The sequence below is a fragment of the Abramis brama genome (genome assembly GCF_963993115.1).
Source record: "Abramis brama genome assembly, chromosome: 7".
Classification (NCBI taxonomy): domain Eukaryota; kingdom Metazoa; phylum Chordata; class Actinopteri; order Cypriniformes; family Leuciscidae; genus Abramis; species Abramis brama.
In genome coordinates, this window is record NC_139969.1 from 26114253 (window position 1) to 26242486 (window position 128234).

The 128234-nt window shown below is 37.9% G+C and overlaps 1 protein-coding gene across 2 annotated transcripts; it reads left to right on the top strand.

Moving 5' to 3' along the window:
* The first annotated feature begins 52938 nt into the window (after window positions 1-52938).
* Window positions 52939-121159, top strand: pbx1a (pre-B-cell leukemia homeobox 1a). Of its 2 annotated transcripts, XM_084120803.1 has the most exons (9): window positions 52939-53616; window positions 54774-54847; window positions 111081-111325; window positions 111540-111730; window positions 111942-112077; window positions 112218-112377; window positions 114095-114204; window positions 115918-116007; window positions 118532-121159. In XM_084120803.1, the coding sequence occupies exons 1-9, from the start codon at window positions 53429-53431 to the stop codon at window positions 118622-118624; spliced, it is 1287 nt and encodes a 428-aa protein (XP_083976929.1). In that variant the 5' UTR covers window positions 52939-53428; the 3' UTR covers window positions 118625-121159. The 2 variants fall into 2 exon arrangements, with proteins under 2 accessions (XP_083976929.1, XP_083976930.1); XM_084120804.1 differs by lacking the exon at window positions 114095-114204.
* The last annotated feature ends 7075 nt before the right edge of the window (window positions 121160-128234 follow it).

Consider the following 128234-nt stretch of genomic DNA (forward strand, 5'->3'; position numbering starts at 1 on the left):
AACCAGCCGACGGCGTTGATCGTCCTCCATGTGTTTTTCTTCAAGCCACGTTTTATCGCACGTCTCCGTGAGATCTCGTCTCACTGTGAAAATGTTACTACAATCGACAGGTGTGTGGTCCCGCGGTCCGGACGAATCTTCTTCACAGGAGGTGAAGCTAACATTGGATTTGGACGTGCCTTGATGCCTTCCTTACTTGGAATGCGTCCTCCGAAAGGCAGCATTTTTAAGCTTTATTATGACGCTGCCTTTATTAGTGAGTCATTGAATCATCAGTTTAAATGATTTGTTAAAATACACTGATTCATCTTTATGAGCGAGTCATTCAATCAAGAATCATGAATGAGTCACAGGAATCAACTGATTCCTTAATGGTTATTCATACACAAACGAAACTGTTTTGTTTGCAGATGTAACAGTTCTATAGACAAAGTATGGCAATATTGTGTGTTAATCTTAAATGTTAATTACTTCTTGTTTACTGAACTGTTGAATAACTCACAATTGTGCTGTTGGTGTGATCTCTTATAAGTAATTTTCAAACAAAAATGTTATTTTCTTTCGTGATCACTTATGTCACTTAATAATAATATAATAATACACTACTGTATAAAAATGTGTGTTCAGTAAGATGTTTTTGTGAAAATTAATTAATAAGATATCAATACTTAATAAAAAAAAAAAAATGTTGAGTGCCAAATTAGCATATTAGAATGATTTCTGAAGGATCATGTAACACCAAAGACTGGATATACAAATAGAAAATTTTAATAATACTTATTTTACAATATTACTGTTTTACTGTATTTGATCAAAGAAATGCAACCTTGGTGAGCATAAGAGTCGCCTTTCCAAAACATAAAACAATCTTACTGAACCCATATTTTTTCAATGTTAATATGTGTGTGTGTGTGTGTGTATATATATATATATATATAATATAATGTATGTGTGTGTGTGTGTGTGTGTTTGTTTGTTTTTATAGGTTTTACAGTGCAAAATCAGTCTTTTCAAGTACCTCCTAAAAGCTATCTGTTCCCTGGTTGGGAATCACTGCGCCATTGTACATCAACCCGTAGATTTCACTTCCTGTATTAGCTGTATTATCTGAGCCAAGGCCTCATTTCATATGGAAATTTCAGGAGATGCATTGAAAGAGCGGCTGAAACATTAGCTATCTCATTATGTCTCCGGGAATATTATCTTGATGGGCTGCAGAAAAATGGTCCTGTATTGAAGCAACATTAGTGTGGCAGAGTGTGTGATGGTGACACAGCAGCAGTGAAACTGGAGTTTTATTTAATCCAGCGCCGTCTCCCTTGGCCTGATAACTTCACAGCCCATCCCAGGGCTTGTCTGTCAGCGTTGACACAGTAATATCTCCCAAGCCCTCTGTTTCCTAGTCACTTTCATTTATTTTAAAATACCATTTCACACACTGCTGCCTTTAACTAGGTATTATACAGTGTGTGGGGAGAGAGGCCTAGATTGAATTGTGACAGAGACAGCGGCTCTTGCGGTGAAAAATATCAAAATATTGTAAATGGCAGCAGACTCTATAAAATGGCAATGCTGGAGATGATGATTTTTCTCCTGTTTTTTTTGTCTTTCATTTCTATTGTGTGCATCTAGGCCTATATATCTGTCTATATACGTGTGTGTGTGTGTCGGGTTGCATGTGTGTTTACTGCTCAAGACAATTTAGATTCACTCTGGCTATCAAAACAATATTCCCCAAGCTCCTCAAATTCAGAGACTCTTGTATTCTTCCCCAACCTTTGGTAACTCAAAGAATACGTTTTAGACATTTTAGCTGGTTCAGCTTTTATAGGATGGCGTTGTTTGGGTGGAGGTCGGGTTAGACTTTCGCATTGTCCGTCATTTTTTGACGTAAAAATCCTATTATTACCCATAATTTTATTTTCATATTCGATGATAATAAGATAATGATAATTTATTAAATATAATTATAAAACTATAATTAACTATAATTAATTAAAGACATTTAATAGCTTTTTTAACATTTTCATTTTTAATCATGAACTTACAGGACGAGCATATAGGCTAGATTATGCATTTATTTATTTATGAAGAGAACAGATGAACAGAGACTTTTTATGTTCAACACCACACAAAGCAGATGAATATGAAACAATATTGATTCTTAAATCCCAAGAATCAATCCTTTAGTCTACGCTGTTTTCAATTGATGAATGAACCGAACATTGTTGCTTGCCTCCCATCTAATAAATCACAATACGCTTTGTGCTTTGTTATTTTTGATATAAAACAAAGTCTCAGATTTCAAATTCTGTCCATTTTATCATGAAATTCAAACAAAAAATACAGTTTTGGCGCTCATAATGTGGGAGATCGCACGACCACTTTACTACCTGTTACAGCACAAAATAAACATAAATGAACATCAGACGGTATGTTGAAAGATACAGCACAACTTACCGAAATCCATATCATGTAATTGGTCAATCAGTGCTTTTAAACAATAAAACGTAACGTTACGTTTCAGAAAAGCAGAAATTCAGTGACCATAAATTCGATAGTCAGCAAGAGAAATAACTCTAGAGAGGAACATTTTGCTAAATATAATGCACCCTATTACATATTCATTATATAGGCCTATTTTTCTTTATTTTTATTTTTTACAGTTCTTAAATAATGTTTCTGTCCAGTTTTTATGACAGCCACCATTTAAATGTGTATATTAAATAAAAAACAATTGGAGTAGAAACATAATTAGGCTTATGTAATCATGAAGTATTACAACTTTATTATTATAACGACTTAAACTGGGTGCTCGTCTGTGCGTAATCAAACGTGTGAAGGGAGACTGATGCAGACAGTGGCAATTGTCATTAGATTTAGCATCTTTGGGTGCATCAGCTCCCTATCTCCCGAGCTTGTGAATTAGTATATCGTTTACATGAATCCAGACACTGGTAAGGACCCTGCCTTACTGATTAGGTCAGTGATTACTCAATTTCCGGGGACATGACGATGTACGACGTTAACGTACAACGTTGTAGAATGTTACTGCTGCTGGTAACAGGCAGGATATATCTTTAAACACATTGCTACATATTCTTACAACATTCCAGCGCAATATTAACTTTTATATAATATTAATATTAATAAATGTTAATTAAATGTGTTCCCTACCTGTCTAGCGATGTGTGTTTATGCTGACATATAAAAAACGGTTTGTCTTTTTCAAATATTCTATCGTGTGTCATTATATTTATTGAGTTGGCTCGTGCATTTTATGTTTCGTGCTTCAGACATGTGATGTAATTCACCACCAACTGGACAGGAGTGGGAATTACAGTTACAAGTTACAAGTTACAATAGATCACTCTCATCCTACATCCAAAATCGCTTACTGTCTGAGTAGGTTCTACGTTTGAATTTGAACTTACTTATCGACCGTTAAAAAAGTATGTTCTAATAGTATGAATGTGGGTAGCATGAGTGAAATTCGGACGTAGGCTACTACATTCGCCATGTTGTTATTATCACATGACCTATCAGCGTCAGTTGCGCCGCTTCACTGCCATTCATAAATCCTCTCCCCTGGCCTTACGGGATAGTAAAGTGTCCTGTGAAAGCGCACTTCAGAATATCACCGGAAGTAGTAGGTCATCTGAGGACTTTTCGCCTACTGTTTCTCAAATATGCATTCGGACATACTACTCTGTTGGCATACTGTTTTTTGCATACGTGGTTAGGGAAGTATTTGATTTTGAGTTCAGCGTCAATATAATCTGTCAAAATGACAGACTGCCTTTAGATTTTTCCATCACTGCTAAATAATTCAATCAGTGATGGAAAATATTCGGTTAATGCAACCTCTGTATTTGGGTGAGGATGCACAATTTTATTTTTAATGTAATTAAATAAAAAAAGTTAATTATTTTTTATTCATTTAAAACAAACTATAATATAATATAGGGCGCTTTAAACAACTGAAGATTTTTTTTTTTTGGTTGTTGCAGTCTGAATATCTGTATGTCATTAGTCTGTCGTTTCTTTATTACAGGGAACCCACCGGCAAACAAAAAAATGATATGCTAACTTATTCGTCATTTCCTTGTGTCTCTGCATAATTTAGGCTGCATCCCTGCAGGATTAATCTGATTGGACAGTTATGTAAAGAGACTGAGGCCTGAGCTGTCAGTCTCAAGCCAACGGGCACAACAGCAATTGCTTTTGACATCTGGGCATATGGCATGTGCATTTTCCAACCTTCTCCTTATACCACTAGAAATATATAATCTACATGAGATTCTTATAGTATCATGGGGTCCATAAAAGGGCTTCATCAGTGGTCTTCATCGAATTCAATACGTACTATAACAATTATGAGAAAATTATTGGAAATAAATAAAAATAAATAATCCCCTATGAACAAACAGTTTCTCTACTATTGTTTGTACACTAAAAAATATATTTTTCGAGGCTGTAAATGATTATTGGAGTATGTTTTACAAGAAATACTATTTCAAAATTTCATGTTTTATTCAATGTGTTAGCTATTTCTTTGCAATTATTTGTGAAATTTACTAGCAATTTCTGAAAAATATTTCTACACCAAATTTTTATCCATTGAACAAATATAATTTCTCAAAGTCCCACGTTGAACTGTTTGCAAAGCTGTGACAGCTTGACAACCAGGAGTTAAAGGGATAGTTAACCCAAAAATTGAAATCCTGTCATATTTTACTCACCCTCATGTGGTTCCAAACATGTATTAGGTTCTTATTTAATCTTATTACCAATTGTGTAATGAAAGCATTCAACATGTAAAATGACAATCAGCCATTTTACATGTTGAATACTAATTTAGTCTTTCTACTTCACGTTTAAATCAGTGTGTTACTTGCGATTTCTTTTAAGAAATCAATTGATTTCTTTTCAGTCAATCTTGATCCTTAAAAAGATCAACTTTGCCAGTGCTGTCTCAGTCTGTGCTCGGCCACTCTGAGCTTATTTTAAGGGTTTGGGGTTGATGGTGCTTCCTCTGTGTCTGGGTGGGTCCACCTCAGGCTGCACTGCTGCTACTGCTGACATATCTGTGGCGTTTATTAAGAGAATGACAAGTCTATCAGGCCCCATAAGCCAGCTCTCACGGGCGGTAGATCTTTTGTTACTTTCAGGGAAGGGATCATCAATCTTGTCGGCGCTCTGCTCTCTTGAGTTGTTGATGGCAAACACAGATTCTTCCCGCTCCCTCTCCTCTCCTCCTCGCTTCAGCCGTTCTCTCGCACTGAATTCGACAGATATGACTTTCTCGGCTGCGGTGGAGCTCAATGACGTGACGGCCCACCGGCCACCGAAAGGTGGAAGCCTGGGAAAATGCAGTACGTTGACAGCAGGTACTTGGTTTGTGATGAAGAGCTGGAGAGAGATCAAAAAAACACTTTCACTGAGGGTGTCTCTGTACTCTCCGACTGATTCAGTTCAATTCAAAGCATTATAAAACTTTACACAAAGCAACATAGTGGAACGCTGTTGAACTAAAAAGCGCCATTCAGACGAGGACCACTGAGACTTTTCCAGGATTTGAAAGATTTACTGGAAGCCTGTTTCCACCTCAAGAGTAAAAAAAAGTTTAAAATAAGAGTAAAACTTTACACAATAATGTTCACTTTGTGAACATTAGTTAATGCATTAATTATCACAAAAACAAAACAATGAACAGCCATTTATTAATAAGATATTTAACCCTTTTTACCAGCCATTTAACACAAAAGTATATTTTAGGGTACATTTACATGACTACTAGAAATATATAATCTACATGAGATTCTTATAGTATTATGGGGTCCATAAAAGGGCTTCATCAGTGGTCTTCATCAAATTCAATACATACTATGAAAGTTATGAAAAAATGATTGGAAATAAATACAAATAAATAATCCCCTATGAACAAACAGTTTCTCTACTATTGTTTGTACACTAAATTTTTTAACATTTTAGCATTTTAGCAGCATTTTTGTTTTCTTTTTAATGTGGAACACAAAAGTATATTTTAGGGTACATTTACATGACAACGATGTACTTAAAAAACAGAAACATTTTTCTTTTGCGCATTTGAAAAGTTTGGCATATAGACAACAATGTTTTCAAAACGATCTCCTTTCACACGACAAAAAATGCTGTATTATGCATGTCAGGCCAGTAGTTGATAAATGCGTCTCCGGTGGTTGTAGTAGTGGTGCTGGAGAAGCGTTAATAAACTGCTAAAGTATCTTGAGCAGTAAAAACAGTTGAGTAGTCCGCCATTGTTGTTTTGGTTGTCAAGTATACATATATAGGTCGCGCATATATGGTTTTAAAAATAATAACCTAATAATAACCACTAGGGAACATTTTGTTATTTTTATAAAGTTATGTTTAGGTTATTCAAAAATAACCTCCCTGCAATGTTCTGGGAACGTTATTTTATGGTTACAAATAATAAAACCTAAAATGAACGTTGCTAGAATGTTATTATTGGGTTCACATAAAAATAACCAAAGGGGAACCAAATACTAATGTTAGGGGAGCATTCTGTTTTTGCTGGGATTGACTGAACATGTAATATGGATACACAACTTCACCGTTTTCAAAAATTTGCATTTTTGTAGTTTACATCAGAGATGGGCACTTGAGTTAGTGACTCTGACTCGAGTTACATTTAAATAGACTTCAGACTTGACTCGGACTCAACCTGAAATGACTTCAGACTTGACTCGACTCGACATAAAGGACTCGTCAATATTTAAAAAACAACTCAAGTCTTTTATCCCTAACTACTTATCATAAAGAAAGAATTTGTGTTTTATTTGAATGGTTTTATAATATCTGAGTTACATATATTTCCCCACGTGTCTTGGTAGATCGGACCCTGGTCATAGAATTTGATTACGTATATATGTTCGTGCATTACGCATAAACTCTGAAATGTCATAACAGTGCATGAAACATGACCGGAGCCACCGTTCATATGGGTTTATTAACATGTCAAATCGGCTAGATGCAAAGAATGTGGGAAAACAATTAAAGACACCGGAACGACAACATAACATTTTATGAGACGTCGCACTAAACTAACCTTTGCATCCACAAAGGTTAGTTACATTAAAATACATAGTTAGCTATGAGGCTATACAGTTGTATAGCTGCATGGCTCCTTTGACAGCCTGTTAAAACATGAACAAAAAAAATCTAGAATTTAAACCTAGCACTACGTTTTATCAGTCTTTTCGTAGTATATGCAGCTTTTCTCTCTCTTAATGTGTCTCCATTAGAAAGAGAGGATAGTGACGATAACTGTATCGTTTGCAAAAACATGCACTTTGAAACCCGTTTTCAAAAGCTTGCGTTTTCAGGTTCCCAAAACGCTGTTGTCGTATTAATGAATGGCCAAACGTTTTCAGTTTTTAGTTGAAAACAGTGTTGTGTAAATATCCCCTTAGCTGAATGTTTTTTCAATACAGTTGAATTAATCGTTGTGTGCCTCAAGACACATTGTGCTAGGTTTGTGCTGTAGGATAGAGGTCTTCAACCCTGCTCCTGGAGACCCACTGCCATGCAAAGTTTATATCCAACTTGCTACAGCTTGTGATTTTCAAGTGATCCTGAAGAGCTTGTTCAGATGTGTTTGTTTAGGAACTGCAGGACAGTGGGTCCACAGGAGCAGGGTAGAAAAACTCTGCGCTAGGTCAATAACATCAAACATCTTTGGCTGTCATGGCTGATCGTGATTTTATGTGTTGAATTATTTAATGCAATTGCTAATGAGATTAAAAAAAGAACCTAATACCTGTTTGGAACCACATGAGGGTGAGCAAAATATGACAGGATTTTAATTTTTGGGTGAACTATCCCTTTAACTCCTGGTTGACAAGCTGTCACAGTGTTGCATACAGTTCAACATAGGACTTAGTCGCTAAGAGAAACTTTTCCTCCAGTCTGACCTCAGTTATTAGCTCTCTCTGAGACTCGTACAGTATGTTAAACCCAGCTTGCTTTGCAGAGAAATGGGGAGCTTCATTAAGTGAGAGGTAGTAGATTTATGAACTCCAGTCTCTCTGCAGACTCCTCTGGAATGGCTGAGGTCTAGGCGAGCACAGATATGATGAATATACTCCACTCTGGGATTGGCCAGGGTCAGTGAATCCAGAAATGTGAGTCTGTAAGATAACTCTGCTGTGTTCATTATTGCTGGTGCGAGGATGCTTGGGATAGCGCCCAATCAGTGAATACTGTATTAATATGGAATATAATCTGCATTACCTCCACAGACAACATCTAGACTTATCACCCAAGGGTCATTATGATGACTGCACACTCCCCTTCCAATCATAATTACCTGAGTCTCATTTAATTTGGCTTGTGTTATATGAAATTCCATAATGAATAGCTATTCAAGACATTCAACTGCTACAAGTTGGTGAAATACAAAAGTCTTTTCAAAGGAACAAGTTTGAATCCTCCTGGACTCTGCTGGTGATTAGCAAGACAATGGCAGGGTTTGGCCGCGCTATAGAGTCGAGGCGTATTGGTCGGGCTTAATGAAAGAGGAAATTAGATTTTTCTTCTTTGATCACGTCCAAGCTCTTTAATTTACCAGTCAACAAAAGGAGTGGGAGCGAGAGGACGGGCCTGACTTTGTGCTCTCAGATTGCCAAAAATATCAAATCAATCTCCTCATTAACATTACTAATTCTTGCGTAGGCAGTTTCCTGCAACTGCAAATTGGCCTGGCAGTATTGTTAGTTCAGGTGTTCGATTTAATTGATTTTTTTTTTTCCTTTCAGTAATGAAAAGCCTGAATGAAATGGGAAGCAAATGACTGAAGGAAGAGTGTATTTGAACTGAATATAATAGGATAATTCCATTTTATTGAAACCTATAAGGCTTTTAATGAGTTACATAGGGGAGCGCTTGAATATCTTTCCAGCTAATTGTTGAAAAGATGCATTTTGTCTAAATGGTAGTTGCACTGTGCTTCAGGAGCCATTTTCACAACTTCCTTGACTTTCATAACTTCTCATAATCAGTCCTGTTGGGGGTGGGTGATGCTCACCTGATTCTATCATCTCATAATTTCCCCATCTAACTACGCTTGTTTGTTTTGTTAAGGCATGTAGGGGGAGAGAAAAGCGCTTTCTTTCTTTGCTTCTAACTTTTTTTTATTACACACAGCTGTGGTGGTGTGTTAAAAGATGGCTGTGATAATGGTGGAGGAAATCAGGCTGTCAGGGGGTGATACAGGCTCCACATACTGACCCCTTCACCCAGCTCCTATCAGTCAGCCTGGCCTTGGTTCGACTCCTCGCCTCCTGATCCCTTTACTCAGCTCCAAAGTACCTAGAAAATAACAAACCACAGCCAGACCTAAATACTTAGTCTGTACTCTGAGAGGCCAACATCTCTAAAGGCCTTTCTTATGAGTGCTGCTATCTGACCATGTCATACAAAGCATGTGATATTTAAAGGTGATCAATACTTTTCTGTTTCTTTTTCTAAAAAAATATATTTAATTGTATTAGTTCAAATATCATTATTAATTCACACATTTCTTAAGTTATTGGCACCACATTTTTACAGCTTTGCCGTGTCATGAAAAATATAAATTTATGTGATATTTCAACCCAATCTTACGGCAATTCGTACGAATTTTACGAGGTGGCAAATTCATACGAATTCATACGACCTCACTCGTTCGAATTCCTACGTTTTTTGCTAAATCGTACATATTTTACGAGTTGCCCAATTCGTATGAATTTGTACAAATGACCTACCCCTGACCCCGCCCCTAAACCTACCCATCACTGGGGTTTAGACAAATCGTACAAATTCGTTCGAGTAAGGTCGTACGAATTAGCCACCTTTTACGAATCGGTCGTGAGATATAGCGTTGGATATTTCAAGATATTTGTTGACTTGCAGTGTTTTTTCTGCATTTTGATTTGTGCCACATGACTTTTGAATAAGCTGTGATGTAGTTTTTAATTTTTGTTTTTCCAACAAATAATAATAAAAGATTGTGTCAAACTACTTTTTACATAGACTGTTTTTCCCTTCAAAATAGATTTTAATTGTGTCATTGAACCAAAAGACTATCTCTACAGTGTTTACAACTATCAGAGAATCATGGAGGACACACATTTCTTTATCAAGTTGAACTTTTGTGTATAATCAATTGTCAAGTGTCAACTTGATATTTTTGGGTTTTCTTTTAGCTATTAAAAGGGAATCTCAGAGCCCAAGCAGAACATTTTGATAGTATAATGATTCATAAAAGCCCTTTTCCCCCATCATCAATGCAATCACTTCTCTGACTCTCTTTCCCTTTCAAAATGCACAAGATGACAGATCAAGACTTCCCCCTTTATTGACTGTAACTGACATCTTCATCCGATTGCCGGCGTCTTTCCTTCCTCCATTGTTGGTGCTCTCATCTGTGGTGTTTCCACACGGTTGCGTGGCGGTGCGTTGGGATTTCACAGCGTTCTGACTCAAGCTGACACCGTGACAGGCGAGCAGGTGGGAGAAAAGCGCACTAGTCATTCTCAGACAGAAAGCGCAATAAAAGGGAGCTTATCGAAAAGCCCCATCATGGCAGAAACATTCCTTCAAATGAAATGAGTTGAATGCAATTTTGCAGCAAGGGGGGAGAGGAGAAGAAAATAAAAATGCTAAGTGTTCAACATTCACTCCATTAAATCCTGTAGTGTTTGTGCTTTCTCAGCTAGCTTGCATAACTTAATTAAATCCCATCTTGTTTTCGAGCACATTTGAATATGATTTATTTCAATAAGGGAGAGGCAAGAGGCACACCAGACTTTATAAATAATAATTTCTGATATCAAAACATTACCATGCCTAAGATTTGTGATCTTCAGCTCAATGCTGGAAAAAAAAAAAAATGTGATGAATAATAAATAGCCTACTTTTGACTTGTAGGCCTAATCACTAAAACGTGAAATACGTTTATTTTTTTGTGTTTACATTTTCATCTTTTCGTTGATGCAGTGTTTTGAATTCCAGACTTCTCTCTTTTTAATTGTTAATTGTTAGTTTGTCCATATGATTACACGTTTTAACTGGTTAGTTTCGACTGTAATCACTGCTGTGGATGCCATAATAATTACACCATTCTGCAGCCAAAACCATCTTTCCTCATTGACAGCCATTCAAAAATAGTTGTCTATTTTTCTTGCATTCAACATTTAGGATAACATGGGGGGGCCTTGAGGATAACATGCCCCCTTGAGAACACTGTGGATTTACTTTTAAACGGGGGTGGGGATACTTACCCCAAGGGTCTAATTTTATCTTTTTTCTTCAAAATAAATACTTTTACACCATGTCACAGTTATGCTCTGTTAAGTTTCATTTTCATGGACTTTTAGTTTGTTTCTCTTCAGTAACCTGTTTCCTTTGCTCTAGTTTCCCGCCACTAATCTGTTGTCATGGACATTCATTAACGAGCACACCTGTCGGTTATTAGGTTATTATCGCTGGGTATAATCTTACTCCATGTTACCCCTATTCAAATATATCATTATAGTACAGTTGATGCTTAAGCGGTACATGATTTATTTATTTTTGTCCTGCATACTGTCATGTCTCTATAGAAGAACGTTTCCATCTTTTGAGTTAAAGAAAAAATAATTATGGTTTTATTTCTTGTAATTGCGACTTTATATCTCACTGACTTGCCAAAATGTACTTTACCCTTTAGCGATTGTGAGTTTTACAGCCATATTTCACAATATCGCTATGTGTTACAATGAAAGTACATCTCGAATTTGCTATTTTCATTTTTCACAATTGTGACTTTATATCTCAGAGTTGCAATGTGATTTCTTGTATATTCACTTGCGACTTTATCAGACTTTTTACCTGTGACTATATTTCACAATGTGACTTTTTCTTAGTTTTATATTTTTCTCACAATTGCCTGTTTTATTTTGTTCTCTGAGGTGGAAATGGATTTGTTAGTGGAAGTAGCTCATGCAGTGGAGGGAATTTGGCCAGGACACAAGGGGTTACACCCCTACCCTTTACGAGAAGTGCCATTGGATTTTTTATTGACCACAGAGAGTCAGGACCTCGGTTTAACGTCTCACCCGAAGGATGGTGCTTTTTACAGTATAGTGTCCCCGTCACTATAATGGGGCATTAGAACCCCACGGGTTAGCCACCCCCTGCGTGCTGGCCTCACTAACACCTCTGCCAGCAGCATCCTAGTTTTCCCATTAGTGGCAATGCTAACGGTAAGCTTTCTCTTTTAGACCTCCTCGGCTGAACATATGAACATTTATAATAGGACAAACTACTCTGTAAATTCCATCAGCACTGGGTGGATAAGTATCAAAGATGCATAAAACCAATACTTGCTCCAGTAATGTGCACAGAACACACAACTATAGGCAATAGGTACATAGACAATGTACGGTATTAAATAAACAGCAGCCGATGTCAACCAAGTGCTTATCATCGCATTTGATATCGAAAATGCTATTAAAACTCTGACTTGTGCATTTGATACTGTCTGTTTTTCTCGGGATCTTGACATGCTGTAGTCAGCCGCTCATCCTTCAACCTGTTTCCTCAGGGAGCAAGACAGAGAGAACACAGTTAGAGAGTAAGTCAGAGAGGGAGAAACTCGGCTCAGAGACTCAGAGAATGAGAGAAGGAGAGCTGGAAGATGCCTCTGTGAAGTCGAAGTGTGACTCACGCTCGCTAGTGCAGCTTCAGATGAAAGACTGTCATTCCGAGGAGAAACTCAGCGGGGAAAAACTCCACAATACTTTTAAATGAATAATACCAATAGAATAGTCCTGCATTTACATTTTCTCTCAATGTTTTCTGTTTCCACGGAATAGGAATAGCAGACGTATGATTTCTGCAGTGTTTTGTTCACGCGTCAAAGAGGAATCGAATGCGTACCGGGTGCCACTGATGTTCTCTCTTTCCGCCAGGCTCACCGAACTCCCTGCACCCGTCTCACAGACAGTAAAGGGCAAACAATAAAATCATCTGCAGTCTGTTTGTGTGGCGGTGCAGGAGAACAACAAGGGTCTTTCAAGGTCAGTCAGCTCAAGAGACAAACAGGCTTCTGGAATTGCCTACCTGAGGATGCAGCAGTGGCTGCCTTTGATAAAAACTGGCCTCTGCCTTCAGCATTATTCACAACTAATCCTTTAAACAGATGTATGCGTTGCTTGTATTGGAGGAGATCCAGTCATAGATATGCTAAAACGTCTCCAGGGATAGAGGAGTGAAAAATAGATCCACCTGATGAATTTCTAATGCTTAGTAGGTTTACCAATAGGATATCATTCATTTTAAGAAGGGAATCAAATGCTCTTCCATACAGCAAAACAATAGATTTCAAAATAGATATTTTGTTGGCCATTTTTTATAAAATTTTAATCCAAATATGTTTATATTGGCCAGTATATAATGTATTTCTAGATTGGAAATGTGTTTTCTTGACTCTCTTATTACAAAATTACATTTTGGAATATATTTTACATTTTGGAATATATTTTAGCATTTGAACATTTAAATCATTTTGAAAACCTGTGCTTTTTACAGCATATAATTAGCATATTATGTTTGTAATACATTTTGGCCATAAAGTATATGCATATTTGTTATGTATAGTGAGCTGCCTATTAACTTTAAGGCAAACGATCTTTTAGACAAATGCAATTTTAACCAAATTAGGTTAACAGAAGAATCTCAGGAATTCCAAGAATGATTGAGTGACGTAATGCATTCAATTTGGTACAGTATGGATGATGGGAGAGAAATGTTGGTTATAAGAGAATGAATAAAAAAAAGTTCAGTGCAATTAAAAATGGAATTTATTAAGTAACACTATAGCCGCTTTCCGACCAAGTAGTTACAGGAACTTAATTATAGGAACTGTCCCCTTCTAAACAGTTCTATGAACTACTCTCCCCCAAACTCCGTTTTGCTGTTTGCATCATAGACAGTATATAAACTGGACACAGCGACCCCATTGGATTCAACGGAGAAAAGTGAAGTCAATTAGAAGCACTCATTTCCTGGGGGTCGAGCGTACTGCGCAGACTCAAGCTGAGCTTGACGACGTAGATGTGACGTGAGCAACCCGTCTGTCTTCTAGCAGCTGTGCCAAGAGAAATCTGAATCATTCCCTTCCGAATCTTGCAGAGACGGAGAGTGTGAGTAGGAGCTGTCCATGAGCTAGGAGCAGGAGCAACTTTTGCTAAGTTTTCTGATTAATTATTTTGTCATTTTGCCTCCACGTCCCCCCGATTGCCCGCGAGCATCTCCTCCTGTCCATACGGTAATCTCTCTACTGTGCGACAGAGAGTCGCGTGGTTATGACGCAATCGTTAGCCTATTTTTACAAAAACTGCTTCTACTGGGCCATAACGTAAGATACAAGGTAATGGAGCCTTTTATACATTTTCGTGTTTCTTTAGAAATAAATAATGGACAAATGGAGTCTTTAAACGCCTCAGATGTAAAGTTATTTGCTGTCAAAGTGACGCCAAAATGGAATGCTAACAGCAGGTGGGGGTCCGCTAATCAATGGCGGCGCCCAGGGAAGCTTCAATATTTTATGAAACCCTACCCCCCTGGTTTGCGTTCGCACTGGCCAAGTGGCCATAGGAACTGGTAGGAGGGGTAAGGGAGTGACGCAAGCACGGCGACTTTTATTTTGACGGAGCGACGGACCTTTATTTTGACGGCGCTGAGAACGCCAGAGCAAACAATACTCGCATTCTCTGTGTTCATCATAGACTGTAAAAAAATATGGACGACGCCCCTTCGCTCTCTTCCATTGGTGATAACTGAAGCCGCCAGTGTCCCGATATGGCGCTGACATCTTGGAACTTGAGTCTGCGCAGTAGTGATCTTGGGACCAGACCTGCGCAGTAGTGAGCAGGAAGTAAAGCCGCGAAATCAACGCTCCGCCCTCACTCTCGCAGAATGCACTCTCCCTGAGTGCACTTTTTTAAAAATTGATTGTAGTACAAGAGGCTTGTTAAAATAAAGTAAATACAATCTCCTCAGTCCTCCGAAGATCCCGAAAAAAATGTCTGTTGGTGCTTCAGTGACTACTTCGCTCGGAGAACCTGTCAATCACAGCTGTCAATCATGACGTTACACCACCGTTTTTTATAGCATTACGTAACTAACTAAAAACCAACTTATTTTTGAAACAGACACTTGAACTAACATCAGCATGATAAAAACGACAGCAAATGAAAGAAACCACCTTTGGAAAAAAAGATATTTTAAGTGTAATTTAATTGTTTAGTTGGTCTCACGTCCCGTTGAATAACACGGGGAGGCGGGGCTTATGACCTATACTAGGACCAGTCACCGGGGGGCGATCGAGACGTTTTGGCTTCACTTTTCAGGGCTTGTGCGGCACGCTTGGTGTTCATTAGTTAGCGATCTGTCTAACAGTACTGTTTAACATGTTATTAGATAGAATTGTTATAGAAAGTACACAGTATATGAAAAAAAAGTTATTAGCCTATGCCGTGTGGTTGATGTCCAGTGTTGCTAGCTGAGCAGAAATACATAATCATGTTTGACTTGGTCCCCTCAAAGTTGCGTTGGATTTTCTCTTCAGCATAAAGGTTTAGAGGCCCATCTATCACTGTTTTCCATGTTTGTATCTAGTTTCTGGAGTAAATATATAGGCTATAATCTGTGTGTTTACATATAGCTGTTTTAAAAATGGCGGGTGCTGGTGTTTTGCGTGTGTTCGGTCATCAGTGTACACTAACGTCACGGGTAGTTCCTATAGTGCTGGTTTAGACCCTAAAGTGTAATTAAATCATCCCTTTTATGACACTTATTTTTATGACACTCACTTACACAAGGGATATTTCACTTCAAAATAAATATTCTCTCTGAACCTTTCTTCTGCAGAACACAAAAGAAGATATTTGGAAGAGTGTTGGGAACCAAACCGTTTTAGTTAGTAACTTCTATTGTATGTACAAAAACAAAAAACTTCTCAAAACATTTATTTTATTTCTCACACTCTCACAAAAAAGGATACAGAAGCTGCCACTGGGGAGTTAATCTTTCAAAAGGTGCAATTTTGTACTTTGTTTAACCCTAAAGTGTGCATTTTTTGGAAGGGGGTACCACCCCAGTGATGAATTTTGTCACTGTTTTTCTGAGAGTGCAGAAGAAAGTCAAACAGGTTTAGAATGACATGAGGGTGAGAAAAGAATGACAAATGTTTTGTTTTTGGGTGAACTATCCCTTTAAGATGCTGCCTCAGAAGGCAGCTGCCTATGTAGGCAGTAAGGCAGCTCACTAGGTTTTGGAATCCTAACCTCACCCCAAACTGTGAGGTGGAAATTAATTGTATTTGAAAGGGTTATGCTGTATGTGAATAGTTTAATGAACCAAATGTTTTTCTGAGGTATCTTTGTTGGGTTATTGAAATAGTTCCTGTCTGTCTGCTGTTTTCTAAATGACTTTGATGCCAAGCATGCTGTGGTTTGTTTTTCTGCCTGTTCTCATAATGGAGGAGATGTTTTATACAATTGGAGCAACCACACTGTGGCTTTAGTGGGCTGTTGCTGCCCAACAGATTTTGATGAGTATGTTCAAGCTCCCCAGGAGAAATATTGGACTGGCTCTAAAGTGAGCTACAAAATAAGGGAACCGGAGACAGAACCATTTCAAAAATGTTTTGATCCACTTCTCCCTCTTGGGGTTGTCTGCTGGTAATAAGGGAAACAGAAAATCAATCTGACACAAAATACAGAGCCCTCAACAAGATGTATTTTCTTACTTTTCCTACCTCTTTCACAATTACACAGAGCTAGCCTCACTCACAAAGGTATTTGTTGGGAATATGACTGTTTTCCTGGTCATATCTGTAAGCCTGAAATAATAATTCAACAGAACGGAGAGAGGAAGACAGTTGGCTGCGGCACGAGCCGTTGACACGACTGAAATCTCTTCAAAAACAACAGCTTTCAATGCCCCTTCTCCCCTGATAATTATGAAAGCCAAGGAAAGAGAAAGAGATGGAGAGAGAGAGAATAGCAGCAGTGGTCACTGAGAAAAGAGTGAAAATGAGCATGAGGAAAGGCAGCAGCTGGTTTAAATAGATTGCGTGTAGGATGAATTAAAAAGTTGAACCTTTTCGAGCTGTATTCAGATGTCTGGCGCGCGGTGATTAATCATGCCCGTCAGGATTCGCAATCCCCTTTTCAATGAAAAACAAATGTGGAGACAGTACATTTCCGCACCTACCCTGTCCAAGGGCCCTGTGTCCTGTTTACATGAACACAATACCAAAGCCACAGTGGGCAGGAGGGGACAGAAGGGATGCGTTACAGATACAGCCGTTTCCACCCCAAGCTTTGTCTATTCAAACTTGTTTTTCATTTAACCAGTCAAAGAAATTATAATTATTAGATGAGTTTCAGTTTAGCTTCTGCATCTGGGCATTCCTTTATTGAGCTGCGATAGCTTTGTCAGTGGAAGGAGTGTTTTATGTGAATAGGACGCTGCAGACAAAACAAGGAGTTACAAAACTGAATTAAGAGACTTTATTCATATGTGTTTTTATTCATAGTTTCTAATTTCTGTGAATCTTATAAGGTATAAGTCACCCAAACACGAAAAAGGTCATCATTTACTCACTTCTTTGTCGTTTGAAAAGATTTGACTTAAATGTTCATAAGAGAAGTAGTGATGTCCATTTAAACGGTCCTCCTTGACCCGCTCTGAGTGGGATTCGAATCGGGGTCTCTGGAGTGGGAGGTGGGCGCTAACAAGGACGCTAAAGACCGCAGCTGTTAACGCGCCTCTTGAGGCCAGGGGAGTGAGGTTTACTTGCGCTGCTCTTACTGGCCTCCGTCCGTTACACTCACCCCCCTAAACCTCACTCCCACCCGGGTCACGGCACCAAATGTAATCCTACTCGACATGCTTTGAACGGGGTTCGAACCAGGGTCTCCTGTGTGGGAGGCAGGCGTGCTAACAAGGCACTAGATACCACATGCGTCTTGAGGCCAGGGGAGTGAGGTTTATATGCACAGCTCTTACTGGCCTATGTCTGTTACATCCAATTCCTTCATTCTTTCATGAAGATGTTAGTGAAGTTCACAACTTAATTTCGGGAGGAGTGAACCCATCTAATCTTTCAATTAACTGCCGGAGCATATAAGCAGCCGCACACCTTGCTCTGGCATCAGCTGTTTTGGCATCCCTCCACCTCCCCAACTCCACCAACATAATTTAGGCATCTTGCTACCATACTCATCATCTAAGCATTAGTAGTCCCACTGGGGGGTATATCTAAGCTCGAGTTGAAGTTGCTTCCTTGAAGCCCCTCCATTGCGGACAGCAAGCCAAATACGCTCAACCTTATTAGCTTAAAGATTATATGGGCAAAGGAACTTGTGAAAGACCTTCTGTGAATAACAACTGCCACACTCTAATACATTTTTATCTGTTTTTCACTCAGTATTGTGTCTCATGACTTTCACGCTGCATTTGAAATTGAAACTGATTTTGGAAAGACTTCTTAGGGAGTGTAACGGTTTAATGATCTACAACAAAATACAGCAAGCTTTTGTGATAACTTAGCTTATATTTAATTAGGCTACTACAATATGATTTTCTCACTAGAAATTTCATCAAAATTGGGGAAAGTAGGTGAAAAACATACATTTAGACACAAATTGACCACCAACTGCAACTTTCAGATGGCATCTTTATTTTTTTAACAAAGCAATTCACTGAATAGAAAGCAAAGGATTGTGGGGTATCATATGCAGGATACATGTATGCTGCCTTCAAAAATGTATCAGATGATGGTCTAAACAAGGATGTGACTTGATCATTGGATTTGGACTTACATTTGTACCTTCCAACCTTTGTATTTTTCTTTGTATTTTTGTACGGACTACTTTTATGATACATGAATCTTGAATGCTCAATTTATTGTAATGTATCGTTGTGACGTCATGAAGGTGATTAAACAATGAAAGAATTGTTTTTTTGGTGAACTATTCCTTTAAAAAGTTAACATGAAAAGTTAAGTGAAGACCCCCACCATAGATCAATAGACATATCCATCAATCTCTAGTTCCAGGCATAATCAAGCAACTTTAAATTTAACCATTTTCTACAATGTAAAGTGCAAATCAGATTCATCCATTATGCCACTGCCACCGTCTCCCTGAGGCCATTGTTTTTTTTTTTTTCTTAATGAACAGCGTGTCACATTTCTCGTCGCTGTGGCAAAGAGCTGATCTAGTTTGAGAAGCATTTGAGAAAGTCAAGAGCCAGCAACATTGGGAGAGAGGAGAGAAAAGTGTGTCATCAGCATAAAAATAGAAGCCTGCTAACGAATTCCTAATCATATCCCCCGTTTCCTCAAGGGGACGTGCTAAGGAGGTTAGCACACAGACTCTTAAATGAGAATTTCAGGCACATTAGCCTCAGATATTATTTCTTGCCATTTTAGGGGATATAAGTATTATTGATCACTGAACTCACCTCCATATTCTGAAATCATAATGGTCTATTGTGTAGAAGACCTACTCGAGCATCAGGAATTGGCAGTTTTCAAATCTAAGGACAGAAAAGATTATTAGAAATAGAGGAAATGATGTAGAGAAGTGTTGCGTTTCTACTGCTTTGATGATAGCAGATTTTCTTGGACATCGTCCAGCAAACTGTGAGCCAGACTTTCAACGTGTAGCACAAATCTCTATATTCTGAGGCATTCATTTCAAAGAGGAGCTATATGAGCTTCAATATGTTGTTTAGAGATATGGCATAGTGTAGTTTTGAAGCAAACACAAATCTGTTTATTACAGTTAAACCAAGTAGGCAAAAGGTGTGTGTGTGTGTGTGTGTGTGTGTGTGTGTATTTATATCATATGATGTTTGTGTGTATATATAATGTCTGCAAATACATTGCCTGTTATATAATATATAATTAAAAACATAAATAAATAACCATTATAAAATGTATGTACTATGTCTATATGCATACAGTATATATATATATATATATATATATATATAGTACTACCACAAATAATGAGAACCAAGAACAAATAACAGGAAAAAAATATTTGTTAGACTCATTAGCAAATAAAGTGATATATCTTAATTAACATATCTAAAATTCCAAAGCAAGTCTGTAAAGCCAATATGACTAAAATGTGAATTTTCTGAATGAAATGCCTCAAATTGCTGTTCAAACATAAAGCTAACTCTATTACTTGGCGAAGAAACCGTTTATTCTGATTATTAATAATAAATTGTAACAAAATAATTAGTTCTCCTTAAAAAAAAAAAGTTTTATAGAAAAATGTATAAATGTAAAACGTATAAATGGTTAAAGAAATTACATTATAAGTAATTTCTCTGTAAAATAGTGCACTATTTGTTTGACTTAATAATATATATCGATATAATGTTGTAAAATATTCAGGCACAAAAATGTCATTCCATAATACCTATTGTCAACATTATTAATATTTTTTCTATATATATATATATATTTGCAACTAGATATAAATGCCATTTTAGGAATTTTTTTAACTGTTTATTTATTCATCATTGATGTCTTTTATTATTTTGCGACATCATATTCAGTTTTTGCACTGGTGTTTCCTATGCTGTTTGTCAGAGATGCAAAAAATCAAATCTATTCGCATTTTGTTGAGTTGTGTTTTCTATTTGTCACGTCGCTGTCATTTATTCTTGTCTTTCTCAGCTCAGGGCTTTGGGGATATCCTTTATGCTGGGCTTGCATACTCCTCTATTCATGGATTAGGACCGCTCATACAATTTCATGAACCTGGCCTGTAATAGTAACCTTATTTCAGGCCAACAATGCTGAGCACACATTGAAGAACAGCAGCACGTACTAAAATAAAACCAGAAAGACACCCTGAGTGTACCGGTGCAGATATCAGTCAGAGTTATGAGCGAATAACACCACTGAGACAGTTAAAGAATTACAGGCAAGCAAACACATCAACCACTTTTTATCTCCACACATGTTCAGCGTTTATCGAATTCAGCCTGTGTTCTTCAATATGTTGAATTGAGGTTGAAATTAAAGATAAGCAAATGACTTTGATAATGCTGTTGTGAACGTACAGGTTTGTGTGCATTTAATAAATGCATAGAGCAGCATTGCAGCGATGCGTCAATGCAATTTAAGCGCCGAGAAATTCTATATCCCAGTGTTGAATGTTGAATCTGATGTGCTGCGATAGGCATCCATCTATTTACGCGCTCAACATCACATTAGGTGAGGATGTGAAATGAGAGGCATTTTTTTTAAACCACATGCCCACGGCACAACAGTTCCTCTTCAGAAAATAATTTTCTCCAAAATCTCTTGTTGCTGTGGTTGTTTCACCAGGAAAAGCAATACACAGGCCCATGAATCCTTCAGAAATCAAACTGTTGAAGGACATATGTACTAAATCAACAGGATCTTGTGATACTTAAATTGTCATTCAGTTACTTCTAGCAGCATGTAATCACGTATCGCTTAGAACGCCTTACACTTCAGAAGTGTTTCCGTTGACATTGAAAACCAGTAAATAATACTGCGATCCATTGGGCAGCTGCCGTGTGTGTCCATCCATCCATCCATCCATCCATCCATCCATCCATCCATCCATCCATCCATCGTTTTCAACTAAAAGAAGCATCCAGCCAACTTTCTGCAGGAGAAATGTGTTGTGTTGTTTATACTCATCACAAAATACTGAAATATTTTAGCTGCATACTACCCATTTTTGCTCTTTGATATTAAAACATTTTGGGCTTATTTGATACACTTCTTCCCACCTCACCAGTCCCGGTTGAGCATCTCTGCGCTCTCTTAATGAAGTTTTAAGTTAATTCTGTACGCAGCACAGGGTCTAGTAGCATGCAACAATAAAACTACTTTCACAACCTAATACTGATACATTTAAAGCCATGTTTATGAGCTTGCAAAGGCTGCATATTTGGAGAAAATCTTCATTATAGGTGGCAGGTTCTTTTGCTATCTTTGAAATCCCTGGAGCAAAATGAACAGGGACAGCTACACTGCTTAATGCAACGTAGCCTAGCAACAGAAATTGCCACGACTTCAGGAACACACTCTCATATTTATGTTTACATGAGAGAATGATTCGTATGTCAAGCTGATGGGTCCTAATGTCTCCAACTCCCGTAGGAGTGCTCCTTCACTCGCTCTCTCCTCTCTCCATTTCTGCTTTTCTCCTATCCTCCTTTTTTCTTTCTTATTTTTTTCTTCTTTGCTTCTCAACATGCGCTGACTGGTTGTGACCTGAAAGACGCGCAAGATTCAAAGTTATCAATATTTACTTACTATTCAATATTTGGTTCCACCTTTTATCAGGTGTCTTTAACTAGGCTGAATTCAGGTTGATTGGGACACTTTTTGCCATTGAGATGACTGGAAAAAAGTGTCCCAATCACCTACTAACATTTAAACATTGATATAATGCACTTATTGTGTACATACTAGTGCTGTCAATCGATTAAATTTTTTCTACAAATGAATCACAATTTTTCCTGTAATTAACTTTACATTTTTTTGGTTTTTAATATATTTTTATGTTGTAATACTTTCAAAATAATGTAGACACTACTTAAAGACAGTATATTTTAAATATTTGTTTAATGGCATCTTTTTATTAAGCACTATGAATGAAGGCCAGTATCACTTGATACAGTACTGATGTCTCTATTACATGGATTGTAAAATGTAATAAGTTGACTTTACTTAGAAAAAGTGAGGAAACGGATTGCCTTAAAATTTCTAAGTAAAGTAGTGTATTCATTTTTAGTTGGCAAAACTTAATTAATTTAGTAAAGAAAACTTGTTGGTCAAGTAATGTTAACTCAAAAGTTAAATATACATTGGGCTTTTGGTTAATGTGTTAAAGGGATAATTGTTTGGTTTGCATGTTGGGAATGATTTCTTGTTAAATTCATCTTTAATGCATTAAATAACTTGAATGAACACAAACAGTTTGTGTGAAGGCATGGACTAGTTCTGGAGCTTCCATGTTTTAAGCGACACTGCCACAAAAAAAACAAAAACAAAAAAACAACAACACAATACTCACATTTGCATTGTATATCTCATTCCATAAAACAAATCCTGAAAATTAAGAAAATAATATTAATGTCTCATTCCACAAAAAAACCTCTGCAACTTAAGAAAATAATATAAACCTACAAAATTCTTACTATAAAGATTTATATATATTTTTTAATTACGTTTTTAATTAATAATTACGTATCACTGTGTAGTGTTCAAACATTTTAATCTAAAGAAATCAAAAAAATTGAAATAATATAAAATATAACATCCCTGTTCAACACATTCTAAACATCCAAATATAAATCATTAGAGTAATCTGTAAAAATTTTCCTCAGTCTAAATTGCACACACAATAAAAACATCTAAAACATAAAAAAAACGTTTCTTTACTGAATACGTGCAGCCAAATATCAAACTTGCAAATGCTAGACTGCTAATTTCGATTAGCACAATCCAACAACTTCAATAAAATAACATCACATTCAATATCACCATGTAACGGTTATTTAATCTGATTACTACACAATCGATTAATGTATATTAGGCAATTCAGAAATAAAAAAAACCCCTGACAAACAAGCACCAACTCACTTTTCCATGTGCTTCTCCCCTCAGAATCCATTGTGAATTGACTCCACCTACATGTACTGCGCATGACCATTCGAAAATTTCACAATACTCATTATTTTAAGTAGAGGATAATTGATTATATTAAGTTTAATAAAGTAATTTATTCAAAATAAGTTATAATCAATAAATTGTATTAGTAAGATATGGTTACCGTGATTAGTGAGTTTGGTTCAGCTGTGTTGGATTAATTATCTTGTTTGAGTCTGCTACTTAAGTTGTCACTTTTCCGGTCACGTTTACGTGTGTTATTACTGCCAGTTTGGATTATTTTCATGTGGATTGTTATTAAACTATGTGTTGGAACTTTATTCATCATCTTCGTGCCTTCTTCTGCAACACACCGTAATATGCCCTTTAATATATCAGGGCTCAACGCTGTTTTTTTTTCTTCTCTACTGGCTCAGAAGAATTTTTTTTTACCTGCCCTGCTAAAATGCACATTGCACATTCATAGTTTTTGGCCCATGTAACCTTGTAAACAGTGCTTCAAGATTTTCAGGTAGGTCTAACAATTAAGTAAATATACAGAAATCAAATAATCAAACACTGCACAGTCTTCACTGCAGAAATTAAATATAGATTCATCCTTATTAAAGCTACAAAAGCTGAAACAGCAGCAGCAGATTTATTAGGCTGCTGTCACTTTAAGATGCAGATCTGGCACAAAACCTATTTTCTCACAACTCTTTACGTTCATTTTACACATTTTAACTAATTTAAGACTGTACTTACGAGAGTACTTGAAGTGGGAATTTTGGCATAATTTTGTGTGTTTGAGTGCGAAAGAGAAGTGAAGCGGCATTCTGTGCGTGTCAGATGTTTGAACACAGAGAGCCGCTTCACAGACAACGCGCCAGTAAAGATTTGAGTTCTTTAATTGCGGTTTAATAGCACCTGCATGAATGATAGCGTGATCATATACTCTAACGCAGACAAAGGATGACAGAAAAAATGGATGCTGCCTTAATTACATTAAATATTTCTTTTAATTTTCACAGCCCTAGTACATACATGTTTTTACATTGTACTTATATTTAAAAATACCTGCATGTAATTACAGCTGTAAGTAATTTCTGTAATTATATATGTGTAAGTGTTTGCAATATAACATGGACACAACAAATACATTGTAAGTACATTGTAGTTAAAGACACCTATATAAAGTGTGAAACAGTATTTTTGCAGACAGCTCACTTTTAATTGGAACCTCATGACTATCATCTAAATTTTACAATTCTTGATATTATAATATCCTGAATTTCTAGAATCATGGTTGGAGGTTTGGAGGGTCTGACCCCATCTTTAAAACTTGAACCTCCTAAAGAAAAGGTCTTAGAAGTACGTACTCTATTTTCCAAATGTTACAGTAACACAAAGATATTCATATGTATTTTTTACTTGTTGCCAAACACCGTCAGGCAGTATTTCGATAGAAAATTACCAGTATTCATTACTTCATTATAGACATATTACATATTAAAGATAAAAACAATAGACTTTTAGATGCTTTTCTAACCTTAATAGTGCCGCCAAAATGACAATTTGTGTAGCATGAGACAAACCCCAACATATTTCCCCTGAAAAATACGTATAAAAATCCCTTTCTCCCTATGGGATAGACTTTATTGACTGTATGCTGCCTGGTAGTGGCACACTGAATTTCATTTCTCTTTCTACTGTTGTTTACAACTTCAAATGGCCTGCAGTATAATAGCATTAGGAACTGTGCTTGAATAATAATGCTTTCAAATTGCACATCACTGATGATCCAGCTCACAAGATGGGAGACAAGCGAAGATGGTTTCAAACTTCATTGGAGGGTTCAGTCATCAACATTTAGTGTGGGTGAAAAAAAAGTTATTATGATGAGCCCATCAAATTTGATAAGTGCTTTGTGGTCTTATATCGATCTTTGGCTGTGTATCATTTCATTTCTCCTGTTCACTTTTGTCACACACTCATTCTTGCTGTGTAAAAAATATCCTTGATTCCTTTCACCACATGTGAGACAATGGTGGGCCCTCCAGCCTTGTTGCCATAGTTACCAAGCAGTTTAGGCAGACAAGAATTGTGGGTGCTGACAACAGTGAATCAACTGATACTCCAGTGACCTCCCCATTCTATCAGCGATCACTGTTAATGGAACGTCTTAATGCGGCAGCTCTGAGAATAGTGCACGGTGATAAAAACCAGCAAAACATCCATATGTGCTGAAGAACAGCATATCTGACCATGTATAAATGAGCATTTAAAGACAACATGAGACCCTTTTCGTGTAACCCATGTTGCTTCTGTAATGTGATGACTCCGAGTGAATCAGGATATTCATTGTGATCTCATTAGTAATCGCAGGTAAAATGTGGTTCTAGGACACATATTTGTATATGTATGAAGAACCAGATGAACAAATGTTTACAAATCTTTTTAGATTTATTAAATAATAAATTCATAGAATTGATATATTGATTTTACTGTAGGCCTATTTGTTCAATGATATTATTAAAGTATGTTCAGAGTATCGTTTGAGTATCACTATTCTGATTCCGATTCTGATTCTGCTTATTGATTCCAATTCTTATCGATTTCTAATTTTGATTCCAATAAGGTAAAAAAAACCCCAAAAAAACTTAGATATCATTCACATTTATACTAAGTCTTATTGCAAAACATTTCACTGTAGCTGAAAACCATGAACAAAAATCGACACTTTCACAAAGAACTTTTTCCTATGGTTTAAAAATACCAAAAGCAAAAACCACTAGCCTAACTGATATAAGCATTATTAAAGACAAGTAAACACTCAGTAATTAAAAAAGAACAAATAAACCAGTTAGCAATTGCACAAATAAATACAACTGAACAAAGATACGATTGAAATAATGGTGTTTTAAGATTTTCATGTATACAGGTATAGTAATTAATGGAATGTAACTTTATGAATAAAATATAGGCTACGTTACAGATATATTTACAAAAGTTATTCAATCAAGAACAGCGAGTGAATTTTCTCTTTTGTTATTTGATTAACGTTATTATAGAGACGGCAGCCGGAAAAGCTGCTGTCACTTTTAAGAGCCGCACGGATCCAATATACCGTTAGACGTTTTCTTTGTCAACTGTTGACATTCACTTAAAACATAACCGACGGTGTTTAAGAGAATATTTTGACAAAAAATTTTAAGTGCAAGTTGTTTAAAAAGTTTAAGTGCAAAAGAAGAGAATTCAGTTCAGTATTGCGCACTATTCAGAATGAGCGGCGGCTTTCTGTGCGCACGCTTTGGATGTGTGACCTTAGTCAGGTTAGATGCCATATTGAATTTAAGGGGAGACACTAGATGTTTTAAACACAGGACAATCCATTGATCACACTGTATTCTATCCCTCACAGCCTCATTTTCATTGCTTTAAAAAGTTAAATATGGTGCTACCCTGACTACGGTCTTTTACATGAGAAGCTCATTGTAACCCTTTCATCCATAAATTATGTCAACATCAGTCAGGATTTTTTTCTGCTGTGTGTTTTTATTGCTCTTAGGGCATACAAAACGAGATCTAAATTTTTTTTTTAACACATTTTTTAAAGAGTTTTTCAGATGTCCACTTGAGTGGACAGTATGCGTTTTTGGTTTTAACTGAAGATATACTGTATTAAACATAGTAATACTGTGTATTTCACAAACCAATGACTAAAATGATATAAAATCATGTGAAAACTGTACAATATATACAAAAATATAATAAAGCTTCAGTTATTGCAAACGCAATTGAGTTTGTTCCTGTTCGACTGGAAGATGGAGAAGAACTTCAAACAAGTTGAACGTTGCATGTCTTTTGATATCAGAACATGAAGATGTGATTCCATCAAAGATCTGGTGGAGGTACAATCAAAGTCCCTTTCAAGTCTTTGGTACAACTCTGTGAAAACCCAACTCATACTATGTAGAAAATGATCATGCTCCCTCCAATCTACCAGAGTATGTCGATGTACCCTTATTAGCTGATAATTATGTTTAAAATAGACAAATTTCTACCATAGCTCTCCTCTCTGAGAAAACCTCAGAATGAAATCTACATTGATCTATTGATCTATTTTCGGTCTGTGGAAAAAAATAGCGATCAGAAGTTTTCTAATCTCATCTGAAAACAGCAGTGTTGGGAGTAACGCGTAACATGCATTACGTAATCAGATTACTTTTTTGACATAACTGCAAATTACATTCTAGATTAAGTATTTTCAAGCATAAAGTATAGGTAGTGATGCATGATTAATCGGAATCTCCTAATCTAAAATCAGTACTTGGAAAAGTTAACAATGATGTGACTCCTTAGATGTTACTTGATGTTACAACTTTTTCTTTTTACCTGCAAGAGTCTCCTAGAGGGAATGGATGGATATTCCGGCACAACTTGGCATTTCTGACTGGCCATTGGCCATCTTGGTTTGGAGAAAAAAAATTCTCTGGTGGCAGTGTATAGGATGATGCACTAGTGTCCACTGTAGTGGTTGATGTGCAACTATCCATCAAAACCCATGCATATGCAAGAAATGGCTTTCTGAATAGCTGGCCACTGTAGTGAAAGCGTTAACTGTAATTCGGCTCCCTTCGTAGTTTTCATTTAAAGGCCAATTCACATTGCACCGACAGACGCTTTGTCAGGTTTTGTCGGATCAGTGTGTTACCCCTGTCGCCGGCGTCTGTTGGACGTTGGTTGGCACTTGTTTCGCCAACTCAACATGTTGAGTTGCCGTTTGTCGGGTTGTGGATATCTGAGAAGTGACGTATGTCAGTGCAATGTGAATTGGCCTTAACAAATATGCCTTGTATCATTTTTTTTATTAAAAAAATCATACTGACCCCAAACTTTTGAATGGTAGTGTATGTAAATACTATTTTTTAAATGGTCGTATTTTATGTTTTAGTATGTATCCAATCATACACAAACTGTGATCGTTATGTACAAATACCTACAAATATTAATGACATTAGGCTGGGACTACATTATTCCCATCAAGAAAAAAAACGGGCATGCATGTTACATTAATAAAGTAAAATATATAAAATATACTTCATGTTAACTTTTAAGACACTTCCTTTAATCATTTGTTTTTGTTTCTATTTTCTACATGATTAGTAGCCCTTCAGAGGGTCATATCTAGGTTGATGGATGAGGGTTTGGAAAATTTAAATTGATACTATTGTTAGCATGATAGGATGTGATGAAGCTGGTTGTAGGCGGATAATTAGGCTACTGTCAAAAGCTGCTGCCAATCAAAACTGCTAGTATAAGAACAGAGTAATGGTGAAATACACCGTTGGCACGTTTAACTGCTAGTACATTTGCCCTCTGAGAACTTGTATCTGAAAGTTGAAATGCTATTAAAAAAACAAGTACACAGCCAAGCATCTATTTTTGCTCAAGCTCAATCCATTGTCTCCTTTGTTAGCACCTACTGTATATGCTTGTGTCAGATGGGATGGAGTACGAGCTTGCCCATGAACAGTTTTGACTGTGCACTAATGGTTTTATATGAGAGCTAATCACTGCTGTGCTGTTAGCCACATGCTCGTCTCTGGCTCAGCTTTGTGTTTCAGGGGTTAGCAAAATACTGGCGGAACACGTGATGGCTCTTTACGAGGTGGAGGCCAGGAAGAGGGGGTCCGCAGACACCGCTAAAGAGACGATAATGACAGCTATTCACCGCAATCCAATTATGCAAAAGGGAGTCTAAACAATTCCATCATCCCCCAAATTAGATTGTCCTAACGAGATAAAGGCACCAATTAATCCTGAATTAATTTCTATAGCTCATTTTCCCAGAAAACACTCTAATATGCTAATGCAAATGAGAGACAGAAAAGAGAAAGCCCTTCAGCGGGGGTTGCCCAGAGTTCAGGTCGTTTAGTTTCGCAGAGTGTTCCCGATAAGTGCCAAGGTGCTACATGAAATTTTTAACAAACGAAGATGAGATGGCAAAACTCAGAAGTGCAAAGCCGTCTTTGAAAAGTCTCTGTGTAGGAGCTTGTTGTTTGGTGGTTGAAACCCCAAAGGTCTACTGAAGCTAAACTATAGTAGGAATTATGGACATCTCTGTGAACAATAGGGCATCACTCCACAACTATTGGTTTGCTCAAAAGGATGATTCACCTGGCTGGCGTTGCTTTTGACATTGGTAAGTTATGGTTGTGGGGATCCAAAATGAACAATGGCCAAGTAAAATTAGACTTTAGTTATAGTAAATAAAGCTTGCCAGTTGGCTGGTATGAAAAGATATGACAAACAAAAACACAATGCTTCTAACTGTTTTTGTCAGATGTACTGACTAAAACAGGCTCATTTCCTACTGTATATAATGCAGCAAATGACCTGCTGTAATGCTGTGTGTTCTGTTTTTGTTTGCCTGTTTTTATTAGTTCCCCTGCTTACTCATTCACGGTCTAGTTTGTTCCCATTCTGATTTTGTTCAGTTTTCCTTAGTTCTTCGTACGTTATTGTTGAAGTTAAGTGTTTGTATTGACGTGTCCCAGACAGGAACATAGTTTGGGCTATGAATTCCACGCGTACCAGATGTGGGCTGGATCTGGGCCGACACTATGTTGCTGTCAGGGGTACTTTTGTGGATTATATTCAAGTCTTTTTTCCCTTCTACTCCTTCGTCGTGCGATTCCTACTGGCAACAACCAAGCGTGAAACCTGCACTGTTTGTCACAAAAATGTAAGGAAAAAAACAAATAAATTCCATTGTAATAGGGACAGATATATTTGTATGTAAGTCACTGTGGATCAAAATCTCCAAGATGCGTAAACGTAAATGAAAAAAATTAATTTCATGGCCAGTAAAAAATATTTGTTATAAATAAATATATAATAAACAAATATATTTGTTTTCAATAAATGTATTTGTATCTAAATCACTGTGGATAAAATTCCGCTAAATGCATAGATGTTAATATAAAATGCAATGTATAAAATAAATAAATTTGAATAAATAAATGTGAAGTACATTTTCATGGCTGGTAAGAAATATTTGTAACAAATAAATTAATGTATAATAAATGAATATATTTGCATTCAAATATATAAAATGTATTTGTAAGTAAGTCACTATCCATTTATGTATTTAGACATTTATCCAAAGTAATAATGCAAAATGTGTTTATGGCTGCAAAGACATGTTTATGCTAGTACATTTGTCCCATACCATCCCCCCCCCCCATTTTGGACTCTGGACTCTGGTTGATTTTAATCTCATGTTACTAAACACTTTTTTTTTGTGAGCGTAGTTATTTCCTCTATCGCCTCAGAAAAAGGGCAAAAGAGCCCTTTGAGAGCGAACAAATCAGCCACCTTTCAATCATTGATCACAGAAAGACTCACCTCCTTCCTGTTGTCTAAATCAATCTACAGCAATGGACTCCCAGGGCTCCAAAATGTTCAATGGAAATGCTGCTATACTCTACAGTGGCCTCAATTCTGGATTCATGCCTTCAAAGGGGAGCCATAATTAAAATTGCATAATTACCATTGTCTGTCGTTCCAGCATTACCTTGTCTGTCCCAAATCGGCATCAGCCTGTGTGATCTGGACCAAGCCCTGCTGTAGGCCCGCAAGCCCAGGGTCACGGCAGAAATTCTTTTGCTTTGTTTTAAAAAATAAAGGCATTATAGATTCAGTTCATCATCATCATCATTATCATCTTCACAGTCCTAATTGTTTTGCCTGCCAGCTGTCGGGTGGTGGGATAATTGAGTAATCTGACATTTCTGCAACAGCTTCCTGAAACAATCTCCCCATCAACACAGAATGTTTGTTTACCTAAATGAGGTGCTTATTTCATAAAGAGAAAATAAAAAAAAGGCTTCATTTGGTGAATTGGTAATATATACTGTAGCTTGTCCTTGTCAGTCATGAATGAGCTTGCTGGAAATGGCACCAAATATATGGGAGAAGTGTGTTCTGATATTCTCTTTCACATTGATAAACAATATTTGGAATGATTAATGAATGCAAAAGGGACTGTAATCTTAATAATCAGTAAAGAGGTTGAATTGTCACTGACTTTGATTTATTATCTCATAGAGCAAAACTTACAAGTCATGAATGCTATTGTGTTACCGCGTGCTTAATTTAATGGCAGGTTTTTATGATGTCTTTTTAAACTCTTAAAGGCGCATTAGAAAAAGAATGCGGATTTATGGTACATGAAGTAATTTGGCTTTATTTGATTTGCTAACGACAGCTGCTGGGCTAGAGTGGATAATTAACAGAGAAAGAAACAAATCGACAGGTGCCAGCCGGCCTATTGATTGCAAAGGACTTCTAAATTTAGCTGTTCAATAGTAAGCGCTTTATATTTTGTTGAATAGCTTTTGAGTGTATTATGAATGTGAAAAACCAAAGAGATATAATGGGAAACATATTTTGAATATTTTCAGTTGCACTGATTACACAGAGTAATAAGTAAAAGCTAGATTTTCCCAATCCATGCCTTTGAAGATTGCACATAATGATTAATTATCCAATTTGTTCATATCATCACCATTTCACGTTGCTTCAGTCTGTGTCAGGTGTACATCTGGACTTGTATACCCTTAAGAAGACCAGTCTTCATTTACTCGTGGTCATTTTTACTTCATTTAGGCTACCCTCATGTTGATCCAAACCTTTCTTTGGTGGAACATAAAAGGACAATACTCTGGTATATCTTTTTAAATTAATGAAAGTGAATAAGGACTGGCGCTGTCACGCTTTAAAAATGAGAAAACAACTGCAAAAACAACATAAAAGTGGCCTGCACTGTTCTGGTCTGTACGACTCATGCGCGTGAATTTTGAATTCATAAAGCTCAAACATTCACAAAGCAACTGTGTGAGGAACAGACCGAAGGAAGTCAGTTTATTCACAGAAATTATTCCCTTTATATTGCCTCAACTGTATCCAGTGTTATTTTAGTATTATTTATATGCTATTATATTATATTAATATTTTGAATTAGTTTTCGTTTTTAAAAATGTCAGTTTTAATTTTAATTTTAGTTTAAGCTTTAGTAATTTTGCTGTGTGCTTTTGCTTGTGTGTAACCAAACAGTTGACGGTCATTGACTTCCATAGTATTTGTTTTTTCCATAATATGGAAATCGATGGGGACCAGCAACTGTTTGGTTACCAACATTATTTAAAGTATCTTCTTTTATGTTCAACAGAAGTAAGAAATTCATATGGGTTTTCATTCATAACAACTTGAGGGTGATTAAATGATGACAGAATTTTCATTTTTGGGTGAACTATCCCTTTAAGGACAGGATTCTGAACAAATCAGACTGGTTTTGTGAAATGGATCAAATGATTAATTGAACATTTCCAAGAATATATTGGATCTCAAGAATAATGAATTCATTGTCACATGAACCACTTTAAATGATACCTTTTATAGTGCTTTTTAACCCTTAAACGCATACCTCAGGTCTTTAGTGACCCAAGACGTCATTTCCTACCCTCCTCCTCATTCATTTTTTAAAGTTAGACATCAACCTTTTTAGTATTCCTCAATCAGTTCATTATAAACAATATAACAAGAAAAAATAATCCAATTATAAAAGAATGCCTGTTTTCCCATTCATTTTTTGTAAAAAATTGTTTAGGGTCGCTAATGACCCGAAGTGTGTAATAGTTTTCTGTGCAACAACAATTGAATCTTTGATGACTGAATATGTGCAATTCACCTTTATTCCACAAAGTGGCAATGTCTGATACACAATGATGAAGTGACATTTCACTCATAGTTACTGCAGGCACAGAAAACAAAAGATTAGAAAGTATCATCAGCAATAACTTGAAATGGCTCAGTTTACTGCAGAGCAAGTACTGAACGCAATCAGATATTAGTGTCACTGTCACTTGATGGTGGATCTGGTGAAGAAGCTGTCATCGATCAAAATATTGATTTTGAAGATGTTGAAATTGATAGTTTTGTTTGAGATGGCGAATATAAGCCAGATGCTGAATGTACTGGTAAATGAGCTCTGACGAAGACAGTGATGATGGTATAAAGCATCTGCTCAAACTGAACCAAGCTCCAAAAGGTAACAAAATATGCTTTATTTTATTGTTCTGTAATTTATTTATTTTATTGTTACTCTAATGTCAGGAGAGTTTTATATTATCGCGACAGGTAGAGATCCAACTGTATTAGATATAGATCCGGGTCGCTAAAGACCCAATTATGTAATAATGATTGGCGAAAAATTCATGCATTTAAGGGTTAAAAATTATTTTGAAGCTTTTTACTTTTAATATATAGTCAAGATTCTTCAATAATTTACATTTCGGTTTCTGTGTGTGAAACAGAATTATGTAAATTATGTAATTTTGGGGTAAACTATGCCTTTAAAAGTTTAATTCATTCTCTCTACTATGATCAGGGGTGTAACTGGTATGATCAACAGATAATGACCATAGACACACATGCTATTCTACAGTAATAATGTGTTTTATACGCATGACTCGTCCTGCACCCGCACCGATCCTCTTCTCCAAAGCTTTTGTTTGAGTGCTTGCTGACAGACATAAAACACCCCCCCCCCCCCCATCCTCACTGAGATTCCCTCTCTCCCTTTCTCTCTCTCTCCCTTTCTTCCTCACCTAGAGTTGTTTTTCATTACGGTGTGAGCCGTTGCAGTAAATACGGCGCTCCTCAGACTGCGGACCTGGGCTGAACCGCTGACCCTTGCATCTCAAACGCCAGTCCCAAGGTCCCTCGCCTCCAAGGCCTCCCTCTGTGCGGCTGTGGCCGGAGTGCGGCCTCTGTAATTCACCCGCTTGCTAGATCGCCTGCCAGCGAGTATTGATTTTTGTTTCCCCAATCTCCAGGAGAGAGGGCAAGAAAAGATTAAAAACACTTTGTCAGTTTGGTGGGGAATAAGAATTCCACGCAGGGGATACCTTGGAGTGTGAAGGGTCAGGGCTGAGGTACATCTTTATGGCCTTAACTCCTTCCTGACTAGAGACGTTTTGCTCAGGCTCCTGCAGCTTCTTTCTCCCTCATTCTCTGTCCTCCCCATTTTTTTCTATTTGTGTTTTCCCCTTTCTTTTGTATTATCTTATTGTGTGGAGGAAATATTTAGCCAACAGGGAACTGGCCTCATCATTATTAGGTTATTAAATGTAGCTGCGTATGAAAGATGAAAACTTCCTGCAGAGAAGGTGGCCTGCTTAGTGTTTGTGGTGTTGTATCCACCGTAAATCAAGTAAATAATCTTGCTGGATAAACGCTGACCCCAGGTGTTAATTAAGGGCTGACTGAGACATCATTCTGAGTAGGGTAAATGTGACCACCCACTTTTTCAGCGGCCTTGGTCTGGGAACTATTTTTTCCATATGCATTTAGAAAAAAAGATTTCAGTAAAGTTTAAAGCTGTGAATCAAACCAAGCTGCTCTGAGATGAATCGCATAATAACAACTTTAATTTGAAGCATATAAGTATATGGAAATCAGTTACTTTTGAGTTACAGGTAGGGTAGGCAATTTTTTGGAGAGGCTAGCAATAGGCTCCCTTCAGCATCTCCAAAACCACGCCTCCTTCAAAACGCATGAACACGTACAGCATCTACCTCATGCACATAACATTACAATAACAATGAACAAAAAACAACTTAAAGAGCACTGAACTGTATCACCTGACTGCTGCAGGATCATTTCGGTGTTGATAGTGTTTCCATTTAAACGCATAAATTATAACAGTATAACATCATGGGTTTCCATCTCTTACAAATGACAGTAAGCTCATTGTTTTGGTTCAGGAGGAACTGTAAAAGGTAGCTGCTGTTTTGCTCGGTGACTGACGTCTAGTCTTAACTCTGCAGGGTGCGCGGAGGTATAGAAATACATACAGTGGGGAGAACAAGTATTTGATACACTGCCGATTTTGCAGGTTTTCCCACTTACAAAGCATGTAGAAGTCTGTAATTTTTATCATAGGTACTCTTCAACTGTGAGTGACGGAATCTAAAACAAAAATCCATAAAATCACATTGTATGATTCTTAAGTAATTAATTTGCATTTTATTGCATGACATAAGTATTTGATACATCAGAAAAGCAGAACTAAATATTTGGTACAGAAACCTTTATTTGCAATTACAGAGATCATACGTTTCCTGTAGTTCTTGACCAGGTTTGCACACACTGCAGCAGGGATTTTGGCCCACTCCTCCATACAGACCTTCTCCAGATCCTTCAGGTTTCGGGGCTGTCGCTGGGCAATACGGACTTTCAGCTCCCTCCAAAGATTTTCTATTGGGTTCAGGTCTGGAGACTGGCTAGGCCACTCCAGGGCCTTGAGATGCTTCTTACCCTGGCTTTGTGTTTTGGGTCATTGTCATGCTGGAAGACCCAGCCACGACCCATCTTCAATGCTCTTACTGAGGGTAGGAGGTTGTTGGCCAAGATCTTGCGATACATGGCCCCATCCATCCTCCCCTCAATACGGTGCCCAAATACAATTTTAGTTTCCATAACAGCATAATCCTACAATTAATTCTAGAATTCTACAATTAAACAGTATTTTTTTTTAATAATGAAGTTGAAATCACACTTGTAGCTTCTACAGGAGCATGCATCATCACCTTAACAACCTTGGAGTTCATCATGGTAGATCTGTAATGAAAGTGAATAAAGAATAAAGAAGAAATTCTTTATAGAGAAAATGAAAGGGATTTTTACTTCCGCAATCTGACTTTTGCAATTTAATATGGAAGCTTGTTTCCTCCACTGAATAAAAAATAAAAAAGGTAATTATGACTTTTTTTCTTGCAAATCTGACTTTTTCTCGCAAATCTGACTTTTTCTCAGAATTGAAAGATATAAACTTGCAATTGCGAGAAAAAAAATCAGTAACGCAAGATATAAATCTTGTGGCAATTCTGAGAAATAGTCAGTCTTTTTTTCCTCAGAACTGAACTAGATTTTATAACTTGCAAGTTTATATCTCAGAATTCTGAGAAAAGAAGTCAGAATTGCAAGATATAAACTTGCAATTGTGAGAAAAAATCTGAATTGTGAGATAAAAAGTCAGAATTGTGAGAAAAAAAGTCGCATTCATCTTTTATATTTTTTAATTCCAAGGCAGTAATAAGTTCTCTTTCATCATCTCGTGTTCGAGATACACCTATGGTAAGGGCATCTGTACCTGACCTCTGCAGAAGCATCCAATTGCACCAAGTGTGCAGTGTAAATCCAACTGAATTGTGTAAGTGCAGAGATCGCGAGAAGCGAATGTCAACTGGAGAATAGCAGCGCTTGCAGGCGTTATATGCCCTCAGTTAAAGGGACACCAGGCAAGTCTGAGTGTTTTTTCTCTACTTAGCTCCCCCTAGTGTCTGGTAGTAAATGCTTTCAAACACTCTGTCGTAAAAACGACATATATATATATATATATATCGGAGGCTAATATTTGTCTAAAGTTATATTAGTAAGGTCTATAAATTAATCTGGTAGAATGACGGTTTACCTTTGCTTGTCTAAGAAAACATCAGTTTTCAAACGTTTTTTCTAGCTCGATCATGATATGTGCAACATGTTTATTGCCTATTATCAGACGCGTTGACTTAGTGACATAAAATAAAAGTGTAAGTTACACAAATAAAACCGACAGAGGAACGGCCAAACATCTACAGAAATCAAACGTGTTTGCTAATGACAATGCTAACATCAAAGTTATAGTATCTAGCGTACTAGTAAGCCCGTAACAGACAGCGATCATAATAAAAACCTTTACAGACAATAGCAAACATCCTGAGGTCGCAATTACTTGAAATTTAAATATTAAACACAGTTTATTCCAAAGATACTTACAAGTGCAACAGCAGGATCAGCATCCGTTTTGCAGGCTTCTGTTTCTCTCAGTTCTCCCCATTCTGAAAAAGCCGGTCCGATATTTACTCGAGTCTGACTTGCTCGGTCAGTATCCCGTTTCCTCTTTCACTGGTTCTCCGACAAAGATTTCCTAGCTTTCTGCATCTTTTTTACAGCCTCAGCCATAACTCAATCTATCGTTGCCCTTTGCTCATAGCTAGCTGGTCCTTGAATGGGGGCGTGTACGTGTGCAGTGCCGTCAAGCAATTCATTACATCGCGAGACCTGATATCACGCGATACTTCCTGACGCCGACCCGCCGGCCCAAAGTTGCAAGTGAGTTTTTTCCGCTCTCGGGCACCAGGGGGGTGCGAAACCACCACCATTCAACTCGAAATAAGTAATATAACCATTCCACTGACTCCAAAGCTGTTCAGTTAAGGTTAAAAAGTTACCTAGAGCACCTTTAAGGGGGTGGGGCCTTACCTGGCATTGTCTGCACGCTTCTGTCTGCCTAGCCAGACTTGGTGCAATTGGATGCTTCTGCAGAGGTCAGGTACGGATGCCCTTCCCATAGGTGGATCTCTCCACTCGATGTTTCAGAGAACCGGGATTACGATAGTAACCTATTGCTTCCATACTCTAAAGAGAGAGAAAAGAGAGAAATGGCATATTAGTCTTTATTCCTCACGTTTTCATAACCACACACACAATTTTAACATGGATTGCTCACTGAAAGTTAATGGAGAGCACAGACGAAAGCTCAAAATCAGAGGCAAATCTGCTCGTTTACGTGAGTGACGCTTGTGTTTGAATTATTGAAAATGCAACATGATTTGCAGGTTTAAGAAGCACAGATGCAGGTTTAATATATAGACCTGTGAAATGTAACTGACATCGTCAACCACAGACTGTTGTGTAGTGTGAACAAAACAGCAATCTGACGACTTTGGAAGTCATGCAGAGTATGGGTAGCATTAGTGGCTAAACAAAAATAGTTAATGGTCAAAATGTGTTATTTTAACCAGCTTGCCATAAGAACTCCATGCCACGGTTCCGTGATCTTCCCAACAATCTTCATCCTGATTGCGCTGCACATTTAGTGCCTTTTTCAAATGATGCATCTTGTTTTCATCTGACATTTCTTCAATATTTGATGGCCCATTCACCTCTAAGTTCCCCTCCCCCGTCATGCTCTTACTGTGTTGTCCAGCACCTAGAGGTTCTTCAGCTCTAACCTGAAGGTAAGACACTTTGTGGTCTACCTTGCATCACATAGTCCATTATAACAAGTATCCTGTCCTCAAAAGCCTCTCCCCCCAATCTAACCCAAATATGGTTGTGGATGATGGCCACAGCTGCCAGACCCCATCTGGATCAAAACTATACTCACCTTCACGTCTTTCCAAACCTGTATGACTTTCTTCTGTGGGACAAAAAAAGAAAGCCAATGGGGTCCAATAGTGTATTGGACGCCACTGACTTACACAGATGCAAAACATTCTTTACGTTCCACAGAAGAAAGAAAGCTTTGGAATGACATGAGTAACTGTTAAAAGAAATGCAATTTTTTAAAAGACATATCCCTTTAGTAGCACACTGTATACTTTTACATATTTAAAAGAACAGTATATACATTAAATGCAGTATTTCAGGGATAATGTACTGGTGTCAGCCAGTCATAATCCCAAAATAAACTGACAGGGTGATCAGTTAATAAATAAGTGGACATTAAGAGATTTTAATCGGAGTTTGTATAATGTGAGACGAGAGAGACTGAGTGATTTGAGAGACATTAAACCGGACGGTAAAAATGATTGTTTTACAAGAAAATACTATTTTTCAGTTTTCAAAATGTCATTGCAGTACTTCAAATTGGCACATTTAATTCAGTGTACTTGCCTTTGTAATTGTTTGTGAAGTTTACTTGCAATTTCTGTGAGTGTATATAGCATACTGAATGTTGTGATTGACCAGCCAGAATCAAGTATAGACAACTGTGTAATAAAAAATGTGCACTATTGTATCTATAGTAGAAGTTGTTAAAACTGCTCTTGAATTTTATGGATTGCAATTGCAGATATCTAATCTTTCTCTGCATTGCCTGAACCCTCTGAGGCTCCAGTCTGCATGACATTGAATGGTGTCATGACATTTACACTTGGCCGAGGGCTTTTTTATATGGCCGTATTCGCTATTTGATTCTGCAGTATATTGTCTTCATATTCAGCTGTACCTTTGAAAATCCTCTGAGGGTGAACACACACAATAAGTGCCCTGCTTAAAGGCATATAATTTTATTCTCTCATGCATATTCATTTGCTAAGCCTTTGAGCATAAAGATTTGTCACATTTAGATGCAGATTTCCTTTCCATCACTAGCTATATACTCTTTGCCCTGTAGGCATGGATGTGTTCTTTCTTTCTTTCTCCCTCTATTTCTTTTTTTTCTTTCTTTCATTCTTTCTTTCTTTTCTCATTTCTTTCAGCATTTTCTCTTTTATCCTCAGCTCTTTTCAGCACCAGCCAGTTCTATTACGGGAGCCATTGTTCCTCTGAATCTTTATTCCTCTTTTTTTGAGGCTGGCCAGGTGAGGTGTCCATGTGTGTGTCGCCGGGGACCGTGTGTGTGCATCCATGCCTGGACACGTGGCTTTGTCTTGTCCTGGCAGCCCTCTGCACACACCAGATGTTCACATACATTATCCTGCTCCTTGTGGGCCACAGATTCCAGGGGAGGCTTTCCCTATTGTTCCAGCACCATTTACACCTATTTAACAATACGACTGCTTGGTTATCCTCATTTTTAAGGGATTTTGTTTGCCAGTCTAAAAGGTCATTAGTTACGGCAATTAAAGCAGCTGCTCTCTGCAATAAATCAATTCGGATTGTGGAAAATTGTTGCGACAGACATATAAACTCCTATTTGTTTTTTATGTGATATTATGATGCTATATTGAGAAACAGTTTTGGACACTTATCGAAATTGAGAGACACTCCTCTCCCTACATTTTCCCACAATATTTCACAATATGCACCCCAATTAATGAATAGGTGATGAATGCATGTCCAGGTAACATTTCACCTCAAAATCAAAAGAAAATTTCTATTCTTTAAGTAATTTCAACTTTCTCAGTGGTCATTCATTTCTCAAATCTATATACAATGCAAATAATATTTCAGTGACTCTTGACTCTTGATATTTCAGAGCTTCCTCTTTTATTTTTTTATTTTATTTTTTTCTAGAGAAACACAAACACAGACAGACTGGAATCTGATGGCCAGGTGGAATTACGGTTAGCTTGTCTTCTCTGTCCACCTTGGTCACTCACCGCACACGCTCACTGGGAATGGAAACATACGGCAGAGCTCCTTATTATGAGAGGGGAAATATTTTATTCAGATTTATTAATTCAAAACTGAAGCTTGCCTGTCGACAGAGGGACAGTTCTTCTCAATCTGTCATCGTTGAAGTCAGACGCGCCTGACACCGCGATTCATTTGTCTTGTCGTCACTGACAGTCGGATTTTCCCACAGCACTCCCGCGAGGAGTTGCTCAGGGATTTTATAAGACGGCATAAAGAAAGGGAGGGGGAATAAAAGACAACACACTGTGACAAGGAACAGCCATTTCATTAAGGCAAATACGCCTGGAAAATGCTATGAACAGCACTGAAAATTCATTCTGCATTAGTTAGGTTTTTTCCCCTTTCTAACACTTTTTAAAGAGGAAAGAAGAAAAATAAGTATTGAGTGTGATGGTCTAAAAAGTCATGTTAACACTTAGGGATGGAAATCGTAAAGAATTGAGCAATTCTGGTTCTGATTCCTCTGAAAAATTCTGGTTCCTTAACAGTTCCATTACAGATTTTTGTTTTTAGTATTTTTAAAGACTAAATATTTGTAAAAAAGAAAAAAGAAAGAAATTAAATTACATAATTTCAGTAATAAATAAATGTAAATCAAATAATTGCAAAAGGTATGCTTTTAGAGTGAATACAATGCAGTGCAATAATTGGTATTAACTATATATTAATATAAAAAATGTGGCAAACATATTTAATTCATTTATTTATTTTTTATAAAATACGACGAAACTCATAATGTCAATCTTAATTTAAACTAGAGGTGCGTCTTAATCAATTCCCTAGCTTCTTAGGTCGTGGACAAGTATATCATGTACACGAATTCGGGCACTGGTAAGGACAGTAAGGATACTGGTTCACTTCACATTGGAACACTGATGACTCTTTCTGGCGACATGACAACATCCTCATTGTACAACATCACTACTGGTATTCATGAACAACAGCAGAAGGGTGTTTTTTTTTAATGTTATTTAATGCAGATCATGAGAAATAAATGTGATTGTTACATATATGTGCAACATTTCAGCCGTAAGTAAATTTTAAATGTTAGCTTGATTATGTTCATTACCTGTCTATGTATGCCCCCCAAATTTTAAATATTGTTTGTATTTTAAATAACGTGTATCACATGTCACATGTTGGCTCATGGGATTTATGTTTCACTCTTCCGTTAAGGGGAACGATGGCTGCATCCAAAATCACTTCCCTACTATATAGTAAGCGAAAAACAGTATGTGACAAAAGAAGTATGTCTGAATTCACAGTACTTATAAAAGAGTAGGCAAAAAGTACCCGGATGACATACTATTTCCGGCGGGATTCGGTGTGGACACTTTCTTATCCCATGAGGCCACGGGAGAGGATTTATGAATGGCAGTGAAGCGACGTAACTGACGCTGGTAGGTCACATGATAATGACAACATTTTGAATGTAGTACGTCCAGATTACACTCATACTACACACACTCACTATATAGAACGTACTTTTTTTAGCGGTCGTGAGGTAATTACTTAATAAAAATAAGTACCTACTCAAGAGTGTATGCGATTTGGGACGCAGCCATTGTGAGCATTGATGATCCCTGCATGGTTATCATAGTGCATCGTGGGACTTTTTTGGGAGCGAACGTTTCAGTGCACTGGTAGGATTTTGCAATTTGAGACAGCTTTATAATGGCCAACTTTAAACTTTCAGTGGGGGCGAAATTCGACAGTTGTATGCAAAAGCCACAGATAGTGGAAATGCAACTTAATTCAATCGTTTGGGGGAGTCGGACAACAGTTTAGATTCTCTGCAGTTTAGATTCAATAAAAAGTACCGGCTCTCTGTCACAGTTATCTTATTCATCTTTAGTTTTACTTTCATGGACTTTCAGTTTGTTTTCTTTCATCACATCTGTTCCTTTGTTTGATTTTCCCGCCACTCATCAGCTGTCATGGACACTCATCAGATCATCACACCTGTTCGTCATCTCCTCATTATCACTGTGTATTTAAGTTCCTCACCTTCACTGTGTTTGTTGGTTGTTTGTGCGTGCGTGCATGCATGTTACACACGCTGTTACTTTCTCTTTGTCGTTGTGGATTACCTGAGCTTGTTTTCATTAAAGAACCATTTTGTTTATAGAAACCTTTTTGAACTCTCCTTCATCTTCATCCCTGTGACACTCATAAGAGTTGTTCATTCAGAAATCGTTTGTTCAGACCTTCAGTGATCATGCTTTTTGTTTCGTGCTGTAGATTTAGCAGTGGTGAAAGATTGCATGTGCGCAATGATCATAATAAACATAAACTTCATTCAGTTCTGGTATTTCAGGGTGTGTTCACACTTGTAGTTCTGTGTTTTATTTAACAAATGTGTATATGTTTATAATTCTATTGTAATTAAAATTGTCTTAAGGATAAAAAAAAATGTATCTTAGCTAATGCTGTAAACTATACGGGGAGCCCTTAATTACACATTACTATAATATTAAAGGTTACAATTAACAACAGAGTCCAAATTATTAAATTGAGCTGCTATTTATTTTTAGATATAATAATTAACACTCAAATAAAAAAGACATGTACTGTAAATTGCTCATAAGGCTGGTTTTGCAATAACTTCTAATCTAATTATAAAGTTCAGTTTCTACTCCAATTCATTTTTGAAATATAATAATAGTAGCATACATTAAATAATCAAGACATTACTAATAGGTTAAGTAAATATAAAGAATTGGCTAATATAGTGCATATATGAAATGCTTCTCTCTACAGTTCATTTCTCTAATGAACTAACCTGCTGTCGACACTAAATACCTGAGGTAAATGTAATGCTAAGTTTGTTATTATTCTCAAGCAGTTTTATTGGTACACTTTATTGCCAAAAGTTTTGGGACGTCTGCCTTTACATGCATAATGACTTTAATGACATCCCATTCTTAATCCATAGGGTTTCATGTGGAGTTGGCCCACCCTTTGCACCTATAACAGCTTCAACTCTTCTGGGAAGGCTTTCCACAAGGTTTAGGAGTGTGTATATGGGATTTTTTTTACCATTCTTCTAGAAGCGCATTTGTGAGGTCAGGCACTGATGTTGGATGAGAAGGCCTGGCTCGCAGTCTCCGCTCTAATTCATCCCAAAGGTGTTCTATCGAGTTGAGGTCAGGACTCTGTGTGGGCCAATAAAGTTCCCCCACACCAAACTCGCTCATCCATGTCTTTATGGACCTCGCTTTGTGCACTGGTGCGCAGTCATGTTGGAACAGGAAGGGGCCATCCCTAAACTGTTTCCACAAAGTTGGGAGCATGAAATTGTCCAAAATGTCTTGGTATGCTGAAGCATTAAGAGTTCCTTTCACTGGAACTAAGAGGCCAAGCCCAACCCCTGAAAAACAACCCCACACCATGATCCCCCCTCCACCAAACCTTACACTTGGCACAATGCAGTCAGGCAAGTACCGTTCTCCTGGCAACCGCCAAACCCAGACTCGTCCATGGGATTGCCAGAGAAGCGTGATTCGTCACTCCAGAGAACACGTCTCCACTGCTCTAGAGTCCAGTGGCAGCGTGCTTTACACCATTGTATCCGACGCTTTGCATTGCACTTGGTGATGTAAGGCTTGGATGCAGCTGCTCGGCCATGAAAACCCATTCCATGAAGCTCTCTACGCACTGTTCTTGAGCTAATCTGAAGCCCACACGAAGTTTGGAGGTCTGTAGCTATTGACTCTGCAGAAAGTTGGCGACTTCTGCGCACTGTGCGCCTCAGCATGCGCTGACCCTGCTCAGTGATTTTACGTGGCCTACCACTTCGTGGCTGAGTTGCTGTTGTTCCCAATTGCTTCCACTTTGTCATAATAACACTAACAGTTGACCATGGAATATTTAGTAGTGAGGAAATTTCAAGAATGAACTTACTGCACAGGTGGCAATAAGCTTGTACCACGCTTGAATTCGCTGGGCTCCTGAGAGAGACCCATTCTTTCACAAATGTTTGTAGAAGCAGTCTACATGCCTAGGTGCTTGATTGTATACACATGTCGCAATGGAAGTGATTGGAACACCTGAATTCAAGATTTTGGAGGGAGTGTCCCAATACTTTTGGCAATATAGTGTATCTTTCCACAGTTGAAACACTGGTTGAGAGATGTAAACCTATCTATCATCCTCTCTTCTTCTTCTGCACTTTTTACTGATAGCAAACAGCGCTGCACTGCCACATGCACCCCCTTCTGTATTGGAGTGTGGATCGCCTGTGACTGAATGTATTTGTTGTGCGACTGCATGCAGTCCGTACTATATGGTTCGGGATGAATACATGTACCATTACACCCCTAATATATATATATATATACAGCTTTAATTACATATATTTTGTGACGGAACTTACCTAAAATCCAAAACAATGCTGTTCGCTGGGCTAAATGCGCCAGCAGCCATATCACCCTGTAGCCCAAGACTGGTTGCCCACTGAAGCTAAGCAGGGCTGAGCCTGGTTAGTACCTGGATGGGAGACCTCCTGAGAAAAACCAGGTTGCTGCTGGAAGAGGTGTTAGTGAGGCCAGCAGGGGGTGCTCACCCTGTGGTCTGTGTGGGTCCTAACACCCCAGTGTAGTGACAGGGACACTATACTGTCAAAAGAGCACCGTCCTTCGGATGAGACGTTAAACCGAGGTCCTGACTCTCTGTGGTCATTAAAAAAATCCCATGGCACTTCTCGTAAAGAGTAGGGGTGTAACCCCGGTGTCCTGGCCCTTACCAATCATGGCCTCCTAATAATCCCCTTACATTGAATTGGCTCTATCACTCTCTCTCCTCTCTCCACCTATATCTGGTGTGTGGTGAGCGCACTGGCGCCGTTGTACTGTGGCTGCCGTCGCATCATCCAAGTGGATGCTGCACACTGGTGGTGGTTGAGGAGAGATCCCCTGATATGATTGTAAAGCGCTTTGGGTGTACAGTAGTACATATGAAAGCGCTATATAAATGGCCGATTCCGATTCCGATACGTGCGTACATATGAGTCATCTTTTTAGATGTCTTTGGTCCGGCTTCAGATGGCAGTGTGCACACTTATTCAAATGAACTGCACTAACAGAGTAATCCCACTATAGTTTGTTTTAACCAAACCAAACCTGCCAAGTGTGAACACAGTTTAATTTGATTGAGAATTGAGTTCTTATTCAGGTGCTCGGTTCCCAAACCTGCATTTACTGTAAGCTAAGGTGGATGATGTGTTGTCAGTGTTAAACATGTAGGTCTCTGTTAGTCCTGTTTATTTCTTTTCTCAATTTCTCTCTCCTTCAATGTCTTTCTTATTCCCCAGCCTCCCCCGGCCCAGCCCGCCCAGCCCCTGCTATTTGTAAGTTTGATTTGGAGCGCTGGGTCAGCACATAAACTCAGCCTGCTATCTGCCCACTGCTCTAAGTGGCCTTTTCGCATGGGAGGCTGGGAGGTGCTGAGTGGCCTTCCAGTAGCATCTCTTGACATTTACAGTAGTGTTCTCTCTCTCTCTCTCTCTCTCTCTCTCTCTCTCTCTCTCTCTCTCTCTCTCTCTCTCTCTCTCTCTCTCTATTCCTCCAAGCATCCACCCTGCAGCCGTAAACGAGAATGCTTTATGACAGGTCCCGCTCCCTTTTTACTGTGGTCAGGAAGAGCTGCGTGGTGTGTGTCCTCACAATGGCCTAGGAAACTGACAGCCTTGTGGAGGGATGATCGGGGGAAACACTCAAAAAGGGACATTTAGATGAGCTAAAGTTACCAGTAACCAACGTTTCAGCATTTTTCTATGGAAAACAGCCTTTTGCATATGAAATAGCAGGGTAACATTGTTCCTGCTTTTTGATCGGGTTTGAAATCACTCAGATCATGGGGTTTGTGTGTTAGGCTGCATTTATAACATTGAAGGTAATGACTGAAAAAAAAAAGACAGCTTTTCCTCAGAGGTGCGATGCTAAGTGAACAGGTAGATTTCTTCTCATCCCCAAAGCTTTAGGAAAGCGCAAAATGCTGAATCAACCGCTGACCTGTAACCCATTTAAAGCTCAATGAAAGTTTAATTCCTCTAGCTCCACCTGAAGTCTGCGAGATGGAGAGGTTTTCAGGTTTGCACTTGATGCAGACTCAAGCTGTGTCCAGGTCTCTCTATTTCACACTGCCTTTTATACATGCTTGGGGGATACGGCGCCCCAAACAACTGAATATTTCATCACAGCCTCCCCCTGATAGATGTACTTGAAGCTTGCAGCGCTGCAATGTCTTCTCAACCTGGTCTGCACTCACCGTGCAACATTGATCAATAGACGTGTCATGTGCTTCTGTTACATCGTGGCATGACAGAGGTGATGAGAATCTAATGTCTTACTTAAGAATAATATATAATTGATAGATTAAATCCCAAAGTTTTTTTTTAACGAAACCCAAAGCTTCTGGAAATCATTCACAATGTTGCATGCAATAAAAAACACTTTCATATTTTGTAACATGTTAATTGCGTTAGATCACAAAGTAACATCATAACCTTTAGTCTCTACCTTATATCATTTTGTCTGTCCTCTGGTGTCGAAGATCGCCAGTGGTGAAAATGAGAAGCCAAAAAAAAAAAATTCCTAATATTTAATTCGCTGAGAGTTTAAGAGTCATGACTTGTAACGCTTATTTTTTGTATGCGACTATTAATTAAAATAAAAATAAAAAAAAGTTAATTAAAGGCTCCATTACCTTGTATCTTACGTTATGGCCCCGTAGAAGCAGTTTTTGTAAAAATAGGCTAACGATTGCGTCATAACCACGCAACTCTCTGTCGCACAGTAGAGAGATTACCGTATGGACAGGAGGAGAAGCTCGCGGGCAATCGGGGGGACGTGGAGGCAAAATGACAAAATAATTAATCAGAATACTTAGCAAAAGTTTCTCCTGCTCCTAGCTCATGGACACCTCCTACTCACACTCTCCGTCTCTGCAAGTTTCGGAAGAGAATGATTCAGATTTCTCTTGGCACAGCTAATAGAAGACAGACAGGTTGCTCACGTCACATCTACGTCATCAAGCTCAGTTTGAGTCTGCGCAGTACGCTTGACCATCAGGAAGTGAGTGCTTCTAATCGACTTCACTTTTCTCCGTTGAAGTCTATGGGGTCGCTGTGTCCATTTCTTTTACTGTCTATGCTAGTATTTATGATTTAATGGTTTATCACTTTTGACCAATAGGTGGCACTGTACAAATTGATGGGGTGTGGTCGGAGTAATGTGACAATGACATGCAAAGTTTGGTGTCAATATGACAAAGCATTGCAGAGATACAGCCTTAGAGTCGTTTTGGCATCATGCCATCATATTTGTTGATGCCGTTTACAAAAACGGTTTTGTCTATCGACACGAAATCTGTAACTTTTTTGCCGGCATGGTCTGAAGATGATCTGACTCGAATTTCGTGAAAATCGGACAAAAGGTGTTTGAGCTTGCATTTTGTACCTAGCCCTTACGGTTTAAAAGTTATTAACATAAACATGAGTGCAACTTTGGACAGTTGGTGGCGCTAGAGCGATTGAGTTAGAGACTACAAATATGCTGTGGTGCTGTGTGCCAAATTTCATAACTCTCCCGCTAGTGTTTCTATAAGCTGCCATAGACTCAAGAGTGGAAGAAGATGAAGAAGAACACTACTGATTACAATAGGTACACACCTTCAGTGCTTGAGTAATGTAACAGGTATTTTGAGTTTGTGTTGTTTTGGGTGAGTTTTGTATTATGTTTCACTTCTGTGTCCTAGTTTTCAGTTCGTTTCCTTGGTGATTCATTATTTAATTAATTTGCACACCTGTTGGTCATTTAGTTGATTGGTTTGTTTAGTGTATTTTTTACTCTGTGTTTCCTTCAGTTCTTTGTCAGTTCTTGTCACGTTATGTTGGGTTGTTCTGTTCTGGTTTAATGTTTTCTGACTCCTATGTTAAATTTGATACTCCTTGCGTTTAGATCCTGAATTCATCTATATTTTGCAACCAGCTGTGGCAAGTAATATAAAAAAATGACAATTTATTACAAGGCAAGATGGTTCTGGTGGTTCAGGTTTCATGTGGTCTGAATCCACACAAACGTAATGAAATTTATTAATTAATGACTCATGATTTGTCAAACTTTTCTTGTGTAATATAATTAATATGCTAACACGCATGTATTTAAGGTGCAAGGGAATATATTACTTTTTTCTTAATGACATGACAAAACATGAAATCTTTACGTTCGAGTCATTAAATCAAAACTTTTCTTGTAATTTATATAAAAGTTTTTCAAAACCAAATGAAACCAATGTGAATAAAGAGTACATTTCTAAAACTTGTCACATGTTTTACACTAGATTTTTCCTTTTCTTTATCGTGGACTCTAGTTGATTGACCCAACTATCCAGCCTCACACTGCACAACCATTTCATTTATAACTATTTAAATGTTTCCAAAGCTTTGAAAAAGATGAATGTGCTTGATATAAGTGAGCGTATGCAGATCACACGTTATTAGAGAGGACAATTTAGATGAGCTGGCATAAATATGAATGAAACGAGTGAGCTAGAAAAGTGTTCGGCAGCAGCACAATGTGCTCCTCTCACCGCTGGGAATACAGAAGTGCTGATCGGTAGGGAAAACCAAACTACTCTAAATTCAAACCACAAGAGTTCAAGCGTCTACAAGAGAATGTCAAATATCTGTAAGTGTGTTATTTGCTGCGTGAAGCTCATTGTAAATTCAGACTGGCCATCGTTTTTTTAATGTGCGGGCAATTTCTGACACTGCCAGAATGACCGGGAAATGTTCAAATATGGCAAACTATATCAAAAGGCTATATTCAAGCCTGATGTTGCATTTTTCTTCATTAATAAGAGATGTTCATACTGTTTATGCAGCAGTTAAATTTTTTGCTAACATTTCTGGACAAGTATACAAGCAGCCAACTGTTTGTGAGTCAACACCGTATTCTTTCCTGTTTTGTTTGAAGATGTTTGACATTGAGCTGTGTGTCTACGGTATACGTGATGCTGTAGAGTCTGTTCTGGCTGTAGGCTATTGTTGTGAAGAGGTCAGACAATCAGTGTGGTTTGGTTTTACAGAGGAAGGTCACTTAGCCTATACATCTGTTCCAGCCCAGCAGTCTTCAGATACTATCACAGCAGCAGGGCCAATTCCTTTCACCATTAACTAGTTCCTCCTCTTCTTCAACTAATGAGAAATCTGATTGATCGATTTAACTTCTGCCACGATGTGAAAAATGTCTTTTACCAAGAGTGATTTGCCATTATTTGCAGAGAAACATTAAGTTGTTCCAATACAACATACGAATTGCACTAGTCGCTCATTGCAATTCGTAACTTTTTTTGTTTTGAAGAATTGATGACCAATTCGTATAAATTTGTATGATGTACGTTTTCATCCAATCTGCTTATACCCCATTGATGGTTAAAGGCCCCCTGAAATCAAAATGTACTTTTTTTTTAGCTTTTAGGATGAATATGTTAGCCTTAAGGTTAAGAATAAGCTAGTGTGTTTCAAAACAATGACAAAATTCGCATTTAGGAGATATAAACATAAAAAAAAAACTACAGTCTCTCACTTCCATTAAAATGGATCACGGATTTTTATGACATTAGCGCGGACTTCAGCTTCTCATCACATCTTCTGTCCAATCAAATTCTCTCTAGAATATAATGTGTCCTGCCCCCTATGCTATAAATACCACCTGGCTAAAGCAACCGGCGTTGACGCGTCACGGAGCAATATGGGTTGGAGATATGGATTCGGTTGCTCAAACGCTCGAGTTTTATTCAATTTTCCAACTGTACAGTCGTTAAGAATGAAATGGCTAGAATTTGTTCACACCTCTACTGTTAAATCCAACGTATCATCAGCGCTCGGATTCGCTTCCATGGTGCTGTCAAGTAGGACTTGCAGTCTGTGAGGTAAACTAAACGCTATTGGCTATTTGAAAAGGGGGAGGGACCATTGAATATGCTTCATACAAAGCTGCGTGTTCCAAGGCACTTCAATGGGCTTTTAAGTTTAGGGGTGGGACTTCATGCTTTTTTCTAAAAAAATCGTATGTTTTTGTACGAATCACATTGTATGAATTCATATGAAATCACAGCATCGAAAATTTTTCGATTTTCTCATGTTAACGAGTCGGTTGTTCCTATAGATAGAACTAGGCTAAAAAATTAAGTGTTACATTTATCATTTTCAATTATTTGTAATTTGGCACTTATCTATCTTTCTTAGAAGGTTTTTTTTGTTGTTTAATAACCATTTTTTGCTGAAACCATCTGAATGTAATACATGAGCTCTGAATATTTAGTCAAATGCACTGAAGGATGTATACATTATCCCTCACATATCTGTTTGCTCTCTGAAATTGATGATATTGTTTCCAATAAAAAAGTTGAAATATTACCTATACGACCAGTATATGTCAGCAGTCGCCTTCTAAGTAGGACAGTTTAAAGTGGTGTCGTTTCTCATAAGGAACATAATGGAAGGTGACACACCTCATATGTTGAGCACGGAGATGAGACATCACATGAATAGTTGGAGTGGTGCTTCTGGAATATTTGTTCCAGTGATAGGTACTCAGGCATCAGAAATGGCCTCTTTAACACTCTCTTTATTGGTCCTTTTCCCAGCACCTGCAGCCAGAGCGTGACATTTCTGCCACATTCTGAGCTCCATGTCAATAGCCAGTGAATTTAATACCGTTAAATAGACCACATGGCTGAGCAAACTGCCTGTCTGATCATTTTCCCAAGACACATTGAGTGACCATAGTGTCTTTCAGCAGCATGAAGGTCTTTTTTTTTTTTTTTTTGTGGAAATGAATGTGGAATATGAAATTATATATCCATATTAACACACACACACACACACACACACACACACACACACACACACACACACACACACACACACACACACACATATATATCTGTGTGTGTGTGTGTGTGTGTGTGTGTGTGTGTGTGTGTATATATGTTTAATATGGATATTAAATATAGATATACTGTATAGGTGTTTACATAAGAAAAATAGGAAACTAAGATGTCTTGTTGCAAATTGTTGTAAACCACTTTTCTTTAATAAGAGACTCCATACAGCTTATAGTCCTGTCAAATGCTTTACAAAAATCCCAGTCAAACAGATTTAACCCATGCAATTCTGAATTTATTCCCAGCTAGGTTTATTTATTTTTTACTAGGCATGTATGGTTAAAAGGGAATGATGATCAAAAAATAAAATGTAGTGTTGCTTTTACTTTGTTAAATTTTGTGCTATGATGACAACATTTGTAAATGTTTCTATTTATTTCCCTTAATAACACATTGGCTGATGCATCATCAACATTATGCACATGCCAAACTTACATCTGTGTCACAATTTAAGAGTAAATGCCATTGTTCTTAAGGTGGGCATCTTCCTCCCATCTTACACTTCATGTTTATTATGATCATGATTTATATGACAGGGTAATCTAATCTGTATGATTCAATAGATTATGTACAAATACCTCTGGTCATGTGACTATTTACACCAGCCATGAGCCATGTTTGATTTATATTTGACAACTTTGAGTAAAATACATTAACAACTCTGTTTGGACCCTTCAAACGCAAAAATAAATGTTGTTCATAAATGTCACCGGTGGCATCAAATGAAAACAGATCTTAAATGACCACATTCATTTACAGAATAAGATAACATGGAAGTCCCGAGCGGACACAGAGGCTTTACACCAAACGCCATTATTTATTTTCATCTTCAACCCCTATCCATCACCGTGTTACCACCCTGTCCAGTCCAAGCGCTAACGCCACATCTTAAAGCTTATTACGGCGACCCACCTTCCTCAGGAATATGATTGACGTACCGTGGAAGAACCGAGGCGGGGACAACAGCGCGCTCTCGTCCAATCACGGGCAATGGGCGGTTCCCCATCGCTGTGTGCCAGTGTTGGTGGGCGGAGCCTCCCGTTATGTGTCAGTGTTGCCAGCAGACCTGTGCGAAACAAAAGCACTTCTCTCCCCACGTTTAACGCCTTCAAAGCACGTCTTAGAGCTGTTTCAGTCGTAAAGCTGTCAAAGGAAACAAGGAGTTACGCGGCAGAGTCGCAGATTACACAGGATTACAGCAGCCCTTAGACAAAGTTGGGCTCTGTTGTCTTGGCTTTGGTGGCAAGAGCAGGAGTGGCTTGATCCTAAAGCAGCTCTCCAGATCAGATTTCACCCAAACCAGCTGTGAGAGGGAGCTTTGCCTTTTCTCCCCTCTCTCCCTCTCTCCATGTTGTAAGCGCGCTCCAGACATCCAGAAAGCGAAAGGGGGAGTGACGGCGAGAGTTTCTGAAGGAATTTTCCTTCTCCTAGGGAAGAATTGAAAAAGTCACCAGAGTCTAGAGAACAGCGGCGAGGATGGATGATCAGCCCCGGTTGATGCACTCCTCTCACGGGGTGGGCATGGCCGGACACCCCGGCCTGGCGCAGCATATGCAGGATGGCACGGGAGGAGCGGACGGCGAGGGAAGAAAACAGGACATTGGAGACATATTACAACAAATCATGACCATAACCGACCAAAGTCTGGACGAGGCACAGGCCAGGTATATATCTAAGAGTGTATGCATGCTGTCTTTTTTATTATTATCTTCATAGTAGCCACTGAAACACGTCGTCAGTATTTAACAAGTCAGCTGCTTTTATATTTTGACGCGCCACCCGAAGCGCACCGACTTTCTTTTTGCGTCTTCTTTCAAACTTTTATGCAGGCGTACATTTTTTTATATTGTATTACAAATATGTTACAGCCACTTCCGAGCGCCTCTGTGCACAATCTGGAGCTGTCGTCTTCTTCTTCCCAGATGCATCGTTTCGATTTCCAATTGCTCCGGATCTCGCAGGTTACAAATGAGAAGGCGCATTGATTCAGTGCCATATAGACTTACTACATGTTGCGGGTGGATTCAGTCCCTAGTTTTTGGACTGCAAGTATCTAATAATTAAATAAATGTTACTGAGCATGCATTCTTACAAATTTTTAATCGTACGTATTTGTCAGAAAGTTCATAAGTCTGCAATGACAATGTGGCTTATATACAGTGTTTCTGCTTTGCATATCGAAGGAACGTTGTTAAATCTGGTACTGTCCAAATTTATGTTTTTTTTTGTTTTTTTTAATGTAATATAACATCAATTTATAGTAGTTAAAATCAATAAGGCAGTAAGATGAAGACTAATTTATGTCAAATTCATTCACTTGACCCTATTAGCCTTAGTAACTGTCAACACAGGTGTTTCTAAAACACTTTGAAAATGCAAACATTTTACATTTGAAATCATATTTGAACAACTTGACTTTAAAGCCTTATTAATAAGTATCATGCATATTGAAAAACTCTTAGACTGATATGTAATTTATATTTGTTGTTTGATATTTATTGATTTTTTTAAAGGAAAGCATCCAGTCACCTTAATTGAGTATTTGATAGCAATTCCACTTTGCAATCCACTTCATGCTGCTCTCTATGATGTACATGACATTTTTTTTTTTTGCTCGTTTAACACATTTTATCACTTCCAAAAGTGCTGTGCAATTTAGTGCCATTTTCAGCTGTCTTCTATTAAAAACCATTTGTAAAATACTCAAAATTTCCATCACACATAACAGACATTCCTTCTAAGCCTAATGTCTGTGTTTTGACAGTTTTGACAGGTCATGCATAGTGACGGCTTGTTATTTATTTTCTGTTTGTGTTTTTAGGAAACATGCACTGAACTGTCACAGAATGAAGCCGGCTCTATTCAATGTCCTGTGTGAAATAAAAGAAAAAACAGGTGGGTTTTCCTGTCTCACATAGAGAACACAAAGCGAAAACTTGCAAGTCTTTGTTTAAATCCAGTTATCACATTAAGCTGAATATTGAAATATTGATTTTTTTTGCTACAGAGCTCTTTAATACAGTGATGTATTGTGTCTTGTGAGCATAACGTCTTGTGCGTTATTAGATATTTAGACTGCATCATGTGAAAGTTCTGATATTACAATAATACAAAAATTCATGTTATTCAAATATCTGGTAATTTATACAGCATTCAGATTCCTCAAATAGATAGCTATTATTATTATGTTGTGTGCTATGGTTATAATTTGTGCAGCTGAGCTAAAGTTTATTACTGAATACAGCATTTACATTGTGTGGTTAAGCTATGCTGCATTGAAAGCTAGTGATGAGGCTTTTTCTCATGTTATTTTTGTTTATAGCCAACAGTATATGAGAATATCAATGGCTTTAGTTAGAGAATATGATTTTAGGATGTTATTTTACTCATTAAATTGTGATTCTGACTGTTAGCTTTAAAATACTTTGCCTCATGGTTTTGACAATGCCCATCTGAGTTTTATAAACTCGACTTATTGTGACATACCATTTATTTTTTTATTTTTTGCTGCGCTGTCTGGTTAGATGCAGATTCTACATTATTATTGGATAAGTTTTGAGGTTTTTGTGTGCATAAAATGCAGCTGGTTGAGTACGGCACTTTAAGAGCAGTTTAAAAAGTCCACCAGAAGCACTATTCATTAGAGTGAAATGAACATGCTGTTTTGATTATGCGATTGTCCCTGAGTGAAGGTTTTCGAGGCAGATTGCTACAGCGAGAAACAACAACAAATGTAAAAAAAACTTAAAAAAACAACCACCACAACACACAGCCGTATCTTCCTTCTAATTAGCCCCAAAGTGTAATTTACAAAGATTTCATTACATGGCAGTTGAAGTTGGCTCTCTGCCACACTGTCTTGAAAGGCGCTGCAGTGTAGAGGTTCCCCCGTCCTCAGTGAAATTCTGAACCGAATGAAGAGGGCTTCTGAGGGCCACAGTGTCAGCGATCACAGGGTCCTCATGGCACTAGCTTTGCTTTTTTCCCTCCTCTTGTTTAGCAAGGTTTTCCAAGGAGGGAAAGAGTTATGCCTGACTCTTTTGAACTGCCTTGGCGTCACCCGGGGTTCACTCAAAGTTCGTTTCCAAGATGAAGAACAAAGTGACTTGGACCTCTTCCTGACTTTTTGCTCCTGCTTCTCTTCCCACAGTTCCTGGCAACCAGGAACCTGCAGAGCTTTTGACTAGAGTGATAAACCCGGTTTGACTCCAAACAAGCTATTAGAACTGTAAGACTATGAAGATGGTGCTTTTTTTTTTGGGTCGAATTATAGTTGTGATGTCACTCTCCTGTGTGGGAATTAGTTGTTTGTTTGTTTTGTCTATATTATCTTCATCATATTTCATGTGAGATGTCACCCCCACACACGCAGTCGCACACACACCCAAAACACCCCTCATGTTGAGCTTTTGTTTGTAGTTGAACGCAGCCCTGGTGTTGTTTTTGTCAAGGGGGGCTTATTTCAGCTTCCTCGCAGTCGCTTTTCTCTCTCAGGACTTCATTAGGAGCATTGGATCATCAAAATCAAACCTACTTGCATTTGATCAGCGTGCATATCGGAATATTAACATTAGCTGATTCCTGCTTTTTGTTCGTTTCACTTTGAAACCACAAAAAAGTTCGGGCTTTCCAGTTGTGGAAGGAATTGAAAGGAAGGAAACTTGTCAAATGGAACAGGAAGTGTTTTTTTAATAAATATTTTTAATAAATATAAATATATCTTTTTAATTTAAACCATCAAATATTCTGCCAGAAGCATTTGCAAACTAGTTTTTTTTAGCCTTGGCCTGGGAATTCAGAGAGAACAAATGATTTTTTTCTGCTTTTTAAGTGGATGCTATTGATAGTAACATGTTTGTAACTTAAGTAAACACCCCAAAAATAGCAAGAAAAGAAATTCAGTGTTTTTAGGTGTCAGTGTTTTATGCTGTTGAAAATGCTGTCGGCAACACGGTTTAGCTAACACTGAAAATAAACTAACTGAAGCCCTGATGGTTGATTTGAAAAGATCCTTGTGCTTTAACCCCCCCATGTACTCTCTCCTACGGAATTAGCCGTGAGCTGTACCTCGGTTCACTTCTGTCTCTTTTTAATGTGAGGGTGTAATTTCACACTGCACAGACAGACACCACTAAAAATCCAACGCCGCCACAGAGAAAATGGCTCAAACCTCCGCCGTGACATTTACTGCAAATGTGCTGAGCTCAGAGCGCCCAAACGAGAGCAGCCACCATTTTTGTCAGGCCCTTTTTAATTCTTTATTTTTTTTTAAATAAAGAGTCAGCCTCGTTCATGGTTTTACATTGTTGCAGCCGTAGAGTCCCAGGTGTAATCCAGAAAAGCGAGGTTATTAAATCCGCAGCCAGTCTGTTTTGTTGAAATGGCGTAGTGTGCTTGTGGAACAGTGGTGTCTTAGCTTTCGTGACAGACTGTGGAGGTCATGGAGCCGACCGAGAGCTTGTCTCAATGAAACAGTGGCTCTGTGTCTAAAAAAATCTACTTTTTCTGCTCACAATAACCTTGATTTACAAGAACTTTGGATCAAGTGCGTCGTCACCTCGGCCACCTCAGCTCGTAATTCCTGTTCAGACACGACACAGTTTCTACGACAGGAACAATAAATTTTCCTTCTGCTAATATATTTCATCTGCAGACGTGTTGAGAGAGCACAAAATGACACGGCTCCTGTAATTCTTCGTAACCTACGGCCGTCTTGCCGAGATTGACACGGCTGCGAGTTGCCCGGCGCGCAGCACGTGTTGCGCGGTGGCGTCGGCGTGTTGACAGTCGTGGTGATGAGCCCTCCTCTGGCAAGCAGCTGACAAGCGGGGCAGGACGGTGTGCCAGCAGCAGACAGAGCCGGCCTGAACTCCTGACCTCGCTGTGTATTTTTACACAGGGCCTGACCGAGCTAACACGGCACAGGCCGGCGTGCGAGTATAAACAAGTACTGCGGCTCACAGAACAGGACGTGATGTGGGGTGGGGGCTTTTAAACAAGGCTGCTTTAGCACTGCAAGCGTTTCAGATTATTTTAAGTGTCCGTGTATTTGTGTGGACCACGTGCTCTGGGAAATGCAAGGCCAATGTGTGCATTTGAATTCAGTGACTGGCACATATAGATGGTCGTGTTTGGAAAGGTGGACATTAACTTGGATGTTTTGTTGGTATCGGGTTTCAGCTCTGTTTTACCCTTGGGGCTTTCGTTAGGTCTGTTTCACATTGACATACATTTGCCTGATCATGGACAGAGCTTTGAAAAATAAACTTAAACTTAGCGTGAACTCTCTGAGCCATAGAGGGTCAATGACGAATAAGAGTCCACGATAAAGAAAAGGAAAAAACTTTTCTAAAAAAAACTTAGAAATGTACTTTCTTGTTGTGTTCATGTTGGTTTGAACAACTTTTAGACCACTTTTAAGAATTACATTTTCTATTTAATAACATAAAAATGTCATGTGATGTAACCATCAAGTAAAAAGGTATCTCATATCTTAATATATTTGAATCATTATGTTCCAAAAAGTTTTAAAATATATATTTCAAATATTGTAATGAATTATTAATTAATTGTCAATTAGTAATTAATAGTCAGTCATGAGGGTTTGTAACCCCAATTATGCCCTAAAAACTATTTTATTTGAGAAATTAAAAACGTTCTCTCTTCAAAATATACTGTACTTATCACTAACCACTATTTTTGAATAGATTCTGGACAAAATGAATGTCATGCCATTGACCCTAATTCATTGGCCAATGTTAAATGTGGTAACGTTTCTTGTCATTTATGGTGCGATGAAGTGGCAAGAGATCTTTTTTTCCGTATTGAGACCTACATCCGAGTGAAACCAAAAAAGAAAAAAACTGTAGTTCAGGGAGTTCGTCAAATCCAGCAGTTGTTGATTGGATAGTGGCAGATCTGAATGTGAGTTTGCTGTCAATTGTAAGAAAGGGGTGGTTTTAAGTTTGAGAAGTCCAGCATGCATCACCTGAGAGAAGTTGACATTTTGTGACAATTATTTATTTATTTTTAAATTGCAAGCATGAATGATCAATAACATTAATTTCCATTTCATACAAATTATACATTTTGCACATGCATGCTGATAAAAGCAATATGCAGACATTTGATATATTGCTAACAAACATGTCACATGACCTTTAACAAGATTCAGCTGGGAAATTCGTACAAAATAACTTTCAACTTCAAATAAATGTCTTTCTTTCATATATTAAAATTCCCATTATGAGATAAACACATAGGTAAACAACAGAGTACACTTTGTGAGGGCTGTATTTTGATATATTATTCTTGTAATATTCACATATTTATTCACAGTGTTCTTTTGCCTTTATTGACGCGTTAGTAGTGCTTGCAACACCGCGCTTAATAAAGTTTGGGCTTCATTCCTTAACTCGTTTGTTCTTTTGCGTGCCACGTAATTTTAGAGCTGGCGTGATATCTAACGACCGTCGTGGTGAATTGTGGAGAAATATTGCGTTTGCTACAGCGACATGAGGGGAGCCTCTCCTCCTCCTGTGTTATTTGGAACGTGATTTCTAATCATACTTAGGGCCGTTGGAATGGACATGCCTCAGTAGCAGCATAATGTTTCCTGTGTGTTTCTGTTATTACCCAGCTTCAAGTCTAAACTCACTCGCAATTAGAGCTCCTTATAAATTATGCAAATGATGACTGGCGTAATTGAGACATGTTAATCATGTTTTAAGAGCCTAATTACAGAAATGTATAACGGAGGTGGGAGTCTCTAATTAGCTCTGATAACAGGTTGCCCGTGTGAATAGCGAAGAAGCGCTTTTTTGTGTGGGAGGTGTTTTCCTCCTGCTGATGGTCAATAAAGGAACCGAAAACCTAATTTTATGGAATAATTATTGACATGGCTTAAGGTTAAAGTGGTCCTGTTTGAAACGGTTGCTTTTCGTACTTGTGTTCCGTACAGAGTATTGGCTGATGACATCATGTTAATATTATTTCACATTGCTTCAGGATCAAAACCTTTATTTACATGTAAACCCATTCCTTCCTCCATTAAATCATCTCCACACATGACATTAATCATAAGCACTGTAATTTGTGGCAAACCAAACCTTATTGCTGGATTAGAGCTGTACAATTTGGTGGGAAAATCAAATTTTTCCAGATAAAAATTGTGATCGCGATTTAAAATGCTATATTTAAATAAATAAAAAAGTCCAGGTATGCTGTACACTTTTGTAGGTCTGCACAATTTGCCCCCAAAACTGTTTGATTATACATCAATATTATTATTTTTGTTGTAATTATTATTATTACTTAATAAAAATGTTCAACAAAATAAGAACTATTGTAATATTTCACTGTAAAAAAACAATATAATAATAATAACTGTAAAATGGCCAACTAATATTTATGGCTGTCTTAATATAAGTTTATTTACCGCATGGACCCCTTAAATCTTCTTTGGTTGTTTGTTTATAAGCACTTCTTATTACAAGTTTGGGAAAATGGTCAGCACATGTTGCATTCTCAAAACTCAGAGCAGATTCAGAGATAGAGTTTGTGTGAAGAAGAATTTACTGTTAACCAAGCCGCTCTGAGACCCTGAAAACATGAGCTTTTTGCGTAAAAAGAAATTAATCCTTAAAAGTGTTAATCGCACAAAGCCATATTGTGATATTGGTTTTATTTCCATTAATCGTACAGCACTACTGCATACATCATTACTTTTTAAATAAGGGATATGCCGTTTCTCACTTTTGCATGAACTGACTAACAAAATGGATTGTTAGTCATTGTTTGTTTTAGTGTAAGGCACAATGGTCATTTAATATTTCCTTTCAAAAGATTCGAATGCATCTAATGTGCATATAAGCATGGCAGCTCTCAGGCCGGTTTGGATATCTGCAGCATCAGTGCCAGCCATTCTGCAAACTGATCTTTGTTCATAGTTGTCTGACAGATATCATATTCAGAGCCATTACAGTGAAAACATCTACTCACTTATTGGATTAAAAATTGCTTTAGAGAGGAAATCTGCTTGCAGATGCGACGGAGCTCTTTTTTTTTCTGTCTGATATTAGTCTGTGGTGCAGTTTGTAGCCCAATGTAAAAAAGCGAATTACAGTAAAAGGCTCTGCAGATGCTATTATTGTCTCTGTGGAGTCAGACTCAGCCCCTCAGCGGTGCAGTCAATGGCTGTGATCCATATAACAGCATTAGGGATCTCTCTGCCACAAAATCCTCATCGTTACAAACATATTTCAATTCATTCATTTCCTTACGTGGCTTAAGTGTAAAAGGCGGTGCCGTTTCCAGCTACGGTTGCCATACCAACACCCCGGGAGTTCATTTAGTTTAATTCAAAGGCCGGCGATTGCCGTTCTCCCGCGTCCTGCTGTTTGATTTTGACGACGGCAGTGGCGGCAGTGGCGGCGCAATACATAAAAGATCCCCCTATGTTCCCCCCAGCCATCAGTCCCCCCTCCCTCCCGCTGCTGTGAGCAGTCAAACACGGACTGGCGAGCGCCCCTTCCTGTCTCGACTTAGTAAAAATGACACAAATTAATATATGCTACTTAAACCAGACCAAGATTAATGGCCGCCTTTCGCCGCAGCTTAGGAACACTGTCAGTCGACACGCGCTCATTGGACGGAATCAACACTGATCAACATTTATTCGCTGTCGTACCTCTGTGCTCAGGGAAACGTGGAGGGATCGAGGACCCGCACACACACACAGAAATGTGACCCGACACATCATGTAGACTCTATTCACAGCCCCAAAATGTCATTTACACACCTTTTCATTTTAAATAGTGCGTATTAGAGTAATAAAAAGACACTGATATCTTGTACCTTTGTTAGATTTCACCATACACTTATAGTGTTGCCTCAGCCATATCTTATTGTTTTACTTGAGGGAAGTGCATTTTCATATTCATTCCATATACTGTACTTTAAGCTAATGGTTGTGCGGAATGTGCTGGGAAGAGGCATGTTGCCTGAGTGGTTTAGCATGTAATGAATGTTTCTAATGTAGATTAATGTAATGCTATTGGCGTGGTGTGGCAGTGCTAAAGATCCCCTCCACTCTCTTTAATCAGCAGGGGGTTATATGTTACAGCGGGCGAGGAGATAGAGTCGAGGGGTGCGGGAGGACGTGTGCCGTTATGTGAAGGTAACGCATAGCTATGAGTCGCTCTCTTGCCGTGAAATATTCTAATTTATGCTAATGAAGCTGGCGCTGTCGTGAGAAACAAAAGGGCTGGCTATGAGCCTGCGTAACCCCCTCCGTGAACGCATACATGAGTGTACATATTTTCTCTCTGCGAGAGTGAGGGAGAGAAATGATGAATTAAGGCACCGTCCTCGGTGGTGTTTGTATCTGATTGGCAACACTTTAAAGCATTTATAAAAAAAACACTGTTTTAGGTCTGGTTATAGATTTAAATAGAATGTTGTTGGTTGGTGAATGATGAACAGTGACTTGCCAACACTTTTTTCCCATTTAAAAATTAATGTAGCCTACATTTTCATGAGATATACTATCTTAAAGAACATATAATTAAAATGTACATCATATTTTGGTTGGCATATACAGTAGTGTATAGTGAAGTACTTTTTAAATATGATTTTTTAATGTATGTTTTTATTCTGACATGTAACGAGTTAGAATAAAATAAGATCACTTTGAGTTGAAGTATTTATCATGATAATGAAAAAAATCATACAGTATATACTTTTTTGTTTTTTATGCATTTTATTCCGAGTTAAAGCTGTACTTTACTATAAAGTGTGTACTGTATTTATTTGTATATCTTTATATTTCAAGTAAATGCTGTTCTTTTAAACTCTCTATTCTTTAAAGAATCCTGAGAAAAATGTATCATTGTTTCCACAAAAATATTAAGCAGTTGAACGGATTTCAACATTGATAATAATAAGAGAGGTTTCTTGAGCAACAAATCAGCATATTAGAATGATTTCTGAAGGATCATGTGACACTAAAGACTGGAGTAATGACTGACAAATAATAAAGTTATTTTAAATTGTAATAACATCCCACAGTATTACTGTTTTTACTGTATTTTTGATCAGATAAATGCAGCCTTGGTGAGCTTAAGAGACTACTTAAAAAAAACAAAAAAAAAACATTTACATATCTTACTGACCCCAAACTTTAGAATTTTTCAAAATGTTCAGATTTTTAGAAAAAAAGTGTCAATATATAGGCTACTCTTTAATAAATTTAATTTAATAAAATAAATTACTTTAGAAGATTAGTAATTTCTACTCCTCTAGCATCACCAAACAAAATTGCAAAAACAATGAACTTTTAAACAGATTTCCCAAACAGTCTGTCATTGGTGAGTCAAACAGATAGCCCCGCCCCAAACTCACACCATTGGTCTGTCAGGCAGTTTAAAACATTTTGATTGCGCCACAATATTTACACTTTTCGGGAGAAATGAACAAACTATTGTCTTACTGTTTTCTGCACATTAAGTTGTGATAGAAGAAAGTGTTTTTACATGGTAAAATCCACACTTGAGCTGTCGGCACAGCAGATGTGACCGGTTGTGGAGGAGCAGAGCGCGCAGGGGGAGTACGAGGAGGTGGATTTGGATCACTTCCCAACATGGTGGCCAGTGAGCGCGTAGGTAGCTTTTAGCACAGCGGGGTGAGGAGCAGGAGCTTTAGCAGGGGTCAACGCTCACCACGGCCGCCTGGCAACACCACACACACACTGAGGAACCGTGACACTCTCTGCCCTGAACACTCAGGCAAGCTTAATCGAGGGGAAACAAAGAGCCCCTCATGTGGCAAGGAATTCAAGGTCTCGCAATAGCTCAGTGGGCTTCCCCTAGCAAGTACGCTAGAATGAAATGATTCAAAGGCAATACTGTGGGTTTGCGAATTGCAACACAGTCACCTTCTATAATTATGTGGGTGGTAATTATTTCCTGTACGCAGAACACAAAATATTCAATAGCGTCTGACCTTGAGGACGCAGGTCTTGCATCTTTCGGCTAATTGCATGTTTGCTATTATAGTTCGTTTCTAAACTGAGAACTGTTTGTGCAGTGTATGCTCGCTGTCCCTGAATACACACACACAGACACACACACACACACACACACACACACACACACGCACTCCTGATTGCCTCTGTTTGCCAGCTCGCCTTTGGCAGTGTTAGTTATGGACAGTTAACTCCTGGAATCCTATTAATGACTGTCATTTTCTTTTTTTGCCTTTTGCATAATCAGCATTGTGCTCCGCTGTCCTACATAACCACTTTTAGCTGCTCTTGTCTAGGTCTTCCGTTGCTGAGAGCACAGGCGGAAACATGGGTGGCAGGTGTGTGTGTGTGTGTGTGTGTGTGTGTGTGTGTGTGTGTGTGCGTGCATTTGGGAGCAGGGGAGGAAGAAGGCTGTTCTAGTGATATATTGCATTTCAAGCCTCCTGCCAGAAAAAGGAACAGTGAGATGTCAAGGCATGTGCAGTAGAGTTTACCTCGACCTGAAGCCAAACCTCCGCCATTGAATCCTTATCGACTGGAGGACTCTCATCGGAGGCTTGTGTCGTCAGGCCAGCTGGTGACATTGTGTACTCTACCCTACTGACTGTGTTTTTTAGATTTTGATGTCCTTTCTCTATTTATATCTGCTTTAAACAGGAACTCACTCTGACATTATTGTCTTTTCCCAGCATGCAATTCAAATTCAAAGTAGGACAGTGCGATTTGGACAAACAAATCATATTGTGATATTATAAACATAACATCTCACACTGAAACTATGTTATGTTATATTACATTACATTACATAATATAATATATTATTCTATTCTAATAATTATATTATATTAGAATATATTATATTCTATTACTACATTCTATTATTCTATTCTATTCTATTCTATTCTATTCTATTCTATTCTATTCTATTCTATTCTATTCTATTCTATTCTATATTACAGTTTTTGCTGTTTAATAACAGGCCATATAATGAGTTTGATCTAATTTTGATTTATTTGGTGCAGTCCTGTAAATGATTTTGCATATAAAAATAGGATGTTATCGAAGATAAAGGTGCAATTGAGTTGATATTCTGTGCTATCAATTAGGGGTGTAACGTTCACAAAATTTGACTGTTCGGTTCGATGCGACACAGTGGTGTCACGGTTCGGTACGGTTTCGATACAGCAAAAAGGAAGAAATGGCAGAGAAATGTCCTTGATTTTTTTTTAAATATATATTTATTAAAATAAATTTTATTTTTAAATAAGTGTGAGTTTTCCTACATCTTGAAACTTTTAGTATTAAAAATGGGGGTAATCTTTGCATACCGAACCGAAAGCCTCGTACCGAACGGTTCAATACGAATACGTGTATCGTTACACCCCTACTATCAATACTGTAGACTGAATTTGTTTTGATTTATTTATTTATTTGTATTGACTTGATAAGGAGGTACCAACACTTTTGACATCCCTAATGGTCTAAGCTATGGTGTTCAGACCTTTCTTTGCTCCTGTCTCTGGCCAAAAATAAAAAAACGGGACCTTTCAGCATCAGACCCAGAGCTAAAGCAGCTGTCTGGCGTCTCCTCTTGCTGCCATTCCAATGTTTTTTTCTAGGTAATATCCCCTGACAGCATCGTAAGCAGGTGCCTCCTTATATCTGCATACACTTTGCTTTCATTTGATTTCCTATTACCACACCTCATAGTACGCGTCTTTCGGAAATCCTCCCCGATAAGGCTCTATTGATGAATTGATATCGGTGGAGGCGGAAGGGAGATAAAGCTGCGCAGGTTAAGAGCTTTGTGGATAGTTTAACCTTGATATAACAGTTGTTTCAGCGAGGTTGATTTTCTCTCATCCATCTTCATCCATCAAGGCCTCACTGAAGTATGCAAATGAGCACAGCGGATAGGCGCGTGCTGCCGTTAAATGGGCCGTTTCAAATGTGCGGTGTACCGCGCTGACAGGGTGATACTCCTTACTGTCCAAATTTAGTGTGTCTTCACAGATATCCCCACCCCCCCCCCCCCCACCCGACCACACGCACACTAGCCCCCCATTATTCTCAGCCGAATGCTAAAAGCATGGCGGCTAATAAAATATTAATAACATCTTTTATTTTTGTGCCTGCCACATTGTTCATCATATTCAAATGTGTCAGTGTAAAGTGTGAGAGGAGACGCGCGTTTTTATGTGCGTCCGGTGTGTGTAAAATGGTCTGACAACAATAAATACTGTTATTCCCATGCCAAATTAAGTCGTTTATTTATGTCAGTGGGTTGTAACGAATGTGAGTATTATTAGTTGTTTGTGAAATATGAATGTTTAGGTTAATTAGGGAGTGAGGAGATGTTATAATTATAATGCTTAATGTCCCAGAATACCACGGTCACAAGACCACTAGAAAGACACTAATGCAGAAAATAAAGTGTGAAAACAATGTGTTTTTATTGCAGATTTGACATTAATCTGACACCTCTTGCTTCTTTGTTTACTTGCAGTTTGCTAAAGGGAGAAATGAAAAACAAATGAGATAATCTGCGCCAAGCGAACAGTTTTACTAGAAGTAAACGTTTCAGGGTTTGTTATTTCTGAGCTTGTTTTTTATTTCCTTTTTTTTTTTTTTTTTTTGCTCGTATCCGTTACTGCCTGCAAATTTTTATAGGGCACTTTTATATTATGCTTATTGAGTGTAGCTTCTCAATCATTTCTTATGATTCTCATGATGATCCTGAGGCCTGTAGGTTGACATTTTCACTTAAGTGGCTCTTGAATTTGATCCTAAAAAAAGCATCTGCCTTGTTCCTTTGTAATTGCCGTGCAGTCAGAAAGTGGGAGTGGATTTCTACTCTTTGTAATTTTGGCTTCCTCTGGGATGTCACCAACATTTCTTTTTATAGGAGCTTTTAGTTTATAGCAGCTATTACGATCCATTGTGTGATTTCAATAAGAAAGCGTTCAAAACGATGAATCTTAAGAGCTGTTAGCATCTCCGCTTCACAAGCTGTCAACTGTCCAATTGCTGTATCGCCCAAGAAGGACTGAGATACACCAATGAGGCGGATCTTAGTCATGATTGGTGTATCTCTGTGCCAATCATGGGTTCAGTGTGGAGGGAATCAATGTAACAAGCCTGGGAAACCTGCCATGTAGACCTAACCACAACTGGCCTCCACTAAAAAAGCCCATTAACATTAATGAAGGATGGGTTTTAAAGCTTCTTCAGCAATCAAGTCCGACAGGATTTATGAAATGAATGGACTGTCATTAAGAATCATGATTATCGTTAGCCAAGTCCACACGATAGATTGGTGAGGGATCAGTCAAAGACTTTGAATGCCAGCCTTTCCCTACCAATACATTGATGGATGCATCTCTGTAATGAATATCTTTCCAATATCTTTTTTTGCAATTCTTGAACATTCTAAGTGACGTTGAAGTTAAATGCTGTTTACTGTAGTAGGCTTGTATTCTGTCTTCAAGTCTTCTGGAAAGATCCTACTTACAAATTCGAAATGTTAAGTATGTTGAAATACCTGTCTCTGCAAGTATTGTCTTAAACAAAGTCAGTTATGTCTTACGTGAATGTAAACAGTTGAGAAAGAAATTGTATGTGTATCATCATATTGGATCCGTTCATTAGGTCTTAAAGTGACAGCAGCCTATACAAATCAGTTGCTGTCTATATCGTTAATAATCAAACAACAAAACACATCTTTAACAAAGATTAATCGGTCACACTTTAGATTAGGGTCCAATTCTCACTATTAACTACGGCTTTTACCACATTAAACTCCTAATTACTAGTAAGCTAGTTGTTAAATTTAGTTTTTGGGTTGGATTAAGGGATGTAGAATATGGTCATGCAGAATATGTTAATATGTGCATTAATATGTGCTTCATAAGTACTAAGAAACAGCCAATATCCTATTAATATGCATGCTAATAAGCGACTAGTTAATAGTGAGGATTGGACCCTAAAATGTTACAGATTAATCTATATTTCATTTATACAGTGAACACTATAGTGTTGTTTTACATTTAATGAGTACATTTCTGTACCTGAATAATACTGTTAGACCTTACTTTATTTGTAACTTTGTTATATTGTATTTATCTATGCTTGTAATTTGTGTATTTGTTCTTATTTTATTACTGACTGTTGACTTGTCTTTAATAATGTTTAATTAATATTAAAAGCTAGATTTTTGCTGTGGTATCGAAGTACTTAAAGTGGGCTTTAAAGGTCCCGTATTATGCCCCTTTTCACAAGATGTAAAATAAGTCTCTGATGTCCCCAGAGTGTGTATGTGAAGTTTCAGCTCAAAATACCCAACAGATCATTTTTTACAGCATGTTTAAATTGTCATTTTTTGGGGCTCAGAAAAACGCGCTGTTTTAGTGTGTGCCCTTTAAATGCAAATAAGCTGCTGCTGGACGACCCAGGGGGCGGAGCTTCATGAGCTCGCGCTCAGTCTCTCAGGACAATTTCATCTCACGGAATGATGATAATATCAGAAACTCTCAGTAACGGTGTTCATTTCGAGTCGGACAATAATGCCTACAGAGTCAGAGTGCTGTATAGAGATGGAACAGATATAGATTAGTAGTTTAATTACGGTTATTATAACGTATTTGTCATCTGCTTGTATGGATCCATTATTTATTAATAGCCTACAAGTCTGCTGTTTCGGATCAGGTCCGAATGATGATCAAACATATACTGATGAGTTTAATAAAGTTTATTGTACATCACACAAAAGATTAAGCGTCAGTTTTACTTCAGAAAATCACCGTAAGAGCTGAGTAAACACAGTAAGTTATAAGAAGTATAAACGAATTTCGGTAGAGTTGAGGGAGCATTCCTGTGGGCGGAGGTTAGTCAAAAAACTGTTCTAGTGACGTCATTAAAGAAGGAAGTAGAGGGATGTAGTCCAAACGGGCCGTTGGATGTAGGCGACTTCTGTTAAATAAAATATCTCGCTTGGCATTGAACTTCGAGCTTTATAATTTTACAGATATTATTTATACTCTAACAACAACATTACAAACTAACTAAAGTTTAAAACATGGGATCACGAAGAACGGGACCTTTAAGTAATAAATGAAAAGCAAAGTTACATTAATCCCACAATTTTTGTTTTTGCTGATCCGAAAAATTCTGATCCGTGACTCAAAAACTGTAATATGATCCGAACCGTGAGTTTAGTGATTCGTTGCACCGCTGTTTTTAGGTGAAAGCTGATTTTGATAGTCCAAGTCGATCAGTAGGCTATATTAACATCATCACTTAATGAAATATACAGTTATAAGTTGTAAAACATAAAGGCAACCACAGCTGCAGGTTTTGTACTATAAATATCACAAAATATTTTTTCAATGATTGCAGACTACAGTGTACGCCAGGTTATTATGATCACTACCAATTTGCTTTTGCTATAATACTTTAATTGACGCTGAACTTGGGGCTTAAACAAAATTTCCCTTAGAGTTTCCCTACTGTTAATTAAAACGTTACTTTTAACATACAGTAAGCATTTAATCACTCTTTAAATAATAAATCAATGTGAAATGATAGACCTTTGATTGAGAACAGTAGCTACGTTCATGAGCATCATAATATGTCATGGACAGCACAGACAGTGTTCTATAAATCTGTCTTGTAGGTGTCATGATCATTTTTCCTATGCGTAATGCTAGCACTTCCTCTTAATGTTATGTCTGTTTTAGCAATTAACCTCTTAATCAGTTGGTATCAGATGACTGCTTGGGTTATGCTAGTGAACTGAAGTGCTTAGTATCTCTTATTTTATGTTTCTGAGGTTCAATCAACATTATATCTTGTGCTGCTGAGCTCAGTAACCAGGAAGCTGTTTGTTATCACAATATAACATAGCTTTATGACTTCTGGTTTAAAAGAGAAAGCCGCCAAGCATTTCTCTCTTTTCGTCATTTTCTCCTTTTCAGTCAAATCTTTTTCTACATGTTACTCTTTTTTTGCCATGTTTCTCATTCCCCCAACCCTCAGAAGTCATTACAGTGCGGTGGAGTTGTGTAATGGAGCCCGCGGTTATCAACTTAATGAATTCTGCCCAGTCGCCTCCATTTATTGTGCTCCCTCTCAAATCTAAGTTACATTGTGTCAGTGTGTTTGTACGTCGAATTTGGCTGCACAGGTGCGCAATATAAACCAAGGAATCACCCTGAGGATGACATATGATTTTTTTTTTTAAATAGGAAATGTCACCTACAAGTTTTCGAAAACTGCTTTCTTTGCAAAACCATAGATTCAGACATCAGTTGATTATTCTATATGGTTTTTAATTGGATTTAACTGAAACTATGCTGTATGTGTTGCGGGGCAGGGTGATACATATTTATTTTATACTCACACTATTTAAGCAGCATTGTTTTGAATATTGTAACAACTTAATGCACTTTGTGCTCACTGCATTTCCCTAAGATTGTGCCATAGTAGGGATGCTCTGATCAGGATTTTTGCAGCCGATAACGACATCATGATCGGCCGATACCGATCCCGATCATTCAAAGTAATTATAAGTAATATTTAAGCTGTCTGTTGACTGTCACTATTAACCCCTTTCACCCATTTTTAATGATTTCACATAATTTTAAGTGGCATACTTAAAAGTAATGGCTTATAACTATATAATGGTCTCATTAGATAGAAAACCTTAATAGAAAATAGAATTTGATCAACTTTAAAGCGATTCAAATGTTGACATATCTTGACGCGGTTTTATATTTATTTAATTTAATTAAATAATATATTATTTTGTACATAAATAGACAGAGGTGAACATATTTGGACAAGTAGTGAACCCTGTTTTATTTTCAGGTAGTTAAATATAATTTTTTTTTAAAGTCCAGAACAGACGTTACTGCCAATCATCACTGGCACTGTCACAGTTGCTAGTTGAAAAGAGCAGTACTCCGTAGTAGGCTAGACCGTCCCATTTAACAACGCTCGGCCCTTCGAAGGATGCAGCCTCTGAAATGGGGACATAACCACCAAAGTTTGCATAACCACTCAAAACCGTTTGCAGATTTGTCTGTGTGACAGTTTTCATATATTAAAATATGTATAAATGTATATAAATATAAATATATATTAATAAAATATTCTAGTAAAAGTGGCTACTGGCTACAATGACTGCTAGGGTGTGTAGTTTTTGTTTGCCATTCTTGCTTCGGTGACGAGCGATGTGAACATACTAATGACGTGTGATGTGCGGAGGTATGCAAATTAGGGCTGTGCCAGTAAACTTGACAACCGCACCACCGCGGTTGTAAAGCGCCACCGCGGTGGCTGAGGAGTACCGGCGGTGGTTTGCAAAAAAAAAAAAGTTTGTATGTGAATGCTGTTTTACATTAATATTATGACACACAAAGCTTTGTTTACAAAATAAATAATAGGTTAGCAATTAAAATGTTATATTGCAGGCGCAGCCATGGAAAAGTTTGAATTCATGACGAATGAGAGAATTGTGCGTGAGTCCATAAATTTAAACTTTGTCGGCTTTGAATTCTGGTTTGCGATCTTCAGCCGATAATCAGCGAATTTAAAAATATTCCATTAGTTATTCCATATAGAAAGTTGAATTGTCTACTTTTAAACAAAACAATTAAAAACGAAAATAAACCGACTAGCATATGTTTATGTATTCCGTATAGTGTGCAATTCTCTCTATAGGCGCGTTCACTGCGAAGATGACGAGTGAGCATCGTCAACTTCATCTTTGCAGCCCAACACTGACACAAAAACACCTTTATTAATAAACAATTCAAATGTCTCCTTGCTATATTTGACACGTTCATAATCATTACTTTTGCCGGTTTGTGACAGCTGTTGTGTGCGTTATTGGCAGCGTCACCCACATGAACGCGTCAACCGCATCAGCACCAGAACATGGAGATTTTATTTTAGAGAATGATCGCACAACAGACATTAGAACATAATCGAATATTCAAAAATCGTGACTCATCCCTGCATGGAATCTCTTTTTTCTTTTCCCATACCTTCACTCGCGTCTCACCCATTTCCAAAGGGGATTATAAACGTTTCTTCCTTTGTTCGCTTTTAGGTCGATTATTTTCGTATTCTTTACTGTGGTAAAGTAGAAAAAACGCTGTAGGACAGATATAGCCTACATTTTTTACATGTACGTCAAATTCTTTTTAACACAGTTTGTGCTTGTTATTAGACATATTGGTATAGGCGCGTCAAGTTCATTTGTAAAGCGCGTTTCACGCGCGCGGGTGATTTTAGTTTGGCTTTCTCTGGCAGCGCGCAAACATAGCTTAAATGTCTTGCCCATGTGGAAGATAAAATTCGCTCTTCATACCTTTTACAAGTAGAAAACATGAAGATATCAGAAAAGAGATTGATGGTCTCTTTCCTGCTCGTGTCCCACATCCCTCTCAGAGCGCAGAGCGGTAGGCTGTATCACGCGTCTTTGTGTGGAAATATTAAACAAAAGTTTTTTTTTTTCTTAAATAGATTAAGATTTTTCTTAAATAGAATAGATTTATTATATTATGTAAGTTACCAGTATTTACTGATATTTATTGCAATGCTTTAGAGGCTTTATTGTGTTGTTTCTTTGTTTTTATTTATTTATTTCAAAACAACCCCCCAAACACCGCAACACCGCCGGTATTTGGGTCCATTACCACCGCGGTGGTAAAAAACTGCCACCGTCACAGCCCTAATGCAAATACATACATGCTATTTTATTAATAAAATCCGCGGGGCAGCGTTGATAATTTCTGTGCTCCTGGATGTTTCTGTGTGCACAGCGCAATCTCCGCTCTCTGTGTGCAAGTGATGTATGTGTGTGTGCATCACAGAAAACAGCACATTTAATATAGAACGGTTATTCAACTGACTTGGAACTACCTGTGCATTAAATGATTTTATTGGACACCTTCCAGCCAATCAGAATCGAGTATTCAGACAGACCATGGTAACAGCCAATATGCTAGTAATAAGCAAACTAATAGTGAGAATTGGTCCCCAAACTAAAGTGTTACCCAAAAATGTTTATAAAACATTGCCTACCCTAGCTTTAATTGAAAATAACACCCCTTTAATACCACCTTATTTATCACATATTGTCAAAAGGCTGAAAAGTTTGATGAAAATATGATTATTTTAGCTATAATGCCTAGCCGTAATATGTTGCTAGTGAAGTGGCAGCCATATTCCCAATCTCCTGTTTGTCAGCACACTGTTGCTCTGTCTCTTTTTCTCTCTCTCTCTCTCTCTCTCTCTCTCTCTCTCTCTCTCTCTCTCTCTCTCTCTCTCTCTCTCTCTCTCTTCTTTTTCTCTGCTGTGTAGGTTGGGGTTTTCTTTGGCAGACTTGGACCACAGCTCGTTAGACTGAAAGAATGCACTACTTTAATTAATGATATGTAAATATCTTTCAGTGGGCTGCATTTGCATATTAAGAGAGATTTGCGGAATCTGTGGAGTAATATATTTTAATTAGGGATTAATTAAAAATAATGGGAATTTCATTTTGCCTGGCAGGTTGGTTTGTGCTCCAGCACGCGTCTGGCACATTCGCCCGACTAAATACCGGCCTCCCACCTCCAATCAGCTTTCTTTCTCTCTCTACTGTTCTTTAAGGTCCTCTTCTCTCTTTTCTGGCTTTCTTTTCCCCCCACTTCTTATCAATCTCATCATCTCTCAAACCCTTTTCTTTCCATCCTCTCCATATCTCGTACAGACACATCTTATGTAAGGTTTCAAAACGAACTCTCAGCTCTCTGAATGAGACAATAGACAATTATAATATGATAATGGTTTAACTGGTTTGCAGTATGACTCACCTTCCATCCCTCCATCCATTTATTCCCCCTTTCTGTGCTCTCCCTCTCTCTGTCTCTCTCTCTTGCTCCGTATTTTTCTCCTGAAGGATAGGGAATGACTCTCAGACACGGAACACTAGTTGTGTTGGCAATTATGTTAATGGGCTGCCATTAGGATGTGGTGCTGTATGAGCGATCGGGGAGCCGAGCTGGCATGGTGGGAGAAAATGATCACAGCCTCCGGGCCTCCTTGATACAGCTCCAGCACCCTCATTTGCATAGGATAACCCCTCCCACTGGCAAAAGCATCACCCCGTTTCCACGGCACGGGGAGGAATTTGCACGGGCCAGGTGACGCTCCGCTACATGGCTTCGGCACACATGTGACAGGCGTCGGACATGGTGTCTGCTCCCGTAGCCAGATGGGAGCATAACCCGAAGCATAGGCCTACTGAGGGAGTTTTATAGGAGTGGCGGAGTGGTTCATAACATTTCTGAAACATCATCATAACGTTGGCTTGGCGGCATAATGAGGACATAATGAGGTCTGTTATTACCAGAGGCCAGCTGAAAATCCCTCCACACTCATTGTTCCCATTCGTGACTGTACCGTGGGCTGGAGATTGTGCTAGTGTGGTGCATACGTGGCACAAATGAGTGTATATACTTTATATATAAAGTATATACACCATTTGTGTCATGTATGCACCACACTAGCACAATACACACACACACTTATAGGTATATATACTGTATATATACAGTATCTCACAAAAGTGAGTACACCCCTCACATTCCAGCAACCATTTTAGTTTATCTTCTCAAGGGACAATATTATGGAAATGAAACTTGGATATATTTTAGAGTAGTCATTGTGCTGCTTGTATAGCAGTATATATTTACTGTCCTCTGAAAATTACTCAACATACAGCCATTATTGTCAAAATAGCTGCCAACAAAAGTGAGTACACCCTAAGTGAACATGTCAAAACTGTGTCCAAAGTGTCAATATTTTGTGTTATCTAGCATTGCCTTAAACCTCCTGGGCATGGAGTTCACCAGAGTTGCACAGGTTGTTGCTGGGACCCTCTTCCACTCCTCCATAATGACATCACGGAGCTGCTGGATGTTAGGCACGTGGCGCTTCTCCACCTTCCGCTTGAGGATGCCCCACAGGTGCTCAATAAGGTTCAGGTCTGGAGACATACTTGGCCACTTCATCACCTTCACCTTCAGCTTCCTCAGCAAGGCAGTTGCCATCTTGGCGGTGTGTTTGGGGTCGTTATCATGCCGTTCGGCCCAGTTTCTGAAGGGAAGTCATCATGTTCTGCTTCAGAATGTCACAGTACATGTTGGAATCCATGTTTCCCTCAATGAAGCGCAGCTCCCCAGTACCAGCAGCACTCCTTCAGCCCCAGACAATGATGCTCTCACCACCATGCTTGACTGTAGGCGTACACAATTTTCTTGGTACTCCTCACCAGGCGCCGCCACACATGCTGGACACCATCTGAGCCAAACAAGTTTATCTTAGTCTCATCAGACCACAGGACATGGTTCCAGTAAGTCATGCTCTTGGACAGGTTGTCTTCATCAAGCTGTTTGTGGGCTTTCTTGTGAGCCAGCTTCAGAAGAGGCTTCCTTCTGGGACGACGGCAATGCAATGGTCTGAGCACTTGACAAGCTGACCTTCTGCTTCTGCAACCTCTAAAGCAGTGCTGGCAGCACTCATGCAACTGTTTTTTGAAGCCAGCTTCTGCACCTGACGCACAGCACGAGGACTCAACTTCTTTGATTGACCCTTGCGAGGCCTGTTCCGAGTGGAACCCATCTTGGAAAACCTCTGTATGACCCTGGCCATTGTACTGTAACTCAGTATCAGGGTGTTACCAATCTTCTTATAGCCTAGGCCATCTTTGCAGAGATTAACCATTCTAATTCTCAAATCCTTAGAGAGTTATTTGCCATGAGGTGCCATGTTGAACATCCAGTGGTCAGTATGAGAGAATTGTTCTCAAAGCACCAAATTTTAACTGCTCTAATACAAGATACACAAATTTGTATGGTCCTGTCAAGCAGTCAAAAACATGAACATGTGGCATTGCATGGATAAACAACATACTACTGTTATCACTTGGGTGTACTATTTTGACAATAATGACTGTATGTTGAGTTATTTTTATACTGTTGAGGACAGTAAATCTATACTGCTTACAAGCAGCATATTGACTACTCTAAAATATATCCAAGTTTCATTTCTATAGTATTGTCCCTTGAGAAGATATACTAAAATGGCTGCTGAAATGTGAGGGGTGTACTCACTTTTGTGAGATACGTACGTTCTCCCATGTGGATTAATTTGAAAATGGTGGAGGTATTTGAAAAGGTATTTGAGTCAATCACAGGAAGCATTATCTGCCGATATGATCACAGATATAGATCTATTTGAAGCCTTCTTTTTATCATGTAAAATCATTTATAGGGATGCTCCAATCAGGATTTTTACAGACATTCATTCAGGGCCTGAATTTCATTTTTGAAAATAGGGGAAATCCCCCCTTAGGTGACTTTTGGGCGGGAAGGGACCATTTATTTTATTTATTTATTTATTTTTCAATATAATTATTAAACCTTATTATTCAATATTATTCAATATAATTTTCGCCTAAATGTTTGATCTAATTATGCAGTGTATTTTTGTTTTTACATTGGGGAAATTGTTGCACAATATCTTACACACAGCACAAGCCTGATTTCAAACTCTGAATTGAATTCACAAAAAAGACAAGTGAACAGTCAGTATAAAATAAGAACATACAAATAACGAAAAAATAAACAGTGCTTTAAGTTTTTTCAGGTAGGTCTAACAGTAGTATTGAGGTAAGAAATACTAAACAAATCAAATACTGGATGGTCTTCCCTGAATAAATTGAATATGGATTAATCCTTACAATTAAGGTTACAAAAGTTAGTCATTGAAAAGCAGTGAGTGTCATTAATGTTAATCAAACAACAAAAGACACAGAAAAAGAATCAGAGATAGTGGCAGGATTATTAGGCTGATGTCACTTTAAGAGCTGCACAGATCCAATATAGCCTACTGTTACACAATTTTCTCAACTGTTCACTTAAGACAAAACCAACTGTGTTTATGTGCATGCTCGTCAAGACGGTAATTTTGTACATAGATTTGTGTGTATTTGACCATTTAAGCACAATTTGGTACTTGCAAGCTGTTTGTGAGGCGGCCTTATGTGTGTGCGCTTTGAGTTTGCATGAGCGCTCGGTCTCTAGGATAAGTGTGAGTGATGAGTGGTTTAAACACTGGAAATACTTAAAATAAATGTTAATTATAGAACTTTAGTGATGATCGATTGTGCAAGTGACAATTCCTGTGTCAACTGTGCAGCTTGTAGCTCGCTTATAGTGTAGACGCGATGTGGTGATGTGAAGCCATTTACGCATTTTGCCCAGTGATTCACTCGTGCTGTTTGTCTCACAGAAAGTTTTCAAATTACTTTGTAAGTTATTTAATAAAGAAATATATATTGTACCACAGAGATTGAGACGGTGCCGCTGCAAGTCACATACCTCCCACGGCAGATGCGCGTCTTTATGCATTGTCAGCATTAGATTAGTAAATGAGATCGGCCTTTATGGAGACCGCCGATCAAACTTCCCAAAGCGATTATCGGCCGATAGCGATCGGTAGCTGATCAATCGGAGCACCCCTAGTATTTTGCTAATAAAATGATCGTGCCAGAAGAATAGCATGAGAACTTTATTATGTCTGTTCTCTCAGTATCATCTTGTGAGCTTTTATTACGTTTTATGGATGTGCAGTAAGGTGATTTATGCATATTCAGTTTCAGTGTGGATGAGCAACATTTGAAAAATGATTGAAAATGCTAGTGTCGGCAGGGAGCATTTTGAAACGAAAATGCCGTATATGTATTATACTCAATTAATTGCAAATTAACATTTGATGGGAAGAGTCATCAAATGAAGACAATTCAAAGGCATTAGATTAATGTGGCAGATTAAAGCAATGAATAGACATGGCAAAAATTGGCTTAAGAAGTCAATAGGCCTATAGATTGTTTGTTTAATTTCCATATTATTGAACATAAGTCTGTCACTGATGTACTGTTCACCGAAATCCAATCATTCCATCTGGAGACTTGCTTTACAAATTCCTATCAAAACCGCACTTTCTGAAGATCGCATTTCACACTACCGTAACAAACACTAAAAGGGTGAACACAATTATCCATCAAAACCCAACAACTTCTAGAATTCTGTGTTTATAGGTGTTCGTTGCTGTTTTTAAACTCGCCTATTATTAGTTAAATGTTGATTTATATTTAGATGAATGTCTTTGACCATTGCAAACTTTTTGAATGGATACAAATAAAATCCTTTTGAATGGAATTTTGCTCAGGGAGCATTACAATTCACCCTCATGTTGTTTCAGACCAGTATGACTTGTCTTCTTCAAAACACAAACGTTTTCATCCATATAATGAAAGTAAATGTGGTCCAAAACTATTTTGGACCCCATTGACTTCCATTGTATGGACAAAAAACATGGATTTTTCTTTTTGGAGAATATTTAAAGAATATTTTCTTTTGAGTTCTGCAAAAGAAGTCTTACAGGTTTGGAATGACATGAGGATGAATAAATAATGATCGAATATTCATGTTTGGGTGAACTATCCCTTTAAATGTGTTAATTTTGCAGCCCTAATTTCTACCAACAATATTTAGCATATTAGATTTTGTTGTGATATCGGAAATTGCCATAGAGAATCATGAAATTTCTCTAGTATTGGTATCATTTCAACCCTCGCTTTCTCTCCAGTGGAGACCATCAGTGCTGACTGCTCGTTTGGTCTTTCTCTGTCTGATCTCACCGCTGCAGATAAGAGCACCCCACCCCCACACTAGTTCACTTCATCAGCAGCCTGTGTGTGTGTGTGTGTGGTTGTGTGGTTGTGTGTGTGTGTGTGTGTGTCACTGTCGCAGGCTGCCTGACTCTTTCTCCATCTCTTCAATACTCAACATTAAGCCGTATTGTCTGTTCCTGCTGTGAGAAAGTCACTGTATCAAATCACACACCTTTTATTTTCACCACATCATATTTTAAAAATTAACTAGTCAGTGGCTGGCCATGCAGAAGCCATGTATGATTACACAGGTTTTAAACCATCATATGTGTTTATTAAAGTGCAATCACATAGACTACATTTAACAATGAATGAATCAAACTTATCTATAATGAGCCATGCCAATTTATGACATTGTTTTGCATGCATCAGAGACAAATCGTATGTTGCAGTGAAATTACTCACAGTAACATGAACTGTTTGCTTACACTTGAGGCACAGGTTATAGTATCACAAGAGACAGATTGTGTGCTCCACTGTCTTCTCCTATTTGTTGTTGCCAAATCGTATGCACAATGTATGTCAGCCATATTGGTTTCTGCCAATATATGTGATATGTGTGTATATACAGTATGTAAGAAATAAGTGATGTTGGACCATTGAATTATTGAAAAATAATGCACACCCGAGGTGGAAATACACCCATGGCACAAAGTAATTCGCTGATCTAATATGACAATTTGGTGCTCAAGAAACATTTCTTATTATTATTAATGGTATGCATATAATCAATGTAACAATTGTGTTGCATATTTTTTTCAGGATTCTTTGATGAATTGACAGTTTTAGAAAGTCTTCACTGCATCGTGTGATAATTTAAAGGCGTCCTTGCAGAATAAAAAAATAATTTCTTAATGAAAACAAATCTTACTATAGTAAAATATATATTTGTAAATGCACTTTTTTTATAATTCGAGTAATTTATGTTTTTATAGCAGATTTTAGTTATATTTTCAAATTTTCCATACTATTCCTTATAATGTAATGATAGCTTATTTTAGCATACATACCTTATTTTAGTGTATTATTGTTTCTTTTTACTGTACATAAAAATGTACAGATATACATTTTTATGTATATCTGCATTTGAACAGCTACATAATGCAAACAAGAATCTGTAAGTTCTGTAAGTAACTTTAAGTTCCTGGAATGTTCCACGCTAAAACACACGGCTGAACGCAAAAAAACTCAAAACTAAAACAAAACAAGAAATTGCACCTCCAAATGCATCACCTTTTAAGCACAGACACAACAATTGTTAACTTGTTTGAATCATTAATTGACCTCCATAATTGACAAGAGGGTTCTTGAATAGTCTACCATTCTGACCAAACCCTACTTTTCAGTATAGTGATTTCAAAATGTTTCTTTCGTAGCATTTCTGTCATCCAGTGGAGTCTTATCTCTTTGACTGTATGTGAGCAGCCCTTCTCCCGCTCTCACTCTTCTTTGTGTATGTATAAGGTAGAGTCAGAGTGCTGATATTATTGATCCCGGCCTTCAGAATTCATTACACCGCTGCGCCACATCTTTATTTATGCTCCTGCTCGGCGCTCTCCTCTCCTCTTTCTCTCCTTTCACATTATTCTTTTATTATTTCTTTACCGCCACCTTATCTGCTGTATTTGGGCCTGGATGAGACCTGCCATCTTTAGGCACTGCCGGCGGATTTGATTGGAGAGATATCTCAGGCCTGTGGGGGGGATATTAAACACCCCACCCCCACCAAGACCATAAGACTTCTCTGTCCGACCCCCCCTAATTATTCTAGAGATTAGAGACTGTGGCTGCGGAATGGTCCGGCACGGCCTGGTTAGGTTTGATACCGGGGACGTGACTGTTATGCTGATGGAGGCAGCGGATCAATAATTTAGGCCTTGGCCTTAATGGTAGTGTTAAAAGCTCATACGTCTGGAAGCCCGCAGGCTATGCTGCTTAAAGGTGCAGCGCAGAATGAATGGACGTTGACGTAAAATCCCTCATAAGGACGAACGAGAGACGGTCTCCTTTTCAAATGTGTTTTTGAACCGCTTGTTTGAGCCGCGCTATTGGTATATTCACATCCAGGCGCACATTATCGTATATGTCAGCATTGTGCTCCTCAACGCGCTCCTACCGGGGAGTCTTTAACACGTTTATGCAAGCTTTGTTTTGCCGCTAATCCTTTTTAAGACCCGATCCACCTCTTGGTCTTATTGATTCGCACAAAGCCGTCCTCATATCCACACATCCTGGAAGAACAAAGAGGCCCGGTGAACGAATGTGCTTAATCTGTCTTGCTCTCTTGTTTCTTGCTCTCTGTCTGCCTTGTCTGTCTCTCTACCCTGTCTTTCTCTCCTTCTCAGCCTTAAGGCGATACACACCACACACTCAGGATTTGGACATCCATTGATTTGATTCAGGGACATTAACGTCAAGGCCCTGTGCATCTTGCCAAATCCAAGAGCCAAGCCAAGCTTTCTATTCCCCAATGGCTGGATTCAAGCACCTCATCTACTCATTCAGCCCTCCCTCCTTCCTTCCCTCCAACGTTCATTCTCATCCTCTTTCTCTCTCTCTCTCTCTCTCTCTCTCTCTCTCTCTCTCTCTCTCTCTCTCTCTCTCTCTCTCTCTCTCTCTCTCGCTCGCTCGCTCTCGTTTCTCGTTTCTCTCACTCGATCTCCCCCCTTCCCTTTGGGGGTGGATATATTAGATATAACCAATTCAATTTTATGCAGCCAGGACAGACTCCCCTAGGACATAAATACACACATTTTTTAATACACTCCACACCAGGAAAGGCCCATCCGCCACAGCCGCGGGCTGCACTGGGTCCCCTCGCACTCAATTATTAATGTAACGACTCTGCGACTTAATTAAATAATAAAGACAGTGTGGCCCTGCAAAGGAATGGAACAAGGATGGCTCATGTATAATGGAGCGCCGGCACCCGCAGATACGGCCCTCTGCAAGAATAACGAGAAGGGGGTAAACAAATAAAAGCTTGCAGGATGACCTAAAGTCTGGAACTGGCAGGTTGTTAGCCTCCGAAGAGCTGAATGATTTATTAAATAAATACATGCTCAAGGTATAAATGGATATTAGCTTCTGTTTAAACAAACTTGGGTTTGGCCGATATTCTGAGTGTTAGTGGGGCTGTATTAGATGGTTTGAGATATATGAATGTGTTATGGTGGGATAAATTGTTTTATGCATTAATTTGGGAGGGCTAAAATACAATAACTGAATGGCTCCAAACAGAATAGGGATGTGTACAACCTGTTTAATGAGTAGTTGACTTAATTGTTTTAAGGAAGCATTGTGTAATTGTGTAATTATTTTATGCATATATATGTAAAGATGACTGTTGGCCAGTTATTGGATTTCTCTTTGGGAATATGAATCACATCCTCATTGGAGTGTAGACCTCATAATTGTGAGTTGACCGGTCTTTGATTTGACAGCTAGAGTGCAGGTTATGACCTCAGGTCAGGAGTCAGCAAATAACCCCTTAGACTGAAGTGGAGAACCGGCACTCCAGGCAAATTCATTTCTTTACGGTGAAATCACACATTTCTGCCCATAATGGATGAGTGCCACCTCAAAAGCACAGCGCAGGAAGCGCTCGAGAGTTGACGTGATCGAATGTGACGTTATCTTTTACTTCTGTTTCATTAAATTCGGCTGAGATTGCTATCCTTGAAGATTAGCTCTCAAATGAGAAATCCCTTTGGCCTCTGGGATGAAAAAAAGAGTTCAAACTCACCGTCTGAGCCCCGAAGCTCCGTTACTGTTGCTCGTGCCTGGTTTATCGTGTAATTAATTATTCAAATTCGTTCTTAAACAGAAGTCACATTTGGAGAGGCTTATTCAAAAGCAGATGCCTTTTTAGCTAATGGCAAGCAAGCCCTACCATTAGCTTGAAAAATAGGGCCATTGTTGCTGTTGACTTGGTGGTGTGTTGGGGATGAATAATGGTGACAAACTGAAGTGTTTCAAATGGGCGAATTTAAATGAATGGCTCCTAAGAGCAAGAGCAGTTGACAATATGTCTATGTCAATACTCCTGTGGAGCAAAACAAATCTTTGGGTTTTGGATGTGAAACACAGGAAGCTTGTGTACAGCCGGAATGATTGAATCTAGCCGAGGTAAATCTTCCCAGGTTGGCGACGTTAAAATGAGACTGGAAAAACAAAAACGCGCAACAGCATGTCGCCTGGTTGTTAATGCGCAAATCTATGTTATTTAAAAGGCTAGAGGTTAAACAATCTTTTTCTACCATAGAAAAATCCAATTGTTGACGTTTTTGAAAGGGTATCAAAAGTCCTTGTGAGCTTGTGGGGATTGTTTTTTTATAAATGGAAACTTTTGTGTAAATGTAACAATAGCTAAAGCAGCAGTCCATTTTCACCTCCTCAGTCATTCAGCGAGCGTTTATTGATTTATTCAACCTTTCAATGTGTATTTATCCAGTTACTCACTTTCGAATCCTTCCTGCGCTCAAGAACCTGCTTAACTTCTGGTGCCAAATCTTGCCGAAACAAACCGAGTGACAAATTAATTACCCCATTTCATTTTGCCAGCATGCTGTAATCATTCATACAGGAAATGGAAAAGTCTATGAGGGCTAAAATTGCCCCTTTCCCCACCTCCCTTTCTTTTCTTTCTTCCCTCTCTGAAATGGACTGTGGCTGGCCGAGGGGGTTATTTATTTTCCTCAGTCTGCGCTCAGCTATCCTGGAGTTGGCAGAGTGATTTTGTAGAATTGAAACATTATAGACTGTTACTGTCAGAGTGTTAAATGTGATATATAGACCTGGGGGGTGTTGGAAGAGGTGTGCGTGTGTGGGGTGGTTGTTGGGTTGTGTAACGGTCTGGAGCAGGGTGCTCATGGGAGAGCGAGGCCATCCAGCATATGAGCTGGCACGGCAATGTGGCGAGAGGTAATGGCTTAAAGCAGCCTGCTGGAACAGACCGTTTGAGCGCGCGCGCACGCACGCATGCACGCAGAGTAGAGCCGACGTTAACCCCTCAATGCCATTCCCTTTTCACGTGTGGCTGAGGATGCACAGACACCAGGAGTGTTTGTGTGCCAGCCAGCCAGAGCAGAAGCACATCGGCAGGCGAGCCGGCGTCCTGACAGCAGCCACTGATCTAATGAGGGCCTAGGATGCTCCGAGATGTCTTCCCAGACTAGCACTCCGACTCAGCCGCGCAAACGCTTGATACACTGACATTTACGTAAACAGAGGGATGCCTGTGGTCGCGGTTCATCACCTGCTTAAGAAATGATGTTAAAAAAGAAGCGCACTGACATTTACTAGATTATACTCTGGGATGGAAGTCTGCATGTTAGCAGAGGTGAGCAGATGGCTGGTTTTAGTCCCTCGTTGGCAGTAGTAGAAGTCAAAATATAGACGTACCTACTAATTCTTTATTATTACTATTTTCCGCTTGTTAGAATATTAGAAAATGTATGCTTTTTAAAACAGTTCAAAGAGATCTTGTGTATGCTGGACACTTAGGGCCCTCTCTTGCACCCAGCGCAATTGACTTTGTACACCGACGCATGTATCATTCCTATTTTGCACCCGCGCACAGCAGACTTTTCCCTCAACAGACGCACGTCGGTTAACTAAGAAATACACTTGCGCTCCCGGGGGCGTTCAGCGCAAAGAGGAGGCGTGTTCCGGCGCAAACGTTCCCTCATGCTATTTTACAGGTTTAGAAAACAATTCCGCCACTAACCGAAAAAAACTAGTTTAAAGTCAGTGGCGCGTTGCGCATGTTATTCATATGCTATTTTAAGGGCGCATGCTTGGCCATAATCAATGTAGCGTGTGCACAACGCGCATGCACTTTGATTTTCTCATCTACACAGAAGCAGCAGTTTTCATTTTTGCAAATAATACATTATTACGATAGATAGATAGATAGATAGTTTATTATAAAAGCATACATCTAGCTTATACATTTACCCAAATTATCATACGCCTGTTTAACCGAAGTTAATTTGGGTGTGTTTCTCCATCCCCAACGTCACTTCTCTGTCTTTTACGGCCCTGACGAGAACGTCGGTCTCCTCGGCTGTGAACCTCTGCCGGCGCGCGCCTGGCAAATCCGCCGTTATAATAGGAATCCGCTTTAGAACAAGCGCGCCTGCTCTTAAAGGGAATGTGAGATGACGCTCTGATTGGTTTATTTCACGTTACGCCCAAACCACACCTATGAATAATGAAGCTACTTCAGACCAACCCATTTTAGATTTGCGTCGGGCGCAAGAGTCATTTATCCCGCCGGTATAATAGCAACAGCGCCCAAGACCCGCCCACAAAGTTACTTGCGTTTCGCGCTTGATACTTGCGTTTCAGATCGTTAAAATAGGGCCCTTAGTGTTTTTCCTTGACCATCCACATTTTTGTGAAGAAATTCGTATAATACTGTTCAAAAGTTTGGGGTCGGTAAGCTTTTTTCTTGTTTTCTTGAACAAGTCTATTGTTCATCAAGGCTACTTTTTTTTTGATCAAAGTAAAATGTGCAATATTATTACAGTTCAAAATACCTTTTCTGTTTGAATATTTTAAAATGTATTTAATTCCTGTGATGGCAAATTTTACTCATCCTAAACTTTTAAACCGCAATTGTAATGTTTAAAGATAATAAGAAACATGAATTCAAGAGTGTCTGAACTTCAAGGGTTAGTTCACCCAAAAATGAAAATGATGTCATGTCTCATGTCTTTCCAAACTGTAAAACTTTTGCTCATCTTCAGAACACAAATGATATCTGAGAGCTTGCTGTCCCTCAATTCACAATCTACACAACTACCATTAAAATAATCCATGTGACTCCATTGGTTTAACTTCAATTTTATGAAGCGTGAGTGCTTAAGAGTGCTTTGTTTGTGAAAAAACCCCCATAATTTACCACTTTATTTACAAAATATTAATCTTATCAAAGTATAACGTGTTTGGAATGACATGAGGGTGAGTAATTAATGACAGAATTTTTGGGTGAACTAACCCTTTCAGACTGTCATGCTTCATGAAAATCCTGTATAATTTATTGACATGATTTTTTTTTCTGTATCATCTGTATCTTCATTTCAATCTGTTTTTTTTTCTTTTTTTCTACTCTAACAGTACTATTAGTCCAATGAACAACAATCTAAATAGATTTACATTCATTTCATATTCCATTGAATTCTGTTTTGTGAGTCCTTCCAAACTCCACAATACAAACTGAAGACAGATCGACGTGGCAAAAAAGAGCCTGTTGGACAATGTGCTAATATTAATAAAATCTACCAATTCTTCCCTCGTTGACAACCTGCAAAACCATTTTTTTATGGCTGATTGAAACATATAAAACTTTATTGCGTTAAAGGAAAATGACTCATTTTTGCAATAGCTTTCCGAGTGCCATTTTTGCATAGCTTTCCTAGCCCCAAGCTTTTATATGATCTGGGTTATTGCCCCTCTGTGACATTTTAAACTTTATTGAACAAGACTTTTAAATCTGTGGGCAGTATATAAAAATTGAGGAATTTATTGCTTTCTCCCGTGGATGAGTTTCCCAGGCACGGGGCGTACCGGGGGCGTCAGCAGCACTGCACTTCTGTCAAGCGAGAGTCTTGCTAAACCTGACGGTCAGGTAATTCATTCATAAATTTGCGTTCTAAACACTAGGGTTTCATGGCGGATCAGACATAATGCTGTTTATTTTCATCGATTCACTGTGCTCTTGATGTCATGTAGCATTTTACTACCGTGATAATGTTTCCATGGCTACCAAGGCCATTACCGCTCAATCTAGCTGTCCTCCGTAATGGCTGAGAAAGCTATTATAAACCGTAGGCCAAACTCACTCGAAACAATCTATACCATTTGAGACAGACCTAATATCACCCCTGTTTCCAAATTCGTAGGTTCCTCTTTTCAATTAGCGCTGTATTATTTAAAAAGGTGTTTTATCTCACTCGAAGTGCAATCCTCTTTTATGTTTCTGAACTGAATTAACCACCACCCAATGAATATTAATCACATGGCTGCTTAAAATGAAGTAAGAAGTGTCTCAGATAACATTGCTATTGAATATTGGAGCTGTGCACACGGATGAAAGCCTTGGGACCAGATTGAGCGCTGAACAAAGATCAGTTAAGCTGAATAAATGTGATAGAAGTTAAACAAGGAAAATGAATAATGACCTTCAGAGACGACACAAAACCCCTCATCTTTAAACATGGTGTATGTACATCTCAGACACAAGGAGGCTGAGACTCTGGGAAATATATACTCCCTAGTCTCCTGAAAGATGTTCAAATGCTGTTTTCATCACAATTAAAATGAGGTGTCCATCAGGGCCTATCTGTCTTTGTGTGGCCCCATATGTTTGGGTGCTGATACAGTGCGGATTACTCTGTTTGGGAGGCCGATAACAGGCTGTTTATAACCTTGGCACAGAGCAGAGGCTAATCTGGCTAGAGCACATTTCCCCTCAACCCCTCTGATAAAGGCTAGCTGGCTCTGACACAGGAGATGGAGAGAGAAAGAAGCACACACCTGCAGGAAAAAGCTATATCTATTTTGACCTATTCCTTGATGTATTCTTGTATTTGTGTTTTTTCACTCACTTGCATACTAATTCAAAATGTGTACTTTTAGAATGTACTGAAATGGAATATAGAGTGACTTTTTTACATTTTAGAATGGCACCTCACATTACATTTTGCTCGTCTTATTCTTTATTCTTTGTCATCATCTGCCATAGATATCGATTTGAACTAGACACGATTTGGTTTTGTTTTTAACAGTTATTAAGTGACATTTTAAGATGGTGCAACAAAGCAGAGCATAAAAAAAGATTGCATTACAAAATGCTACTTTTGCAATGTACAGTGGGTTTCAAAAGGCCACAACCTTGAACTAATTTTTAGATTTTTAGGATATTGATTATTGTTATTATTAGCATTAACAATTTTTTATATATATATATATATACTAAAAATATTATTATAGAACAGGTAGTTCCGGTCCTTGATTATGATTGGCTGAGCCGCACTTAAAGCCATTATAAAATACCCTATAAACACACACCTGTGACCTCATTACAATCAGTATTACTGCACCTCTGCATATGTGTGTTGCTGCGCCTTTGTGTTGCTTGACAACCATTATGCTAATTGTTTGCTGAAGAACTACATTGCTGGGTGGAATAATTATTATTTATAAATAAATTATTATTATTATTTTAAACGAAACCTTAGCAGGTGTATAGTTTCATTATTTAGCTGTACACAGCTTCTAGGGACTTATTGCTTTATTATTATCATAAACATGTTGTGTTAGATTAAAAGAAAATCACTATTTATATGTCAATAATAAAAGTAAATTATTGATATTATAAGTAAATCTTGTTATAAAAATCATTAAATTACATTTTTAACTAAATATTTGTGCTTATACTATTAATACTTGGAAAATACTTGGAGAAAGTATTCAATTAAATGCAAAGCATCTTCCGGACCACACTGTATGTAATTTTTCATTTGCTTGTCAAACCTTTGATTTCATTCATTTATAGTTACAGTACGTAGTCACATAAACAGGTCCAAAGTGCTTCAAAGAGCCCTCTCCTGTGCTTATTTTTACTACACATCCTGTTTAGAGAAGGTCAAAGCTCAACCTTGGTAGAAGCCCATGTGAGTTTAACATAGACAGACTCAAATTAAGAAGTGCAGGTTCACAGAGCTGAGAGTGTGAGAGAGATGGAGCTCATAAAGCCCCTGAGCCAAAGCACAGTCATGCTTTGTAACCCCACCGCCCCCACACAGCAATGTCCCGGAGAGGCCCAGAGTCAACACTGAGACTCTGAGCGAAGGCCTGTCTGCCCATCTCTTTCTTTCTCTCTCTACTTCACCAGCCGGGAGAAAATACAGCCAGTCCCAGCCACTGAGGCAAGTATCTGAGCCTCTGGAGGCAACTCCCAACTAGGTCAGACTCATAATGTAATCCCACCATCTCTACCCTTAACCAGCTGTACGTGAGGATGGAGAAGATGAAGCGAAACCTCCCACTCCCATAGCATATTTCAGCTTCTCGCCTGCAGCGCGGTTACAAAAATCCTATTTCTATATTTCCAAGTGTCGAAATCGGCATTCATTATCATGCTAATGTCTGCGCTGGCCCAGATCATACCAAGTGCCACAGTGGCACGCTTAAATCATTTTGTCAAGTTCGCTGTTGCCGTGTGCCGGAGATGGCTCAGGTTTTGCATGCATTAAAGATGCACTAGTTGTATAAAATCTTGTACATTTATGTGAGACATTTACATTGTAATACAAACATTTATCCTTAAGAATCTTTAGGAGTTTCATGGGGAGATACACGTTTTATATACAGTACAAGTACAATTCCTTGGAATAGTATACCAGTATCTATATTATACAAGTAGAATGAAGTAAAAAGATTGCTCTTTTGTAATTGATATTATTTTTATTTAGACTAATTATGTGTTTTGGAAGTATTTGTTGTACAGTTTGCTGTATTCCCATCTTTAAAGCGTATAGGGGACTACAGTGGAAATAAGCCTTGGCTAAATTGTGTTTAATTATCTCTGACATTTTTGTTAATTGTATAAATCAAAAATAAAATATAATAAATAATAATATATATAAAAAATCCTATAATAAACGATAAAAGTCATATCAGTACCCTAGTAAAAGCTGATTTATTTTACATGGAGCAGGTCGCCTCGTGATCCATTTTTAGATCACATGACCAACTGAATACTACTGACTTTATCTTGGTAATATGCTTTTATAAATAAATAATCACTGCTATAGGATTGAAAACTATTGCTTTTACATGACGCTTCATCCACGCCACTAGGTCTCAATATAAATCCTGTCATATAGGCCACTGCAACATAGACAAAAGATAATTGTCTACCTAGCTTTCACAACAAGCCTTCAATATGCAGGTGCGATGTCTTTAGAGCTACACGTCCAAAGGATGGATTGTCACGTAGCGCTTCAAAACCAGGCCCTTGCCAGATATAGGCCTGTTCTTCACGCAAACAGGCTGATGAGTAAACAACATGTGTTTCCATTTACTGTACCTGCCTGCAGCCAGAGGGGGGAAAGCCCAAAGTCGACTGTGAAAACACTCCCCGCAGGTGTGAAAATAAAAGCCGTGGCTAAAAATACAGTCAGCAGCTGGGAGTTATTTGGAATGGGCTGTGTGCAGAGGAGAGCGCGGCAGTCCAGCTGGGGAGGCAGGTGTGGATGGGCTGACCGACAGAAAGCTGCCTATTTAGTCACACTACAATCCCTCAAAGCAGATGCCGCGCAAACACGCCTAGCGTTTGCTCAATTTCCTTTTGTGTTGACTCATGCATAGCTTATTTGCAATGGGCATTTCGGTGAGGGATGGGTTGGGGAAAAAGCTTCCGAGCCAGCCGGGTGAGGAAGGAGAATGACAAATGGAGAGAGCGAAGGAGAGAGAGGGAGAATGAGGATGCTTTATGCGTTCTTAGCGCAATCGACCGGCCCCTGAGCCGAGACTCCGATTCCCCTTGACAGTTATGCACTTCACTGGTTTTCGCATTGAGGCGTTTTCAGACGAAACAGGATTCTCTCTCCTTTTTGTTTTGTGTTTGTATAACATGTGAAGCGCCCTGTATTGTAGCTCTATCATCACCTTTCCATTTAGCTGTAGCGTCAGACCGCAGTGTCTTTTTCGGGTCAAGCGTGGCTGCTGCCTTCCGAGACTTGCCTCTCATTTTTCATACATATCGCCTCAAGGACAGAAGGAGATGTAAAAATGACCCCCCGCTATTTTCTCTAATGAGTTCATATACAAATGACCTCCTCTCTCTACTTTAGTCTCTTGATTGACAATGGGGGTTCCCTTTGACCCACATATGCATCTGTTATGCGACCCACATAAGCCAGTAAAGATTGAGTGATTGAAGTGTTGTGAACCTTGGGGCGCGTTGGTTTTGTCCAGACCGGCTTTTCCTCGAAGCCCGGTCCATTTTGAGCTCATTTGCATGTTCAGCCACATTCGTTTCTTAACTCGTCGAGTCTGCAGGAGTCCCCGTCTCACTGGGGAGTCAAGTGAGTAACGCTGTTAGCACTAATTAGCAAGATTAGCTGCGCCGCTAATCTCCAACCCAAAACAATCAGAACAGAAAATCCCATGCTGTGACAATTATCTTTGAATATGTGAAAAATTGGATCACATGTTTTTTCTAAGAGTTCATTCTGTTTTCTCCTCAGTGATATGAGGTTTGGGAAATTAATGAATGCTGTCTGTTTCTGAGAAAAGATTGTTTTTACTAAAGTAGATTTGGGTGTGGCAACAGATTTAATTTTAGATTGTTTTAAAAACAATTACTATGTGTGTTTCCTGTAAGCCTAGTCAAGCAATATAGTCAACTAATAACTAGTCTTAAAGGGTTAGTTCACCCAAAAATGGAAATTCTGTCATTAATCACTCACCCTCATGTCCTTCCAAACCCATAAGACTTTCGAATCTTCAGAACACAAATGAAGATCTTCTTAGTTTTTTTTTTTTTTTTTCATTTGCTAACAAGCATTGGTCAATACTGAAGCCACATTTTTCAAAACTCTTCATACATTACCAAGATGAATCTTGGCCAAACAGTTAATCTCACCTCCAAAACTCACTCTGACCAACAAAACATTTAATGTATCAAAATAAGCTCGTTCCAACATAACACTGGCGGCAATTCTCATTCAGAAAACATGCATTTCATTCATAACACACTGACCTAAAAAACACTAACAATAGGGAAGCATTACATAAATCATGAACTTTTATTTTTCGTTTGAATGATTTTTTTTGCATAAATATTCATTATATGATAAGAATAAGATCTTTTTATTTTACTGACTGTATTACAGCATAAAGAATGAATAAGAAATGCAGCAATTTTTTTTTAATATATCTTTACATACAGTAATTTACTTGCAAAAAAAGAAAAATTTGTAACAACAACAACAAAACCCTGAAGCAATCATAATTACAAAAAAACAACAACAAAAAAAACCCATCAACAACATGTATAGCATAATGGCATATGTGCAGTATTGGAGACGCAGCTGTGCAGGAGCTCTTTCTGTGTGGAGTTTGTATGTTCTCTCCGTGTTGACGTTGATTTCCTCTGGGTTTCCCACACAATCCAAAGACATACAGGACAGGTGAATTGGAGACTGTAAGTTTGCCCGTAGATTTGAGTGTGTATTTGAATGTGTGTCTCTCATCCTGTGTTGGACCGGCCATCTGTCCAGGGTGTTTCCCTGCCTACGACCCGAGACGCTGGGAAAGATTCCAGCCTCCCCACGACCCTACATATGACAAGCGCTTTAGAAAATTGATGGAATAGATTGATGGATGGATGGATGGATGTACAGTACTGTGAGGGTTCTAGTCCTCCCTCTCTCTGTCACTCTTCTTTCCACACCAATGTGTCTTCCTTGATCCATGTTTCCAAACAAAATCATTCTGAAGCCATCCTGATTTACCAAAAGATGTCTGAAAAAATATTACTGTAATAGAGACTAAAAGTAGGACCCCTTGGTAGGCTTTCAGCTGAAATTGCAATTAGTTGTTTGTAATACAGTAGTTATTATTTAATTTCATTGTAAATCAGGGATGGGCAACTTCGGTCCTGGAGGGCCACTGTCCTCTAATCAAACACACATGAACAAGCTAATCAAGGTCCTCAGGATTACTAGAAAATTATAGGCAGGTGATTTTTTCAGGGTTGGAGCTAAACTCTGTAGGACAGTGGCCCTCCAGAACCGAAGTTGCCCATCCCTGTTGTAAATATTCTGCTAAGATTTTATATTTCAATATAATTCCTGCAGAAATGCATAGAGTTTGCCATCATTCTGATTTGAATGTGCTTTTATCAGTTTTGAAAGCAGTGTGTTAGCATTTTAGGAAATGTGGTTATTGAATGCATTTTGTGTGAAAGCAATGAAAAATTATTCACAGTTTGGTCCGTATAGACTTCTGTTTTGCTGAATGTGTGAAGAGTTTTGAAAATGTGACTTCAGTATTGACCGATGCTTGTCAGCAATTGAAACAAAAAAAAAACTCTAATGAAATCTAAGCTTTCTGTCCCTCCATTGACAGCCTACACAACTACCACTGTAATGCCCCAGAAAGGTAGTAAAGACATCATAGAAGTAATCCATGTGACTCCAGTGGTTTATCCTCAATTTACTGAAGCGATGCGGGTGCTTTGTTTGTGCATCACATAATAAAATCGTGTTTTAACGAATGAATGAATGTCTTGCGGGTTTGGAACGACATGAGGGTGAGTGATTAATGACAGAATTTTTGGGTGAACTAACCCTTTAAGGAAGCCTTGTGTTTTTGGGGTCACCTGACCTCGATCAGACACAAATTTCTTGGGGATTTCCTAGTTCAACCAAAAATTGTAATTCTCTCATTTACTCATTTACCCTCATGCCATCCCAGATGTATATGATTTTCTTTCTTCACATGAACACAATGGCGTGAATGTCAGCACATTGTGAAGCGTGATGTAAGCCGGTTGTTAAACTTGCATGAGAACTGACGTCCCTCTGCAATTCTGCACTGCAAAACCTTTGTTTGTGTTCATCTGAAGAAAGAAAGTCAAAAACATCTGTGATGTCACGAGGGCGAGTAAATGATAAAAGAATTTTCTGTTTTGGGTGGAGTTCAATGAGTTCTCTCATGTCGTTCCAAATCTGTATGACTTTCTTTCTTGAAATGTTTAAATGTTGTTGTTTTGTTGTCCATACAATAAAAGTCATTGGGGTCCAATGTTGTTTGAACATGAATTGGCACATGAATTAAAACCAAAAATAATGATGTGCACAGATAAATCATTAATTACACTGCAGTATTCCATAAAAACTGTAATAAACCATTTTGATTTCATGTTGACTTTAACAAACTTTATTTACAGAATCTTATATTCTTTCTTTTTTTCAACTTGATGCTTAACTTGCTATTGACAAGTCTTTAGTTATGTTGGAGTAAGTGAAAATTATGACTGGCAGTAACTGAAACAAACAGTCCCGTCACTGAGCACAGACCTGTATTCTCCAGGGCCTGCTGCTTACCACTCATAAAACGCTGGTCTCTAGCGGCCTGGTGTCTTGTGGATGGGAGTTGTTATGAAGTTTGATGTCTCATGTTGTTTTACTCTTACTTACTGCACAAGGCAGCCTCAGCAAAGCCAACACACCACAGCTTGCAAATGGAACATTTCAGCGGGAGACAGACACATCATGATAACAAAATGTGTGTGGGAATAGAAAGTGTGTGGCCAAATATTCTTTTGTTTGCAAGGTAACTTGACATTTTCCTCTGCAGTTTCCAGATGATACTTGTTACTACTTTTTAAGTAGTCGGATTCAAAAACACTACTATGCTTGCTTCCACAAGACATTTATAGTGTACGAGGAAACTGTTAACCAAAAAAAAAAAAAAGCTTATAGGCTGTAGTCCAATTAGAGATGGTGCTTGTGTCAGTATTGGCAAGCTCTCTCATTTTTCTTGTTTACATAAGACGTGTCAAGTCCGGTACACAGTGTGAGATCTCCTCTCTGACTTGGACTTGGAGTGAGATCACGTTAGCAATGTGTTATTGAAGTAACAGGTCGACATGTACAACCGTTAAACCGGACTTGAACCTGCCCTCCGTTACCGCTGTATGTACCTTGGGGTCATTTAAGATCCAATTTCTTCGCCGGAATCGGGTCCAAGCGCGTGTGCTAATAGACTTTTCTCGCCTTCTACCAGTGCTCTAATTTACACCTCAACAGCAAACGATCTGTGGGCCAATCCTGCAGAGACTTGCAGACCATTTGTTTAAAATACTTCACTAGGATGGGCTCACAGTTTACAAGATACTCTTGATAATTAAAAGATGAGTTCATCCAAAAAAAGAGTTTTTACATAATTTAATCACCCTAATGAAAAATAAATATGCTAAAATATATTTGGAAGACATTTATGTTATGCTAAGTACACTACATACTTTATATAAATACAGTTGTACTTTTAGTATACTAAATTGGTATACTTTAAGTATGCTAAATTGGAACAACTATTTTTGTACTTAATGCACTTTAGTTATCCGGAAATAGTGCTGAGGTCCAACTAAAGATAGACTTAAGTATATTTGTTTGTGCTAAAGTGGAACTATTGCAAGTATACTTTAGGTACACTTTAAATATCTTATACAGTGATCATACTATCCTTACTATTAGTGATATTAAAACATATTTTAGGCTTCATATTAATTAATTAATTAATATGAAGAAATATTAAGAAAATAAAGAAGTACTCCAAATAAAGTTGAATTATAATTTTTATATCAGTAAGTCTCAAGCGATATGTCAGTAAATATGTCAATGGATTTGTAGTATACTTAGTATGAAATAAAGGTATTTTAAATGCATTTTGTTTTGTTTGTTTTCACTAGGGCATCCTTATGTCATTTCAGAGCTGTTGGTTTTTATGTGCAACACAAATGAAGAGATTTTGACAGTTGACAAACAACATATTGATTCCTATAAAAGAAAATATTGGTGGTGGTTGAGGAGATTCCCCCTTCCATATGTAAAGCGCTTTGAGTTCCCAGAAAAGCGCTATATAAATGTAAATGTAATGAATTACAATAATAATAAAGAAGAGGAATTTAATGACTAAATAATTAGTCATAATTATTTATTTACTAGATTATTTCAATACTAAATCATTTTAAAACAATTATTGCAAACGGCTGATTAAAAGTGACAGTGAAGACATGATGAATACAGAGGATTTCTATTTCAAATAAATGCTGTTCTATTTGTTAAAGAATCCTGAAAAAGCACAACTGTTTTCATCATTAATAATAATAATAAATGTTTCTTGAGCACAAAATCAGCGTATTAGTATGATTTCTGAAGGATCATGTAACACTGAAGACTGGAGTAGCCTAATGCAGCAATATTACTGTTTTTTGATCAAATAAATGCAGCCTCGGTGAGTACAAGAGACTTATTTTAAAAACATTAAAAAATATTACCAACTTTTGAACAGTAATGTGTTTGATTCATTAAAATGGTTCCCAACGCTATTCTCAAATCTATGGATCGGAAGACTCTGAATTTAGCTCACGTCATAAGGACTCTTTTATGCTTCTTTATTGTGCCCACCAGACACAGCAGAAACACTGAATTTTGGGGAATTGTGATTGGATGTGGAACATTGGTATGAATGTTGGTGCAGTGTTGACACATGGCATGTTTGTGAATATGTTCTAGAGACGAGTGCTTATCTGCCGGATGTTGTGCCAGAGTTGAAGCTGTTGGATATGGACACAGTGTAAAGCTTTGTGATTTAGTGGGCGGCTGGGAAGGCACATGGAGGCATAGGCTGCCTGCGGGTGTGGCAAATAGCCTAATCCCAATTTAATCTGCTCACACTCTGTGTAAATAACTGATTAGAGTGACACACACATGCCAAGCATCCACAGCCCACAGCACTTTCATTTCTCTGTTTGAGTGTTTAGTTTATTGGTGCATCACTTAAGCACTATTGGGATGAGATTAGCTTTCTAAACAATGTTTGAGTTACAATTATTAAGGTAGGATGTCTATGATTCTGTGTACCGATTTGACAGGATTGGGATCTCCAGCTTTTATTAAGATGGGAGTATGTGAGCGTTAAGGAAGGTCATGTGCTCTGGATACATCCATCACAAAACCCACTGAAATAAACAAGACTTGTATGGGACATTGACAAATCTGATTGTGCTAAAATATTAGACATTTTCTCTTTGTATTCCTGTTGGTTTTTAATGGTTTTAAAAAAGTCATACTTTTTTCAAGAAAAGTTCAAATTTAATGTCTTTAATGTCATGTGGTGCAACCATCAAGTAAACAGCAGTGTGATTTTAATGTTATTTATTATAGTATTATACTGTTATAGTATTTATTTCCTTTTACATTTAGTTTGTTTTAGTAATTTAGCTTTACTATTTAGCTTTAATTATTTTTGATTTAATTTTTAGCAATTAGTGATTCAACTGCAACTTTTAAAATTTATTTTTGTTCATTTATTTTTATTTTATTTTTGTCTTTTTTCAATTATTGATTGAATGTTTATATATATATATATATATATATATATATATATATATATATATATATATATATATATATATATATATATATATATATATATTTAGTTTAACTAAATAGTTTAAAAAAACACTATAAAATACAAATAAAAAAAGTATTTTTGTACTTCATTTCATATTGCAATTATTACATTTTTGAGGGGAAGTCGCACCAGATGACATTTACAACCTTGCATTTTACTAACCTTGTCTTGTCAAACAAAGGTCAAATTATCTGATATTTTCTGACTTATTCACCCTGACACATAGTCATGAGGGTCTGCAGGGGTCCTTTCTATTATATAATTTCCTGTTTTTTGTTCTGCATATTTCTGCAACAAGACAATTAGCTTTAGTTACAGTATTCAACAAAGGTCAAAATAAATGAGTAGAATTGTTGAATTCTATATATATTCTATATATTTATTAAAAAAAAAAATAATGCACCACAATCACAGACTGGACGAGATCAGATTTCTCAGAGGATGTCTGATTCGAAAACCATTGTGTAAATTACTCTGTAATTTTAGCTGTGTAAAGAAAAACAACAACAACTTTGTTGATATGGACTGGATTAAAACCACAAAGTACATCTGTAAAAAACACAAATTTATTTGAGCTCCTCAGGGAAAAGTCTTATGTGAATAGGGCTGTATTTGATAAACACTCTCATGCTTGCATATATCCATAGAGGGATTGAAATGACTCGGGATCGCACAGAGATGGATTTATCTGATGAGGACGGCTGTTATCTCTGAGAACCCGGTGTCATATGTGAGATGCAGACATCCATGTTGCAGAGAAGCCAGACACCACAGGCAATTGTCTGTGTGTCTGCGAGTGGCCATATGTTGCACGTCCTTGTGTCATAGCTTAAGGGAGATGCTCCCCTAGAGATGAGAGGTTATTGTAGTTTGAAATGAATCCCTCATTCCTCCCCCTTCCCATCATGCTCCATCCCCCTTAGCTTCACTCACTCAGTCATTCTCATGGGATCGAGAGCGAAAAACACAGGAGTCTTGATCAAACAGGTAGCCGCCACCAAATGCTGTCAGATGGCTTTGGTTTCGCCCCCGGTCCTCTAAAAAAAAAAAGTAAAAAAAAAAATAAAAATAGAAAACAGACCGCTTCGGTTGCCGAGCCCCTTTCATCTGCCTCCAGATGTGGTTTAATTTACTGCGACTTGGCTAATTATGGTAATTAAGGATTAATTACTGTTAATTACTTTCGCATAAACTCATCACCAGTCAAAGAGCGAAGCCTTATGAAATGTGCCACGCGTGCAAATACACACCACGGGGACCTCGGCGAGTGTGCGGGGGCTCCCTTTACATGCTGTCGCTCCTATAGAGACCCTTTTTAGGGCCATAACAGAGCGAGGTTACTGCTCTCACACGCTCACCTCTGCTCTTAACCCCACCTGCACAGATGAACATCAAAGTACAGTCACGCTCAGTCCGGCTACGTTGTTATTTTTAAAGACAAATCGCTCACTTGAAGTTGCTTTTTTGGTAATATTTAGATTTAAAAATAAGAATAGTTCAACTCAAAATGAAACATCTGTCATTATTCACTTATGTTTTTAGAAACCACTAATGGAGATGTTATGAAGAATGCCCACAATGCTCTTTTCCACAATGAAAATGAATGGTCACATTGACTGTCATGCAAGATTTTCAAGTCTGTTCCTCTTAGGGCTGCACAATAAAAAAATCAAAATCACAGTACAATTATCAAATCTCAAAGGCAGCAATTTAATTAAATAAATATATGCCCTGCAGGTTTCCAAGTAAAGTGCGGCACTGTGTTCATTTACCTGCATTTATTTGCCGGAAAACCACTACAATAAAAGCTTGATGCTTCAATGTTTGAAAATACAGTAAGAGATAAATAAGACATAAATGCAGTAGTATTAAATTATTTCTTAATTGGTTTAAGTTTTTATTTAATAATAATCATGATAAAAATCATTATTAGTGTTTTATTGTTCATATTGAATGGGTCAAAAACAGTGGGAATATGGCCTATGAAGACTCAAGTGGAAATTTTGTGGAAGATTTTTAAAACCTTGTTCACTTTATGGTTACTTAAAAAAGATTGAAATTGGTTCCCCAAATCTTTCAGCCAGAAGGGTGGTTTGCACTCAAAAAAAGTCACACTAGTTACACTAAAGGCACCGGGGTGGCGGTGTCACCGGCTTGGGCCCTCCATCGCTGCTCAAGTAAAACGTAATTTTTTCGCTTTTTAAATAATTTTTATTGTCTATGCAAGTGTACTCCCCTACAAAAACATCCCACTATTTCTAGCATGATTGACTATTTACATGCATAGATTTTCAAGAAAATGACAGATTTTCCCCTATCGCAATATAGAGTATATTGCTGAAAAATTTAAGTTTTTTCTAATCTTGTGCATTCCCAGTTCCTCTCATAAAGCTGTTAGAAAAAAAAAAAAAAAAAAAAAACAACAAAAAAAAACGGACACGTCATATGGGCTACTTTTATGTCGCTTTTATGGTGCTATTTTGTCATCTCTGGTCCCCATCCACTTTCATTGTAAGGAAAAGAGCAGCATAAACATTCTTCAAAACATCTCCTTTTGTGTTCTACAGAAGAAAGTCATACTACTTTAGAACAAAATAAGATGGATTGTGAGAACATTACAATCCCTTCAAAGCTATATTCGCTGCTTTGTGTGTGTCAGCCTTCAAGTATAACTCTGCAGGTATTTATTCGAGGAGAAAGATGACTTGATTTCCTTGGTGGTTGATTGTTACAGAGAAATTCCTCTCTAACATGCAATCCTCATAAAGAAAGCAATATACAGAGAACTGGCGGATTCCCCAAGGAGCAGAGATTAAGTCATACGCACCTCTCCCTTTAGTAAACAGGCACCACACGCATGCAAGGGATGACAGAGAGGAAACCATTCCGCTCCAGCTCGATTAGATTAGCAAAATTCACTGGGAGAGGAGGAGGGGGAGAGAGACAAGCGTGCATAATTAATTCTGACTTTGATCACTGTCGCTGTCTTTCAAAGGGATCATTTCCCATCTCCAGCTCTTTAAGAGACAGACATTATAGAGTAACTCTGTAAACTCAATACGTGTCTGTTAGAAGCCAATACGAAGTGTCAAAGTAGAGGGTTATTGACAAACAGCCAAAAGCTGTGTGAACTTTGTGTTTTTAGTAAGTTCAGATGTTATGTATGTCATACAACGTGAACTAAATGAGCCGTTCTCATGTATTCTTGTCTCTGTGATCTGTCCTGGCAACATACCCAAGCGAAAGATATCTAATTTAGCCCAAAGGCTATAAAAACTCTGCTAGCTTAATGCACCAAGCTGAAGTCTGATTAGATCGTTTCTGAGGCACCTTAAAAGACAGGACTTTGATAGCCCGAGGACACTTTGCGTCGCCTGTTTTGAATAACAAATTCTTTTAATGAAGGTCTTTAAGTAGAAGTGCGTAGCTCTAAATTGTCTTGTGGTGTGCACCAGACTGCCTGGTGGAGGTTTGCTAATGCTAATCACGGTTATTAGCTGTAGCTTGGGGGCCAGTGGTGTCCCAGCTCTCCGCTCTCCTCCCAACCCGTCTCGCTGACCATCGTCCGCAGGGAAGGGGGAAGGGGGGCAAGAGAGGGAACAACGGGAGCCACCAAAGCTGCGTAATGTAACGCCTGTCATCTCAGCTCCTACCAGCTGTCATCACGGCAATGTACTCCAGTTCATTTTTTTAATTGACACCGTACTTTACCATTCCATTTCAGTTCTTTCCCCGCCTTCTCTGCATCTTCAGTGTTTATTCTGTCACCCTCTGATTCCTTGAGCCTTTCTGTCATTATTTTGGAGAGTCCACCTATAAGACGTCAGTGCTGGCTTAAACGAATAACTCTTTGTTGTAACTCTAAACCAAAACGCAAGTAAATGTTGCATACAGGACCAGCAAAACAATTTTATTTGTGTTTGTGGGATGAGATTATCAGCATGTGACAGTAACACAGAATGAAATGGATTGGCAAAACATGGTCCGAATCCCTACATCACAAACAAAGAGTGAAGAACAGAGCTGTGCTGAATGACTGTGGATGTTATTATTATGCTGCCTGTACATTGATAGTGTCTCTCTCTATCGCTCTCTGTCTCTCTCACTGTATTCAGGCTGTGTAATGAATGACGGCAATGTTACATTAGCATGCCGCTGTCCCTCTTTTGGTCTCACAGACGAGTTGGTGACAGGCCCACCATGACACAGACAAGAAAGAGAAAGTCAGAAATAGAGAAAATCTGAACAGATGGCCCATGAGATTTATAACGTTTTGATGCTTTGCACACTATTAAGTAAGGAATAATTGACAATGGGCCGTTTAATTATTATAGAAATAATACACACCAGAGGTGGTAATGCGGTCACGACACAAAGTGGTTGTTTGTTTATTTTACCATGGTTTAGTTTCCATCAATATACCAAAGCAACAGTTATTGCATGTACAATAAATGTTGGTATATTGATGTACATAGGCCTATATAACGCTACGCAATTAATCGTAATTGATTTTTGATTTCGGCTTCTAACGATTATGAAAGCAAGATAATCGAGGTAAAACGATTGTTGTCAGTCCTTCACGGTGTGCTTTCGTTCCTCAAGTCAAAACTTAACATCCAAATCAGCCAAATAAGTGAGTGTTGTAAAAGGCAGTCTACTGTTGCTAAACTGCGGGACGTGTTTGATATCAAACAGTGTTATTAAAAGCGCATTAAGCCGCAATAGAGACAATGTTCCTCAGGCCGCTTTCTGTTTGTTAGCAAATGGGTTTCGGGTACACGCCTAAACGCATACACACAAAAATGTGTGCTGTTTGGAGAGTATTCACGTAAACACAGTGTCGTAAGTAAACGTATACAGCTGAGAAAGAAAACGCGTGTGTGTAACAGTATATTGGATCTGTGCATTAACTCTTAAAGTGACAGCAGCCTAATAAACCTGCTGAAGTCTAATTACTGGTAATCAAACAACAAATGACAGGAAGATCACTCACTGACCTTGTCTGAATAGCTTAAGTAGCTTTTAATCAAGGATTAATCTATATTTATTGTGTACAGTAAGACTATGCAGTGTTATTTTACATTTGATTATTCAATTTGTTGTTGTAGGCTATTACTTATCTGAATACCACTGTTAATACTGTTAGTATCTTCCTGAAAAACTTCAAACACTGTTTATTTCATTAGTTTTTTTTTTCATTTATTTGTCCAGTTTTTTGTAATTAGTTTCTTTGTTCTTATTGTATTGGTGACTGTTTACTTGTCTTGTGTAATTACTTTGATGACGTTTACTAGTCAACTTAGTATTTAGTTTTTTATTGATATTTAAAATGACTAATACCATGAAATAAGAATTTGATCATATCGTCCACCAATAATCGTGTTAAATAATCGGGATTTCAACACTGACCAAAAATAATCGTAATCATAATTTTTGCCATAGCCGAGCAGCCATAGGCCTATATATATTTTTAACCGTTGTGATCATGGTTTACAACAGCCATTGTACAGAGCTTAATGGTAAGGATTTTTATTTGCCTTGCCAACATTTTCACTGGCCCCACCACAAAAAAGTAACAACAATAACTATTGATGCAAACCTTATCAGTGTGCATTTTGATATCAGACAATATTAAGTTTTGGTAAATTATCAATCTAGTTAGGCCGATTTGCTAGATAAACAAAAATATGTTGTAGCTTTAGTACTACATTATTTAAAATATATATATATAATACATAATAATTTTAATTTATTTATGCATTTTAGGAAAATAAAACTAATATTTAATTGACCATTACATTACAATTATTATTATTGGCTGTCGATATTGGCCAATATATATATGTGTGTGTGTGTGTGTGTGTGTGTGTGTGTGTGTGTGTGTGTGTGTGTGTGTGTGTGTGTGTGTGTACATCCCTGTTAGTAACTAAAGTATTTAGGCAAAAATTAGGGTTACAGTGGTAAATTTTTTGTAAGGATATGTCATAACACTTGCCTTATAATATTAAATTGTTAAAATGCATGAAACTCAAAGATATGTTAAAAGGTTTACCTTTATATATTTTTTTAACGGTTTAAAACCAAGGCGTGTGTGAAGCACTAGTAAAGTGGTGTGTAGTGAGGTGCTTTAGATGCTTGTTGGCTGACTGCATGAGTCTGCTGGAGATCTCAGGTCTCACATTACCGTATTGACTGCATCTGGAGAGGCTCCAGGGCCCAGTGCTGGCTGCCAGTGCCAGTCCAGGAAGGCAAACTTTCATCATCCTTGTCAGGGCCATCACAAGCGCCTTGTTTGACCATACATCTTCCTAATTGTGACAGAATACTTCAACATCATTAATTAAACATGCTTTCATTTAAGACGCTCACAGGGAGTTGAGGCCAGGGAGGGGGCTGGGCAGTACGAAAACACAGCAGCGCCGGGGCGGCTTGTTTGCATTTTTTTGTTTTTCCTTTCTTTTTTTGTTTTGACTGGCTGGCTTTGTGGTCGTGTCTCTGTCTAGTTTTTTATGGGATCGTGGTTGTGTTCATGTAAACACCAAATGACAAAATGAAGTGGTTTGTAAGAGGCTTTCACAACAAGACAGTAGATTCAATGCATCAGAATGTTCCCCTGTCATCAGTATATTATGTATCTTGTGTGTGTGTACATTCGTTCCGGTGCAATTAACACAATGTAATGTCATTGATAGGGCCTCCTCCATCCACAGATTAATTATAGATGAGTACAGAGAGAGGTGGGAATTGTCTCCTGTCACCATTCAATTAAAACATGCCAGAGAGGGACGATTGCTTAATCTCTGGCTTTACATAGTCAGGCTAGACACAGACTATGACTGGTTATATCTTCTAGTAGAATGAAGTAAATGAATTAATTAGGTAATAGGTAATAGGTAAAATAATACATTTACACTAGAAATTAAGATGCGTTAAATTGATCAAAAGTGACAGTAAAAAAGATGTCTATTTAAAATATATTCTGTCCTTTCAATACATCAAAGAATCCTGAAAAAATATGGTTTTCCACCCAAATATTAAGCAGCACAACTGTTTTCAACATGGATAATAATAAGAAATGTTTCCTTAGCATTAAATCAGCATATTTAATAAATATACCTTATTGCTTTTTTAGATGGTAGTACAACTTTTAGCAACGCTGAACATTTCAGCAAAATTGTTCAGACGTTCTTCTCCAAGGAGGTTTTACAGAGAACTAAAGAGCCACGAGTCTGCTGTGTGCCATATGTCTGTCTTTCTGAAACAAAATCAGGCCAAATCCTCCCGTCTCAACAGTAATCCATTCCACTCTTTGACTCCCAACTTAATTCCCTGAAGTTGATACCAGCCTTGGTTTAGACATTGAAAAGATAAACCCCCTGACTAAACCTAGCTCGAAGCCCCTGACTGCGCAAACGCCTCGTTTCGCCTAAACGAAACACTTTTTATTGCTCCAAAGGAGGATTACAATACTGTTCAACCTCGTGATCGAGCATACATTTTAAAAAGATTACAATTTCACAAACATGAGGAAGATGTGAGTTTTGTCAGGATTATCACAGGGAATACCAGGCCCGCTTGGCCTTGTTGTAGGAGAGTGAAATTAGGTCTTGTTATCAGGTGCGTGGGTTCTAGATTGGCAAATCAGCTGTGAAAAGGGAAACGACTGCTTGGAGGGTGAAAAGTCTCCAAAAGTGAAATCATCCATTAGAGACTTCTATAAACTGCTGAAGTTCATGATGCTAAATAACACATGCGAAAAAGAAAGAGAGAAAACAAGAGAGAGAAAGATAGGGTAAGATGGGGTAACATGTCCCTCCCACCTTTAATTTTCCTCTCAACATGTCAGTAAATTTCATCTGAACACATTAATTAAATGGTTATGCTCTTATTTATTTTGGCATGTCATCAGAAAATTGTTTTTTGAGGATTAATGTCTTTTTGTCACTGGTGAATTTTTATATTTATGTTTTTTCGTTGGGGACAGGCATTTAGATTGATAGAGTTGTAATACTTTGATTGATTGATTGATTGATTGACTGATTGATTGATTGACTGGTTGATTGATTGATTGATTGATTGATTGATTGACAGACATCAGCCTCAGAAATATGAAATATGGCAGAAGGTCACCATGTCTAGTGTAGTTGTTACTATGATTAGTCATTTATGATTAGTTATTTTTTTTATCTTTTGTAAGTTATCTTTTTTTTCGTTGGTATTTTTTCACCCAAATTAAATAAACTACAAAATAAAATGCATACGATCAGTTTAAAAATCACATTACAGCTGGAACACACCTCAATAGTGTTGTTGTAACCTAATTATAATAATATTTAATAATAATATTAATATTAATAATATTTTCCCCTAATATATTGGATGATATATCATTATTTTATACATGTTAAACTCCTATCTTATATGTTTTTATTTATTAGTGAAAACACATTAGCCACGTACACACTGCAGCTAAATTCGAATGTCAATTCACCTTTTAGTACTTATTTTACAATTCATCCTATTCTGTACGTACACAGTTCAGTAATTTACGGGAATGACTGTCAACCGCTTTCTACAACCGAATTAACTCCCGAAAAATCCAGGTAGTGACAACCGCATTTACAAAAATTATACACAGTGTGTAAGGAACCAAACTGAACAACTAGTTGTTAATGACGTAGTTTAATGTGCATCAGAAATGTTTTTTCTCTTTATGTGCAGTGCAAGAAATCACAGGGAAAGCGATACGAGCATTGGCTCATTTGTTTTGCCAGATCTATCTAGAAAAACGACGAACAAGAACAAGCCCACAATAAACCGAAATAAATCCAAATGTTTTATGCTGAAAATAAGACCCCATACCCGCTTACTTTAATAACTTCGTAAACTCGATAGCTTTATGAGCCAAGCTTAACTCTTTCCCCGACATTGACGGTAATTTACGGCTTTCTGTGTGTTCACTGTTATACGGTAGGGGGCGCTATTACGCAACTTCTCAAAAAGTACTGAATCTCTTGATCAAAAAACAGGTGAAGAAGAAGCAGAAACAAGCGATATCATATGTAATATGCATATCTAAAATAATGCGATCATCAACATTAAACGGCATAATAAATCAAAACTGCCTAAATTTACTGAATGTAATGTGGACCCAGGATGAGCTATAGGACTGTGAAGCTTTGGGGGTGTTGATGGACTCGATCTACTCCATCTATGTTTTGATCATCGTTCTGAATCCGATCCAGTAGTCTTTGACAAAAACGTGATTTTTTCAAAATGTTGCGTTTTTTATGAAACTTACCCACATTCAAGTGTTGGTAAAAAAAGAATGCATTAAGTTAGAATAAAATGTTTTTGTCATTGTTTTTTTTTTTTTTTTTTTTTGATATATTGCATATTCAGATACTCATACAACAAATCTTTTTGGGAGCCATGAACATTTTGTGAAAATGATCAAAAATGCTGGTGGTGGCTGGCAACCAAAAAAAAACAACAACAACAAGAACAACAAGTCCGAAAACGCCTATAATGAGTGGACATGGCAACAAGAGATCGCTCTGTGAAGCAGCCTTTCTAAGTATAATCAAAACACGACGCCTCCGTCGACTGTGCTGTGGTTAAAATCGCTGAACATAATAGAACATAAAGAACATAATCGCTGTAATATTTCTTTGGTCAGAATAGCGGATACCAAACACTCGAGACGGCAGAACGTCAGTGTGTACGTAGCTGTAGTTCTTAAGGGGGTCGTCTTACTCCATCTTCCCCTACAGAGAGAGAAAGAAAGAGAGAATGATCTGCTCCTCAGAAAACTGCTAATGTTTGTCTGCGGGTGGTTGAGTTCAGCTCAGTTCACATCAGCAGCGCATTGGGCACGGACCACACACACACACACGCATGCACGCACAGGGCCGGCAGCATTACGGCCTAATCGATTGCCATGCCATTACTGAATCAAAATAAATAAAGTGCATTGCATCGGTTTGGGGTAATTAAGCAACAGCAAAGTGAATTGTATGATTATCCGCATTCATTGTATTTATTTAATATATTTCATGCATTTAATTGTGCACTGGAGGATATGGTTGGAATGAATAAATCATTATTTGCCTCATTAGATTTCCTCTCCAGATGAACGTTGCACACTTCTGGGCCTGGGTTTCTTTAGTCGATGCCATACACCAGTCACGTTCCACTGTTGCTGTCTTTTTCTATTATAAAGGCATAAAAGACTTGCTCTTTCTCTCTGGTTTTGAGCTATTGATATACGCTTGTGTTTTTTTATCCGCTGTGAAATAGTTGGGTGGGCAGACAGTTGAGACGAGCCTGAAATTGGACAGACGTGGTTATTTGAAAAGCAGAGCAAGATCGGTTGAAAACAGGCTGAAGAGTTGAAGCGAAGAGTTCAAGAAAAATAATCACTTAAAGAAACACACAATACTGTACAATTGCCACTGAAGGACACGCTAAAGAAGCAGGATGTTTGCTGTTCTGCCAGCGTTCTCTGGAGAAATCTGACCTCGCTCAACCCGTGCCCTGACCTCTTGACCTCTGACGGCCCCTGACATTTGCAGTGGGAGTGAGTTGATTGGAAGAGGCTGGGCTGATTGGGTTTGGGTTGTGGAAACAGATCACCCTCCGCTGTCATCTTCAGAATGATGTCACAGGAACGTTTGCATTGGCTCTACTGCAGTACATTGCAACAGCAACAGACATTGGTTGTTTTTGCAGGTTTGGGTTCGGGCCAAATTCCAAACTTGGAGCACTTTCCTCGGACAGCATGCCAAATACGCATATTTTATACTATATATGAAGTGTGAACTCGTGAATACATAGAAAAACAATGCTTAATGCAAATAGAAAAACAATGCTTAATGCAAATAAAAAACAAATCATATAATTCCATATAGTTGGACTAGTGTATACTTTTAAAAAGGAGGGGAAATAGGCTGTATTTACACACAATCTCTTTTTTGGTCACTATTATTTTTTTTTTTTTTAAAGGCTGTTTGTATTTGATTAAAAATACAGTAAAAACTAGGAATGCACGATATATTGGCCACTATATCGGTATCGGCCGATTTACTGTATGTTCATTTTTAATGTTATCGCTATCTGCCTGATAAGAAAATTTGGTCGATATATTAAATAAATAATGGATTATTTCCATCAGCTGAAACACTTCAGATGCGCACTGTTTGCCATGATGGTAGATTGATGATATACTGTAGGCTACATAAATTTGTAATGAGAACATTATAATTGTGTGCCTGGGACATGGCTTTTAATGGTGAGACTTTTGTTTTTGTAATCGGGCTCTCAAAAATTATATAAAAATTTGGATTTAGATTTATCGGCCAATATATTGATTATCAGCTTTAAAATATAAAGCATTATTGGTTATCGGTATTGGCCAAAATTTTCAGTAAAAAAAGTGTAATATTGTGTAACTTTAAAAATATTGTTTCTACATTGTAGAAACTGGTATACTTTTTTTCAGGATTCTTTAATGAATAGAAAGTTCAAAAGAACAGCAAATTTAAATATTTTGTGACATTATAACTGCCTTTACCGTCATTTAAAAAATAAATAAAGTTAATGCACCCTTTCTGAATAGAATTATATATATATATATATATATAAATTAGATTTTAAGAAAAATCAAATAAGCAATTGCTTAAAATAAGCAATGTTGATACTGTTTGGTCACCACTTGACGTCCACTGTTACTGTAACCAAGACAGAACTGTTGCTTTATATAAGGAGTATTGGTTTTATTTACATTTAACATTGTTTACCGCTGTGGATCTTTATCGTGAAGCTGTTCTTCTTGCAAAATGTGTGGATGGTTGTTTGTGAGATTATTTGTAAATCAGGATTTGTGTGCTGTCTCATGTTGCTCTTTGTTGAATCTATGGCTGGTGCAGGTTCTGTCTGCTGTCGGTCTGCCGTCCCTGAACAGAACAGAAGGAGAGACATCTAGTGGCACACAAAGATACAACAGTTTATCATGGTCTAATATCACCGCACAAACACAGCAAAAACTCCTCTGAGAGTCCTTATAAAATCTTCTTTTCTTAGTTTAAGAATAACCAGACCCACACAGAATCTCAAACATCCTCCACTCTTTGCATGTTTGTTTCTTGCTAATTTGATAATACTTTCTGCTACCAATAACAGTGTCTTACTCCTAGCTCTGTTTAACATATTTTACCAAATACTTTTTACCATGTTTTACATTTAAATCAGGTGATTAAGGTCTTTGGAATAATTGGACCCGCACTGGAGTTAAATGTTGTAGTAATGTAGATGTTCATTCACTGTTCAGTACCTTTGTAACACAGCCATTATAAACAGTGATACTGTACATGTGTATCAATAAAATCAGAGAGATTCAAAGAGTAGAGATTCATTGTATATTGACTTAAGTTGGAAAAAGGAAAGATTTCCAGAGAACTTGACAGTTATATGAAAATAAAGAAAAATGCAGCAGTGTGGTGGGTAATAATCTTAGTAATAATTTAGTATAGTGCTTTAAATAATAATCATTTAATGCTTTTACTCCTCACTGGGTAAATATCACAAGATCAAGAACCAAAAATGAGCTGTGATATAATAATTTATTCTAAATTATAGTGCAAATCAATGAAATGATGGTTTTATTATCTCATGCCCTGCCAAGATCAGTGTATAGTTCCACTTTTTTTTTTATCACAAAGAAGAGAGCAATTAAAATGAAGGCCATATATCATTTCTCAAGCTCCATAAAAGCTCATAAGGAGACAATGAGATGTTATTATGTTGATTTTATTGCAGACATTTACTTTAACTTGACCTTTGTGGAGATCACTCATATTAAAGTTTTTCACAATTGCTAAGACACTAAACCCCATTCTCTTAACCAAGACCTAAACGCATTTGTCGAATAAATCATTATTTCCATAAAAAACTTAAACAAGGTTTAATGTGGAAAAAGTCCTCAGGCTGGACAGAACATGAAGACATAATGCTTAGGCACAATGAATCTCTCATTAACATTGATTTTGCAGTTGCACAACATTGTAGAGTGTACTGTAACATGCTTTTCATTTAGAGTTCTCTTTGACCTTTTGGCCGTTTGCATTTCAACTACTGTATTTTCACAGTATGCAAGTGCTGAACATATACGGACATTCAATAGTTTACAATATTCAATACAATGCTATACTTGCAGTACATACAGTATACTATTTATTCACCTTAGTTGGAATTACTATACTTTTTTACGTAATTGCAGATTTTGTTTACTGTATATTGCATACTTAGTTTCTTGAACCTCATGCTCTGGATGCTGTGTTTTGTAGTGTCTAATGAATGGACTGTAGTGTTACTATATATACATTGGTGTATATATGATCTGAAAGCATTGTTTGATTTTGAGTGCATTGAAATGGTTTTGGTTTTGCCCAAAGAGTTTTGTGAATGTAGTTTGAAGATTTGGTTTTGTGTTTAAAATGGGTGAAGGTGAAGGTTTCAAGAAATGTGTCTTAGTAATTGTGAAAAACTGTATACATTACATATTTATGTGCTTCTCATTTTTGAGTCAAGTCAAGTCACCTTTATTTATATAGCGCTTTTTACAATACAGATTGTTTCAAACTAGCTTTACAGTGATAACAGGAAAATACTGCAACAAAGTTTTGTTTTGGCTGTACAGCAGCTCTAAAAGAAAGTAGTGTCATTGTCCAGCCTAAGTAAGTTCAGCGTTGATTCATTTCCATTGTAAAAATCATTAGTTATTAATTTAGTACATTTATCTAAACAGCAGCTCTGGAGAAAACTGTAATGTCATCGTCCAGCTCAGTTCAATTCTCATACAATGGTGTCAATGCAGGCAGATCAATAATATTAAGATCTCCTTGTGTTGTATTGAGAAATTGCAAATCTTAGCTTAACTAAGTTTATCAGAAATGACCTCTACATGGTCATAAACAGTATAATATATCAGAAGATTTTCCAGTAAGAGGTTTTCAGGATTTCTTTGATGACGACTCAAGGCTGTTTTTAGCATTTGAGCCTACAAAAATGACTCAAGTTTTTATCCTCTCTTTCGTTCTTGACAGTACTCAGTATCCGTGGAGCTCAGGAGGAGGAGCCACCAGATGCTCAACTCATGCGATTGGACAACATGCTGTTAGCCGAGGGCGTGTCCGGTCCTGAGAAAGGAGGCGGGTCGGCTGCAGCTGCCGCCGCTGCCGCTGCGACAGGTGGTTCCGGGTCCGATAACTCGGCCGAACACTCAGACTACCGAGCCAAGCTGACCCAGATCCGTCAGATCTACCACACAGAATTGGAGAAGTATGAGCAGGTGAGAGAACAGAGTCTGGAGTAAAACAAAGTCTCCTAGATCTGACCTATGTAAATTCAAATGTTTCAAAAACAAAATGCTGTAGGCCTTAGCACACCCCAAAAAAATAAAAGAAAACGTATACATACTCTTCTCAGGATAGGATATTTGTCCAGGAGAGCAGCTCCTGTAGTTATGATCCTGATCCTTGTGCCGCCCTTCTGTGCATGTTCAGGCGTGTAATGAGTTCACAACCCATGTGATGAACCTGCTGAGGGAGCAGTCTCGCACTCGGCCCATCTCCCCCAAAGAGATCGAGCGCATGGTGAACATCATCCATCGCAAATTCAGCTCCATCCAGATGCAGCTCAAGCAGAGCACCTGCGAGGCGGTCATGATCCTGCGCTCCCGCTTCCTCGACGCCAGGTCTGTATGAGTGTATACGTGTGTTTGTGGGTGGAAGTATCTCATACATTTTATGAGACATAAAATATCTCACACAGCAGGTTCAAATGTGAAGGACTTTTCTAAACACTAGCTTTGAATCAAGCTGGCTTTGCTCTTTCCCTTTCTCATTCTCTCTTTCGCCTTCTCGCTTTCTCTCTCTCTTTCTTTCTGTTCTGTCATTTCCCATAAGACGAAAAAGGAGAAACTTCAATAAGCAGGCCACAGAGATCCTGAACGAATACTTCTACTCCCACCTAAGCAACCCGTACCCCAGCGAGGAGGCCAAGGAGGAGCTGGCAAAGAAATGCTCCATTACAGTCTCACAGGTGAGACCCCCCAACCTTCACCTCATACAGTGACACAGAATACATTGAATGCTTAGACATTTGTAGTACAAAGAAACTTAAGAGCTCTCAACTAACATTAAATTGAATTCTGGTTAAACCATTAATTCTTGTTTTCTCAGGTTTCCAACTGGTTTGGAAATAAGAGAATCAGATACAAGAAAAATATTGGAAAATTCCAAGAAGAAGCCAACATGTACGCTGCCAGAACCGCCGCTACCGCAACCAACGTCTCCACCCACGGCAGCCAAGCCAACTCGCCTTCCACACCAAATTCAGCTGGTGAGTATTGCAGTAAGTCCACACACAAACAACAGATGTGCTTGTTTTTCATTGGTCTTCAACAGGTTTTTAGAATGTGGTGCAGAATTGACAACTTTAATGTCACCAACTGGCAAAAAAGAAGTTCACCATGGTAATGTTTTGAATATTCCACAATTGCCTACCTTCAATACACTTCCTTTACTGTAGCGTTACCATAATGCCTCTCTGAAGGAGATCCAAATCCTTCCCTTCTTTATCTACATCAGCAGCTTGACCTGCAGCACAGCTCATACAAAACTCTCGCTTTTCAATACCAAAAATTCATCTTCTACTAATCTCTGCTTACTATTTCTCTACTTTTTTATTTTATTTTGCCAGTTGGACTTAACAGTTATTTGCCTAAAATGATATTTTGCTCTATCTGGATTCTGGAACGAATGCACCTAAGGTATCAGTCGGCTCGGTCACTGTTGTCTGGTTGACCTCCTGGATGTCATTATGAAGAGATGGTCAAGCCTTTTGTCATATAGCCTTGAAGTGATTAGAGGTCCATGTACATTTGATTAGTGCCCTGCGGCTTTTAAAGCGGAAATTAAGTTAAGCCCTGCTCTCTCTTAAACATCTAGGGCATCTTGCGTTGTCTCCTCCATTAAAAGACGAATAGCATTCTTTGATTCCTTGTGTGACTCAATTAGCACATCCTGAATGACTTGGCTGTGGCCGTGTACAGTAACTGTACTGTCCATCTTAGATATCACTGTAGTAGTATTAATAATCCATTCTACACCCATTGTTGTTCTTGAAACACTTTAATAGCTTTTTTTGTGCTACGGTAAAGGTGCGGTCACATTAGCAAAATTTCTGTGAAATGTCTATTGTCATAATGTTTTGATGGTTTTAGAGGGATTTGGGTATTGGCCAACCAGCTAAAGACCAGCATGACCAGACTGAGAACAGTAAACAACCTTAGGCAGGTTCAGCAGGACTGTTTCAAAACCTAGTGAGCTTCCTTGCTGTCTACTTTCTATATAGACAGCATCCTAATTAAAAAGGAACCTGATTAAGTATGTTCTCTTGCATAAAAAAAAAAAAAAAAGGGCTTATTTGAAGCGCACTGGAGACTGGACTAGACAATTGATTTAGGGCTGGGCGATAAATCAATATAGTTATTTATCAATATAAATAAATAAATAAAATAAATCCACAACATAACAGATGATAAACCATAGAGTAATTTTCTATATTTAGCCAGCATCTAGAAGATCAGGTGTGTATCGCTAAAAAGTCTGCGTATTCTGAGTGGCACAATTTCATCTACTACACATACTAAAGCACATGATATGCACATGATATGTTTTAAATACTTAAATGAATACTGTGATAAATACTGATATTCAGTATGGAAGAATATTGTGATAATATTTTTGGCCATATTGCCCAGCCCTGAATTGAGTTAATTGGCATGTTGCTAAGCTAACAGAATAATTAGGTACTTTTAGAGACTGAATGAATTGTAAATCGATTTATATTAATGATCATTTCGCTCGACTCATTCTGAGCTTGGATCTGACATTTGGAACAAAGCCTGTGTGTTTTTTATCATATAACCCACACTTAAATTAACAGCTCTGCACTACTAACCCTCCTTACTTCAGTCTTACTGTTGCATGACTGTTTCTTGTCTTTATCTATCCCTATCTTTCTCTCTCTCTCTCTCTGCCTCTCTTCTTCTTAGGTTCCGCTGGCTCTTTTAATATGAACTCCGGGGACTTGTTCATGAGTGTGCAGTCTCTGAATGGGGACTCATACCAGGGGGCCCAAGTGGGGGCCAACGTTCAGTCACAGGTAGGGAGTAGTGCTGAGAGAAAGGGCAGATGACCGTAACTAATTTCATTCAATTACACCCAATCACACATTGTGCTGTCATAATGGTGGTCCTTATTACCCAGCTCACAAAATCACGTCACGGCTGTGGCTTGCCCAGTGGGCCTGGAACCATTAGTACTCCAATTCTTTTGTTATATTTATTGAATTTCTAACAAAGGAACCTTAGTAAAGTGCTTCTGCCTTTTTGTGGGGTATTTTTGTTAATTAAGCTTCGCTTTTCGCCGAACCCCTTTTGCAAGCAGGCACATGCTGTTCCTGAAATCTAATAATTTGTTCTTGAGTTAGCCAATATTTTCAAGGGAACCTTCTTCGTTAGTACCGAATGGCATGTCTCTGTCATAACTGATAAAATAGTCAACATCTTGTTATATATCCTTGTCACAACAAAGTTCATCTCTCAGATCCAGCCCGCTCATCTTAGTGTCCCGACGCGTGTAGATTTCTGCTCAGTCGTGGCTGACATGACGGTCCTCCTGACCTTCAGAACGGACTGGGGTTACAGTTTGCCTCCAGCAGTCGTACACTGCTTCGTGGCCATTGTCAACTTCCAAATGAATAGACCATCAAAGACAGTCTTGGAAACAATACAGCTCTTGTCAGCGGGATTGTGTATCTGTCATGCTGTCACGTCCGCCACCGTGGCTGCCTGACCTTGCCCGGCACGCTTGCATCCAAATATTCGTAATATTTTCCTCCCATAACGAAGCAACTTCTCCGAAGGCTCGGGGTGCTTAATGAATATTCAGTGCTGGAATCCCAGAGGAAATCTTCTGAAATGAGTTCATGTGCTGCAAGAATTAAATGAGAGAGATTTTACATGAGGTTATTTAATGTGTTTTGATAGAATTGATAAAAAAAAAAAAATATATATATATATATTTATATATATATATATATATATACACACACACACATTTTATATTTTGATCAATTCTATCAAAACACATTAAATAACCTCATGTAAAATCTCTCTCATGTAATTCATGTAATATTTTAATTGATTCAACATAGAATTTACAGGTAATAAATGTTTATTACAAACGTTTATGTGTAACGTTTATATTGCGCATACAGTAAATGTTTAGGCTAACTGTGGCTTTACAGGATTTTTTTCTTTTGCAAATAAACAAAAACAAAACAGACAATATTGTGTTTAATATACAACACAATATTATCTTCATTATTATTGAACTGTTGTATAAATTCAATATCACATTTGCACTCATGCTATTTGAGACAAAAACAAATACTCGTGTGATACTGCTTAGTTAGTGTGAACTATTTCATATGATATAAATATAAGACAAAAACTCATTTTTGCCCTGATATCTTCATCACGCAGTGAGTTCATGTTCGTCACCAATCAACTGATATATAATTTGTATATTTGTGGTTTGAATTTTTCATCAAATTTAATTCTCTAAAATCACACATTCACATTATTTGTCAATTACATGTAAACATGGGTTTATTTTCTCATCAGTTCTGGAACAAATTGTGTCCTTTGTTTGATATCTGCAGCACAAACATTTCATTCAACATTTGATGACCTTTTCAGTTGCCAATATCCTTTTGATATCAGGGTGACCTTTTCTCAGCACAAACGTCTTTGTTTTGTATAGGTATTGTCTGACCCTGTCTTTTGTTTGTGTTGTGTTGTTCCGTCTGCAGGTGGATACTCTTCGCCATGTTATCAGTCAGACAGGCGGATACAGTGAAAGCCTCGCTGCCAGTCAGATATACAGTCCACAGGGCATCAATGTAAGTCCATGCTTAGCCTCTTCAATTTGATCTTCTCTTCTTTTGCTCTTGTACCTGATTCTCAAGACCAGTGCCATTAGCTTAATATTAAAAAAATTGGGGATGAAAAAAAAAAAAACATATTTAATGTGCATTTTTTCAATGAATCACTCGAAAGTCATTCATGTTCTTAAAGTGAGTTAAATGAACATAATCCAGATCCACGTCATGTGCGGCAGGTCTTAAAGTGACCGCAGCCTAATATACCCACTGCGGTTTGTCATTCAGGATAATCAAAGAACAAAAGAAAAAGAGAAAATCACTCACTGGTCTTGAATGAACTGTCGTAGCTTTAATAAGGATTAATTTATATTTAATTTATGATTTATGCAGAGAAGATTCTGGAGTGTTTGATAACTTATTATATTTCTGCATACATCTTACCTGTTAGACCTACCTAAAAATCTTAAAGCACTGTTTGGGCACAGGTAAATGTGACATTTATTATAATGGTGTTTATGTGAAGATTGTTTTAAGTTCACTAAAATTAAGTTTTCAAGCCTAATAAATGTAAAAAAATGATAGCTTTTAATGCTGAATGCCTATAATTAATGGCTAAAATTGAGAATTTGTTATTTATTTCATACACACATCAGTGATACTGGCCTTCTTTTATAAAAAGATGCAATTAAACAAATATTTCCAAAAATACAGGCTATACTATCTTTATGTTGTTTCTATATTAATTTGGAGATTAAATGTGAAATTATTACAATATAAAAATATATTGAAAATTTGAATGTTAGGTGCGATTAATTAAATGATTCGTTTTTGTTTTTTTTTTATCAATTGACGACTAAAATATATTCGTATCTAGTATATAGATACTCTCACATTCATTATTGTAATATTTGATTATAATATTTTGGTGACACTGCTTACCTCTAGCTGCTCTAGCTTGTCTTTTGCCATATTGCTAAGTGGTGCCAGTGGCAAATATGCACACGTAAATCATAAATGATCAGTGTCAGCGTTACCACGGCTCCTTCAGCCACATAAACACCAACAACATCAAAGAAGCCCAGATGCAGGTGCTTTTCTGACCATCAAACCCTGAAAGCTTTCGATTGTGTCCTCCACCACAGCTCTGAGCGCACATTAAAAGAATTGTGTTAACCAGAGGAGATGAGCAGCTCCAACCATCAGTTTTGTACTGGGGGAGGAGTGTTTAAGAGAGAGAGAGAACGAGAACACAAGCGGCAGAGGCCAGCATGTAAAATCCACAGCGACAAGCCGTGTCGCCAGCAGAGGAAATTGATCAGACAGTCTCAAGGGAGGGCTGAGTAGAGATTTGGGACAGCAATCCAAGTGCATTGGTCATATCACACATCTGCCACCTTAACAGCACTGACAGGGAGCCAGCAAAGTGTGAGGAGGGGAAAAAAAAGGAAAAAAAGACAAACACACTAACATGGTCTCTCTAAATAGCTGGCTCGAAGCAAAGCCGAGTGTGTCCTGTGGAAGTGACCCAGCGCTTCTGTGCCATCTATGGCATTGGCAAACTCACAGGATATTTTTATAGTACAATGACCTCGTTTATTCCAAAAGATCAAGAAAGATTTCATTTCTCAATTCACAACCCCTTTAAAAATGTTGTCCCGTATTAAGGTAAAGATATTAAATTGATGCAGTCATTTCTAATACAGATTTATAAACGTCAACTTAACTGATTTCATGTTCGTATCAATAATTAAATCGACATTGTTTTATAAAAAAGAAGAAAGCAGCATCCTGAACATTTGCATCGCAACGCTGTGATAATGTAGCCAGAGAAAGTGTCTCAATCTTATTTAAGACAGAATTCACTGTCTTAAATAACATGATGTTTTTCCTTCTCCACCCAGATAAGTTATTCTCCTTTTTTTCCGGTTGTGAATAATGACGGCCTGAGACATAAAGCGTTTATGTGGGGGAGCTTTCCTCTCGCCCATGCGCTGTAATTACGCCTTTGAAATAGACATGGGGTGTCACCAAAGCTGAAGATTTGAAAAGTTTTTTTCTCTCCTCGCTCTGCTCTTTCTTTTTTGATTACAGACTGCCTCTATCTAAAATAACAGGCTGGGAAAATAAGAGGCTGCCAAAGCCCATTTCTAGTCCTTTTTCTGATGGCATGGAAATTGCTATTAATGCCCCAAATGCTCTTTAGGCAACCTGTCTCCCGGACATGAAATGGCCTCCATTTTAGGTGCCAATTATACTTTCATTCCTTTAGCCAATGTGATAATTTGCAATAATTGATTCCTCCATCATCTGTCTTTTGAAAATCGCGTTCTGGAAATGACTCGCTATGACTCGTAATATTCAGCATAATGTCGTTCCTTTTTACTGCCTCGCTTTGTGACTCACTTTCTGCAAAAGTGTGTTTGTAGTGAGGGAATTCATTATAGTCGCTCTCGTTTCGCATACGTCTTTTCAGTCGAAAGAGCGTTGTGTTTTGAAATGTACACTTCATCATTTTGTCGTTTTGCTTTTTTCCTCATGAAAGGCGAACGGCGGCTGGCAAGACGCCCCGACACCCTCCTCAGTGACCTCGCCCACGGAAGGACCCGGGAGTGTCCATTCCGACACCTCCAACTGATCAGCACCGTCCATCCACAAAAGCACGTGGGATCTTCAGACTGCTCTCGCTAAAGATCCAGCGATCCACCCTCCGCAGATTCGGATTAACGTCCCACATGGTCATACACAATCATGCCATTACCACCATGGAACATTTGGGATACTTTACAAGATTTTAGAAAACAATTATGAATTTGAAAATTTTAAAAAAGAAAAGGAAAAAAAAGATGTGTTTGTACAGTTTTCACAGTGTCTTTTAGGTGGCACAGGGCGACTAACTAACCTGTGACTGTTTCAGTCTTATGAGGCTATTGTTTATGATGGAACAACCAGTCGTTGTGTTTCAATTTAAATGCTTCATTCTACCTCTCAGCAAAAAGAAAAGAAAAAAAAAGAAGAAAAATGAGAAAACAACAGTCTTTGTTTTCCGAAAAAAAACAAAAAACAGATACCACTTGATATTGTGCTTGGGAGGAAGCTCTCCTTATCGGTACGATCAATTATTATTGCCTCTTTTGTTCGTTCAATAGTGATATATTGACTATTTGTTTTGGTTTGTTTTGTTGTTTATTTTTCAAAAGATCCTCCAATATCAATTCATCTGTATTTATGTATTTCCTTTGACAATTTTTGCCCTAGAAAAACAGATTTTTCTTCAATCTGCGTATGAAACGTGAAATAGGATATGTGGAGGTCACTCCATTGACCAGTTGAAAGCTGATTATCATGTTTTCCCCATAAAACCATCAAAAGCTGTCCATTAGATAAAGGTAAATGCTTACTTTCATCGTAGAGAGCAGTCCAAACAACTCTGTCGTCGTAGATTTCATTTGGAGTCATTTCCTCACTCTGTTTGTTTTTGAGGACACCGTCTGCGAGTCGATGAAAATATAACTGATTCCGGAAATGGCGGAAGCATCAAGTCATTATGGTCTATAATGACATTTCCTCCCCGCTTTCACTTCAGATTGCTTTCAAACGCTCCCTTATTCCCTTTCTCCCTTAAGTGAAGGAATTTGACATAAAGAGCAATATATTTGTTTGGTTCATACAAACATGTGTCCTTTTCTACCCCAAATCATGGACAAAAACAAGCACTAATGCTCTTTAGCATTTTATTAGTTTTAGTATGCTCCTTTTTTAAAATGATTATTCCTTATTATGTTCCGTTGACTAGCAAAAACCCAGAGGATTTCATCAAAAGGCCACGCCATAACAAATGCTATCCTGACGTCTTGATGTTTTCCCTGTAATTTCAACTGTGAGTGTACAGTTTTAGAAACAAGCTATGTACATTTAACATTACAGCTGAGTGTTGCTGGTAACCAAAATCCGTTGTGTAAACAATGTAAAAGAATATGAAATATCATGCTCATAGCTGTTTAAACATATTGAGCTTTTCTCAGTTTTCTGCAGCATTTGTAAGGAAGTTAGAAAAACAGACAAGCGCTACCTGATTGCTCATGTCTTCTCATTTCTTTTGGACGATTTGTATTGCTGAAGCCACTGTTTCCATTGTGAAATCATGACTGATGTAGCGCTTCTGCCTAATTGAAAAAAAAAATCTTGAAAAATTCAATAGTTAACTAATTTTTGTTGAAAATATATCCCTGTCTGTCAGGGCTCCGGGTAATGAAGTTTGTTTTGCAGTACATTGAATCAGAATCCATTTAAATGGGGAAGTCATTAGGTTAATAAGATTTGGACATTTCGACGGTCACTCTTAGCTGTGTTGATGCAGGTAAAGTGCCGTACAACCATTCAGTCTATGTGGACCCTTTTGCCCCCGAACCCAGAAATCAGTTCAGCGGCTTCTGAACAAGTTCCAAAACCCTGACCTGAGGTGAAGCCAGTCGATCATCTCTGCTCTGATGTGTATGTATCACTAATATGACTCCAGTTTCTAATAGCATATCAAGCCCCCCTCCCCCCTCCCCTCCCCCCTCTCTGTGCTCTCTAACACACGTTCTACCAAAAACATTGCCAAAAAGGAAGAAGCTCCACCTCTTTAATTGATTTTTTGAGGGAAATGTTTGGGAATGTTCATATCTATTCACTATCAAAACCAAAAATGTAAAAACTGAAAGTAGCTTATGTATGTATAAAAAACAGAAATATGTGACCGATATTTCATTGCCTTTGCCTTCAATAATGGCTTTGATGATTCTTTTTCTTTCTTTTGTTTCTTGTTTTTAGCTCTCTCATTCTCAAGACATTCTTAAACACCTTTTTTTTTTTATATATATATATAGTTTGAAGATAATCATGCTAATCCATATGGAAATACAAACATCTGTTATTTGAATGACATACTTTTGACACATAAGAACACAAATTCTAGTTTGCTGATGGTTGCCATTGTGAAAATGTATATATATTTTGTGAAATAGACTTGACCGCACCTGCTATAAATGCATTATTAGACTTCACGATTATGTACCATATGAAGCATTGAAGTCCACACTATTGTGTTTGGGTTTCCGCCACAATTCCCACAAACTTTGTCTCAAAATTGACATGATTATCATCAATAAATGTTGTATTGCTCACTGAACAGTATTGATACACATCAGTATGTATTTTGTGAGATTCTCTGTTTTGGTGTTATTTTTTATAAAGGTTTTACAGGGTTTAAGGCTTTTCTTGTTCTCCAATTTATGTTTAGGGACCATTTTAGTACAGTAGAGGAAATGCCACACCTGGCATTAGTCAACTCAATCCACAACTTAGATTTTGCACATTTCTTGTCCAATATCACATCTTTTCATAGCCTGATATTTTAAATTCAGCCCTCAACAAATTATCCCATTTTACTTTGTTGCATGTGTTTTGCTTACAATAAAATACTGCAGTGTTTTAAGTAAATCCTGATGTATTTTTTTGCCATAAGGTTTTTTATTATTTATTTATTTATTTATTGTCTGCAAGAATACACTACTGTTCAATTTTCAGAATACGATTTTTATAAATGTTTTAAGGCTGCATTTGATCAAAATACAGTAAAAACAGTAAAACTGTGAAAAGATTATTACAATTCAAAATAACTTTTCTAATTGAAAAGATTTTAAAACTTGAGCAAAGCTGAATTTTCAGCATCATTACTCCAGTTTCAGTGTCACATGATCCTTCAGAAATCAGTCTAATATGCTGATTTGCTGCTCAAGAAACATTTCTTACTAATATCAATGTTAGAAACAGTTGTGCTGGTTAATATTTTTTGTAGAAGCTGTGATAGATTTTTTACAATCAGGATTCTTTGATGAATAGAAAGTTCAAAAGAACAGCATTTATTTGAAAAAGAAAACGTTTGTCACGTAAATGTCTTTACTGTCACTTTTTATCAATTTAATGCATTTGTGGTGAATAAAAGTATTAAATTCTTTATAAAACAAAAACCAAATTTTGAATGGTAGTGTAACCATATAAGGTAAAAACAGATGTTTTTACAAATGTTTCAAGAATGAAGATAAATGTGTCCTTTGAGACAGAAAGTACCATAATACATTTGAAGGATACTTTGTGGCTTTTAAAGTGTGTGTAATGAATCAGATTTTTGGCACAAAAATAACAAAACATTTTTTTTACATAAAACAAAAACTGGTGATTGATATCCATTTTTAAAAATTATTTTAAATTATTATTTTTTATTATAACTTAGCCTACCCCCCCCCCCCCCCCCCCCCCAAAAAAAAAATTATTTTATGATTACTAAAATTATAATTTATTCTGATTCATTTTACTGATTTGTGACTCTGTGGTTCCATTCCTAAACACAAATATAGATAAATATATATATTTTTTTAGATGGTCCGGGCATGAATATCTGTGAGATCTCTGCAACTCACTACCTGAATGTTATCATGTTCCTGCTCCATGAGTTCTGTCGTTTACTCGTGCGGAGAGTGAAAGTGGGCCAAGGTCAGACCTCGACTTCACAGGTCTGTCAGGGTCTCATGCCTCTGGACTCAGAACAGCTTTGGGCTGCTTGGCCTCAGGAGAACTGGCAGTTTGTTTTAAATACATATTCTGGCAGCCATTTCTCACTGCCTTCAATGAGGGGGGCTGATGAGTGTGAGGGGCACGAGGGTTTTAACATGTCTCCCACCTCCACAGGCCCATACTGACCCAGTCTCCCACCTCCAAACCGCAAACAACCCCACACGTCTTTCACCCTACACATCCTCAACCCCGCTCAACCACATCTTCCACTTGTCAACACGTGAGAGAGAGATGTGAACACTAACAGAAATGAAATGTGAAATTGTCCTCTGTAATGTCAAGTCTTGTTTCGCTTCCACAGGGGAAATATAGTTGCTGAAAGTCGTAGATATATATCTAGATCTCCAGACAGAGGATGGTCACATGGATGTCTATTAAAATACAGCTTATTTTGACATTATAGTTAATAGAACAGTGTGATTTTTAAAATAGACAACAATACAAAAATCCCTGAATTAATCTCCATTGAAACAACATATATATATATATATATATATATATATATATAATCCTTTTGACTGTGACCATTGATATTGCAAGCTATTTTGTTTTTCTTCATCCATATACCAGGAGAACACATTCAATGCCACTGACAGTGAATCCAGCACTGTGCATTGGGAAATTAAAAAGGGCAATAGGAACATCTGTGACCAGTTCCGTTTAATTCTTTTTATCTGTTTAGCGCTGTAGGAGCCTCCCCGGTCGCCTCTGTGTCATTTGGCATTCCATCTCACGACTGATCTTCTCAGGTTTGAAAGGACAGGACAAATCCCAGAGATAGGCCGTCTGGTCCAGACGCACAGGCTCTGCATATCAGCCACTCGCAGGAGGGATGAGAAATCCCCTTCCTGACACTCGCAAAGGCTTTCTTTGTGAAACCTGCTGAATTATCTGAGCTCTGCACACATAAGCTTTGGTGCCAGTAAAATATTGAGCAGCTTCCAGCCAACTTTAAATTATACTGAGTCCATGTATTTTCCTCCAACAAAAAACTGAGTCATATGAGCAGTGAATGTATGATTATTTTCAATTTAAGTTTTCCACTGTATTTGAAACCACTAAAAGTTTTATTAAAAATCGTAGTAAAATTAATAAAAATCATAGTAAAAATTTAATTTTATGTAAAAATTACAAATTCATTTTTAATATTTTAAATAAGTTGAAAAAATGTGAAGGTTGGTGCGTTTTTGTTCTCACATTTTAATATAAACATAGCAGCCCAACAGCAACATTGGCTCAACCAATTCCGTGAGTTTAGAATGCTTCAGTGATGATGTATTTTTGTAGCCCAACCCGGAAGTTGGTTCCCATAGTGATTCATAGTTTATGAATCTTACACGTTTTATCCATCAAAATACACCAGAGAAAACCAACTGAACAAGAAACAGGTGCACAAAGCAATAAGTAACCATTACAACTAATAATGAATAAGAACTCAGGCAAACAGAAACAGGGAAAACCAAACTAAAACAAAATAAAAAATAAACATAACCCTTACACTACACCCCCTCCCGGAAGACGTCTTCGCCATAACAGCAAACAAATTCGAACAGAGGAGGAAGGGTGGGGGCTCTGGAAGTGCTGGAAGACGGACACTGGGAGGAGCTGACCGAGAGAAACACCTCGGAGGAGCTGACAGAAGGAGGAGCCAGGCAGGAGATGGTGGATTGAGGAGACAGCTGAAGACCTTGAGCATATCCAGGACGAAGGCCTGAGGCAGAACCGATGTTGGGGGGAGCCAGGGTGGAGCTGAGGAGACACAGAGACTGGGTGACACTGTAGGTCCTGGAGGCCAAGGCGTAGCCACGGTGACAAGTGGCCAAGGTGGAGCCAGGGTGTCCCGGAGGACTGAGGCGTAGCCAGTCGGACTGAGGACCAAGGCGGAGCGGGAGGGAAGGCGGAGCCTGGCAAAGCCGAAGGGGTGGCTCGTGGCCCGTGGTTGAGCCAAGGGAACCATTTGCCAATGCGTAGCTGGAGCCTGGGAGACCCGAGGCAGATCTGCGCAGCACAGTGGAGTAAACAGAGGAGCCGAGGGACTGAATGGAACCAGGTGAGGCGGGGCTGAGGAATTGACTGTCTACGGTAGAGGAGGCGGGGGAGGGAGGCTGGGTGGGACCATCAGAGACGAAGGAGAATTGGAGCTGGACAGGACCAGCAGAGATGCAGGAGACTTTGAACTGAGCGGGACCAGCAGAGACGGCAGGATCAGCAGGAGGTTTTGGGGAATAACCTCTTCCAATTCCTTAAATAATTTGTGTAGAGACCAGGCTCTGCTCAGCTCACCTTCAGTGGTGGGAGTATAGGCAGGGCTCATGGGAGGGCAATTCATGCCCTCGTACTCCACGAGTAACTGGAAAATTCCTCCTCCACCTCACCCACAGTGAACAAGGATCCACTCTTAACAAGCACCAGTTTTCCTCAAGGACCATCAGCGGGCAGGAGAACAATTTGTTTAATGTTGGAATTTAAACCCTTCCAAAAAACATGCATGTATGTGTGTGACGAAGGCAAGGAAGAGTTGAGGTGGATAAATAACAGCTGTGTAACTTTATTAACAAAAGCAAAGAAGGCAATCCAACATAAAAACAGTCCACAGGAGAAAACAAACACAACAGCTTTACCAGAGCAAAGATAATAATGGACAATGAGTAGAACTAAACAGAGGGCTTAAATACACAGGAGAAAGTGAAATGAACAAGAAACAGGTGCACAAAACAATCATAACCATGACAACAAATAATGAATGAGAACTCAGGGAAACTAAAACACAATGAAACTAAACATAACCCTTACAAGAAGTTTACCTGTTCTGCATGATAATGTTTAATGTCCCAGACAACCTCTTTAGTCTCATTTAGTCATTTGTTAGCAACCACCTTTTTTTAGACACATAAAAGCATTTTTTTTTTTATAAAATCATAATTACTGATGTATAGCCAGAAGTGCTAAAATGCCAACTTGTTTCTGGGTTTTTGCCTACAAACATCCCTGCAGCACTTTACTGCAAAGTTAAAAAATAAATAAATAAATAAACTGCAAAAATAAAGAGTAAACAAAAATAATAAAAAAATAAAATTATACATAAAAATATAATGATACACAAAAAAGTGTTTGCAAACTCATATATGTAATATAAAATAAACTGTAAATACAATTATATATGTAATTAATAAATAGTGCTATTAATATAATATTAATAAAAAGAATTTAAATGTACAAAATAGATATTGACTTTTCATTTGATGCCCATGCTCTTTTAAAAAAAGAATTCAGTTAGTGTCTGTTATTTTTGTTAGACTGCAGTCACTCAAATGTCAATGTCCCATGAATGTGCTTTCCACATGCTTGAGGTCACACTACACAAGCAGTAGCTCAGTATGGGGTGGTGGGTGCTTGGATGACCGGCGTTAAATTAGCCATCTCAGCGCACTGCTGTCGCATGAGCGGGGTCATGCAGCGTGGCAGCGGCCATGACTCCCGCTGATCTCATTACAGTGGCAGGGCTGAGACCTCACTGGCCTGGCCCGGTAATGATCACACCCTGTCAGGCCTGATCAACATCTCACCGACGCTCTCCCATCAGTGGGGTCACAAGCACACATCAGTACACACATACACAACAACATGCTCACATACATTCCACTCTCACCAGCCACAGAAAAAAATACTAAATAATAATATTCCACAATATTGCTGTTTTTACTGTAGGCTGACCACCTTATTGCTCTGTTGCGGGACAGTAGATGTGATTGTGCGGGACACGTGTGTGAAAGATACATTTACTACTATTATACTATGTAAGTATTGATTTACATTAGTTGGAAAGCTTATTTGCCATCACTTTGGATGATAACGTTTTAAATCGTCATTAAAGGACAATTCCGGTATTTAACACTTTGAGTCTATTTTGTAGTTTGTTTTGGATGAACAAGAGTGGTGGACAAAGAAATTTATTAATTGTGACCGGCTCTGTGACTGGCACTCAATTTGCCCAGGTCGAGTGATACAATGTAATTTACTCTACTGGACCTATTCAGTCTACTAAATATAATGAACTGAATAATAAGCTAGTAAAAATCTACTAAATTAAACTAAATTAAAATTTCTTAAGTAGGAACTATTTTATTTTCCTTTAGACTATGCAAACAATAAATGTGTTTTTACCGAATTTAGTGCATCTTGAACTTGTATGTTTTTGGTGTAGCTATATTTCCACATGGTTCCTTTGCTTCATCCATGCAGTCGTCATCAGCAGAAAAGTACCTCTCTACGAATGCGTTGGTTATTTTCCCGCTCTAGCTAGGATTTTTAAATACCAATCACATTTTTTTCTTGTTATATTTCTTATTGTGGTATTGTAACTTCGGGGAAGGTATAAAATAATACAGACATAATTGAAATCTGGGACACTGATTGTGTCTTGTGGGACAGGGGACAAAGCTTTCAATTTCAATTTTAATTTATTTTTTTTAAATAATGCAGCCTTGATGAACATAAGACACTTTCAAAAACTTTTAAAAAACTTTGAATGGTAGTGTATAGCGATATTATATAATATATTATACCAAAAACTTTTTTTTTGTTTTTTTGTGTGGAATGTTCTGAGAAACATATTGGGGAAAACCAGAAAGAACACCCCCCCCCGCTACCAAAACCCCCACCCCAAAACCCCCACCCACACAGCCTTTTGCACCAGGAACCTGCAGCTGATGGAACATTCATTTGGATGAACGTTGTGCAGAAGGTTTAGCCAGAGGCCGCATTGAATATGAGTTAATCACAGACCACAAAGGCTAATCATCCATAGAAATTTTGGAAGATCATTTGTTAGGACCTCTGCATATTGCTGGATTACCACTCCTGTAGATGGAGCCCAGTTGGGCTGATGGGATGGGGTGTGGCAGGCAGGAGGAACACAGTCTCATACAGTCATTTCCTGTAGAAATCATCCGTGGTGGACAAGGGTTGACACCTCACCCTCATATCATCTGCTGCCCTTTTCTTACAGACACAAAGAGTGATCATGAGGAGCATCTCCTTCACAGCAGCAGAATCTGACCTAAACATGCGTGCTCTCACTTTGATGATGACACTATTGATATAAAGATAGAAAGAGTCTCAGTTTTTAGTTGAAATTAAATTAATATCATGCAAAAATGAAAATCATTACTCATCCTCATGTTGTTCCAAACCTGTGACTTGTCTTCTTTATTTAGCAGACTATTCAAGCTCTTTACATACAATGACACTTGTCAAGCCAAAAAATAATAATAATAATAATCATGATAGAAGTAGTTCATTTGAACTCAACATTTTGTTTTGGGGAAGTTTGAGGAAGTCATACAAACAGGGTTATTATCGTTAACTAAAACTAAAATCATAAAAAAAGTCTTTTTTTTTAAATAAAATAAAGATTAACTGAAATTTGCCAAGGCAACATTTCTCATTTTTTATTTGGTTTAAGTACTTTATTAACTGTAACTAAATAAACTAAATCTTAATTAAAAACTATATAGACATATTAAAATAATATTAATAAAAACTGCTGCTAAAACTACAAAAATAAATGAAAGTATTAACAAAAACTACAATGATACTAAAAACACTGCATACAATAACTTTGTATGAGG

Excerpts from the sequence above, each read along its gene's own strand:
- pbx1a (XM_084120803.1), top strand. The coding sequence starts at position 53,429 with ATGGATGATCAGCCCCGGTTGATGCACTCCTCTCACGGGGTGGGCATG. Across the intron at positions 111,731-111,941 it reads TCCCGCTTCCTCGACGCCAG|ACGAAAAAGGAGAAACTTCA; the intron begins GTCTGTATGAGT and ends ATTTCCCATAAG. Across the intron at positions 116,008-118,531 it reads ACAGTCCACAGGGCATCAAT|GCGAACGGCGGCTGGCAAGA; the intron begins GTAAGTCCATGC and ends TCCTCATGAAAG.